Source organism: Ictalurus furcatus, chromosome 8, assembly GCF_023375685.1.
Source record: "Ictalurus furcatus strain D&B chromosome 8, Billie_1.0, whole genome shotgun sequence".
Taxonomy (NCBI): Eukaryota; Metazoa; Chordata; class Actinopteri; order Siluriformes; family Ictaluridae; genus Ictalurus; species Ictalurus furcatus.
The window spans coordinates 7,827,395-7,930,695 of NC_071262.1; the positions used below are offsets into that span (position 1 = coordinate 7,827,395).

At 38.4% G+C, this 103,301-nt stretch overlaps 3 protein-coding genes across 4 annotated transcripts; 2 read left to right on the top strand and 1 right to left on the bottom strand.

The window, feature by feature from the left end:
* Nucleotides 1-31,985: 31,985 nt before the first annotated feature.
* On the top strand, nt 31,986-46,071 carry xpnpep2 (X-prolyl aminopeptidase (aminopeptidase P) 2, membrane-bound). 2 transcript variants are annotated; one of them, XM_053631615.1, is made up of 21 exons: nt 31,986-32,054; nt 36,142-36,209; nt 36,316-36,426; nt 36,599-36,662; nt 36,855-36,959; nt 37,075-37,161; nt 37,337-37,480; nt 37,800-37,901; nt 38,008-38,089; nt 38,191-38,392; nt 40,735-40,824; nt 41,337-41,446; nt 42,384-42,443; nt 42,571-42,642; nt 42,734-42,794; nt 42,893-42,962; nt 43,103-43,207; nt 44,227-44,286; nt 44,520-44,596; nt 44,716-44,805; nt 45,301-46,071. In XM_053631615.1, exons 1-21 carry the CDS (start codon nt 32,006-32,008, stop codon nt 45,487-45,489), a joined length of 1,998 nt encoding a protein of 665 aa, XP_053487590.1. In that variant the 5' UTR covers nt 31,986-32,005; the 3' UTR covers nt 45,490-46,071. The 2 variants fall into 2 exon arrangements, with proteins under 2 accessions (XP_053487590.1, XP_053487592.1); XM_053631617.1 differs by lacking the exons at nt 44,520-44,596; nt 44,716-44,805; nt 45,301-46,071 and having other exon boundaries at nt 42,366-42,443; nt 44,227-44,510.
* Nucleotides 46,072-49,144: 3,073 nt separating this feature from the next.
* sash3 (SAM and SH3 domain containing 3) lies at nt 49,145-57,830 on the top strand. Its single transcript, XM_053631511.1, has 8 exons — nt 49,145-49,377; nt 51,555-51,647; nt 54,039-54,173; nt 54,450-54,594; nt 54,792-54,934; nt 55,256-55,468; nt 55,687-55,831; nt 56,356-57,830. The coding sequence occupies exons 1-8, from the start codon at nt 49,315-49,317 to the stop codon at nt 56,583-56,585; spliced, it is 1,167 nt and encodes a 388-aa protein (XP_053487486.1). The 5' UTR covers nt 49,145-49,314; the 3' UTR covers nt 56,586-57,830.
* A 6,690-nt stretch (nt 57,831-64,520) lies between these two features.
* Nucleotides 64,521-100,805, bottom strand: zdhhc9 (zinc finger DHHC-type palmitoyltransferase 9). The gene is made up of 10 exons (XM_053630488.1): nt 100,406-100,805; nt 99,971-100,235; nt 88,945-89,105; nt 83,330-83,488; nt 79,489-79,626; nt 78,937-78,985; nt 78,334-78,436; nt 74,286-74,389; nt 74,029-74,131; nt 64,521-66,957 (listed from the first exon to the last, which is right to left on the bottom strand). The coding sequence occupies exons 2-10, from the start codon at nt 100,135-100,137 to the stop codon at nt 66,790-66,792; spliced, it is 1,152 nt and encodes a 383-aa protein (XP_053486463.1). The 5' UTR covers nt 100,138-100,235; nt 100,406-100,805; the 3' UTR covers nt 64,521-66,789.
* Nucleotides 100,806-103,301: the final 2,496 nt, after the last annotated feature.

Sequence of the window (103,301 nt, forward strand, 5' to 3'; positions counted from 1 at the left end):
TCATTGATCTTGTTTCTTGTTTCTCATTCTCGTTTTTTGCCTTGCCTAGTTTATGCCTGTTTGCAGATTGCCTGACCCACTGCCTGTTTTTGACCATGCTATTGTCTCATGACTTGGATTTGTCTGCCTGCCTCTCTTTATTAAAAGCTCTTATCTGCACTTGCATCCGTCCTAACCTTCATTACGTGGATAACGTGACACTGCTGGGTTTTGCAGGCACAAAAAGTGCAACAGTCAACGTCCAGAACAACTGGAGACTTTGCTGAGTAAAATTTACCAGCTAAGTTCCTTATAAAAACTGCACAAATTGTACCTGAGTTGATGACTTTTTTTTAAACCAAATACTGACTTTGCTAATTTTGTTACTATTTACTGCTCTTTATAGAATTTTTTTATATAGAATTTAAAATAGATTTTATATAGAAGTTTAATTTCATTTTTAAGGCATCTTTGCTTTACGGCATTGCTTTGCATGTGCCTTAACCTACTGTGCAGTAGAGTACTGTATTTTATAAAGCAATGCTGGATAATTTATAAACATCTCATGTCACAACACACAAAATGACATTGGAGGTTTTATGCAACTTTGTCTTTACATAGATATTGTGTTACTGTTACTTTGTATTCACATGTTGTTAGAAGTTATTAGCTTGTTTATGACACTTTGAGAAAGTTATATATAGTGCTACATAAAAGTGTTATAAATGTACATTTAAGTAACATTTTAGTTTGAGGGCATCAAAACCAATCATTTGCCTGGCATATGGGCTTCATAAAAAAAGAAGAAGCTGTATTGGAATGGGGCTTATAAGCAAATAGTGTAAGTACACCTTACAAAAGCTAAGATGGCAGGTGGACAGGTTTTTGCCAATACTTTATTACGCTATCTACTTCTGAGAACTCAGTCCATTTGTATTAAAATGATCATAGAGCCAAATTCCAGTACAGCTTCTTAATTATGAAGCCCATATGCCAGACAAATGAATGATACTGATGCCCACAAACTAAACTGTTAATCAAATTTACATTCATAACACTCTTATGAACCAATATGTGTACCTTCTACAACTTTCTCAAAGTGCTGTTTGATTAAAAACAAGCTAATAACTTGTAAGATATGGATAAAAAGATATAGTAACACAGTATCTCAGTAAACTTGTAATGATAACTGATGCCTGTAGTTTTCTCATCCATGTAAAAACAAAGTTGCATTAAAAACTCTAAGACCACGGTACATGTTTGGACATAATAAATTCTCCAGCTTTGGTTTATAATATATTTATGAAATGCTTATGAATGCGTTATAAAGGCACTATGTAGGTACCCATCAAATAAAGTGTTACTCATCTCTCTTACCTCAGTCATCCATATGGCGTTTTCTCTGATGAGGTAAAAAAAAAAAAATTAGGAATATCATCCCAATTAACAAGAAGAATGAGAGAATCACTTAAGTTATTTTGTCACCTTTACAATAGTTTTCAGAAATAAAATTTCTGGTTGAACAGACAAGAAATGTATTTTTTAAATTAGCATGGCTGGCATGAAAATGGTAATAAAGTCACAAAGGTGTCATTAACTTTTAAAAACATATTGAATAAGACAATACATAAAATTGTAGTGAAGTAAGACAAAAATGTAAAAACAGAACACCAGTAAGTAATTACCTGAGTAAATAATAATAGATGGCTAGCCAATGTTTTACCTTGCCACTGCGTTCATTAACTACTTTTTGTTTGTTTGTTTGTTTGTTTACAGAATCAGTTCATCTCCACTGTCCAAACGTTTGAAAATATAATTTATAATTTGTTTGCTTTAGGGCCAACTGGCAAAGTGCATATGAACCTGACATGTTTATTCTTACATATTATTGTAGCTGACTATGTGCAGACACACACAATTGGCTAATGTCACGTTTGACAGGTGGGAATGTATTGCCATCATTTTTCCTCTCTTGGACTCCCGGCCTCAGATGACTATGGCATCATCAGGATTCAAACTCTCAGCCTCACCACACCAGAGCAAATGCTTTTCTGTTGTGTCACTCGGTCGCTCTTTTTTAGCAAAGCCTTAAGATATATGTCCAGCAGTCATTTTGCTCTTTTGCCCTGTCACACATCAGACATTAGATGTCATGGTGATCACCACAGATCAATAGCGCCAAGTCTCTTTTGCTCAACCTGTTCAAAGTTCACTCCTAAAATGGTGAGAGCTGGCCTCAGATTAAATCTGTAGGATGTTGAGAAGAGCCATACAACAGTCAAATCATGTCTTCCCAGCTACATTCTCACATAATAACATATTATATTATAATGCCTTCTTGACACTCCTCTGTAATGAGTAAAAAACAGAGTAGGTACATAAAGGACATAAAAATTCTTTGACAGTGTGGTTTGCTAGTAGTACTTGTAGTAGCAGTAGTACTAGTAGTCATTTTTTGCATTTTTTGTGCATCCTTGTTGAAATAAGCTTTTAAAATAGCAATCATCAGATCATTTTACTCAGTGCTCATTTATCTAATTGTGTTAATCCATATGGGAATGTGCTCTCCTTAATCTAATAATCTAAGTCAAGCATGCAGGGGCTATCCAAATCCTTTTTGGCCACTGAAGACTTTCAGATGGTTAATTGTGTAAATTCTGAACATGGTGCATGCTATCCATCTTAATCCCCCTTAAGTCATCTTGAGAACATCATGTTCGCAATTGCTCAGCCAATGATATTCCATACATCACTGGCTAGAAGGAAATGCCAAATTCTTTGTAAAAATCCAAGCATATGTTTGTTATTCAATCTCTTCTGTACTTTCTATTTTGTTTATTCAACGCTCTTAATCTTGTTATGGTTGCAGCAACTCATGGGACTTCGCCAGAGGTACAGACATAGTGCAGGCTCTGTTGCATGTTAAAGATAGCCAGCAAAGTTAGCACTCAGGGCATCTTCCTCTGCCATCTGCCTCATAGGCACAAGTCCAGCAATGTGGCAAGGCACCCATCAACACAGGAGGGAAAATAGTTACTTATTCTCTTGTCTTCATCTTCATTATCAGACATTGTAAGGGCTAAATGCAGTCTTTCCAAATCTGTATCCTTGCCAAAAAACTGATTTACTCTCACCCCTGATATTGGCTGCCTGTCTCTGTGGTGAAGAGGTGAAGAGAGTCTGCCAGTGACCTTAGCAGACCAGAGGAAGTTTTCAGTCAGCTATAAGGTTGTTTTTTTGGGGGGGGGTTTTCACTGTTAAAAGTCAAAAGAAACTGGAGTATGGAGACATGGCACAGGTCACAGCACATAGGTGTCTTCTTAGGGATTTAACTCAAAATATTAACAGAATGTTATGAGAGCAGCAGGTCCTTTCACTTTTAATATCAGAAAAGTGAAGCTCAGTGGTCTTCTCTGTCAGCCTCAGGAACAGCAACAGTATCATAAATCACTTTGTCAGGCCGTGTGTTTTTGAACCTGCAGACTGCCCACAGCTTGTGTCATTTTTGATGTTCTTACTTCCCTCCACGAGGCTGTCAGTGACTTCCTGGATACACAGTGTGCTCGCTGCAGATGAGTCGACATAGTAAAACACTCATTTAATGTAATATTGACAGATTGTTGCATGACTACATGAATGTGTTTTGTTATTCTGAAAAAAAAAATCAGCACTGAATCTCCTCTAAGTAAGCAACTATCATTCCACTGTAGAAAGTGTTGAACATGGTACTGACTCTACCATTTTGTCATAGTCCATGTTTGCAGCAAGCATTTATGTTAATGGGGAAAAACCTGGCTGGTTGTAGCTCAGGGGCTTCTGGATTATTTCTCTTGATACCTTTTTTCAGGTATTTTGTGATGACTGACAGGGCAGCTCCCTCCCCTTAAACGGGTTCAGTGCGGATGTCTGGTCAATGAGGGTGACTTCGAGGTTTATAATTAGGGGGTACGGTGGAGGGGTGGTGCATTATAGCCCATATGTGTCAGTCCAGACAAGTGAACCTCCCAGGCTGACTGTGTCCATGGGCTCTTTTCAGCTCACTTATGTCTCTTATTTACCATAGAACAACATGGATCAATATTACTACCTCCCTGAGGTGACGTAAACCAGTCCAGTACCCATGACAGATAAGTTATGCAAAACAGATTATTTATTATTGCAAGGCCCTTGAGGCATAGTCTGCTATTACCATTTCATGTTTATCCAGCATCGTGTTAACCAAGTGATAATTTATCCTAACAAGGTCATAAAAATCATTATAATATATTGGAACCAATCATTCTGAAAGGATGAAATAAGGCAGGCAAAGTGCAATTTGCTACACATTCTCTGTATTTCAGCAGAGATTTATTGATGTCCTGCGTTGTATCTGGGTGCAGTAGCTTGATGTAAAGATGAGAATTGGATAGAAAACCAAAAAACAGAGGAGTAATGCAACATATGGAAGCTATCACAGGGCCAAACTCCCATCTGTGTGCACAGGCGCAGTGCATTGGCATCCACCAGCCACTGTGCAGGATGGGAATAATCCACGGAAGAGGACCCATGGAATTGCTGTAGGACTCTGAATTCCCTGGAGAAACAAAGTCGTCCAAGATGGGGGTGGGGAGAAGAGATAGGGATGGTGTAAGAGGAAAGCGCAGATGTTTGCTGATGTGTACCAAAAACAGGTGCTCAATTGCTGTGGAGGGCTCACAGAGATTCTCACGTTTCTGTCCATGTTGAACACACCAGTGTAGAACGCTGAATGCTGTTTTCTTATGGTTCCTGAAGAAAAACTGCAGTAAAAAATCTGTTTCCTCTTATTTAAATGATGAATCTATTTAAATGAATCTATCTAGAGCATTTTGGGGGCTGGTATCACCTTGAATTTATGTGCCAGAAAAGTTGATTTAGTCTTTGAGTTGTAAATTGTCCATCCTGAGTCAAACAACTAAAAATAATTAGACATAAAACAGAATGTCACTTGTCATCAAGTAAATTGGTCTCCAGTTGTAGTTCAGATTTTATTTATATATCTAATTGCTCCAAAGGGACAAGTTAGAGAGTCTGAATGTAACAAGAATAAATAAACAGAAAAGAATTTCTCATGATTTTACGCTTGGTTTAAACTTGGGCTATAATCATATTTCACCATCAGTTGTTTTATTACAAATGAAATTACTGCCTCCGCTGTTCTCTCACGTTATGTTTATTAAAGCTGACACTAGTTTGGTTTTTTTCCAAAAAAAAAAGACAGTTTTCAAATGTACTGTATTTGTTTCTACATTAATATTTTTGTAGTTGTTCATATCAGTAAGGTGCTATAAGTTATTTGAAGTTAATTAAACCTCAAATACCTGCCCAAGACCTCAGTAAAAATACTGTACCATTTTTTATCTCCCTGTTTCAGTGTACTCTGGATTTTCGAGTTGTGTGTTGGATCAATCTTGACTAGCTCTTTACATCCTCCCAACAGTCCTTGAAGGCCCTGACACATTAGTACCTCCTAAAAAGATACACAAAGTGAACCATGTCCTTTCTGCTAAGCCTCCTCACTGATTTATTGCATTTTCAGAGAAAGTGTTTTTTTCTGAAACCAATGACCTTAGCAGACCAGAGGAAGTTTTCAGTCAGTTATAAGGGGTTTTTTTTTTAGTTTTTTTGTTGTTGTTTTTTTACAATGCAGTGGCATTTATTGTCTGATACTGTCCTGTGTTCAATCCATCATGAGGAATGCATGCTTGGACTTAATTTAAATAGTATTCTTTTATATTTTTTTAGCAAATCAAAGTGCTGATACATTTCAGGTTAGCTTGTGAGTGGAATATTAAATAGTGGTACCCCTAGATTGAACGTCTTTACATGGGTTACTGATTTTGAGTGTGTGTGTGTGTGTGTGTGTGTGTGTGTGTGTGTGTGTGTGTGTGTGTGAGCTACTAGACCTCCCCAAAGGCTGTAGCTCCTGGGCCCCCCAAGTTAACACCTCTCTGACTTACGCACACCTGCTACTGATTAGAACATGACTGTGTAACCAATGAAGCATGTTTTCTTTTATAAAGTAATTCATCCAATTTCAGGTTTGGTGGACCCTGACCCGTTTTACCAGACAGGGCTATTCTCATCCTACACTGATCTTGCAGATGTAGGTGTCTGTTATGTGGTTTGCTGCATTCATCAGTGTTGATTGTGTGTCTGTATATGTGGGTGTGTGGTTAAGGGAGAACTGAGGCTTGTCTCATCTGACTAAAATGATTCCGATTGTGTGCAGGGTGATGATAGGGGAGCACCTTGATCTGCTGAGAACATTATTTTGTTGTAGAAGCTGTGTATCTGAGCCTGACACGTTTTTACTACACTGCTCTCCTTCAGTCATCCATGTTAAAAAAAAAAAGAGTAGTTGTCTGAGAATTTCCCTTATTTTCACTCCACTTTAAAAGCAAACTCCTGCACTGTGGCTCAAGTCTGTATGACCACTGTGAGCCTTCAGGCAGTAATGGCCAATCCCACAGGAACTGAGCTACAAGAGCTGTCAGTGCTTGACGAGCTCACCAGCCACAAGGCACTTTTTATCATCAGGAAGTTGTTGGGAAGAGGAGATATTTTGGTTTGTTTTCATTGCTGCAAACAAATACATTTACAAAACAAACAATCAGGAGACATCCTTGTCAGGTGACATCCTTAAAAGGGGGTGGTAAACTTGGCCAGCTGTATACAGGACCACAGTAATAGCGTAATTATTCAACACAGGCCACTAAAAAGCTAATAGCAGTGCAGCCAAGGCTTTACCAGTGGTGATGTTCAAGGTTGTCATATTGTTCATAAACAGGAAACAGGAAAAAATGGATTCCTGAAGAAGCCCTTGTTCAATGTAGAATATAACTGTTCAGTACGCCTGACAACACATACAGTATATTGCTAATAATGGCAGCTTATATATTAGTACACCATATCTACATGACACAATTGATAAAGAGGTTTGTTTTTCAATGAAAGCCCAATAATTAATAAACTAGTGTTTTTATAGAAAAGTTTTGGTTTGGTTACAAACATTTATTGTGCACATTTTAGTTAGGTATCAAAGCAGAATCATGATTTCTTTCCTTGACTGGGTTTTGATACAGGCTTTAACAGTGATCTTTATTTGTTTGGTGCATGGTCAAGTTCAGAATTGAGAAAACAGACAGTCTCTTTGATAATGAAGTTTCTCAAAATCTCCCATTAAAAAGAACTTCCCAGTTGCTCTCAGTGAATTAAAATTCAAGAATACACTTTGGCTTTATTACAGTGCATTAAAAAAAAGTGAAACATTAAAAAACATTAAATGTGTTCTTTAAGGAAAACAAAGGACAGACAGACTGACAGAGAGAGAGAGAGAGAGAGAGAGAGAGAGAGAGAGAGAGAGAGAATGTTTACAACACTTTCTTGTGTTGTGCTAAGTGCTGCAATGGCAATTCAGTTAGTTCTTCCAATACAATTACACACCGAAAAACTTTCTTTTTCTTATAAATTATGTAAAATGACAATAAGATCAGGAACTCAAAGAGGGGAAATTATTAATTATTAAAAAAAGATTAATTGGAGCTGAGAAATGTAATGAAATTTGCTCTGTATTATCAATTATATCCTACAAAAGCCGTGAACCACAATTTGTGGGGAAGGTCTATTTATTTATGTTGACATATACTGATGCCATTTTAATTTAATAACTTAAATAACTAATTTTGAGTTATTACCTCATACATCAAATTCGAGTGGTCAATTTGAGAAGTTAAAACCTTGACTACATCTGAACACATTTAAATGAATTACCAAACATTAGGTGTATGTGTGTCAACATTCCTTTAAAGCAATGTCTGGCTTACTTACTATTTAGGAAATATCATACAGAATAAGAATGACTATTACTGTAAGCTAATATTAGATAAATGGGTCTTATTGATACACTGTGGGCTGCTATATATTATATCAACATCACATGAGAATATGTTGAAATGAGATATTACCTTGAAATTACAGGTATAAATAAATAGATAAATAAAAATAACAACATAGCACTTCAAAGTTTTTCCCCCACAACTTAGAGCTTACATCAGGGTTTCCAAAACTAGGGATTGTAGTCCCATATGGGCTCCCTTCATTTCCCATTTTTGTTTCATTTATTTATTTTATAAATTACCATTAGAAATATCAGATTTTGTGTGCTAATATTTTTAACTGTTACTAGGAGTCACATTCAGACAAGCCACATTTAAATTAATATGGTACATGTTATTTTTGTCTTTTTCACTATCCTGACATGCTACACTAACATAGTTCAGTAATAAAAAGGAAACATTTCCCCGTCCGTCTCCCTTCACTAAACAAACAAAGCATCATGTCTCAACTTGCATCCTTATGTACTATTCCAGACTGTGATTGAGTACCGACACTAACCGGTTGGTACTAACACTACATTAAAGGTCTGGTTTGCATGACATGCCCATGATAACAATCACAGTGGCGGAAAGTTTTATGAGAGATACCGTACTGATCTCATCAGTATGTTTTACACAGCTGTGCATAAAATTGGTAAACACAGTTCCACCTGGAAACTTGACAGACAGGGATGTTTTGTCTCTGAAATGCCATCTAGTGAATGTTGCTTTTAAATCTTTCAGATTTACATAAGATATGCTCGAGTGTGTGAACAATGCTACTTGCATTACCGCTGCTTCTGCACCTGCACACAAAATCATGCATCAAACCTTGCATTGGGCCATATATCACACCACCCCGGCATGGATTATTTTCCTGTAACAGCACAACACTTCCCACTAGACTGTCAGTGCAAGAAAATTTCCTTTGGTTTTTAGTCACTTATGTTACACATCATATGTTCCTAATGTGATTAAAAAAAATTTTTTAAAAAAAGTAAAAATTATCAATTTGGAATTTTTGAAAATGTAAGGTGTAAAGGTTTGGGGTTGCTGAAAATTCATAATGTCCATTTGGGGTTGTTTGCTCAAAAATTTTGTGAACCCCTGGCTTACATAATATGCTTAGAGGCAGTGGTGTAAATTATGGGTAGATTTTCAAAGACTCATACTGTGGCACTACCCTTAGGTAGTGACTAGGATGCATTGATAAACATAGTAAGTAAACAGTCATTTGTGGAAAAGAAAAAATGTATTGTTAAAGTGTATCAATAAGCCTGATAATACAAAACCTAAACCTAAACAATAAGCCTGATAAAACAAAACCTAAACTACCTCATATAGTACCTTAAGTGTCAGGACATTTAGCTCCAAACTGCTCTTTTTCTCAGCCACTTTGGCATTTATGTCCTTATATTGCAAGAATGCAACTTTATTTCTGAAATGAGGTTTACCAGGCATCTTGCATTTTGGATAGCAGTAATTACAAACCTTGTGTTCTTTACTACAGAAAATAGTTGGAGATCAGTAATGATATTAAGTCTGAATGCATTGGGATTGGGTTTGCATGAGCAGAACTGGCTGGTAGTTTTAGGATAAAATGGAGCAGCTATATAAAGGTTTTCTTTGGTTGAGGTTTTTGTGGTGCCTGTGTATATGTGCTAAAACATGTGTTGCCAATTGTATATAGGACAGATGGCACACTTTTCTCTGAATTGACACTACTCTTATGAAAAACATAAGACACAGGAACAGCAAATACTGGAGACTCTAAAGTAACCAAGGACTTTCTTGTGGGCTTGTCTTTGGCAGCTATTATAGAGCTGAAGTGAGAGACCGATTTTGACCTTCTTTTACATGAACGATGGCATGGAACTGATGCAGAAATTTGAAACACTGTTTTAAGTGTCTATTTCTTCTGGAGTTTGATAATGTATTAAAAGGTTTCAATCAGCAGGAAAATTGTTGAATTATGGCATGATTTTAGTTTGCATTTTAGAATAATTTTTGTTAACTTTAAGTTTGACAAACATTGTCATAAATGTTTGCAGTACAATGTCATGACCATTTTTATTACGTCCCCCATGAAATTACTTCCACTTGTGTGCCTGTTCTGTTTGGCGTGCTGTTTGAAGAATTTTAAATGAATGAGCCTCAAAATAATAAACTGTTTTTCTCCAAGCATAAAGCAAGTCAATACATTTATAAAGCAGCACTTCTTCAAGCATTTTAAAGAAATTGCTGTTCGGCTTTTGGGCACAGTCATTTATGCAAGTCATCATAGTTTTTCGAAGACCTCTTAAGTTTTTCTAAGAATGCCTAAGCAGCTTTTTGCATTTAAGACCAATGCTCATGATCATTGATGTATTAAATTATGTATTAAAATGGGCCCAAGCCTTGGAGCTCCCTGTTAAAGGTCTGGTGTATGGATAAGAATGGATAAAAGAAGATAAGAATGGATAAAAGAAGATAAGAATGGATAAAAGAAGCAAAGAACTTACTTCATTATCGATCACTGCTTACTTTCGTGTGATAATATGATACTATGCCATTGTATATTACAGCAAACATTAATAAATGACAAGAACACTGTAGTGTTGGGAGGGGATTTGTCATCTTTGTATTTTTCCCACATATTAAATGAGAAGATAACTTGTATCAGACCATACCTAGCCAGAAATTATATGATTATATGATGATGATGATGATTTATTTATTTTTTCCTTTTTTTTACTTCAGCTCAAACAAACAATCTCCAGTTTCATTTCTATTGAACATTTCTACTGAACATTCCTGCTGAACATTTCTTCTGAACATTTCTAGTGAACATTTCTGCTGAACATTTATGCTGAACATTTCTACTGAACATTTCTACTGATCATTTCTGCTGAACATTTCTACTGAACGTTCCTACTGAACGTTCCTGCTGAACATATCTTCTGAGAATATCTTCTGAACATTTCTGCTGAACATTTCTGCTGAACATTTCTGCTGAAATTATTATTATTATTATTATTATTATTATTATTACTACTACTACTACTACTACTATATGAAGTAATATCCAGCTGTAACCTTGCATACCAAAACTTCAGTCAAAAGCCTCTACACCATACTGCCTAGATACAGTAACTCACATTAACTGAAACACTGTTGAACAGTTATATAACACACAAAATTAAATATAGCTCTATTTCACCAGGGCAGTGAGAATCACCTGAATATCTTCTTGTGCATGGGCACCCTTACATAGTGAAGTACAATGCAGTATTTATAATAAATGTTGCTGTCATTCACTAATTTTTCCATTTCTCCTTCTTACTTCATACACATGAGGGTGCAGGATGCTTAACAGCTTGTGACCACAGTCGGAGCTTCAGGTTCTTGTCTTCTAAAGCTGAACTTAGGCTCCTGTCATCCTCTTATGCCTCTGTGAATGTAGTTCTTGTGTACTACAAGCTTTTATTTTCATAGTATGTTACTGAGCTATCACACAGCACATTGTTTGTTACATTATCTCTGCAAGCTTGCATATTGTTTTCTCTGTGTGTTTTCTCCTTTAAATAGTTTCTATTCACTGGTAACTATTAGCTGAATAGTAGCAATCTGCTCATCTAGATGTGTGTAAATTAACCCTGCAGAATCTGCCTCACGACCAACGAGTCAGAGCATAGGAGGGTACAGGTTTCCGAATTATCCAAAGTGCAACAGATTTCGGAAGCTGACAAAAGTATTCAAACATGAATTTCAAATACACTTTGTTTTGTTATTTAATATACTTCCAGTGCATATATCCACTTAAAATTTACACACAAACAAAAAACAACAACAAAAAAACCCCACAACTGATAGGGAAATAAGTATTTGGACACCACAAACTAACAACATTAGTACTTTGTTGCAAAGCTATTGTTGGCCATTTACAGTTGGGGCCAATGGTTTACATACACCTAGGCTAAAGACATTCAAACAAAATTTTTCACAACTCCACACAGTTCATGTTGCCATACATTTCCTGTATTAAGTCAATTAGGTTATCTACATTATTTTCATGAGGTCATTTAAAAATAATATTGTAGCCAAACGAAAGGTCTATTTCAGCTTTCATTTACTATATCAGCTTTTCAGTGGATCAAAAGTTTACATACACTTTGTTAGTATTTTGTGTCATTGGCTTATAATTGCTTGAATTTGAATGAAAATGAATTTGGGGTAGCGTATGCCTGATTTATTTTTCTTTACTTTACCAGAATTTTTGCTCATTCCTAGGGACAGAATTGGTGGAGCTCACTCTGGTTTATGACCCTCTTTGCTCAGACATGCTTTTTCAGTTTGATCCATAAATTTTCTATGGGATTCAGGTGAAAGATTTGTGATTTCCCTCTAATACCTTCACTTTGTTTTCTGTAACTTATTTTGTTACAACTTTGGAGGTATGCTTAGATGCTTGGAGGAGCTGTCCTGCTGAAAGTCCCAGTATGGACCAAGTTTTAACTTTCTGGCTGATGCCCTGAGGTTTTGCTTCAGTATTTCTAGATAATCCTCCTTCCTCATGATGTCATTTTCTAAAGTGTACCAGTCAAGCAAAACATCCCTACAACATAATGCTGCAACCCCCATGCTTCACAGTTGAGATAGTTTTCTTTGAATTAAAAGCCTCAATCTTTTTCCCTCCATACATTGGTGTGATTATTATGGCCAAACAGTTCAGGGTTGTTGTTTTTTTCATCTGACCAGAGAAAACTCCAAAATGCTGGTGATCACTTGCAAACTTCAGTCTGGGATTTTTATACCAATCTTGGTGTAGGGGCTTCTTCCTTGCACAACAGCCTTTGAGACCATGGTCATGAAGGACTCTCTTAATGGTGGATGTACATACTTTGGTACCTGATGCCTCTGACTTCTTTACCAGTTTGGTTATTGCTGCCTTGTGCCTCTTCCCTGAATGATGCTGTGTCTGTGGGGACCAAATATATTACACTGGCATACAACTGTTTGTACAGATGCTTGTGGTACATACAGTTATTTGGAAATTGCTCCTAAGGAGGAACTGGACTAGTGGAAGTCCACAATTTTTTGTTGGATTTTTGGTGAAAATCAAAAGAAAACAGGCTCAAAAGGTAGCAACATAAATCCAGCCACAGATTAATTCCCATTTAACTCCTAATTAAGGCCCTGGCCAGTCAGAAGCTTCTAAAAGTCATACATTTCTGGAATCCTCCAGCCTGTTTAAAGAGACAGTCAACATGTTGTATGTAAACTTTGGACCCACTGGAATTCTGATATACATTCATGTGAAAAAATAAGTATACCTTATGGAAAATGGTTAGCGTTTTTGACATATTTGGACAATCAAACATTTGATCATCTTTGAATCAGTGCCTATTAATAAAGTTGATATACTTGAATAAAACCACAAGTAAAATTAGACTTTTCAGTCATTTATTCAAAAGAAATATCAATAGATGTGATTCTTCTATGGAAGAAGTAAGTACACCCTTGGCCTCAGAAGCTAGTATAGCCCCCTTTAGCAGAAAGGGGGCAAATTCTATCAGGCTTGCTGGATTTTTTTGACCACTCTTACATGCAATATTCTTTCAGTTGCAAGAAGGTTAAGGATTTTCTTGCATGTACTGCCTTTTCAAATCCCCCCACAACATTTCAATGCGATTCAAATCCAAGCTTTGCCAAGGCCATTTCTTCTTTTCGGTGGATTCCTTGGTGGATTCCTTGGTGGATTTGTTAGTGTGCTTATTATCATTATCCTGCTGAAAGGTTCAATTTTGGTTTGCTTCAACTTTCAGAAAGATGGCCTTACATTATGTTCAAGCACGCTCTGATATGATGCAGAATTCATAGTTGAATAAATTAATACAATCTGTCCAGTCCCTGAGACAGTGAAGAAACCCCAAACCATAACATTTCCACCACTGTGCTTCACAGTAGGTATGAGGTGCTTCTCCCGAAAAGTTTTCTTTGGTCTGTGCCAAACATGTCTGCTGTTACTGTGGAAAACAACTCTATCTTTGATTTATCTGTTTGGATTATTCCAAAAGGCCTGGTCTTTGCCTATATGCTCATTGGCAAACTGTGGTTTTGCAAAGACTTTTTCAGGAAGAAAGGAGCCAACTCGTGCAAACCTCAGCAACGTTACATGTAGTGTACAGAGTAAAGACGAAGCGGAGCAGCGGTGCTGAAAATGTAGAAAGCGGGAGGAAAGCAAAAAGTTTTTATCAAAGCCTGTGAAGTGTTTTAAAGTAACAGGTTTTTCCTTTGGTGTGAAGGCAAGGCTCTAGCATTACAGCCAAACAACAGCGAGGCTGTTATCCACCCCATTGGTCAGGCCCTAGACAGTTCTCCACCACCGGCACAATGTCGCAGGATACAAACTGTAGGTCTGGGTTTTTTATATTAGCCACCAACAAAGTTACTCTGTCCCAAAAACTTCATTTGTTATTGGACAGCAGCCTAATATAAAAGTGCACTATACATTTTAAAAGAAGGGGCTCTAACGTTCTTCTTCTTCAGAAGAATGGCAGTTTTGCCCCGTTCTAGATTTAAAAGGGTCAATCAGGTTTCTAAAGACTTCCTTTTTGTTCCCGTGTGCCATGCGTGTGAGATGTACTCAAAAGTGTTCAACCGGACTGGTTCAACTCGGTGGCTCTACACAATACTTATTCCCATGTCTCGGCATTGCAGTGCAGATATGAGTCTATACAGAAGTATAAACCAGCTTTTGTTAGAGAAATAGGGCAATGATATTAATACCACTGTGTCACCATCTTTTCATCCTTGATAGGCTAACTCAAGAACAAACCACTTTTGTGCCTAGTGGGCTCAGATTACATTAATCATTTGATATATACAATATATTGGCATCCAGCTCAGAATCCTATTCAGAGGCACCTATCTTTACAATCTGAGGCATGTAGGTCTGCATCCTCTTAAATTCCAATGCCTTTGTTTTCAGAGGTAAGGGAAGAAAATTAATGAGTCTTCTGTTCACTGGACATCCTTGGAAAGTCCACCCGGGGCTTCACACCTGCTGACAATCCTATGCGCGTGGCTCCGGAGGATGCATCGTTTGGAAAGTATGCATGCTGCTAAAGACTTAAGATACAGAATTCTTAGGGGAATTGCCAAGAATGTCAAGCTGATCATCACTTCCATGTCCATGTACTCAGCCAAGAATGTGACTATTGTTTGTGCAGTTGAAGGCTTCAGGATTGGTATGAACATCTGTGGAGTTCAAATGATTCCACAGGTCTATTGTATCTAGTTTTCCTTTTATTATGACTTGGAGGTCACAAAGTACCTGCAGTAATAATTGGACTGTGACATTCAAGTAGCTGCAGTTTATATAATATTCTGTTTATATTGCAGCTATTAAGAATGATGACAGGGACAGTGTAAGGGTCAGTGAGTAGAACAAAAGTGTGACAGCTACCTCTGTTTGACAGGTAGAGGACTGGCAATGTCCTTGACAGTTAGAGGTCACTGCCCATGATACTGCACAGCACATTTAATTGGTAAAAAATACAAAGAAAAGAAAAAGTCAAAAGTCTCTTGACCCAAAAAATGCAGTAATACTTCCAGGACTCTTGTCAGACACTGTGAATGATGTTCAGCAAAGTGATTTTTACTGTGGATTTTAAACAATGAAGTTGTGCATGAGCTGGATTTTGTTGTTGCTGTTGTTGTTGTTGTTGTTGTTGTTTTGTTTTTGTTTCATTTACCAGAGTGAATTGGTTTAGAAATGTAAATGAAAACATGCTGCCTGTGCACATTCCGAAGGATTGTAGATGGAGTATGTTAATTAATGTCTTTACTAATCAGACTATGATCACTCTCTGCCAAGCCTTCATCTTTCCAGGTTTTGGCCAGTTCTAGAGGTACTGTAAGCAGGTTGCAAGCTTGATCTGGCAAATTGTTCATAAATACCGTTAATAAAATGGAAGCAAGACTTATTGCCAGAACAAAACAAAAAAATAATGTATGAAAGAGTTAGAAACCTGTTTTTTGTCTTTTTTGTTGTAAAATTATTGTATTGTTTATTAACTCAGTTCAGACATTTTGCATAGCTGTCCTTAAACTGTAAAAAATAAATAAATAAATAAATAAATAAATAAATAAATAAATAAATGAAAATCTTAGCAACAAAAATCTTAGCACAATCTTAGCAACAACATAATGGCAACCTTGGACATTTTTTAATTTTGTTGTATTTGCTTTTAAGAGCTTAACATCAATCTGTTATCAAATAGTCTGAAGAGGGTCACAAGGCTCAATCCAATATAGTTATACAAACTTTGCAGTACACCTAATCGTATTTAACATAGCAGCCAGTTAGGGAGATCTGCCAGATAACTGGATTTTAGTCAAAGAAAACAGTTGTATCAACTGTTAAATTGTGCTTCCAGCATGAAAAAGGCTTGTTTGTATTTACCTTTCATATGCAGGTTTATAAAGTGCACACATCCTTCAGGCCTGACAGCTAGCATTGGTCAGTGTGCAGTGTGGCACGTCTTTATCCCCTGCAGGCAGCTCAGAGGCACACAGGAGGAGGTGCTGAAAGGTTAGCTGTATAATCAGGAAATTCTCAGAGCTGACCTGAACTCTCCTCAGCAGGCATTTGATTCCTATGAGAGAGGTCGTTAAACCTTTTCTTTCCTACCACATCCCAGGGTCAGTGTTGCACCCTATGGGGCAACTCACTGCATCCCATTATCTGATTTATGGGTGTACTGCTTTGTTTGGCTTTGGGCTTACTCTTGTTTTGCTTTGTTTTTTAGAGAGTGTGGGTTGAGATAATGAATCAACAAGTGGAGGTGAAGGTTCACATATCTTAGGGTCCTTCTCTTCTCCATCTGGTCTGACCGTTTGCCTGATGCCAGGAGATCTTTGAATGCTAATCCCTGCTGAGTCACCACGGAGTCTTCTGTTTGATGAACTCGGCAAAACACATTTGAAGCAGGCATGCACTCAAACTTTTTCTCACACACAAATTGTTATTTTAGGAGTTCTGCCAGTTTATTCTGAAGGGCTTTAATCAGCTTTAATCAATATTTAGCACTTATAAATCCCCAAGAATCACAGAAAGAGCAGAGCAGCAATTTCTCCATGCCCCATTTGTAGCACAGTTTTCTTTAGCCCAGCAAGTTCTGAGGAGGCCTTAATCCCACAAAAATAATGTATCATTTTGAAGCAAACACAACACACACACACACACACACACACACACACACACACACACACACATTATTCTAAAATGTGGAAATAGAAAAATAAAAATAAGGAATGAGTGTGTCTAAATTTTTGCTTTTGACTGATAGTGTATATAGTGATATACTGATAGTGTATGTAGTGTGTGCTGATTAAATGCATCTTCAAATGTTAGATGTGGGGGATAGTGAAAGGTGATCAGGAATAAGTACTGCCAGGCACATAATTACCTAAAAATAGCAGGTGTCACTAGAGCAGTGAAAGGAACGTGTTTGCAGAGGTCAAAGCTAACAGCCTGTCTGTATGTTTGAGATGCAAGATCGGTAGGAAGGTACATGCCAACTACAGTAGGTCCTTTTTTCCACTGGGAGTTTCTGAAAGACTCAGCATATGACAGGACTGTATTGAACTTAGCTACATGTTAAAATCAATAAAGTCAAAGTCCCATTTTCCTCACAGGCCTCAGCTTTACAAGAAACTGAGTTGAGAACGTGTACACCTGCTGTATGGTATAATTGCACAGCACAAGGAGTTTAATATTATTTATGCCATGGCCACAAAAATACTCATATTTGATTGGTTGGCATGTATGCATTAATTACTTATATTGGGGCATCTCTTAAGTAGATTTGGTCAGGGATTAATCAGAGTTCTAAATCAGTGCCCTTCATACAGTAGGCGTATCGGAATGTAGCAATGACCATGACCATAAACAGGTTATGCTATGTCTGTTCATTACACTATTGCTGTAGGAGGCAGCAGCACTAGAGAATCCTGACAGATGGTCTATCCACATCACGTGAAGCATGAACGTTCCCTGTTTCTATCCTGATGCAGACAGAGATGAACCCCAGGGGGAAAAATAATTTGCTATAGAATTTGAATGTCTATGGAAATCCTGAAATGGATTTTCTTTAAATAGATACTTTAATGAAATGTGCAAGAGTTAATGTGCAAGCAACAATTAAAAAAAAATGTATGTGACACTGAACTTAATGATGATTGGAGTCAGGCTTATTGTTTGTTTGTTTTTTTTTATTATTATTATTTTTCTTCCATCATTTATGTTATAGACCAACATTAATGTTACAATTAAACAATTAACTTGCATCCATTGAAGTACAGTCCCATCCATCCTGCTGCATATTTGTAAAGCCCCAAGCATAAACTCTACAAAGATTATATAAAAATGTTATGATTTTGCAACCAGTACCTGCAAAACAAAGTGTTTTTAGACAACAATAATCATAACACCAGCACAGGGAACAGAAATATGTGGTGTATTACCTGTCTCACTGTTTCAACTCCATTAGACTTTAATTTCTCATTTAAAGAAAAGTCAGAGAGCAATTTCCCCTTGCAAACACTGTACAATTTCTCTCTGCATCAGTGGGTAGCACTGAACAGGAGAAAGGTTCTGTGGTTCATTGAATGTTTTGGGTTTTGATTATTTCTGCATCATTAACTTTTGCTTCATAATATTCCAGGTGGACATTTTTGCATGTGTGGTGGTGATAGTGTCTGAATTAACGGCCATTTCATTGGGAGTCAAATAACTGCATTCACGGCTTTGTGATTGCTCTCCAACATACTTGACCTTAAGGAAATGCAGGCACTTATTCAGGATTAGGACTTTGGGGGAAAAGATGAATTTAGAAATATCCAGTCTTAAACAAGGTCCAATTGCCATTCTGAGCAGCACGACTCTCCATACAGTTCAACTTATGTATGTGTATAAGTGTGTGTGTGCGTGCATTTAAACACTTGGCCTGATCGGATTAACTCTGTGGAATTCCTCTGCACTCAGTACAGTAACATCCTCCATGATTAAAGTGGAAAACTTCCAGTGGCAAATTAAGTCTCAATAATAGGCATCATTGAGCAAAACAAAGGCACAGACATACACAACCACTTAAACATATACACACATTCAAGCCAACAGACAGGATGCCAGAGAGAGAGAGAGGAAGCAGGCCAGTAGACACAAAGACAGCAGGGACCGGAGTGAGGCCCTGTCCCTGAAACCAGTGTGCACTTCATTCTCTTTCTTCCTTTCTGTATGTTCCTGTTTATCACCACACTCCACTTGTTCTGATGTGTTTTTCTTCACTTCCTAAAGTCAGTATCCTCCTGTGGCATGTGGGGTATTTCACTGAAAGGCAACAACTCCATCTATTATGTTATTGCCTCATTTCCACTTTCCACTGCCTGAAATTGCATGTCTGATCGAAGATATAAAACATTGCTATTTCCAAGGATATCCCGAGGAACTGGATAATTCCTCTTGCAACTGACTTTGACAGAAATGTTTTTCACAGTGTTTTTTGTTTTTATTAGATCTATGGAGAGTTTCAGTGTCAGAAATAAATACAACATAACAAATTGGTATGTAGGTTGCAGAATTTCCAACAAAGTGTAGGCAGTATTTTCCGTCTTTTGTGAACATCTCTCTGTTATGTGTGATCTTCATTCACAACATTCAGCCTGGGTACCTTTCAGGCTGCTCACACCCATCCTCATGAATCGCACCCCCCCCCCCCCCCCCCCCCCCCAGGATCACCTCCTGACCCCTGTGTCTGGGAGACAGCTCAGATATGCAGTGGTTTAACCCTATACAGGGTTAAGCATCACTGGCCTCCCTGCCTGAGTGTTTGATCTGAGCTTTTGCACATGCCATGGTCCTCAAAACTGTGGCATATAAAGGGAAATAGAGTTCACAGTCAAAAACAAAAATAAAAAGTGTGCCTCCACTGCATGAGCGCCCTCTCCAGCTCTGACTCTCTGTCTGTTGAAGGACCCCAGTACTGTGCTTTTCATACTGGCCCAAGATCAACCAACACATGTAGCATGTGCAAGCAAGGTTCATCCAAGGCAACAACCTGAATCCACTAAACAATCCTCTACAGTCTAATGCACTGCGGTTGAAAAATTACTGTGACCAGTATAATAGCAAATACACCTCATGCTTTATACAAGGTGGCTCTCAATATGGATAACATTTTTTCGAAATTTAGGGAATGCAAATACAAGTCAGTATATCTAACATAGCTGTTTTTGCAAGCTGTGTTTTTCACACAGATCACACAGCATTTTAATATCCTGCTCATCCTACTCTGGTCTTTTCTGTATTTTAAATAACAGGCTGGGTCCAGCCTGCAGTGGATTTGCAGTGGGTCCATTTAAACGTCTTATCCAAAAGCATAAATTGCACTATTAGTGCATGTGTATATGGTTAGTGACACACTCAAAAAGGGCTTGTCTCCCTCTCAGCGTGTTGGAATGTTTCACTCTAAGTGTGACACACAGAGACACTCACTCACTTTGAGTCGTCAATGTACTGCAGTGAAACAGACATGAATAGACAGGAAGTAAGAGTCCACTATATTAACATCTTAAAATACATAGACATTTAACATTGCTGTCTGCCATCCAAACTGTGTGAATATAAATATCTGACCACAGAGATTGCACAGATTTCCATTTGCTTGAACACTTATATATACACAACACTGAGGATGGTCCCACATGGACTGCATAAAGATACATTAGATTACTGAGGATGGTATCACTTAAAAACCATGAAGATGGCTTTAGACTGCAATTGATATGAACAGTTCTGCTATGATGGCTTAGTACTACAATTGCTATGATAGCTTTAGGACTGCACTTGCCACCAACAATTTTGCAAGTCTCCATCAGTGAACAGTTGATAACTTCAACAAAGTAGACTTCATGTGAAACCTATAATGAATTTTCCTGGTTACACAACTGCACTTTTTGACCATGTAGTACACAGTTATAGAAGGGATTTATTTATAATTGCTCTATCAAGAGTCACCTAGACCTAGTCTTCCTCGTATCGTCTCAGGGAGTTTTTCCTTGCCATTGTCGCCTCTGGCTTGCTCATCAGGGATACATTTATCAATTGAAACATTTTTGTTTCTAAATCAGCAATGTCCATTGTTAAACTTAGTTAGTGGTTAGCACGTTCGCCTCACGGGACACGTTCGAGTCCCGCCGGGGCCATGTGTGTGTGGAGTTTGCATGTTCTCCCCGTGCTGCGGGGGTTTCCTCTGGGTACTCCAGTTTCCTCCCCCAGTCCAAAGACATGCATGGTAGGCTGATTGGCATGTCTAAAGTGTCCGTAGTGTATGAATGGGTGTGTGAGTGTGTATGTGATTGTGCCCTGCAATGGACTGGCACCCTGTCCAGGGTGTACCCCACCTTGTGCCCGATGCTCCCTGGGATAGGCTCCAGGTTCCCCGTGACCCTGAAAAGGAGTAAGAGGTAGAAGATGGATGGATGGATGGAATGGATGGATGAATTGAATTGAATTATATTTTCAAAGAAGAACTGTTCTCAGCTGTTTACCTTGTAAGGATAAATAAATAACTGTAAAAGAGAAAACACATTTAAGGAAAATCAGCTTAATTAGATTCTCAGAGAGCTTCCCTCTCATAGCAGCATCCTATCACCCGAAGCTAATATCTGGACTCTCCATCTGCCCCTGTTTCTGTGCTCACAGATCTAAGTTCTGGATTCCATTTGCTGGCTGATATTAGTGTCTGGCAATCATAGTTTGGTATTGGCTTATGCTGGAGAATTGGGAGGCTTTTAGAAATCACTGACATTTGTTCCGAATCTGGAATCTTGAAGTGCTGAGTCTGCTGTCAAGCTCTCTGGTGTCAACAAGTGACTTGAGTCATATATATTTAATATAATATTCAGTTCCACCTATCCTACTGCTCCTCTGATTTTCATTCCTAATGTATCCCTCCCTTTCTGTTACATGAATGTTTAAAGCTATAAGAAACACTTCCACGTTAATTAAAGCAGATTAGAGACATCAGTGAATGACACTGAACCCAGAGCTTTTTATTATTCTGCAGTTTTATTCAGACTTTATAACTTCACACATCTTGATTAATTTGGTTGAATGGTGCATGCCCAGTGTGATCTGTTCTTTGGGTTCAGGCAACATGGCGTTTATGAGAACTAGACTGTGAAAGACTACATGAAAGAGGGAATGCTTTGTGTATCTGTTTGTGTGTGAGTGCGCAAATGTGTGTGTGCTTTGTGACCACACACTGATTATGTAAAATTCCACCACCTCTGAGCATCTAAGCACTGCCGAGAGGGTTTAACATTGATCTAACCTGACCCTGTCTGACCCACTTAATCGCACCATTTCTCAGGTTCTGATTATGCACCACCTCTCATTGTCTGGCTGGGCAACACCAGCATCCATATCAAATACTGTGACTCACACAGAGACTGGAAGTTGATGGAACCCAGGTTCTGCTGAATACCCCTCCTTATCCATGCTCCCTCTACTCCTTGTGTGGGAGAAACACTTGAAAGTCTCACATACAAGCTGTTACACTCTCATCTCACTCCCATAGAACTGGCTTATCTGCTATTGTGTGTATTATGCATTGGATTAATCAAGGTATTTGACCTGAGATAAACTGTGATCAGATAATAGAGATCATATATGTTGTAGGATTTGTGCTATTGAGACACTTAGTGTAGGGAGGCATGAAACTCTGTCTTACATCAATCAGGGAAGATCTGAAATGAGTAAATTAGTGTAAAGTATAATGATTGATTACATTCTCAGATTTCAAACTTTCAGGGAAATCTGATTTGAATTACAAAAGGAAAATTATAATAACTTTTGGCTATGCAGTTAGATTGTCCTGTCTAAAACTAACTGTCACATTAGGAGGTTAAGGATGGATGCAAGTGCAGAAAAGAGTTTTATTAAAGAGAGGCAGGTAGACAAAAATAAATCGTGAAACGCTAACGTGGTCAAAACAGGCAAAGGGTCAGGCGATCGGCAAACGGGCATAAAACAGGCAAGGCAAAGCACAAAACGAGAAACAAGAAACTAGATCAAAAACCATGAACCAAAACACGAGGAACAAAATACAAAGGCTTAGTACGGTGGTAACACACATGCAATACTTCACCCCGAACAATGAGACACGAGGGGTATAAATAGTAAACCTAATCAGGGTGAAACACAAAACAGCTGAGAACAATGATACATAAGGGAAACAACCAATGACAATATAGGGGCGGAGACAAGACATAAAATATAACAAAACACATGTGCAAAAGTAAACGAAGTCAATGTCACTGATTAACCTGGAAGCGTGCTCACACTTTGAGCTCGTGCTTTGCGCTTGAAACTAACCTTCAAAAGCTCTGTATTATTTTGGCAAAAGTTTCATTGAGATTACACTTATCACTTGATTTCCATTTCAATGTTATGATAAATTTAATCAGCTGGAAATGGTTGAACAGTACAGAGCTTTGGCCCAAGCCTTTGAGGCCTGTACTTCAAAATGGAAATGACCACAACTTTTATCTCAAACACTCAGCGATTAGATTGTAGAAAGGGAGGAAAACCAGCCCATGCCTGTAAACATACTAATCACTCTAATCTGAAGGTAAATTGTTTCATTCATACAGCTGAGAGACCCAATAATGGAAGGGAAAACATTCAATATGTGAAAACATTCACATATTGTGTGCTACATGAAACTATATGTAACCCAACCCACAAGACTTTCAGGCAAGTTTCAAACAGCACAAAGACCAGAACAGTCCTGCAAGCCCAAATGATTTAAGCAGAGGTCATATTCAAACCAGACATGACATTGTGGAATGTATATTTTGTGACCATGTGTTCTGTGTTCATTATTGATTTCATTAAAATTATCTACCAGCAATCAACCTGATGTCATTCCCTCTTAAAATTCCTGAATTTATTGCGTTTGTGTAGGGCAAGAGCTACACATTCATAGTCTTAAATTGATAGTGTTTCTCACATGGTGGCTTAGTGGTTAGCATGTTTGCCTCACACCTCCGGGGCTGGGGGTTCAAATCCTGCCTCTGCCCTGTTTGCATGTTCTCCTCGTGCTTTGGGGGTTTCTTCTTGGTACTGCGGTTTCCTCCCCCAGTCCAAGGACATGCGTTGTAGGCTGATTGGCGTTTCCAAATTGTCCATAGTGTGTGAATGTGTGTGCGAATGTGTGTTTCCCCCATTAAGTGTGTCCCCTGCCCTGTGCCGTGAGTTCCTGGGATAGGCTCTGTGCTTCCCCATGACCCTGTGTAGGACAAGCAGTACAGAAAATGAATGAAATTAATTAATTGAATGAATCGCACATCAAATTTTGGAGGAGACATTACCCCCAAAAGATCATTTAAAGTCATTATTGTGTTAGATTAGAAAGGCATTGAATAGGTATTACAAAAGTAGCTTTAGAAAGACATATATTATTTTATTTGATTCAACATAGAATTTATCACACATAAACCTTTGGGTAGTATCGGAGGATGACATTCGAAATCCTTCCATCTACCCCTTGTCTTTCAGCATATTAACAGGCCTACAGTCCACATCACATTTGTTTTTCCGATGCAGATTTACTCATTTTTTACTCACTTGGTTTTGCACAATACTTCCTAAAACTATGCATGAATGGGAAGAATGCCTACCTTGATATTGGGTTCTGAGCTCTTATTGGAGGTCTGATTCATGAAAAAAGGGTGATCGCATGACCTCACCCTTGTTCCAGTAAATGTGGCAATTAAATTGTGGAGCAAATGGAGGCTGAATTTAGCAAAAGACATGACCAGTAGTGAGAGCTGGTCCAAAAGCAATGTGCTTTCTGCAATGGGATTTCTGAAATGAGGTGAGTTACAGCTCCTTCTCCAACTTCGAGAACTGACAACCTAATATACAGTATCCCACCGCATGACAGGTGCCATCATAATCAGTATTATTCACTTCAGCTGTCAGTGGTTTTAATATAATGGCTGATTTGAGTGTGTGTGTGTGTGTGTGTGTGTGTGTGTGTGTTATAATATATATATATATATATATATATATATATATATATATATATATATATATATATATAGTATACAGTACACCCCTAAGTGAAAATGTGCAAATTGGGCCCAAAATGTCAATATTTTGTGTGGCCACCATTATTTTCCAGCACTGCCTTAACCCTCTTGGGCATGGAGTTCACCAGAGCTTCACAGGTTGCCACTGGCGTCCTCTTTCACCACTCCTCCATGATGACATCACGGAGCTGGTGGATGTTAGAGACCTTGTGCTCCTCCACCTTCCATTTGAGGATGCCCCACAGATGCTCAATAGGGTTTAGGTCTGGAGACATGCTTGGCCAGTCCATCACCTTCACCCTCAGTTTCTTTAGCAAGGCAGTGGTCATCTTGGAGGTGTGTTTGAGGTCGTTATCATGCTGGAATACTGCATACTGATCATGCTCTGCTTCAGTATGTCACAGTACATGTTGGCATTCATGGTTCCCTCAGTGAATTGTAGCTCCCCAGTGCCGGCAGCACTCATGCAGCCCCAGACCATGACACCCCCACCACCATGCTTGACTGTAGGCAAGACACACTTGTCTTTGTACTCCTCACCTGGTTGCCACCACACATGCTTGACACCATCATGCTTGATAAATAAGTTTATCTTGGTCTCATCAGACCACAGGACATGGTTCCAGTAATCCATGTCCTTAGTCTGCTTGTCTTCGGCAAACTGTTTGCAGGCTTTCTTGTGCATCATCTTTAGAAGAGGCTTCCTTCTGGGACGACAGCCATGCAGACCAATTTGATGCAGTGTGCGGCATATGGTCTGAGCAATGACAGGCTGACCCCCCACCCCTTCAACCTCTGCAGCAATGCTGGCAGCACTCATACGTCTACCTCCCAAAGACAACCTCTGGATATGACACTGAGCACGTGCACTCAACTTCTTTGGTCGACCATGGCGAGGCCTGTTCTGAGTGGAACCTGTCCTGTTAAACCGCTGTATGGTCTTGGCCACCGTGCAATCTTCTTATAGCCTAAGCCATCTTTATGTAGAGCAACAATTCTTTTTTTCAGATCCTCAGCGAGTGACCAGTATGAGGGAGTGTGAGAGCGATGACACCAAATTTAACACACCTGCTCGCCATTCACATCTGAGACCTTGTAACACTTGTAACAAACATGACACCAGGGAGGGAAAATGGCTAATTGGGCCCAATTTGGTCATTTTCACTTAGGGTGTACTCACTTTTGTTGCCAGCGGTTTAGACATTAATGGCTGTGTGTTGAGTTATTTTGAAGGGACAGCAAATTTACACTGTTACACAAGCTGTACACTCACTACTTTACATTGTAGCAAAGTGTCATTTCTCCAGTGTTGTCACATGAAAAGATGTAATCAAATATTTACAAAAATGTGAGGGGTGTACTCACTTTTGTGAGATACTGTATATATATATATATATATATATATATATATATATATATATATATATATGGTGGGGGAAATAAGTGTTGAACTATTGAAATGCATTAACATTTGTTTCAGTAAATATATTTCCAGACATAATTATTAACTCAAGAATTCTGGAGATATAAAGAATTCACAACATTGAAGTCCATAAATAAAGTTATGAGTAATAAAGTGGAATAACACAGGAAAAAAGTATTGAACACGCTAAGAAAAAGCAGTTCCCCAAGGCAAGGTAAGACAAGATAAGGCAAGGAACCACCTGAATTCAGTAAGTAATTATACCCACTATCTGTGCAAATTAATATCAGCTGGGTTAGTAAATTGATGGTCTTTAAAAAGGCTTTTCATTACCAAGATGTCACACAAGAAACATCTTATGATTGGTAAAAGCAAAGAGCTCTCCCAAGACCTTCACAGCCTTATTGTTGCAAAAGATATTGATGGAATCAGATACAGACATATTTCAAAACTTCTGAATTCTTCAGAAAGCACCATTGGGGCCATTATCCGCAAGTGGAAGCATCATCACTCCATCATTAACTGGCCATGCACAGGAGCTTCTCGCAAAATTTCTGACCAGGGAGTCAGAAGAATAGTCAGAAGAGTATCCCGGGAAGAAGATCCAAGGACCACTCGGAAAGAGCTCCAGAAACACTTGGAGGAAGAAGATACCATCATCACAGAGAAAACAATAGGCAATGCTCCACAATGGGCAATGCTCCACTGCTCATGCTCACCCTGCAAGACTCCATTACTAAAGAAAAAGCCTGTTGAAACTCGTTTAAAGTTTGCTACAACTCATTTGGACAAGCCCATGAAATACTGGGAGAGTGTAGTCTGGTCAGACGAGAGAAAAATTTAACATTTTGGCTGTCATACTACACACCATGTTTGGAGAAGAAATAGCAATGCAAATCACCCTAAAAACACTATACCAACGGTGAAGTTTGGAGGTGGAAGCATCATGGTGTGGGGCTGTTTTTCATCACATGGTACTGACAGACTTCATATAATTGAAGAAACGATGAATGGAGCCCTTTATCTGGAGATTCTTGAGAAGAATCTGCTGCCATCCACCAGGATGATGAAGATGAGAGTTGGGTGGAGCTTCCAGCAGGACAACGATCCAAAGCATACAGCAAATGAAACTCTCAATTGGTTTCAGAGAAAAAAATCAAGGTGAGAATGGCCCAATCACCTGACTTGAATCCAACTGAACAAGATTTAAAGACCATATGTTTAGAAGAATGGGCCAAAATCACACCTGAACACTGCGGACGAATAATTTCTTCATACAGGAAGTGTCTTGAACCTGTTATTACAAACAAAGGCTTATTTCTTATAATACTTATTTCCCCCAACATATATATATATATATATATATATATATATATATATATATATATATATATATATATATATATATATATATGATAAAGAAGGGCTTTTGGGGTATGCAGTAGGTAGTACCTACTGTACCAAAAGGGGTTTATGGAAGGACAACTGGTGAACTGGCGACAGGATCATGGATGCCCAAGGCACGTGGGGATCGAAGGCTAGCCCCTCTGGACCGATCCCACTGAAGAGCTATGGTAGCACAAATTGCTGAAAATGTTCATGCTAGCTATGATAGAAAGGTGTCAGTGCATCATACACACAGAGCATCTCAGATTGCTGCATATAGGGCTGTAGCTGCAGACCAGTCAGAGTGCCCATGCTAACACCTGTCCACCACAGAAGGTGCCTGCAATGGGCATGTGAGCAACAGAACGGGACAGTGGAGCAATGGAAGAAGATGGTCTGATGAATCACATTTTCTTTTACATTATATGAATGGTGGAGGCAGGGTGATGCTCTGGGCAATGTTCTGCTGGGAAACCTTGGCATTCATGTGGAAGTTACTTTGACACATACACCTACATTGTTGCAGACCAAGTACACCCCATCATGACACCCCTTCATGACACCCCTTCATGGCAGCAGTATTCCCTAATGGCAGTTGCCTATTTCAGCAGGATCATGCACCCTGCTACACTGCAAAAAATGTTCAGGAATGGTTTGAGGAACATGACAAAGAGTTCAAGATGTTGACTTGGCCTCCAGATTCCCCAGACATCAATCTGATTGAGCATTTGTGGGATGTGCTGGACAAACAAGTCCGATCCATTGAGGCCCCACCTCCCAACTTACAGGACTTAAAGGATCTGCTGCTAACGTATTGGTCCCGGATACCACAGCACACCTTCAGAGGTCTTGTGGAGTCTGGGGCTCTACAGGTCAGACTTATTTTGGTGGCATAAAGGAGACTTACACAATACACAAATTCTCTCCCCTTGCAACGCCATGTCTGCCTGTGTCTCTGTTGTCTGTGTATGTCATATTTTCAAGTGGCTGTGTTGAATAGTCCAAGATGTCCTTGGTATCTTCTGTGGGATCTTAGTTTAAGTTTATGATTTATACAGTACTTTTGCGTCAGACCTCAGCAGGCAGAGTCATAAATATGCAGTCATAAACATGTAATTTCCTGAAATAAAGAAATCATTTCAGTAAAAATGATTTGGGGGTGACCAGAATTTGTCCTTTGACATATCTAACGGAGGTTGCAGAGAGTGGGATCTGTGTAAGACAATCCTGTCTAGATTCAATCTGAAGTATTTATATCAAACTATGTAAAAGCCTCAGCAAAGTCAAGCTTGTATCAGAGAGACTGCATTTCCACATTTTGTGTAAGTGTGTGAGTTCACCATGATTAAGTCCTCTCAGCTCATTGCACTGTGGTCAGTGAACCTTATAAGTGATTAAGCGTCCACATTGGGCTTGGCTCTCTGGTGTCAGCCCCGGTGAAGCTAGTGGTTTTACAGGCTTCTCCACATTACCAGGAAACGGTTGCCAGGGCTACCACTTATTAATATCTATCATTAACTTTGAGCACTGGGCTCATTTCAGCAAATAATGAAGGCATACACTGGCTCCTGGGAAGAATATGCTGACATTTGAGCACTTGAGTATGTGTAGCCTGTGTGTGCATGTGTACTCTGTTTTGCTTCCTGGGACTGAAGGTCATCAATGTCATATCTAGGCATTATGTAAACATTTAACTGGTCTCCCTAAAAAGGAAATACACAAATTCTTTATTTATAGATAAACTAGTTTACATTTAGGTGTATGGTAGCTACATGCTATAACATTACATTCTAAAGATTCTACATGGATCCATGTCTGACAGTGAAACATGGTCAGTCCCTTGTAGAGTTCTACATAGATCCCTTAATGGTGTCCCCAAAAACGCAATCTTTATAGGTGCTAGATTTAACAATTTTTCTTCTATGTATAACTGTAATCTTATCCTCAGTTATGAAAGAATGCTACTGCCACTTTTAATTTTGCTTGAAAGCTGCAGGGTGACACAGTGGGTAGTGTAAGGTCCCCAGTTTGATCCTGACCTCAGTTTACTGTCTGTGTCGAGTTCTCCCCATGTCTGTGTTTCCTCTGCCCAAAAAACAAGCCAGGAGTTGGACTGGAAACTCTTGGTGTGAATGAATGTGTGCATGGTTCCCTGTGATGTGTTCTAGGGTTTGTCCTGACCTCATTCCTAGTGTGCCCAGGATAGGCTTTGAATCCACCTGGACCCTGACTAGGATAAAGTGGTTACAGAAGATGAATGAATGAATGAATGTATGAATGAATGAGTGAACGCTGCATTCTCCTCATAGAAACACACAAAACATCCCAATGGCAGAATTTAACTGGACACAATATGTCTCCCAAAATTAACAAAACACTGGGCACATACAAACACAGGTGTACAGAATCTTCCAAATTACAACCCTTCATTAGGAAAAGGACCCTTGACCAACCCTTTTTCTAAACATGTATGAGTAGGTGTAGTCTTAGCAGCTACATTAAGACACAGGACAGTAGACTGTACTATATATCAGTGTAGAATGGCTTTAATGCCTCAGTGAAAACATTGTCAATGTCTCTCCCTGTTGTTTAATTGTGTGTACTGCACCTTTGCAATAATAGGATGTGTTGTATTTGCCCTACTCTCATCTTCCTAAATTGATGAAATTCAGACCACTGTCCATGTGTATGTCCTTATAAACAACATTTTCTCCACCTTTTCATGCCATCTTGCAATTTCAAAGTATTTTTATTTATATTCTCTGACCTTATCCTAATGTTCTTGGTCATGATTATGTACATAGCTATATACAACATGTTATAATCAGATGACAGACCAACAAAGTGGAATATTTATGGAACAAGTCTGTCCCCTGTTGGTGGATCCATGAAACATTTGTGATGAGAGTTTAAATCAGTTGTGTAATGTGGTCTTTAATGGTTTGTACATTAACTAAAGGAAAAATTAATAGAGAGTGGTTTGTGATTTTAAGTCAACTGACAGATTAGTCAAATCATTCCAAGATCCATCCCAACCTCCCACAGGAAAACATTAACAACAGACCTAGTCCTGTCAGAGGTCACATGTTGAGTCCTACAGAGAAATCTCCCCAAAGTCTAAAATATAGTCACCTAGCAAAACTTTATAGAGAGGTAAATGCAACCTTAATGATCTCCTCTTAAGTTCCTGACTCAGTAACAAGCCACTCTTCTCTGTGCTGGCACAATTCAACACTACTCTGATTTATGGTGATGAAAAGCCCACACCCATGTCTCAGCTGTTCAGCAGCTATTAATGTAATCTGCTTGTGCCACTCCAATAATCTCTCCTGAGGCAATTGTCTCTCAGCAAAAATATAGAGTCTAGATGTGTAGATGAAAAAATTATAGCACTGCCTTTCTTTTGACAGTGATCTCAGATTTCTGTATCCTTAGAATACATTTTAGGTTCAATTAATCTGTTAACAATAGATTAGTAAGTGTTTCCTTGAGACTATTACTGAGTGTGTTAAATAAGATAAGCACTGTGTCTTATTTATCTAAGGCCAAATCATGACACTTGCATCATGATCATCAAGATATAGCGGTTGTAGGTTCTGCAGTGCACACAGTAACACTGGTTTATTGCCTCCTAGACCAAAGCCCAATGAAATATATGAGGCTATAGAGCAAAAGTCCAGCATAATTTGATGATTTACTGGTTCAACACTTCAACACATAGAGCAAAAATGAGATTAACAACATTAGCAAACTACAGTGGACTGCAGACACACAATGCCACAGTTGGGCATGAAACCATGAAACAAGTGTCTGAAGAAAGTTTACTGTGTTACATGCAGATATTTTGCTACACCCTCAGGCACTGTTAAGCCTGGCAGCAGAGAGACAGAGACAGACAGACAGAGAGAGAGTGAGAGAGAGAGAGAGAGAGAGAGAGAGAGAGAGAGAGAGAGATTTTATTGTAGAAGAGACAAAGTTCCACCCCCTCATTTATTACACATTATTCCTATCAAAAGACTCCTCTGAGTACAGATAATGTCTGTGGTGTCAATAGTATATAAATATACACACACACACACACACACACACACACACACACACACATACACCCTCACACACAGAGACACTCCTGCCCCGCTGTCACTCTGTGTGTGGATTTGCTTGGAGCAGATGGTCGAAAATGACATTCTCTGGGTGGATTCTGGCTTTATGTCTGGTGGCTTTAAAAGGTAAAAAAAAAAAAAAAAGAAGAAGAAGAAGAAGAAGAAGAAAGTTTGGATAATTATAGTTTTTCAGTATTTTAGAAATGCTATTGGGATTAATATTATCACTAACAAAAGTGATTTTGCACAGTATTAGTTAATGCTTTCATTAAGGCATCGTTTAAATTTGCCATCTGTTGTTTGCGTTATATTTGTTGATTTATTCAAGGAAATATATTTGCATGCCATTAGCTAGAGGGTTAGTTTGTCACCGCTTGAAGCTAAATGCTCTGAACTCTGATCGATGTTTATTAACAAATTCCACACATTTTCTTGGAAGACAGCAGATTTTAATACTTCATTTGAAAATTGCAGCTATGTGATATGTAGGGTGTTGAGATTTTCTGTTCTGCCATCACATGGTTAGTTCATTGAAAAGTGTCCTGGCTTTGTCTAATGAATAACTGTAACAGTGCAGTTGTCTGTATATGTCACTCTGCTTCACAACACTGCAGGCCACTGGAGGTCCCTACTGGACTAGGCTTTCAGTCTGAAAACCTATTGGTGGATGAAGTAATGATTGAATAGATGAGTTGCAGGCAATAAATGCAATGCATTTAATTGGCATATTTTCATGAACATTAGAAAAATATTCAAACTTAGTCCTGTATTGCATTTTTTTATGTGCTACTAAAAATATCTGTAGACCTATACATAGTTACTGAAATGTTCTATGACCAGTTATATTTTCTTTGTTATCCTGTTGTATCTCTCACCTAAAAACATGGGAGAGAAAATATATACTGGACCCGCTGTGCAGACTAGAAAATCATTGAAGTCTCTATTGTCAAATGTTGCATCAACTACAGGAAGTTATTCTTGAAGTGTTTCTGTAGAAATCTTGCAGTTCTGTGGCTAAATATGACAATATATCAAGAACAGTTTAAGAAAAAAAAGGCACAGTAGCTGATTATGTGTTGATGTGTGTAAGTTTTTTGAAAAAACTCAGACCTAATTTGTCATCACTTATTAAAGTACTGAATAAAATCCTCTAACATTATCCTAAACAAATAAAAACAATATAAAAAGGTTGAAACAGACAACTGGACTGAGGTGGGTGTAATAGTGCAGGTTTTCAGATGTGGATGCCGCTCATGATATTGAAGTTATCTACTTTGTTATTCTGAACTGGCTCAGTATTCCACATAGTGCACTGTAAAAGTTTACTTTTCTACATAGTGCACTGTTTACTGGACTGTATAATATAGTCGGTAATGTTGATAATGTAGTTAATTGCAGTTTCTCTGACAATATTATATATGAACATTATATATTTAATATATAATGTTCAGCAAATTACAGTTCCCTCTGAAACTATAGGAACAGCAAGGTCAATTCATTTGTTTGTGCTATACACCAAATACATTTTGGTTTGAGATCAAAAGACTGATATGAGATGAGAGTTTAGGATTTTAGCTTTTATTTCATGGTGTTTACATCTAGATGTGTTAAACAACATAAAACATATAACCTTTTGAATCATACCACCCAATTTTTAGGTGAGCAAAAGTGTAGGAACAGATAAGTCTTTAAGTAAATTAAAGTACATAACACTTAACGTTTGGTTGCATATCCCTTGCTTGTAATAACTGCATCAAGCCTGCGACTCCAGTGAAATCACCAAATTGTTGGTTTCTTCGTTTGTGTTGCTTTTACTGCAGCCTATTTCAGTTATTGTTTGTTTTGGGGATTCCTCCCTTCAGTCTCTTCTTCAGGAGGTGAAATGCATGCTCAATTGGGTTAAGGTCTGGTGATTGACTTGGCCAGTCCAAAACCTTCCACATTTCCCCTGATGAAGTCCTTTGTTGAGATAGCAGTTTGTTTTGGATCATTGTCTTGCTGCATGATAAAGTTTCACCCAATTAATTTAGATGCATTTCTCTGTAAATTTGCAGACATAATGTTCCTGTAAACTTCTGAATTCATACTGGTGCTACCACCATGAGTTACATCATCAATAATGATTAACAAGCATGTTCCAGAAGCAGCCATGCAAGCCCAAGCCATGACACTACCTCCACCATGTTTCACAGATGAGCTTGTATGTTTTGGATCATGAGCAGATCCTTTCTTTCTCCACACTTTGGCCTTTCCATAACTTTGGTAGCAGTTAATCTTGGTTCCAAAACTTTTGTGGCTCATCTCTGTATTTCTTTCTGCATTCCAAACTGCCTTAACCGATTCTTACTGTTGATGAGTGGTTTGCATCTGTGGTATGGCCTCTATATTTCTGCTCTCAAAGTCTTCTTGGAACACTGGATTAAGATAGCTTCACCCCTGCCCCGTGGAGGTTGTTGGTGATGTCAGTTATTCTTATTTTGGCGTTTTTCTTCACAGCTCTCACAATGTTTCTGTAATCAGCTGTTGTTTTTCTTGGCCAACTGCTCAGTACAACAGTGGTTTCTTTCTTTTTCAGCACATTCCAAATTGTTGTATTGGCTATGCCCAGTGTTGTGCCTCTGATTGATTTTCCCTTTTCACTTAGATTCAGAATGGCTTGTTTTTGTCCTATTAACAGCTCTCTGATCTTCATGTTGGCTTATCCTTTTAAACAACAAATGCAGCCTTTACAGTTGAAACTGAAGGCTAAAACCAAGAGTAGATGTTCAGAGCTATTTATTGTTTAAACAATCAATCTAACAGGAAACACCTGGATAACAAGAAACGCCTGTCAGTCATGTTTCAATATTTTTGGTTACCTACAAATTGGTTGGTCTGATTCAAAATGTGTCATGTAACACATCTACATATAAATACCAGGAAATAAAATGTTCATCTTTTGATCTCAAACCCAAACGTCTTCAGTTTTCAGTAAAAAAAATTAAAAAATTTTAAAAAAACAATTGGCCTTGCCATTCCAATAGGTTCACAGGAGACTGTATTTAATCCCTCTGAGTCCCATTTTCACCTATCCAGACCACCTATACAGACTCTTACACCAACCATTACAAGTCACCAGCAGTTTTACCAGACCAGCAAGCCTTTCAACACTTTCCCTAATGGTCATCCAAGAATTACACGTTTGTTAGGTTCCAAACATTTTATTTATGGAGGGAGTCCATAAATACATTAAGTGTACAGTGCATCTGGAAAGTATTCACAGCGCTTCACTTTTCCCACATTTTGTGATGTTACAGCCTTATTCCAAAATGGATTAAATTCATTATTTTCCTCAAAATTCTACAAACAATACCCCATAATGACAACATGAAAGAAGTTTGTTTGAAATCTTTGCAAATTTATTTAAAATAAAAAACCAAAAAGCACATTTACATAAGTATTCACAGCCTTTGCTCAATACTTTGTTGAAGCACCTTTGGCACCAATGACAGCCTCAAGTCTTTTTGAGTATGATGCTACAAGCTTGGCACACCTATTTTTGGGCAGTTTCTCCCATTCTTCTTTGCAGGACCTCTCAAGCTCCATCAGGTTGGTTTTTTATTTTTAATAAATTTGCAAACATTTCAAACAAACTTCTTTCATGTTGTCATTATGGGGTATTGTTTGTAGAATTTTGAGGAAAATAATGAATTTAATCCATTTTGGAATAAGGCTGTAACATCACAAAATGTGGGAAAAGTGAAGCACTGTGAATACTTTCCGGATGCACTGTAACTATTCATGGACAAAAGTGTGAAGTGTTGTTGTTTCATAAATTCAAAATTACAATCGTCAAGAAATTGCTGTGGTATAAGAGGGATAAAACATGATTGGGCAAGCTGCTATTAGAAAATAATCCATTTTGGGGTGGTAACACTTCATAACCACCCAAGTGTTGATTATTTTCCTGTAACAGCATGCCTTGTCATGTTTTATTCCTTATTTACAAAGTAAAAAATCCTGAAGTCAGAAATACGGCTGCAATTTTAAAATAGAGATTGACTAAAGGATACAGAAATTTAGTTCTCAAACATTTGATGTCAAACATTGCCATCCTGTATGAAGTTACTATTTCAAGTTTATCTGTGAAGGTTTACTGGGACATTTATTTAGTTTATTGAAAGGAACTAAAAATATCTGTTGTTGGTGTGTGTCCCTTTTCATCTCATCACAGGACAAAGCCATGCAACACGGGCAGAGGGAGGAGCAGGCAGCGAAAGAAACTGCTCCATAGTGCCTCCGGTATGCTTTCTCTCTCTTTCTTCACTAACCATCTATCATCACACCCTGTCTTTACTGTAGCATGTTTTTTAATCCCATATGTGAATCCATTTGATTTTTTTTGCAGTACTTGCCTCCAACAGCCACTAACACAACTAGGAGGCTACATGAACTGAGGGCAGTCATGAAAACATACAACATCTCTGCCTACATTATACCTGGAACAGATGCCCACCTGGTAGCCAAATTTCTCTCCTCTACTTTCCTCTCATCTCTTCTCCCCCTCTTTCCTTCTTATCCAATCTCTCATCCCTGCTCTTTAAAACTCCCATAATAATCTGTTCCTATAATATGCTATCAATGATTAATAACCTGTTCATTTTGTTTTTCGTTTTGCTTTGATTTGTCAGAGTGAGTACATTGCCCCTCGAGATGCCAGGTTGGCCTGGATGTCTGGTTTCACTGGTTCTTCAGGTGTGTTTCTGTACAAATTATTAGGTTCTACTCTTGTACATTATAATTCCCCCTCCTTTGATCGTAGAGGGATATTAGATGGAAGCATTTGTTCACGGACTGAATGGAGTGTCAATGCTGCAAGCAGTGGATGTGTTCAGAGCTTTAAGTGAGCTTTATGACTGATAAACAGTGTTCTCGTTAACTCTCAAGGAACGGCAGTTGTGACCCAAGACAAAGCTGTGTTATGGACTGACAGTCGCTATTGGGTTCAGGCTGAGCGCCAAATGGACTGCAACTGGGAACTGGAACAAGACAGTAAGTTAAAACAGTCACAAAACACTATTATAAGTGTCTTTGTGTCACCAAAATGTGCTGTTCTATGGTGATATTAATTAGAGCTTCAGTTCAGTCTAACTGTACTGGAATACAGTTTCTATCTACAGCATCACCAAGAGGCTCATCAAAGAGCTCAGTGAGGAAGATAAGGTGGGCTTTGATCCATTCCTGTTCTCTGTAGGTGAGTAACAGCAAACATACTTCTTCTTTCTTATACAATTTGTAATCTTCCAAAGTGCATTAGATCCTTACATAACTATAATAAAAATAGCTTATACTCAAGCTTAAGTGATCCAGTACCCAAGCACAGTGTACCACTTAATTCAGTATTGCATCATTGCTCTTTGTCAACACAGACACATTTGATGCCTACAACAACAACCTGGCTCCAGCTAAACGGATCCTCACATCTATTCCTGATAACCTGGTGGACAAAATATGGGCTACACGGCCACCTCTTCCTCCTGATAACCTCGCACGCTTGCCTGATGACTTCATTGGTGTGTGCATGTGTGTGTGTGCGTGTGTGTGTGTGTGCGTGTGTGTGTGTGTGTGTGTGTGTGTGTGTGTGTGTGCACTTACTATTATTGGACCCTTTTCAGGCCACTGATAAATACCTGCAAACATAAAAGCATATGCTCATTCCAAACACAGCCATAAACCTTGCACACTATTATTTAAAGTAACAACATGAAATGGCTTTGACGATAAGGGATATTGTACATGTATATTGGCTCTGTCTGGACCTTTATTTCTGAATAGACAGAAAGGTAATAGAGTGGTTGTAAAGCAGTGTGCATGTTAATTGTGTGTGGACAGAGAGAAGCTGGCAGATGAAGGTGGAACAGATACGGGCTCAAATGATGAACAATCCCTACAAGCCTACAGCTGTCTTGCTCTCAGCTCTGGATGAAACAGCGTGTAAGATATATGTATTAATAGTTTACCTATTGACCTCCCATTGCTGCATGTTTGAACACTTATTAGATGATTTGGTCTGAGTGTATGTTACATTTTGTCTTTTCAGGGCTCTTAAACATGCGTGGTAATGATATCCCCTTCAACCCATTTTTCTACTCCTACACACTGCTGACTCTCGATAAGATATGGCAAGTTGATCTCTATCCCAGTGATATTCCTACTCAGACACTCATATTCCCTCAGTAAAATATTGTAACCATTGGCACTGCTGCTGCTCTTCTTTTCAAAGGCTCTTTGTGCACACTGAAAGGCTGACAGAAGAAATTAAGGTCTACCTGAACTCATCTTGCAACTTGTCTCACTGCGTACAGCTGTTTGAATATGAAACTGTCCGAGTGCACCTCGAGAAGTACCTCACAGAGCTCAGTGTGAGAGTGTGGGTGGGCACCAAGTACACTAACCAGGCCCTGTATGAGCTCATCACTCCAGAGGTGAGACCTGGCTCATCACATAATTTAGGGAGAAGTTTATTAAAATCAGAATTAGAATCAGAAAGAACTTTATTGGTCAAGTAGAATTTCACTTACAAGTATTTCACTTACAGCACCTTCCACTGCTGAAATTGCAAACACCACAGCATATGATACATATCCCTAGACCTTTGACTTGACACACCTGCTCATAAAAACACACATGTTCGTAAGATCTGTTTGTCAATTGACTTGCTTTTCCAGTTTTGACTTAGCCCATTCCAGTTTGTTTACTGATTTGTTTGCTGTGTTGTCTGCCTTTAATTTACACAATAAATCTGTACTTGCATCCAACCTTCCTGAGTCTCACAGAAGATTTCACCAATAACAACAGCTCACCTCCATTTACATCAAGCTGGACAAGCTCTCCAACCATTTTGCTGCAACCAATCAGACACACTGAACAGTCAAGGTTTCCAATAGCAATGTTTTCTATATTTCTTGTCTCAGGATCACTCCAGTATTTTCCCTGACCAACAGAAAAGCATTAACATTGGCTACAGTGGTGAGGTCCAATGAAGGGTAGATCTTATGATCATTTTGTCACACTCTTCCAAAATGTTTTTGGTCATCATCTTGAGGGTAAAGAAAGAGGTAAGTGACTCCTGACCCTATAACAAGACTCCAGATCTGCAAATGAGTATGTGCTCAAATTTCTTGACGCTCACAGTTGGTGAAACCAGCACTCATAGCTTTTTGTTCTGGCTGAACTAGCCTGTCGAGACAGCTACTCATTGCTATGCACTCTCAATGACCTAACAATCCACTTGGACAAGTTGCTGAAGAAGATAATGAACATTTCACAATCCTCAAGTTTACCTCTTCTAGAAAAGGATCAGTACTCTGAGTCCTTGCACACTGGTCATCAATTCTCAGTGATCAAGCATCTACTGTGCCTACTGCAGAGATCCTACACATCTCATCATACACTGTCCAACACAGCACAAACTTCAATTGAGAGCAAAAGGGGGAAAGCAACAGTTGGGCAACGTTTGCCTCATACGATTGCAGAGTCAAACTCATCCCTGATACCTCTCCTCACTCCCATGTGTACCCATTATTACTGCTTGGAACACAGCTGTGGAGGAATACATAAAGGAATCTCTCAAATATTTACGTTTAAAGCTCCACGAGCAGCAATAGGCTTCTTCTTCATACAAAAGAAAGTATGAGTCCATGCACTGACTATCAAGGACTGACTCAAATCGTTGAGAGCTTCAACTGAAACTTGTCCTTAGAATTCCATATAATCTGACACATTAGCACTGCCTCAGGGCACAACGAATGCTTGATTATGCCTTATGGAGGACTAGCACAGCAATAATATGGTAGTATTGTTATTTTTAACAACAGGATACATTTCTAAGTCGCTTTGGATACAAGCATCTGCTAAATGAATAAATGGAAGAAGAAGAAGAAGAAGAAGAAACAGAAGAAGAAAAATATAATGATGATGATGATGATGATGATGATGATGATGATGATGATGACTCTGTCAGGCTTAATTATGCTATACCTTATGTACTTAAAAAGTCATAATGATTGGAACTGGAAAGGTCTAGAAGCTTTGAATCTTGTGTTTTCAAATACCTCACAATTATTAACACATTTAGGTTTTTCACATGGTTTTGTCCTTAATGTAATAAAAAAAAAAAAAAAAACATTTAATATATTAATTCATTCATCTTCAGAAATCCCTTTATCCTGATCAGGCTCACAGTGAATCTAGAGCCTGTCCTAAGAACAATGAATACGAGGTGGGAATACACAGAGAATGGGGTTGCCAGCCCACCAAACCTCACTCATTCAAACTTAGAGGCAATCTAGTTTCAGCCAATCCACCTATCAGTATATTTTTGAACCTGGAGGAAATCCACATGGGCAGCTTCAAACTAGCAGTAGTTCTGGTCCACTACCATTGGTTTATAATGAGGATGAGGCAAGAGGGTAAGAGGGTAAGCTCAGTAAAGTGCACGGAGGTTGGCCTGAAGTGCAGACTTTACTGCCTGGAGAGTAGCATTACCAGTGTGTCAGCAAAAATTTATGCTTCTTGACTTCTTGCTGGAATAGGCCCTAAATAAATAAAATTATTAATGTTGAATGTCACAATTTAGCATTAGAGTAGCAGAAGCTGTCAAATTATCTTAAACCTTTTAGAAGCCTATGTGGACTTTTTTTGGAGTCATTTTGCACCATTAAATTCCATCAAGGGCTTCCAGTTAAAGTGTGTAACATGCATGTGTTTCATGATTAAGTATACAGTACAATCTGGCTCAATAATGTATACCCACTTTTTCTTCCAGGAAAAGCTCCTGCAAAGTGAATACTCTCCAGTGCTGACCACCAAAGCAATGAAAGACGAGACTGAGCAGAGAATCCTTAGGGCAGCTCATGTAAGAGCATACATATGCTGTCCTTACATTTTTGTATAGTTTACTCCTACATTGTATACACACTCCATCAGAAAGGGTCCAGAGCCATCACCGCCTTTACATCACAGAGTAGGGTTTTATTGTGCTATAAACCACAGCCGAATAGTGCTTTCAGATTGAAGGCAGCAGAGCACAACCTGACTGAACGTGCTTCTTATCAAATAACTTCCATCTTTTGTCTATTATAGCGATGTGCCGGGTTTTATATTCCATGACTTTTATGAGTGTTTTATCTCATAAAGACAAAATTCCATTTGGCATTTTGAGATGACTGGCCATCTGTACACTGTTACATTATAACTTGAAATCACTGAATGAGTTCAAATGAATCTCCTCAATCTAACTGTTGTGTGATCTCATGCTAGTACATTTCCTGGTGTATTTAGTGGAAATTGGTATCTTTTGAGAGCAGTAGGCTGTTGGGTGCACATTTTGTGTTTTGTGTTCTAAGTGTCCTCACTGGCCTGCTGTAGATAAGAGATGCCGCAGCAGTCATGCAGCTCCTATATCAACTTGAGAAAACTGTCCCTGAGGGCAAGGAGACAGAGCTTACTGCAGCACAACTCGTCAATAAGTACCGCAGGTAGGGAACAGCTGGCATCAGCAGTGTAAAAACACCATTACTCTGCTTTCAGTTTCACACATATTTTTCACTTACCAAAAAAGTATATATTGGCAACAAATGTAATTTTTATTATATTATAATTTCTATCTAATACCATTTTATTCCAAATTAAGTTTTTAAATAATGAAATCAGCAAATAAATAAATGCTATTTAGACATTCCAGTGTTATTATAGTAATGAGGAATTGAAATTTTTGCAAAAATACATTTTTAAAAGTATCAATCTAATCCTATTCTATTCAGGTTTTATATATATATATATATATATATATATATATATATATATATATATATATATATATATATATTGTACCCCTATTTTTATTATAATTAGAATTCAAAACATCCGTGTACACTATATGGCCAAAGGTTTGTGCACACCTGACCATCACGCCAATATGTGGTTGTTGATCATCCCAACCCCCCCACCACCCTTCCTGTTATTATAATACTCTAGGATGGATTTCTACTAGATTCTGGAACATGGCTGTGGGGATTTGTCCATTCAGCCAAGGCACAAAAGCATTAGTGTGTTTAGTTGGGTTGATGTCAAGGCTCTGTGCAGTCCACTCGAATTCTTCCAGTCCAAACCATATCTTCATGGATCTCACTTTGTGCACAGGGGCAGTGTCATGTTTTAAAAGGTTTGGGCCACTTAGTTCCCTTAGTGGAGGGAAATTATTATGCCAAAGCATACAAAGGTATCCTATACAATTGTGTGCTTCCAACTTTGTGGAACAGTTTGGGGAAGAACCACATATGGGTGTGATGGTCAGGTGTCCACAAACCTTAGGCAATATGCATGTATGCCAATATAAAAAGGTGCAATTAAGTATTTCATTATTTATGATGCACACATTTATCTGTGTTGTATCAGTATGCAAAATTTCAGCAGGGGGCCAAGCTTTGAGACCATTTCTGCAAGTGGACCTAACGCAGCTCTTGCCCATTATAGGTACAGAATTCACTGGAATTCTTTCTTTTTTTATTACATCTTTAGTATTTCTTTTTCCTTATTACATCTGCAAATGACCAATATTTACACTGGGTAAAAAGCCAGTTTACATCTGGTTATATTTCAGTCCATCTAATGAAACTGCAAGAAAGCTGACCACAGATGAGATGTATCTCATTGATTCAGGAGGACAGTACCTGTGAGTTAGCCATAACATATTTTAATCCTGTAAGTTAGTTTTACCAAACACATGGCATCAATGTACATAATGTGTATTTACTGTATTATAGTGATGGTACAACTGACATTACTCGCACCGTGCACTGGGGTTCACCCACTGATTTTCAGAAGGTATCATTTTGTACCTCAGCATTAAGGGGCTCAATATGGATTTAAACTATGAATTACATACAGAATAAACCTTTTTTCTGTTTATTTTACTTTTAAAGGAGGCCTTCACAAGAGTGCTTATGGGAAACATTGAAATATCAAGGACCATTTTTCCTGCAGGAACTAAAGGCAAGACTGTGTCCTTTTTTTTACACTATATGTCCAACTACCTGCTTTACTCCCACAAGATGTCTCCATCTCTGCAGATGTTCTCACTGATCTCAGCTCAACATCAAAAGCATGTTCCTCATCAGCACTTTCTTTTCAAGGTGTCAACATGGAGATGCTAGGGCGCAGAGCATTGTGGGAAGTCGGACTAAATTATGGTCATGGTACAGGTCATGGTGTTGGAAACTACTTTGGGGTTCATGAGTGTAAGACTTCTGCTTTAATATGTTCACACTTAATCAAGTAATGCTGATCGATGCAAGATTTTGGAATTTTCTGAATATTTTTGGGGCTTTGGGGATTTAAATATCCAGAAATGTAAGAGAAATTTTTAATGTGAGTTGTGATTACGCTTAACACAGCTGCAAGTGCACACATTCTGAAAGAATTCAAGGTCAAGGCTATGTCTCAAACTGCATAATGCACTGAGTACCAGATGAAAAAGTTAAATCTCTTATTTAGCTGAATATTTTACAAATTCCACAATGAAAATAAATCAACTGACTACCAGTCACTAAAGCAGGTGTCTCCAATCATATCTGGAAAGGGCCGCTTAAACCCTTTACAGTAATTTAAAATGTAAAATTGAACTAATGAAACAACACCCCCGCGACCCTGAAAAGGAGTAAGCGGTTGAAGATGGATGGATGGATGGATGGATGGATGAAACAACACCCCGGACCCCCCTAGAAATATGTTTGTAAAATTATTGGGGGGTCTGTGCCCCAGTAGTGATCAAACTCAAGAAATGCCCCTGCCCTGCACTACAGTGAGTGAGAGAGTCCATATAATATTGCTCTGTCACACTCTCAATCCCATACTTATTCTCCCTCTTCTCTGTTTGGCTGCAATGTTGACCTCCTATCATGCTTAATCTGGGGTATAATGATGTTTGACTTGTCTGAGCTGGAGTATGGCATGTGTATAAAAATTTCCCACCAATTTATACCTGACATCCCTGACACAGTGCTGACTGTAAATTATTATTATTATAGACTGTCAGCTCAGGAGCATCATATCATACATTAAATTTGTCCCATGACTCAATCATGTTTTGTTTTTTTAAACAAAAAATCCTACATATGGTATATATGTTTAAAAAATTGTTTGTTTTGTTTGTTTTGGTATGTTATTACAATTCTCCAGTGATGCTGCAGCATTGTGGATGAAATCTATTCCTAATTCCTGCCTGCGTTTTTATAAGCTTTCATATGCTTTCTTCTAGGGCCTGTTGGTTTTCAGTCTAATAATGTTCCATTCCAGCAAGGCATGTTCACATCCATTGGTAAGGCATCAGATTAAACATCAGCGTTCGGATAAGAGTTAAAAATGCATTCATATCAGACCCTGTAATAAAAACCAACAGACAGGTTTCTAAAACACAAACAACAGGATGTCACAGTGCTGTATAAGAAATCACATTCTGTATTACTGAGTCGTCTTGTTTTACTGTGACTGATAATTAAATTCTGTGAATATGTCCACATCAAAACTGATCATCTTTTTAATCTCTTGTAGAACCTGGCTACTACAAAGTGAATGAATTTGGCATAAGGATTGAGGATGTTGCCGTTATTGTTCCAACTAAAACAATGGTACAATTCATGACAAAATGCTAATTAGTTAAACGGTGGACACAAACCAGAACTGCTTGTTCACATTTTAACACCTTTGTTCATTTCTTTGTTCACTGTTTTTTGTCCCTCTGTCCCAGTATGGCAATAATTATCTGACATTCGACACTGTGTCACTGGTCCCCTATGACAGAAAATTGATTGACACTTCTATGCTCAGCCCTGAACAGGTAACAAAACTTTATCCACTAATGATTATTTTGTGTCAATTTGCTGTTTACTCTGTTGCCGCAAAGGTTGTTTGCTGCTAAATGGAGTTGGCTTCCTTTGAAAGTCCCTTCTGACATCCTTCCCCAGTAAAGCATCTCAAGCATGACTGCAAAAAAGTGTCTTCTGACACAACACCGGTGCCAAATGATTTACATGAAATCATGTTACCTAATTTAGAATCTTATGAATAACTCATGTAACACAAGGAGGGAGAGATGATAAACTTTTTATTGTCGTTATTGTTGTTGTTTTTTGACTTACTGAGAGCTACAAATAAACATACTATACCATGACATTTGTAATGCTTATTCAGATAAACTATAAATATATTCACATTATTAATTTTTATTTATTAATTCAAATATTATTCCATTTTAGTCCTCTTTTTATGTTACTTATTAGGAACCTGTCATTTGATATTAATGTATCCCACTATTTGTTCCATATTCCTGTAGCTCCAATGGCTAGACACATACTACCTGACCATTCGGTCTAGAATGGGTCCAGAGCTGAAGAGGCAGGGCCTGACAGAGGTCTACGATTGGATGATGGTCAATACAGAGCCATTCCTGAAGACAGGGTCCTCGGCTGCTGTCCCCTCGATCTCACTACTGCTGCTATTTCTGCCTATAGCGTTACTGTAGAATCACCTTTGAATGTCCCACATCGTAACTGTAGAATCACCTAAAATTGTCCCACAGTTTTATTATAATGTCTGCTAAACATTGTCAGAAATTACTCACATAAAGCCATCAAATCATTCCTACAAGTCTGTCTACATCTTGCTCATTTCCACTTCTTCACCCTTTTTTGTAATATTGACAAACAGCCTAATTGAAACAGGTGAATAAAAATGTCTACTAAGGCTGAATGAAACATAGACTTTTTATGTCTTTAAACGCACAGTATAAAAGCACCGTAATTTAAATTCACTTTTGAGCAGTGACAGGAGGCAAGAAAAACTGATGACTCATAACTAAAAAAGCCGATTCAGTATCTCCTGAGTATATTTAGCATTTAACCTACCATGATAATCAACAGAAATGTATGTGCATGTTAGATATTTTCCAGTGCAGAAGACCTAGGCTTTTGTTCTTGTTGCTGTTCTAATCTAAAATCAACTGCCATTCTGTGTATGTGTGTGATGAAGTTGTGTGTAGTTTATACTAATCATACTAATCACTAATGATTTGATAACTTATTAAAATAAGCGTACTTAAAATCTGCAGTGTCTCCATACCTGGTGAATTGTCCATGTGCAGTCTTCATATACACTAAAATGGGATTATACTCTACAGTCTTAGAATAAAGGTTAAATCTAGGCCTTCTTTCATTGTCTCTATGGAAGAATCTATGTATAACCCTACAACAGAGTGTTCCACAATAGAGTTCAGAATTAGAACCCATTCAATAAGCGAATTTTACACTTTACAAAGAACCCCTCGAAGAACCCTTTCTGCATAATATAGATAGATAGATAGATAGATAGATAGATAGATAGATAATTTATTGGTCCTCAAAGAGGAAATTTGTTTCCACCGTGGGTGTATAGAAAAACAAAAACATAACATCATACATATTAACCATCATAAACAATCACAGGCATAGAGGGGAGAAGGGGACAAAAAGAAAAACATCAGGATCATCATACAACAAATGCATCTGGCATTACAATGGCTGATTGCCTATGTGTTTAACGCTCGTATAGCCATAGGAACAAAACTCCTGCCATAGCTGGCCTTTCTCCACATGGGTAGACTATACCTGCGGCCAGAAGGAAGGTGGTTGAAATATTGACAAAGTGGGTGGTTTGGATCATATAAAATTTTATGTGCCTTCTTAAGCATATGTGAACTGACACAGTCCAATAAATTGGGGTGGGAATACCAATAATTTTTCTCGCTAAATTAGTTATTTTCAAGAGTTTGTTCTTATTGGTAACTGATAGCAAATGGAAGAAACAAATGGCACCATACATAAGAACCGGTTCAATAATACTTGATACAGAAAAAGGAGCAGACTAGGCTGAACAGACAGATATTTAAGTTTACGAATAACTGTGGGACTCTGTTGACAGTACTTGTAAATACCTAGAGTGTGCTGATTGAAGTTGAGATGTTTATCCAATGTAATGCCTAGATATCTGAAATGCTCCACCCTTTCAACCCTCTCTCCATTAATGGTAATACTGAAAGGATTGGTTAGTCTTTTGGAAGAGCTAAAAACCAGTTCCTTAGTCTCTTCGATATTAAGGTGGAGAAAGTTATCATCACACCATGTACTAAAATGTGCTATGGAGCATTGATAGTCCAAAAAAAGAATCACTGTCCTTATTAAGCAATGCAAGAATGGCAGTATTGTCTGCATATTTAAAGTAATGAGTGGTGGTGACTGGACTCTGACAGTCATTTGTATAGAGAATATAAAGAAGTGGACTAAGTACACTGAGTAATATAACTCATATCTGGATATCTACTGTACCTACATAAACAATGTAGGCACATTGTTTAGTAAAACACACTTGTGTTACTGAAGGCTGTGATTAACTTCATGGGATGTGTTAGAATTAGAGTAGGACTGCAGGGCTATGCTTCTGCAGGAGAAACATCTAATCATAGATAGGGTTAGATATTGTAATGTGTAGGATTTTACTTTCAACTGATCTAGTCAGCTTATCAACTCATTATATGTAGAATCAGGGAACTTTTTTAATTATGCAGGACTGAGTTGAGAGTCCCTGCTGTAATGTACAGTATGTGTATCACACAGTGGGACCCAACTGTGATATTCAAATGTTTGTTAGGGCTTTAATTAATGGGATCAAGTGGGTTAAAGTAGTACTGAAACTGAACTGCAGGGCAGTAGATCTCCAGGAACAGGATTAAGCAACATTATTATATGGTGTTGAAATATAATTATGACTGTGATGGAACACTTAAAATGTGCCTCTTTGGGTAAAGATTATTAAAACATTCTTAATAATAAGAAGGAAATTCGAGATTTATATGATCTTAGATTTTCATTTAGAGTGCCAGGCCTTCTCCAAGGCTCACACTGTAGTTCTTGAGAATTTTTTTTTTTTTACTTTGCCACAAGTGAAGCACAAATACCACTGGAGGGCTTGTTGCTTGGCAACGTTTTTACCAGAGTTGCAGGAAGGTGTGAATGTGGTTTTGAGAACGTCCGCTCTACTTGCTTTCCTCTCTTGCTCTCTTTCTTTATCTCACTCATTTGTGTATGACTTGCTTGGCTTTGAACAACAGGATGAGATTGAAAGCGTCGTACATAAAGGGCATTAAGGTCAACAGATGTAACTGTTGTCACTATTCTGTTGTTGCCATTTTCTGTAAGTTGTAAAAAAAAAGAGGAAGTTTTGTTAACCAAAAGGAGATGTTGAGATCAATGAGATCATCCTGTTTAGCTGGTAGTTTGAAGCAAATTATCTACTAATTCACATCACTTTTTTTCTGTTATTGTTCTTCATGGTGACAATATGTGCTATTCTTGCCTATGTGGATGACAATGAACAACTACTCATCCTGACATCATGTGGCCAACCAACACAAAAATAACTGTACCAACTCATGTACTTCCTCTGCAGTTCACTTACATGGTTCTGTTTACTATCTATCAAAAGACAAGGACCACATGGAAAGGAGAGCATTCATAGTAATTCTTTTGAATTAGTCCGCTGAATTTTAGAAGTAGTCTTGGACTCACAATGGCCTTAGGTTCTCTCTTTCCTTATATATTTGTCTAAATAGGGTGGTTTGTGATTGTAATGGGTCATACATTGTTCAGGTTACACTCACACCTGTTCAGTGGTGAAGCTTTTTTCTCTTTGTGGATGTGAGGACACCAAGTTTGCAGAGTTTTGTAGGGTAGTTTTCTACACACAGAATGACTCATCTCCAAACCTTTAGATTTCCCAGAGTGTCTTTTGCAAGATAAATGCAATAGCGCACTTGTTCTGCTTTTTTTCTGTCACGCTATAAGATCCAGTATTTGTAAAGGGACTGAAAAGGTTCGTTTTACTGGGGTAATTACCAGAATTGCAAATTATTTCTGATATTATTTCTAATATATAAACAAACATAGATAACAAATTCTAAATTTCACTGTATCAACAATCAAATTCCTACTTTAAAGACAGTGTGCCCAAGCCCTTCCACATGCTGCTAAATAGATTTCTTTTTAAACAGATATAAACAACTGATTTAACCAACCCGAACCTGTAGAAAAAAAAAAGTAGTTCCTGTCTGGTCATGTGACTTCCTCTCATTCAGAGTCCTTCACTCAGTAGAGCAGAGAGAAAGACGAGCTTTCTGACTTTCTTCCGCCTCTTGGTTTTGTTAGTGTGTATGGTACAGTGACAGTAGAACTGGCAGGCGTTGGTGTATCTGAGAAAAGATTCTTACCTCTACAGCTAGAATTGTGTTCCTCGAGTAAAATCACCCCCTCTGAGCACAATGTTACGGCGGAGACCCTCAAATGCCTCAGAGAAGGAGCAGGGCCAGGTGCAGAAGAAGAAGGTGAGAATGTGTCTTTAAGTTATTTTGTTTGAGTAGTGTCTCTCTGCTGGAGAGGAGAACAATAGTAAAATGAAGATACAATAAATCTTGGATCATGGAGTTTTAAATTATTTGGATTGAATGAGTATGATAACAATACATGTTGCCTTATAGTGAAAAACAAAATCTCTTGAAAATAAAGTGATCTATACATGCAACATCACATTAAGAGCCATTACGGTTTTGTATAATCTGAACATGCTTGAAGTGGCCTTTCAAATATTGATGCAATAGTTGACCATCTTGCATTAGTGGTGAATTGGGTCAAAGGACTAGAGAGACTAGAGAGTTTTTCTCATCACTGTATTATTGTTCAGGTTGAGTTGCATGGTTGTGCAGCACTTCCTGTAGAGACACAGACCGGTATCATACATCCTGAATTTATTCTTGTCTCCTAAGCGTCAGAGTCAGTCTCTTATGAGCTTCATGAAAAGGCTTCAAAGTGACATTTGCATTTCTGCTTAGAGCTTGCTTATTCTGATCCTTTTCATTTACAGGGAATCTTCACCTCCTACACTTAGCTCCACTAACCCTGTTTTTTACTTCGTTCGTGTCTTTTGCTCATCAACCACAAGTTTCAGTAAAAAAAAAGACCAACTTACAAAGCCCTGGAGATATTTCCTTTATCTTGAAAAACTAAGTGAATTTAATGTATATACAGAAAAATGCACATACAGAAAAATATAAAATCACAGTGCTTCAGTATTGAATATACATTACATGGTTAGAAGCATTTTATGCTGATTATAAAACGTCAAAACAAAAGACTATCAAAGTTAGATTTATACGCAGATTTTTAAAAAAAAAAAAATTGGGTCATCAGTTTGATTAGTCATAATAAAAATGTTTGTAAATATCACACTATATTTTAATTTACATACTGTGCGCTAATATACACTGATTTTAGGAAGTAGATTGACAGATAATATTTATAGACATACATGCTAACGCATGGCCTCCTCTAAAATTTACATAAAATATGTGAATACTAAAAGATAATCTTTAGCATAGACAAAAGGACAGAAAGGCTTTCTGATAAAGGGATTGGCAGTTGTTCTTGTTCAGCATTGTGTGGTTTGGTTGAGATGTGATAGAGTTCATTTTCTCAGTACAATGTGACTTTGTTTCATATCTCCACCCATCATTTGTACCACTTTTTCTCAGTACAGGAAGTGAGTGTATGTCATTGCTTTTGCAAAACGCTTGCAGACCAATCCTGGAAACACATTGCTCTGTCTTGAGTGATATTGCTGCTTGCTTGTTACTTTCTTACTTACATACATACACACTGTACAGTAGTAGTAATAATAATAATAATAATAATAATAATAATAATAATAATAATAATATGTTTAATTTATATAGGGCCTTTCCAGAGCTCAAGGACGCTTTACAGTATCAATAAAATAAAACATAAACAAAATTGAAATTGAACATGTGAAAAACAATGAACAATCAGACACAGAAAATGAAAAACACAGTACAGATAGAACAGTCACTGCGAGAAACAGCACAGCAACACATTAGGACAAATAACAAGTGATGCTGCGAAGAGTCAGAGGGAGTGAATTCCAGATTTTGGAATGACCTGCCACTGAAAGACCTGCCACCCATAGTGGAAAGATGAGATCTAGGGACAGAAAGGAGCCCAGAGGACCTGAGAGAGCAGGTCAGGTTGTACGGAAGAAACAGTTCACTAAGATAGCAAGTTGCCAAACCGTGAAGTGATTTGAATGTAAGCAGGATTATTTTATATTTTATATATATATATATATATATATATATATATATATATATATATATATATATATATATATAATATTATATTATATTACTGTGCTGTGAGTGACTCCAAATTATGTTGTGTACAGAATATGGCCATAGCTATGTATTTGCTCAGAGGTTATTTAAGCTTATTTATCATCATTCTTAGCAATACATCTCACCAACCTCACACTGCTAAGCTCAGTGCTATGAAAAAGGAAAAAGGAGCGAGCCAGAGAATGAACCTTGCCATCATTAAAGTTATAGCTGTTGTGAGGGGAAAAGACTCTTTGTCTCACATGGCAGAATGTATGAATTCTTGAGTATCTTATTACTGTCACTCCTGCCTGAGTAGATTTTGTGTGTGTCAACAGTTGACACTGCAGAGGTCCAGCAGCTTTAAAGACTTCATGAAGCCCAAGCCATCATCACCTGTGGTGAATCCTGAGCTCACGCTGGAAGAGTCGGTAAGATTTACATCGTCAGTGTTTCTGCACACAGACAATAAATCTCGGATCACGGAGTTTTAAATTACTTGGATTGAATGAGTATATGATAACATTACATGTGATTTTAGGGATAAATATATTGATATGAATCTTGTTTCTCCAAATAAATCTAACAGTCTGTCCGTGTGAAAACCATTACCTCCACCTGAGGTGAATTCAAATAGCCTGTGCTGAGTTGATTTGACCCAAGGGGCTGGGCTGAGGCATCGGGTGGAGGAGGAGTGCATTGATTCAACTGTCTATGAAAATGACCCAGCCACTAACCCAGCAGTTGGGTTACAAAAAACTACTCAAAAACTACCCAAAACTGAGAAAAAAATACAATTAAAAGACCCAAAAAGCTCAACCCAGCGTTTTTTTTTTAGAGTGTATGTAATCGTATGTAAAAAAAAAAAAAAAACATGTGACGGTGACATCATGTGAACAATATGTGTTCACAGATTAAAAAGTTATGGTTGCAAGAAAATGTAAAAACAAAAACATATCCACTGCATGTGAAAAATATGTGAGGGAACATTAAAAAAAAATTTTAATCTGCAAGTAATTCATGTTATTATTCAAGTGTGAAATTCATGTGATTTTTCTGTAATGGTAGACCAAAACCTAGCACGAAAATTATTTGAAAATTAGCACCAAAACTGCTTTGAAAATATTTTTAGCTTTTTAGCTTATACTTAATCTGTGACTGTGTATACAGACATCACAGACTCAATCACAGTATTGTGCTATACATACAAATACAAATTCATGAATTGTCATTATTGCAAGTACAAGAAGATTCATTGAGCTCACAGCAAAAAAAAAAAAAAAAAAAAAAAAAAAAAAGATTTAAAGTTTAAAAAGTCATCCAGAAACAGTTCAGTCCTGAGCTGGGAGACTGAATGGGAGGGGGAAAAACAATCAGGGTGAAATTTAGCTGTGACCCAAAAAGCACAGTCATGCTGCTTAAGAGTACCTAGACAGGGTATCATTCGCATTTGAACTAGCCAAGCATAGAGCCTGAGCAAGCATCTGAAAAAAGCATGCAAATCTAGCACCCAATAGATAAATATGCATACTTGCATACTGAACTGTGAATGCTAATATATGATTAATCCTCAATCATAAAGTCACCTAGACTTGGTAGGAACAGTTCGTTTATATAAAAAAAAAAATAAAAAAAAACCTAGCAGATACAGTATTCAGTAACACCAGTATGGTTATCACTGTGGTAATGACTTACAGGAAATTCAGCTCAGCTCAGAGGCTGAATCGCTCATCAGTAGTGTGTATTTCTCAGTGCTTATGAAAAGCCTTGGTAAACCGCACAAACCAGTCATAAGGACTGACCTTTATGCATTTTATTATTAAATTATATTAAAAAATGATAAATTCCACAAAGTAATTGAAATAGAGACTGAGAATATGGAAAAGCAGGTAGAAATGAGAATGGTTAATTTATTGGCTGGTCTGGGAGGCATTTTGCTGTATCCCAGAAATAAACAGAAAACAGGGAGGATTTGAGAACACACACCAAAAAAACAGTGTGTTTCAGTCAGTGAGTTTAGTATTGATGAAGAGCAAAATGTGAGTGTAACCTTCTTCGCCCTCTTACAGTTCATACCTTCATTTATGAACATGATGCGAAAAGAGATATCAATAGTCAAAAAAAAAAAAGTCAGGAGGATGAGGACATATTTGAGAAATGAAGGCATGACTGTTCAGCAAGCGAGTATTGCAGAGCACTCATTACCATGTGTAACAATGTAATATTGTGTAATGTCAATGTAATGAAGCTTTCATGGCTTAACTCTCATGGATTGCTCACAGCAGGATGTTTCTTTTGCTCTTTTAACAAAAATGGGCCTTGTTACATACCTGGAGATCCTGCAGAAAAGATGGAAGAAATGTAACAGGGACTAAACTTACCTCTGCCTTTCATAATTACAAAGACTTTCACCTTCATTTCACCTTTTTACACATACACACACATGCACGCATACACACATACTCACACCACCATGTTATGACCATGTCAGTGTCAATACTCTGCTGAGAATAAAATACCACCCAAATAGAACAGTATCTGCTCAGAGTTGATCCTTTGCACTCAAAGTACATTAGATACAGTATGCTTGATAAAATGATTAGGTAGTGAATATTCAAGGTAGGGTTACCAAGGTAGGGTTATGATCTACAACTGTTCTGATTTTGAAGAGACTGTGAAAAATAATGTTTATTTTATGAGAGTGGGGTTAAAGTTATAGCTATAGACAGGGTTAAAGTAAAGTTTACTTGTTAGGTTAGGTTAAACATCTACAAGCTATCTTACAGATCTACCCTAAATATGTGCTGTGAAATTCCCCTTAGCTGCCAGAGGGTGAAGTCCAAGAGAACTCTGAAAAACACAGTGGGAAGCTGGGGAAGAAATGGAGGAACGTCATCACTCGCACCATGACCCGGAAGACATCCAAGATGGTACAGAAAGCTCTTGCAGAGGAAGGGGTGAGTTTAGAAAATGCACAACACTGGTATGCTTGAATAGGTAGATCGGTTCATTAAAAAGAGGAAACTCATATTAGTAACTAGTGTACTGATGAAAACACAATTCGCAAAAGATTGATTATGTCTCCCCCTTCTGGATGATCATGGAAAGTCTGAAACAGTCTGTATTAAATGTACCTTGTCAGAAGACTTGAAAATAACAAGCTTTCAGATAATATTAAGTGTTTTACAAAATTGCAAATAATTTTTCGTTAAAAAAATATGCTCTTTCGACAGATTGAGAGTGGAGAGGATAGCTCAGTGTCTCCTATATCCAATAATGACTGGACTCCAGACCTGACTGCTGGAAACCGGACATCTGTGTGTTCCAATAGTTCGGAAGACACCATACACTCTCCTGTGTGCCGTCAGCTCTCTGGATGTAAGCCCTCATACAACCCCATTTTACAGAAATATTTCACTCCAATATGCTAATGCTCCTCCTAATATAGTTCTTCAAGTGGTTCCATGGACTAATTAGCATTATGTTAATGAGAATATTCAAGGTGGCTTATTTTTTGGCTGGAGTATTTCTTTCAGTATTTTAAAGACAGGGTTGCCTCTGTTGTTTGTACACAGGTGGGGACAGACAGAGTCTGGATAGTGGCTTCAGTCAGAGGGACAGTATGGACAGCACTTATACTGGACCATTTTGTGGCAGGGCCCGTGTGCATACTGACTTCACCCCCAGCCCTTATGACATCGAATCCCTCAAACTGCAGGTTGTTTTCTCTCCAAATTTGCAAACAGTTTGATTAGCATGTGAGGTGTATCTTTTACATGAAACAATACATTGTGTGCAAGTATGTGCTTACATTGTACCCTCAAAAGAGAGTTCCTCAAAGGATCTTTGAATGGCTAACACTTCTAAAAATGTTCTGAAAAGGTTCCATTTGAAAGAGACCTATTATAGGGTTCATGGTGTGGTAGAACATTTAAGGGATTACCAAGATAAACCATCTAAAGTGCTAGATGGAACATCTTTTCTCTAAGTGTATTAGAAGGAAATTTAAATTATTTTGTTCTTTTTTTTATCATCATAGAAAGGCGATATTATCCAGATCATTGAGAAGCCACCAGTAGGCACTTGGACTGGTAAGCTCAACAACAAAGTGGGTTCCTTCAAGTTCATATATGTCACTGTGCTCCCAGAGGAGGACACACCACCGAGGAGGAAGCGATTGCATAGTCGGGTACGATGTAATAAACCCAAGCCGAAAACGCTGGAGGAAGTTTTGGATAGGATCGGCCTAAAAGTAAGCTTCAACTGTCTGTGCACTTTCTGTCACAAACACACTTATACTTGTTGACTTCAGTTGACTATGTTAAAAGTACAGGATTTATTAACACAGTGTCAAGATAATCTTTCAAAGAAGTTTCAGTACCATTAGATAGAAAAATAGAACTTGATGTTTATTTTACATATTGTTGCAAACTGCTGATAACAGGTAGCTTGATTCTCTTTTCTGTCTAGGACCTTGAATCTCTTCTCTCCATGCATGGTTTCCAAAGTTTGGAGGACTTTAGTGGACTGAAGGAATCCCACCTGAATGAGCTGAACATCACAGATCCTGAGCAGCGCACCAAGATACTGACAGCAGCTGAACTGCTTCATGACTGTATGTCATTTCTGTTTCTTACTGCCTGTATTGTTTATTACAGTCTAGAGGATTCAATAGTCAATAATTCGCTGTTAAACATTAGCAGTCTTTCTAAAGATCTATGAGAGTAAAACCAGTTGAAGCTGAAGATCACAAATGAAAGTGTTAATGCTGAAGCATTCAGCAGTGTAAAGAAAGCAATGCCTATTTCCTGTTCACAGATGTTCCATTTTATAGCACTTCACAGACACTTCCACAGAAATCTGCTTTAGTCCACACATATTTCAGCCTTCCCTTCAAGCATATAATTAGCTCTAATTTAAATATCCACATTTTGTGCTTTCCTGATTAAGCACACATTTGACCTGAATCCCAGTGGTCATGTACTTGCTAAGTGCACAAGCATTGCCGTTGATAATGTCCCACCTATTCAAGGAAGTACAGATGCTCAGCATTCTAGAAATGTTTTTGTGTGGCTGTTTAAGCAATAATCTCGCAAAATTGGAAACCAGTTAATGAAATCCTTCTTCTTTTTTCTGCAGCTGAGGGAGAGTCGGATGAAGAGGAGAGAGCTGAGGAGAAGGTTGATATGCCACGGGACTCAGGTTGCTATGAGAGCACAGAAAACCTGGCGAATGGACGTGAGGAGGCTGAAACAGAGCCCAAAACAGAACCTGGTTCAGATAAAGATGTAGAAACAGACACACAGCTTGAAGAAGTTCAGGAGAAGCTGAAAGAGCTGACTGTGGAGGAGGAGTCCGTAGAGCTTTGAATAAACACTGGAAAAACTTTACTGCTGTGCTCCAGGGACTCCATTTCCTTCACTGATGGATCAGAAGTGTTTGTAGCAGCCCAACTCCTATGACAAACCTAGTTCAAATGTAAAGTCATGAATGCTGAATTACTGTGGACATTAATATAATCAAATTTCTATTTGATGCAGCAGGGAGGTTTTATAATGCTATCTCACTGAATGGACAGTGGCCATTTTGTTTTTATCATTCTGAAAAAATCCTTCAGAATATTTCAATAGATTTAACATGAAATATACTATAAACAGAATCAAAATGGACAGTGACACTTTGTCCTTTGCTTGAGGTCATAGATTTGTCTGGTCTTAATGATGCTATATAGTACAATTTGGATTACTACATAGTAGTACATAATTTAATTACTTTCTCTATAGTCATAATATAACTTTGAAATATGACAAATGTTTCATATGTATACCTACTTGATGTAATATTTTAAAATGTGATTTTATTATGAATGTACAATGCAGGGGGCACACACTGGCTTACTGGTTAGCACGTTTGCCTCACACCTCCGGGGTTCCGCCTCGGGCCCTGTGTGCCTGTGTGTGCGGAGCTTGCACTATCTCTCTGTGCCTCTCGAGCTTCCTCCAGCTACTCTGGTTTCCTCCCCCAGTCCAAAGACATGTTTTTTAGGCTGACTGGCATTTCCAAATTATCTGTAGTGTGTGAATGTGTGTGTGATTGTGCCCTGTGATGGGTTAACCCCCCAGGGTGTCCCCCGCCTCTTGCCCCAAGTTCACTGGGATAGGCTCCAGGCTCCCCATAACCCTGTGTAGGATAAGTGGTATGGGAAATAGATGGATGGATGTACAATGTAGTATGTCATATGTATTGTTATATTTACAATATTTCATTATTCACTTATGTACAAGACAACCAGTAATACACTGAGTCTGTAAGTGTGCTGGCTATAATTATGCTTTGTGATAGTCTTTGTTTTATATATATGTACCATCATGCTTTGCTGTATGTTTTTTTCATATTTTTGCTACCTTTCTGTCATATTTGTGTTTGTGACGTCTTGTTTTTTTACAAATATTTTGCAAACGTTAGTAAAGATTTTACCCAGAGGAGTTATGTACAGTATCAGTCAAAAAAATTTTGTGATCTTTCGATTTAAATTCTTATTCTTGAATTTGGCTTCTATTATAAATAAAAGATGAAGTCGCTGAAAAAAATGAAGTCGATGAATTCCAGCTCCAAAACAAACATTATTTAAGTATAAAACAAATTTTCATGGAAAAGCATCAGTGCTACTTAGAGAATCTAAAAACTAACTCTAAAAAAAAAAGTTTTGCATAATTCATTCATACATTCACCCACAGCTGTTTCTAGCTTCAGTCATTTATTGTCACCAAGCCCCATGCAGGATATGTTACACATTCAGCACAGCATTTTGTGTGTGCGTGTGTGTGTGTGTGTCTGTCTGTCTGTCTGTAGTTTCTCACAAAAGTGAGTACACCCCTCACATTTTTGTAAATATTTGATTATATCTTTTCATGTGACAACACTGAAGAAATGACACTTTTCTACAATGTAAAGTAGTGAGTGTACAGCTTCTGTAACAGTGTAAATTTGCTGTCCCTCAAAATAACTCAACACACAGCCATTAATGTCTAAATCGCTGGCAACAAAAGTGAGTACACCCCTAAGTGAAAAATTATATATATATACACACACACACACACACACACATACATATATATAAATAATTCTAATATTGGCACCCTTGATAAATATGAGCAAAGAAGGCTGTGAAAAATTGTCGTTATTGTTTAACCTTTTAATAATAATAATTCCTTAGATTTATACAGCACTTTTTTAGGCACTCAAATCACTTTACATTTTAACATTGTATGGGGGGAAATTTCCACAACCATCACCAGTGTGTAGCATCCACCTGATGCGATGGCAGCCATAGTGCGCCAGAACAGCCACCACACACCAGCTATTAGTGGAGAGGAGACAGTGATGTAGCCAATTTAGAGATGGAGATTATTAGGAGGCCATGATAGATAAGGGCAAATGGGGGAATTGCACCAAGAGGTTACACCCCTACTCTTTTACAAAACGTGTCCTGAGATTTTTATTGACCACAGAGATTCAGGACCTCAGTTTAACATCTCATCCGAAAGAAGTGTCCCCATCACTATACCGGGGCATTAGGACCCACACAGACCACAGGGTGACTGCCCCCTGCTGGCCTCACTAATACCACTTCCAGCAGCAACCTTAGTTTTCGGTAGGAGGTCTCCCATCCAGGTACTGGCCAGGCTCAACCCTGCTTAGCTTCAGTGGACCACCAGGTGAGAGCTGCAGACGCTGGTCATATCATCGTTTTGATCGTTTGTTGAAAAAAATCATAAAAAATACTCTGCTTTCATGGATATCAAACAATTGTAAACACAACACAGGTTTATCCAAAAAAAATATACAGTACTGTGCAAAAGTTTTAAACAGATGCAAAGAAATGCTGTACAGCAAAGATACCTTAAAAATAATCACATTAAATGTTTCTACATTTGAAAAGAGCAGTAAACAGTAGTAAATGAAACAAAGTCAATATTTGGTTTGACAAAAAAATAAAAATTAAAATATCAGTCTCCAGTACAATTTGTGCAGTTTTTTAAGGAAATGAGCTGCAAGTTTTATTGAGCATCTTGTAGAACCAGTCACGGTTCTTCTGGAGACTTTGACTGTCTCACTTGATTCTTATTTTTGCAGCAAAACCCAGCAACCTTCACTGTGTTTTTGTCTGAAAAGTGTCTCTTACATAATATGCTGCTTTCTATAATGACATACAAACTTTTTTCTGTAACATTTAATTTTGTGCAATGACTGTATACTGTATATCTTTGTTAATTATAGGTGTGCAACAATTATTGGCAGCCTTATGAATCATATGAGAAAAATATATTTGAAATATAGTCCCATTGATATTTAAGATTTTTTTTTAAGTAAACCTGGGCGACTAGGAACAGGAAATTGTTTCACCATGACTTCCTGTTTCACAGGGGTATAAATATGAGGTAACACCTAGTCCAAATTTCCTTAGTCCTTCATAACAATGGTTAAGACCAAAGAATATAGCTGTGATGTGAAGCTCAACAACCTTTTGCAACACAAAATGGGAAGTGGCTATAAGAAAATAGCACAAGCATTGAAAATCCACCATGAGGGCAATCATCATAATTGACTAGTTCCAGTCAACTTAAAATGTTTTGAATCAACCTGGAAGCAGACGTGTGTCTATATTGTCTCAATGCAGTGTGAAGAGGATGGCTTGAGTGGCTAAAAAAACTCCAAGCTGGAGAATTGCAGAAGTTAGTTGCATCTTGGGGTTAGAAAGTCTCCAAAACTACAATCCGAAGTCTCCTACATCACCACAAGTTGTTTGGAAGAGTTTCAAGAAAAAGCCTCTACTCTCATCCAAAAACAAACTCAAGCATCTTCAGTTTGCCAGACACTACTGGAGCTTCAAATGGGATCGGGTTCTATGGTCTGATGAAACCAAAATAGAGCTTTTGGAAATAAACACAGAGGTGGTTTTGGCGCACACAGAGAGGCAGCCATATGGAAAAGTATTTCATGTCCACGGTTAAATATGGTGGTGGGTCTTTAATGTTTTGGGGCTGTTTTTCAGCCAGAGGACCTGGACATTTTGTTAGGATACATGGCATCATGGACTATCAAATATCAACAGATATTAAATGAAAACCTGACTGTCTCTGCCAGAAAGCTTAAAATTGCCCATGGTTGGATCTTCCAGCAGGACAATGATCCAAAACATACATCAAAGTCAACACAAAAATGGTTTACTGACCACAAAATCAAGGTCCTGCCATGGCCATCCTAGTCCCCTGACTTGAAACCTATAGAAAATCTATGGGGTGAACTGAAGAGGAGAGTCCTCAAAATTTGAGGGATCTGGAAAGATTCTGTATGGAGGAATGGCCTCGGATCCTCATCAGGCATTATAGGATAAGACTCTGTGCTACCTCCCTTTGCCAAGATAACAGCTCTAAGTATTGACTAAAAGGGTGCCAATAATTGTTGCACACCTCTATGCAGTCTCTATGCGGATGATGTCCTACTGTACCTACAGAGCCCTAAACCTTCACTTCAGGAAACATTTAAAGTTAGTAATACTTTTTCCAAAATATCAAACTACACAATAAATTGGAATAAATCTACCATACTTCCGCTCTCTTATGAGGCTTGGGATTCTGTAGCTCAGGATTCACTTCTTCCAATCCGTGTTGGAAATATTAAGTACTTAGGCATCAGTATCTCCTCCAGGCTGTCAGAGTTGTTCTCGCTTAATTACATTCCACTGCTTAAAACAATAGATGATGATCTTAAACACTGGATGAATCTTTCATTAACAGGAAGAACAGCAACTATCAAAATGAAAATTTTCCCTCAGATTACTTCTCTATTCTCAATGCTCCCTGTCATGCCTACAGAAAAATGGTTTGAATCGCTTAATTGTTCAATCTCCCTTTTTTACAAGAGGAATAAAAAAGCAAAAATTAAATACTCTACATTACAGAAAAATAAATCTCATGGAGCTTTAGAAGCACCAATTTTTTTAATTATTATCTGGCAAATCAACTGCAATATTTAGTGAAATGGATTCATCAAAGCAATAACAACATCTCATGGATACAACTGGAACAAACATACTGTAAAAAACTTACACTTGTAGATTTTCCATTTCTCAACAATTCACTTAAGCAATTCTTCAAAACTGGATGTCAAAGCGTCTGCTCAATTTAAATCAGTGGAGTAATCTAATAATAGAATACATATCCATGGCAAAAAATCACAGCTCTCCATAAAAGCTGTAAGCCGCAATTCAATTAAACTTAAAATAAATACAGATGCCACGTACATCCCTATATATATATGATGTACAAAGTATATATGTAATGTGTGTGTATTATATATATATATATATATATATATATATATATATATATATATATATATATATATATATATATATATATATATATATATATACACACACACACACACACACACAACAAACCAGCCCATATGCACACAAACCAACGTGCACCTCGCATGACTGCCACCCAGGTGCTGAACAGACAGCTTCGCTCCCCACATGTTGTGGACAGCTTGAGAGCACATGGCTGAAACACGGGGCGGCAGAAGTACTTCAGAGGGTGAGCCCGGTAAACTACCGTCTACAACAGCCCGGTAAGCATGCAGACACCCAGCTATATCACATAAATCTACTGAAACAATGGGTTGAGCCCACGCCAGTGGTGTCTGCCTTTGCCACTCTCCCCACAGATCTCTATTAGCGTACCTTGGTCCACCATCATGAGGAACTCACCCCCATGCAACACCAAGAGCTGACAGAGCTGGTGGACCAGTTTGCCGACATCTTCACGTGCACCCCAGGTTCGACACCTCTGGTCCACCATGAGATAAAAACCCCACCGAGAGTAGTGATAAGACAGCGGCCCTACTGTGTCAGGCAACTGAGGAGGATATCAGCCAGATGTTCTGAGATGGAATCATCAAGGAGTTCGCCAGCCCCTGGTCCAGCCACATCATTGTGGTGCCGAAGTCCAAAGGCAGTATCAGGCTCTGAACCAGGTCTCCGATTTCAACAGCTACCCCCTCCCCTGAGTGGACGACCTGGTGGAGCAGCTGGGGAGAGCCTACTTCATCTCCACTCTCGACCTGACCAAGGAATAATGGCAAGTTCCTTCAGCACCACCAGTGGCCACTGGCAGTATTGGGTTCTTATTTCTTATTTCAGTATTTGGCCTCCACAGAGCACCAGCAACATTCCAGCACCTGATGGACATTGTCCTGAGACCACACAGGCCATTTACCACCACCTATCTGCTCCTCCACCTGGTCGGACCACCTCTCCCATCCAGGTCCTGGGAAGCCTCCGAAGATCCGGGCTGATGCCCAACCCAAAGAAGTGCCATCTGGGGTTGACCGAGGCACAGTACCTGGGATATCACATGTGGGTATCACATACTCAAACCCCAAGAGAAGAAGATAGAGATGGTAAAAAAAAAAAAAAAAAAAAAGTATCCACGACCCGCCTCGAAGAAACAGGTATGTGTCTTTTTGGGGTTGGCAGGATATTACAGGAAGTTTGTGCCTAACTTCTCCTCTCTAACCGCCCCCCTCTCGGACCTCACCAGGAAAGGCCATCCAGACTGGGTGCGGTGGACCAAGGAGATGGAGCGGGCATTCCAAGCCCTCAAGCAGGCACTCACCAGCTCCCCTGTCCTGCAGAATCCCAACTTTGACCTGCCCTTCACGGCCCACGCTGATGCCTCTGAGACAGGGCTAGGAGCCATCCGATACCAGACCTTCAATGGAGAAGAGCACCCGGTCCTATGTGTGAGCCGAAAGCTAAACCCTGCTGAGACGAAGTATGCAGCTGTGGCGAGAGAAGCCCCGTCAATAAAGTGGGCCATAGAGGAGCTGCGGGTATTACCTGGCAGGTCGTCACTTCACCCTCGTGACCGACCACGCTCCTTTGCAGTGGATGGCCAGAGCAAAGGACTCCAACACTAGGGTAACCAGTTGGTTTCTCTCTTTGCAGGACTTCTATTTCCAAAGTACAGCACCAAGCAGGGGCCCACCATGAAAATGCAGAAGGCCTCTCCCGAAGGCATGCCTTATGGGCCCAGCATCCACCAGCAGTAGGCTTGGAGCTGGGGGGAGGGGGGTACTGTGACGGCAAGAATGCAGCCCACATGCACACAAACCAACGTGCTCCTCGCATAACTGCCACCCGTACAGCTCCGCTTCAGCACCTCGCTTGTTGTGGACAGCTTGAGAGCACATGGCTGCAAGGCAGGGTGACAGAAGTGCACATAGCTGACGGCCAATGTGTGGAGCGGCTGTTCCTCACCCTCCTGCAAAAGACAGGAGAGTATAAAAGTGCAAAGCATGAGAGAAACAGAGAGGTGAGCAAGTGCTCCTGTTGCATTAATGCTGAAACATGTTCATATCATTCACAGAACCCGACGCAGAAGAAGACAGTGCTGACGAAGATGCTCCCTGGCCACACTGCACCTTCAGGTGGTACCCACCGCCAGCACCACACTCCCCAAGTCCCGCCTCGAGCCTGCTCAAGCCTGTCCTTACAAGAGGTGCTTAGAATTTAAACTTGTCATCTCGATGGCTGCTTTAATCTGGGTAGTTCTAATCATCGTTGACATCTGGGGAATCAGCTGTTGACAAAACCAAGAAGCCTTGAACTGCGGAGAGCATGCCGTCAAAAAGGGAAAACAACAGAGCCTGTTTTAAAACTAAAATAAATAATCAGCATGTCTTTTGAGAGGTGGTGACAACTCTGAGATCTGAAGGGATTGAAAAGTGATGCAGAGATGGCTTTTTCTGTTGAATAGGTAAAACATTTAAGTCTCAATAGGTAGCTAACTAAAATTAGCACACTTGTTCACTTGATTCAGCTAGGTATCGTGTTTCCCATGTTGTTTTTTTTTTGCTATGGACGATGTGGTAAATATAGAGAAGCAATAGTTCAGTACTGTAACTTAAATTTAGGGGTGTTTATGTCTACATTTGGCAAACAGTGTAGGAATTACAGCACTACACCACTATTTGGTCTGCATGAATGCAAATGAGAATGAAACACCACCCAAATTATATCTGTTCCACAATGGTACTTTGTCTGTTTCTTTACATGGACAAATCAGGTACAGTATGGGGGATGAGAAACTGTGCAACACATGGACTACAAAGTGCATCTGTATTACTGGTTTTCTTGAAAAGGGACCAATAATTGTATTTATAAGCTAGGTGTATCTAGACTGACAACTGAGTGTATTTAATAATACCTGTCAGTTATGATACATGGACAAGTATTATAATAATAAGATATCATATAATTTAATGAACATACATACACACACCAATCCAGCATGTAAAAATAAGTGAAAAGTATGAGATAATCACAGTGTTTATACAAAGAAAAATGAAAAGAAACAATTACCTTGCAATGCATTATAGTGTATATATTATACACTGTAAACACATATTTCGAGCAGACCATAATGTTTGCTAATATTCAGTACATATTAACTCCTACAATGACTTGGCATTAAGACTGATTGTAGTTTGACATATCTCATGTGGTTGATCACTTCAGCTGTACCTCAAAATAAGTACAGTGGGCCTAATCATTAAACAAGCAGACCTTCCACAGACAGCAGTGCAGTGCAATCATCTAACAAACTAATGAAAAATCAAAGGCATACGAAACAGTTAGTGTTCTTAAAATCAGGCATTAACATTCAAATGTTGCATTTAAAAAAAAATAATTCAGACATTTCTGTGATTGACTTGGCATCTCAAAATAGAGCTGAAGCTGTAGTCATACATTTACAGTTTAACTCCAAGCCCTACCAAAGGAAACAAATACTACACACACTCTTCTTTTCATTCATTTGACACCAAGTAGCCTTGTTATAGTGGTCAGAAAAATTCCCAGTATAATTATACATGTAAACCCCCCACCCCACCCCCCTCCCAACCCCACAAACAAGACAAAAATGCTCTAACTAGCAAAATATATTGCACAGAGTTGAAGATACTGTGAGTGTAGTAAATGGTACTTGAATTCGTTCATCATTGTACACCAACAATATTCTTCCACTAGACATTAGCTCAAGCATACACAAAGGTGTCTACTCTACTCTACATACAAATAAAACCTGTCAAAAGTAAAGACACTTGCACAGATCACAGAATAGCATGGATTAAATATGTTGACCATCAAAATAATCTTTCATATTATATCCCTTTATCTCACTTGTCTAAGTCCAGCATTATAAACATGCTCTCCTAAGCCTGGATGAGCTATACTGTTTCTCAGCATGAAATTAACAGATGTGGACAGATTATGAGAAATAAATTCCATCTACTCTGAGTTTTTTTTTTTTTGTTTTTTTTTTTTTTGGGCCAAATCATGGCTGTAAGTGAAGGAAGAGGAGGAGGAGGATGGTGGTGATGGTGACGATGACTATGGAGGAAGTTCTGGGCTGACCTCACTCAATTCATTTGTTGCAAGAGGAGAGAGAACAATCACCAGGAGAATGACGAGGCAATTTCTTCAGCTTCATGTACATTCATGGACATTCTTTCACTTCTTGTATCCTCAACTTCTCAACTTTTTTTTTTTTTTTAATCTATGTACATTTACACCATGGCTTAGTTTGTCGTTCATTTTTTGCAGGTCAACATTTCATTAGTGTTCTATTTTCAAATCCATCACTTTAATACTCATTGTACAATATTTGGGTTGTATAATAAAATGGAAATTGAAGGGTTTCTCCACAAATGGCCTTATGTTGTCTGAGATAGTGCAGCTTTCAGATAAGGCACTGTTACTAGTGTCTGTCAACAACAGGCCAACATGTATGTGCTGACACTTACACACACTTCACATACAGAAAGTGTGTTAGGGTGTCCTTCATCACAGACTGATCTGAAACATTTTGTACACTGTTTGTGTTGACAAGAATTCAGTGTAAAGCGCCACGCTTTACAAAAAAACAACAACAAAAAAAAACAAATACATATAGAATAATGCAAATGACTATCATGGGTATTTCAAAATGGCATCCAGTTGGCCCCACTCTGCTGCTGGAACATAAATTCATCTGTTTGCATGTGTAGTTTGAACATAGGTGGCTGGTTTAGGTTTCTCTCTTTAAAAACAATCCTCCATATGTTTGTGTTGCATAGGACCTGCTTCACCAACCACTGCACAAAGTTCTACAGATGTTATGCATCTGACAAGATGGAACGTTAATTAATGAAAAATGGCCATCAAGAAATGCTGCTTGAAGGAAAACATTGCAAGTAGGCAATTAGCAAAACAGTCCATTTCATATTTTGCCTTTCATGGGTTTTTGCCATGCAGCATTTCAGAGAAAGAGTGAGAGTGCTGTGATACCACCAGAGGCCTTCAACAGTGAGGCAGCCAAAGTTGATATGACCTTCACCTGAACATGGACAGTGAGGAATAGATGCTGCTCTGACAAAGTCTTTCTCAAAGCCTGTCACCCGTCTGATTGTTCAAATATGCATCTTCCTTAATGAAACACCATTCAGAGATTTGCAAGCAGAGATCTAGTGGGCTGATTCTTTGACAACGATGGGGGCAGGACCAATTTTAGGAGAAAAGTCTCTTGGGCTGGATGGTTTTTCCTCTGTCGGGATGCTGGCGGTGGCAGTGGCAATGCTAGGCTTGGCTTCATCGGGAGTGTGTTCATTAGGAATCAGAGGAGCTGTGGTTTTCTGCCAGGGAGGGAAAAGTACAGTTAGTGTTTTGAAAAAAAAAGTCTCATTATGTGATAATCATTATATTTACAAAAGGATGCCTCTTCTGAATGCTGCTGCTCACAGCGTGACCCCTATTTCATGTGACACCTACAGAGGTCACTACACTGGCTTTCTGTTCCAGCAAGAATCCAATTCAAATCCAATCCCTCAAATCCCAGGCAGCAAACAGCTCTGCACCACATAATATATGCACCAAGTACACCCCATGGATTTTTTTTTTTAAAACATATTCGGACAAGCAAACATTTGAGCCTCTTTGAAACAGTGCCTATTAATAAAGTTGATACACTATCAAATGACACATAAATTTGACATTTTGTAGAAATTTTCACAATTTAATTTAGCAAAAAAAAACAAAAAAAAACAGATCAGATGGAAAAAGTGAGTACATCCCTACATTTATCACACCTTCAAAGCCATATAATTAGAATCAGGTGTTCAAGATTAGGTGCCAGTGATTAGATCCTGCTTAGGGAATGCAGGTGGAACCTGTCTTATTTATACCCCTCTCATATCCAGTGTCTGGTTTAGCAGCTGTGGATCCTCTAGGTGGCGGTTTGGCAACACCGGACAGTGACTGGATCATTGATTGGAGGAAATGATTGTAGTTCCAGAAGCGATCGGAAGCAAAATGGATGATGAATCTTGTGGCAGTAATAATGGAATGAATGAATGAATGAATGGAGTCAGGTAGTTAATCGGAAAAGAAAGAAAACATGTCATCAAGAACAGATAGTGATAGTCTGGAACGAATGCTAAAGAAGAATTCAAGGTAATATTGAAGTTTTTGGAGAATGTTGGAGTAATAAATCCAACTCACAAAAGGCACTGAAAAAAGCCCTAGGTGAAATAAATGAAGCCACAACTTTAAGGGATGGAAACTTGGTAATTTTGTGTAAGGATGGTAGGCAACAGAAGTTAGCACAGGGATTAAAGTCATTGCTTGGACAGGCAGTTACATGCACAATACCAATACAAAACCATGGATAAGGGGAGTAATTACTGGAACAGAAAAAATAAAAAACTGTATTCAGGGAGCAAAGGTAACAGACTTCAAGTGATGAAATATGATGAAATATGTTCGTAATAAGGAGAAAATGGATAGTCTATCAGTAATGCTGCAATTTAATAACGATAGAATGCCTGATAAAGTGTATATTGGGTTTGTTAGCTATACAGTAAGAGCATATATACCTCCACCAACAAGACTCTTTAAGTGCCAGAAATATAGTCATGTAGCTGCAGTGTGTAAACAGCGCTGTGCTAGATGTGGTGAGAATCATGAATATGGGAATTGAGAACAAGGAATGCACCCAAAATGCTGCAATTGTGGAGGTCAACACAGGGCCGGATATGGGGGATGTGTAGAACATAAGAAGGCAATTAAAGTACAAAATGTAAAAATATCAGAGTCTTACGCTGAGGCATTCAAAAAGGTTAAGTAAGTGGAACCAGCAGAAAAAGAAAGAACATTTACAACAAGAGAACAGGTAGGAAATGATGAAGTAGAACAAAAGAAAAGCTCATGGAATGTGGAAAAGTGGAATTCATATCTTTTATGGCAGAGGTAGTCAGTTGCTCTGCACAGACTGACAGCAGAACAGAAAGGATAAAAAATATTAATCAAAGCTGCAGAAAAATACCTCAGTGTGGAAGGGGTCACAATAGAGCAAATAAATGAGAAACTCAAAGTTCAGACACTGTTAACACAGGCACAATGTGGTGGGAGCACCTGTTAATGGTGATCACGCTCTTACAGTGGAATTCAAGGAGCCTAACAGCCAATGGACAAGAATGTAAAAAATATATAGAGAGAATATAGAAAGTAAACCACAAGTGATATATATGTATTCAAGAAACCTGGTTAAAACCACATTTAGAATTTGTATTTAAAGGATATACAACAATACGGAGAGACAGACAAGAAGGTAATGGAGGTGGTGTAGCAACATTTATTAAAACAGAAGTGGGATACAGGATTATAGATGTAAATATGAGGCATTAACAGTAGAATTAGTACATAATGTAAGGGTAATTACTTATTACAGTCTGTGTGAAAAAATAAGTAGAGAGAATTTAGAAATGTTTATGGGAAAGAGCAATCATATAACAATATGTTGTGGTGAGTTTAATGCACATAATACACTGGGGGAAATAAGTATTGAACATGTCAACATTTCTTTCAGTAAATATATTTCCAACGAGGTTATTCACATGAAATTTTCACCAGACATCAGTATTAACTCAAGAAATCCAGAAATATAAAGAATACACAACATTAAAGTCCATAAATAAAGTTATGTGTAATAAATTGGAATGACACAGGAAAAACGTATTGAACACGCTAAGAAAAAGCAGTTCTCCAAGGCAAGGTAATGCAAGGAACCAGCTGAAATCCATAAGTAATTATACCTCCCATCTGTGCAAGTTAATATCAGCTGGGTTAGTAATTTGATGGTCTATAAAAAGGCTTTTCGCTACCAAGGTGTCACACAAGAAACATCTCATGATGGGTAAAATAAAAGAGCTCTCCCAAGACCTTCACAACCTTATTGATGCAAAACATATTGATGGAATTGGATACAGACGTATTTCAAAACTTCTGAATCCTCCAGTAAGCACCACTGGGGCCATTATCCACAAGTGGAAACATCATCACACAGTCATCAACCGGCCATGCACAGGAGCTCCTCGCAAGATTTCTGACCAGGGAGTCAGAAGAATAGTCAGGAGAGTAGCCCAAGAGCCAAGGACCACTCGGAAAGAGCTCCAGAAACACAAGGAGGCAGCAGGTGCCATCGTCACAGAGAAAACAATAGGCAATGCACTCCACTGCTCACGCTCACCCCGAAAGTCTCCATTACTAAAGAAAAGGCATGTCGAAGCTCATTTAAAGTTTGCTACAACTCATTTGGACAAGCATATGAAATACTGGGAGAGTGTAGTCTGGTCAGACGAGAGCAAAATTGAACTTTTTGGCTGTTATACTACACACCATGTTTGGAGAAGAAATAGCACTGCACATCACCCTAAAAACACTATACCAACAGTGAAGTTTGGAGGTGGAAGTATCATGGTGTGGGGCTGTTTTTCATTGCATGGTACTGACAGACTTCACATAATTGAAGGAACAATGAATGGATCCCTTTACCGGAAGATTCTTGAGAAGAATCTGTTGCCATCCACCAGGATGATGAAGATGAGATGTGGGTGGACCTTCCAGCAGGACAATGATCCAAAGCATACAGCAAAGGAAACTCTCAATTGATTTCAGAGAAAAAAAATTAAGGTGTTAGAATGGCCCAGTCAATCACCTGACTTGAATCCAATTGAGCAAGATTTAAAGACAATATGTTTAGATGAACGGGCCAAAATCACACCTGAATACTGCGGCTGATTAATTTCTTCATACAAGAAGCGTCTTGAAGCTGTCCTTACAAACAAAGGCTTCTCCACTAAGTATTAAATAAATTTCAGTTAGCGTGTTCAATACGTTTTTCCTGTGTCATTCCCCTCTATTACACATAACTTCATTTATGGACTTTAATGTTTGGATTTCTTTATATGTGTGGATTTCTTGAATTAATACCAAAGTCTGGTGAAGATTTCATGTGAATAGCCTCATTGAAATATATTTGCTGAAACAAATGTTGATCCGTTCAATACTTATTTCCCCCACTGTACAATAAGGGGAAGCAAGAAAACTGATAATAATGGGAAGATGGTGGAGGAAATGTTAGATTGTAATAGACTTGTATATTTAAACGAAGAAAGATATTATCAATGCAAGTTATTCCAATATAGACTTAACATTACTATCAAAATGTTTGGCAATATAAATGCATCGGAGATCTGGGGAAAATATAATACAATAGGTAGTGATCACCATCCAATCACATGTAAAATAGGTATGGAAGAACAAAATTATAGAACAGAAATTATAGATGAAAAGATGTATAGATGGAAATTTAATACAGTAAATTGGGAGTCATTTAAATATATAAGCGATGTAAATATGCAGGAATTAAAGTTTAGTGAAGAAATAGCTCTAGAGGAATTTAATAATAAGCTATGTAACATATTATATACTACTGCTGAAGAAGTTATTCGTCAAACAAAAGGATGAAAAAGGAAGAACTTTGGTGGACGAATTTATGTAGTCAAGCAATTAAAAACAGGAATTGGATGCATTTAGGTATGCATTTAGGAATGCATTTAGAAAAATATATATATAAAGCACAAGCACACAGAAGTAAGGAGAGTAATAAAACAAGAAAAAGAATGAGTGGAGACATTTTTGTGAAACAATTGGGAAAGAAACAGATATTAGTCAATTATGGGGTATGATTAGGTAGATGGGAGGAATACAAAAAAGTTACAGTTTAAAAGTAATTAGTGTTGGAGAAAGAATAGCAATAACAAACACTAAGAAGGCAGAAATGCTAGCTGAATTATTCGTAAAAGTGCATAGCAGTAATAATGTGTCAGAGGAAATGAAAAAACAGAGCACAAAGAAGGCAAGAAAATATAGACATAATGATAAAAAAAATATTTTAATAATACTCTAGATATTGAATTTTCATTATTTGAATTGAAAAGATCTATAGGAGGAGCCAATCAAACATCTCCTAGTAAAGACAAGGTGTGTTATAATATTATTAAAAAATCTGATACATCTTTGAGTATTATACTGCATCTGTATAATAGAGTATGGAAGACAGAAAAGCTGTCAGAAACCAGGCAAAGATTAGATCCAATGCTGCAAATTATAGGCCTATAGCACTGACATCTAATGTATGTAAATTCATGGAACAAATGATTGTGTATAGATTAATTTATGTGATGGAAAAGAAAGGAATTTTATCACCATACCAAAGTAGTTTTCATAAAGGGCATAGCACAATAGATGCTTGGAACATGATATTCAAAAGCACAGGTTAATAAAGAAATAGTAGTAGGACTGTTTTTTGATAACAAAAAAGCATATGATATGCTGTGGAAAGAGGGGCTTTTAATTAAGTTGAAAAATTTGAAGCAGAATGTATAATTGGATAATGGGTTTCTTATTTGATAGAACGGTAAATAAAAACTACATATTTTTTCTCCCTCTCTGTCAATGCTTCACACTCCTGTCCAGTTGGTGGCGGTAATGCACAATTTGAGCTGGTTTGCCAACCGCCATAAAGCAACAGAAGAAGTGCTATTAAGGCATATGCTGTCTTGCCAAGATCTAAAGAGTTCTGTAAGCCCTTCAGAAAAAAGGTTGTGGATGCCCATGAGTCTGGCAAGGGATTTAAAAAGATCTCATAATTATTTGAAATGCACCATTCCACTGTAAAGAAAATCATCTACAAATGTTACAGATTTCAAATGACTGCCAATTTATCCAGGACTGGCCGTCCCAGCAAATTCAGCTCAAGAGCAGGCCATCTGATGCAAAAAGAAGTCTCCAAGAACCCCAAAATTTCATCACAGTATCTGCAAGTAAGTCTTGCAACTGTTGGTGTTCAAGTGCACGCTTCTACAATCAGAATGAGATTGCACAAATTTTATTTGCATGGGGGGTGTGCCAGGAAAAAGCCGTTGCAAGACTATAGTTTGCCAATCAGCATATGGGCAAAGACCAGGCCTTTTGGAATAATCTGAACAGAAAAATCAAAGATAGAGTTATTTTCCACAGTAACAACGGACATGTTTGGCTCAGACCAAAGACAGCTTTTCAGGAGAAGCACCTCATACCAGCTGTGAAGCACAGTGGTGGAAATGTTAAGGTTTGGGTTTGCTTCACTGCCTCAGGGACTGGAAAACTTGCATTGATTGATTCAACTATGAATTCTGCATCATATCAAAGAATGCTTGAAGATAATGTGAAGCCATCTGTCCAAAACTTGAAGTTGAACTGAAAGTGAACCTTTCAACAGAATAATGATCCTGAGTACACTAGCAAATATAGTAATAGCAAACACTAGCAAATATTTGAGCAATGAATGGCTCAAAAAGAAGAAACGGAGAGTTATGGAATGGTCTAGCCAAAACCTGGATTTGAATCCGATTGAAATGTTGTGGGGGGATTTGAACATTCAAGAAAACCCTCAAACATCTTGCAACTGAAAGAATATTACATGGAGGAGTGGTCATAAATTCCAGAAAGCTGATGTCAGAGACAGGTGGACAATTATGCAATTATGCACAATTATTTCTGCTAAAGCGGGCAATACTAGCTACTGAAGGCCAAGGGTGTACTTACTTTTTTCACAGAAGAATCTCACATCTAAAGATAAGCGGTATAGAAGATGAATGGATGGATGGATGGAATCTCACATCTATGGGTTTTTCTGTTTAATAAATGGCTGAAAAAGGGTTTTTTTTATTATGCCTATTGTATTCTTTTGAACAACTTATTTGTATTGTTTATTTGCTTATTTTTTGCATTCAGTTTCAATATTTTCTTCTTACTACCAGGTAGATTAGTCCAATTTAGTATTTGCACAATGTAACATTAGTCTCTAGACTCTGTTCTTGCAGTTCCCCAGGTGCTTTGTATTTCTGTGCTTTCTCATACAAATGACTGAATGTATTAAAAATCAACACTGTGTTAAGGTACTCTAAACCAACCTGGATGTCAAGCTGAGAGAGCGCTAATGCTTTTTGTTTTCTTAAGTTCAGCTTGGAGCACAATGCCAAAGCAAAAATGTCAGGGTTTGACTTGAGCTAAAAAGATACTCTAAACTGTAAAAGGTCAGTGGAATAAATTTTCTGCATCCCTGAGCACCAAAAACCCCAAAACAATGGATCCCAGTATATAAAGGGGAGAAAAGAAGAGAAAAAAATAACCCACACCCCTTCAAAATCGTAACAATGTTCAGAAACTTCTGTTGTAGGTCATACACAAAGCAATGCAAATACTTGAAATGCAGTAGAGTAGTAGATGCTGTGAAGACTCAGTGTGTTGAGCACTCAGGAAACCTAGAGCAACTTTGTGAGTGTGAGAACACAACACACACACACACACACACACACACTTACTGTGTTAGGTGGAACAGCAGTGTTTGTGGTGGCAGTGGCATCAGAAGCACCAGGAGTGGAGACAGAAGGTTCTTCAGGCATCAGCCCTCTTCTGTCCAGAACACTGAAAAGACAGAAACAGAGAGAGAGAGAGAGAGAGAGTGTACACCAAAATACTGACAGAAGAAGCAAGTTAAAAGATTCAAATGTACACAGAGACTCATACATATTTAGACTTTTTTCTACATTACTATTAACATGGTCAGTAAAGTTCATACCTAGGGTAAGTGGGGCCGCAGAGCACCTCACCGCAGTTCTTGATAATGTTCTTGTGACTGTATGGGTTCTGGATGCGGTTCTTCCCTGACCATGAGCCTTTTATCTGCACCACACAGAAACAAAACCTTCATAACGGCTGGTAAAAAAACAAAAAACAAAATCAAGCTGGCCACAATCCAGCATCTTCACCAACTATAATTACTTCCACAGGATCAGTATCTACTGTCAAATCTACTGCGTCCACTGCACTGAATTCAACATGAGCTTACATAATTTGAATCTTATTCAAAGGTGCACTTCAGCATTCTATTCAACACAACATCTAACGACAACATCTGATGTTTCACTGTACTAGATTCAAAAACTTTAGTGTGATATGCACAAGCTTCCTTGTTTTCTTAGTTTGCATGTTCTTGTGGAGGCTCGTAAGTTGCACAGTGCAGCATTTGTAACCATTCAATGTGTCAGTGTGTGTAAGAGGAAGATGGAGGTGGAAGATATAGAGGGTGACAGCTGTTGATGTGCCTGACAGTCAGGGAGTAAAGGCTGTCATGGTGTCTGGATGTTCTGGCTGTGATCTTTCAATACCTCTTACCAGAAATAGTGTGAACAGTGAGTGGGCAGAATGGGAGGGATCCCTGATGACACAGCTAGCCCAGAAAACACACACAATGTTTATTTACTGAAACAGTTGTTGTTCTGAATTCACCTTACATACAACTTCAATTCCAAAAAAGTTGGGACGGTATGTAAAATGTAAATAAAAACAGAATGCAAATGATTTGCAAATCTCATAAACCCATATGTTGTTCACAATTGAACATAGAAAACATATCACATGTTTAAACTAAGGAAAATGTACCATTTTAAGATAAAAAATGAGGTAATTTTGTATTTGATGGCCGCAACACGTCTCAAAAAAGTTGGGACAAGGTCAACAAAAGGCTGGAAAAGTAAGTGTTACTAAAAAGAAACAGCTGGAGGTTCATTGGCAACAGGTCAGTAAGATGATTGGGTATTAAAAAAAAAAAAAAGCATCTTAGAGAGGCTTTCAGATGTAAAGATGGGCAGAGGTTCACCAATCTGCAAAAAACTGTGTCTACCATTTGTGGAACAATTTCAGAATAATGTTCCTCAATGTAAAATTGCAATGACTATGAATATCTCATCATCTACAGTACATAATATCATCAAAAGATTCTGGAGAATCTGGAGAAATCTCTGTGCACAAGGGAGAAGGGTGAAAATCAATATTGCACGCCCGTGATCTTCGGGCCCTCAGGCAGCACTGCATTAAAAACAGGCATGAGTCTGTAATGGAAATCACTGCATGGGCTCAGAAACACCTCCAGAACTCATTGTCTGAGAACACAGTTCGCCGTGTCATCCACAAATGCTGGTTAAAGCTCTATCATGCAAAGAAGAAGTCATATGTGAAAATGATCCAGACACGCCACCGTCCACCGGCCAAAGCTCATTTAAAATGGACTGAGGCAAAGTGGAAAACTGTTCTGTGGTCAGATGAATCGAAAGTTGAAATTCTTTTTGTAAACATGGACGCCACGTCCTCTAAACTAAAGAGGACTAAAGAGGAGAGGGACCATCCGGCTTTTTATCAGATCTCAGTTCAAAAGCCTGCATCTCTGATGGTATGGGGTGCATTAGTACATACAGAATGGGCAGCTTGCACATCTGGAAAGGCATCATCAATGCTGAAAGGTATATACAGGTTTTAGAGCAACACATGCTTCCATTCAGATTCCATCCCATCTTTACTTCTGAGAGACTCTGCCTCTTTAAGATACTCTTTTTATACTCAATCATATTATTTTCCTGTTGCCAATTAACCTAATTAGTTGCAAAATGTTCCTCCAGCTGTTTCTTTTTAGTAACACTTACTTTTGCAGCCCAACTTTTTTGAGACGTGTTGCGGCCATCAAATTCAAAATGACCTTATTTTTTCCTTACATTTACATTTATCCATTTAGCAGACGCTTTTATCCAAAGCAACTTACAAATGAGAAAAATACAAGCAAACCGATATATCAAGCAGAGAACAATACAACTAGTGCTACCATTCCTTAAAATGATACATTTCCTCAGTTTAAACATTTGAAGTTTTCTATGTTCTATGGTGAATAACATATGGGTTTATGAGATTTGCAAATCATTGGATTCTTTTTTTTATTAAAATTTTACACAGCATCCCAACTTTTTTGGAATTGGGGTTGTAATTACAGATTTTACAAACATTTATCTGTGGAATTTATTATCTGTCTTTGGGCTTTCATTATAAGTGAGTTTGGAGTTAATGGGTTTTCCGTTCTTTTTTCATTAAGGCGGAAATTAGGCTTCTGAGATATAATGATTTAATCGTCTCTACACAATTTTACATTGCGTAGATATACAGTGATGTTTATGGTGATTATTTTACCACAATTGCCAACCTTTACACATGTCAGTACGTATTATCACTCAAATATATGCCAAAAGAGCAGGCTTATTTTTCCCCTCAATATAATGAGAGATAAACCCATAGACATAAGTCTGGAACCATTTGATTCAGGTGTTTTGATATTAACTGGCACCCGGAAGCACTTCTTCCCTCTCACTCTCTATCAGACTCATGTGGCATCTTCTTTTTATGTCATGGTTAACAGACAATGTTTTCATCTCATTAATTTGAAATAAAGTCTATCAATTTATGTTTGACATAGCTAACATTAGACAAGTATATATTAACATCAGTTAACAATATTTATTAGTGATGTCACCAAACAATTTTGACCGAAAACAGTCAAATATTGTCACAGAAAAAAGGATGAAATTTTTTATCTAAAAAGATTAGATAGGCCTACAACTACAAGTGTCAAAGTATCTAAGACATAATAATTTTAATGGTCATTATATTTAGAAAGTGATTTACATACACTGTTTTTTTTTTATGCTCAGACACAGTCAATAGTGGAAAATATCAGTCATGTGGACATTAGATAACTGATTTGTAAAAGGATTATATCAAAATGTACTGTTATGATTTATTGTGGGGTTTTTTTCCTTTATTGTGCATTATTGCAGAATCACCCAAAATTCAGTATTCAGCTGAGTTTTTGCGATTGCCAATGCCAACAAGATAATATTATTAAGCCAAAAATGGTGGAATTGCTCGTTTTCTTGTTTTTTAGGATCTGGATGACTGTTCTGAACGATTAAATTGTTTATCGTGGTTTTTTAAAGTGGTAACTCGTGAGCAGGGAAAAATCAATATAGCACTAGGCTAGTGGAAATCATTTAAATTACAGTCTGTGGCACATATACCTTACAAGATAGTAGATATATTTAGGGATTGAAAGAGTGTTCACCCTAAGGACTAAGAGAAGCTGCTCTGGAAATAGCAAAAGGGTGTTAATTTTTCCTGGATGGAAATTATGAATGAGCCAAGGGTTTGATATCAGGATGGAGCCTTAATGGCTTCTATTTTCTGCACAGCTGCAGTTAAATTATGAACAGGATTTCTAATGAAAAGACTAAAAACTGCAATTGTCTGTCACTGATAATGAGTAATAAAAATAGGAGTTGTCCTGTGAGATGAATGCTCAGGCTCAGGTTTGAAGGTGCCCTCTGCATCCAGCAGGCTTGTTGTGTGTGCTTGTGAGTCATCTGCTCCATTGCCAGTCTGTATTGATATGTCTATTATTAGCAAGATCAAATTGACATAGAAAAACAGCGACATGAGCCATTGCATCAGGCAAGAATGGCCCCTACTGACAATGATTTTGTCTCTCTTTCTTTTCCTGTCTCCCTCCATGTCTCATTCTGAACAGTAGCAGTAACAAAAGCTGAAAATATTCATTATAAATGCATTATTGTAGTAAAGTGTAAACACCCCATCAACCCTTTGCAAAAGGAGTGAGCATGTAAGGTGACACTTTCAAAACCTCTGAGAGTCTGCCACAATTCAACACACAATTGTATCTTTCAAGTCAGGTGACAGGAAACAGGAAGTCACACAAACATTTTCATGCACTTTTGATAGTTGAAACTCACATCTTCATTGGTGGTCTGGTTGAGTGAGATCAGGTACGTATGGAAGCCAGTCAGTCCCACCACAGACCAGAGTGTGAAGAAGCACACCAGCACCTCCACCACAGTAGAGAAGACAGTTAAGGAAATAACACACAGAAACACCAATATACTTTACTTCCTAGGCTGCAGTGCATGGTCTAATTTGTTCACTCATGCACACGGTTATTATACGGTGTGTAATGTTTACTCTACAGTTATCACTGTACTGGCAACAGCTATGAATAGAGAATTTTCCATTTTACCCAATATCCGGCAATCTCTCTGGACAGCAAGATAACCAGTGAAATCTGATCATTTATAGGCTTAATATCGGAGACTCGTGTTGGATGTGTAAAAGCTTTTATGGAGCTCAAAAAGTGCTGACGCTCAGGGATGAATATCTGAACAACATAGCAATAAATCTGTTGATGATTAAAGACAAGCAAATTATTCAAGAGGGTATGAACATTATATATGCGCATCCTTTAGTTTAGTGCTGCAATGTTTCATAATATTTATAGCAGTACTGAGAGTTTATGTAAGAGATGTAATGCATATTAAGGTGAGCTGCTGCTTAAAGGATATGTCCCAGGGGTTTCCTTAAGCGTGTTCACAAATCCGGAGTCCACTGATCCTGTGGAGTACATGACACAGGCACAAACAGGTTCTGACATAACTAGATAAGTAAATTGTGAAATCCCTCCCTTTCTGCTGCCTGATTACGTATTTCCTTCACTTATATTATAGTATTATAAAGTCATGCTTTTTAAATTAGGAATGACATTCAAGCTGTATTCTGTTTAAACTGTGATCACAAGCTTTGGGCTAATGAGCCGACTACAGCATACTGTGGAATTCTCTTGCTGATACTTGGCCCTTCTGAACTGTGCTCTCTCTCTCTTCCTCCCTCCCTCCTTCCCTCCCTCTGTCTGCACACTTCTGTCTTTCGGCAGTAGCAATCTGATGAAAAGGAAGATGAAAGGCATGCCATGTCAACCAGCCATTAAATGTAGCTCATTGCAACACAGCTTTTAGAAGATTCCCCTTCTTTTATATGTAAACAATCAACAGCCTGAAGCTTTCAAATGGTGGCATCACCATTTGAATGTGAGGATTCCCTTGGCTTTCAACACTCACGTAGTACAACATGGACGATGTCGAAGGTGAAGATGTAGATGGTAAGGAGGGAGAGAGAAAGTGTAAACAGGTAGAAGTAGCGGTAATTCCTCTTCCCCACACAGTTTCCAACCCATGGGCAATGATGGTCAAAGCGATCTAGGAGATAAAGTGAGAGAGACAGAATTCAGCCACAGAGGTGCTACTTGAAGTAGGGATGTACCTAATGCTAAGTATCAGAGCAATAATCGCTCCAAATGGACAGTTATTATAGTGAATTAGACATACAAAGTGCTACAAATTAAAGGAAAAATCAACAAATTGCCTTATTAAGGTACTACAACTACATTATTTATTTCCTTATTTACTCACGCAACTATTACTGTCTAGGAATAGTACCACCGCATTAAAGCCAGATTAAATATGTGAGACTATAGCTGTGTTTTAGGAAGGTCAGTTTTAGAGTGCATTTCCAAGAATATAAACAGACAAATATAGAAGAATAAAACTCAATATCATAGAGTCAAGAAGTTTAGTGCTTTAGGGATAACCATCAACGAGCTCTAGTTCATATCGATTGCACAAAATTGTTAAAAGTGGCCAAATGGAATAGATACAGAACATAAAGCATAACTGAAGTATTACAGTGTATTATTAGTTGCTGTTTAGTAATCCCATAGCATTAATAAAGCACAGGACTAAAGTACTTTCATCCAGAGAATAGGTTCACTGCTGCCTGTTACAGGCACGCAAAGGGTGAAATGCATCTACATATTACTATTCTGTCCCTAAACCCCAAATCTTCAGCATATTGCAATGGGAGTATTTTACCAAAAATAATTATATGATAAAGATATTTCCTGAAAATGTTTGAAGTGTCATCTTAAGTCATGTTCATATTGACTACAGCATCAATTCATTCCAGTGAGGAGTAGTGAGGAGATTCGGAAAGTCTGCGGGAGTAAATCAGGAAGCAGATAAACGTGCTGGGGATACAACAGGAAAAGTGCAAATCAAAAAAAAAAAGAAAGAAAGAAACAGTAAATGATAAATGAAGTAGTAATATAAAGTTATTTTAATGTAGTCTATTGAGTCTAATGAACAGATTTTTTAAAATAATATACATATAAAATATATAGTCCAGGAGAATATTTTTTGCTTACTCTATAATCAGTTTTTGTTTTCAGATACATTTTTTTAATCATCAGATCTCCATGTTGGGGATTGTCTTTATCGAAATACAATAAAAAGACAAACTAGGCATCTTCACAGCAAAATCTTTTTAAAAGCTTCGCATCTGAAGTGAAGAATTCTGTATCGGTTGAGTATCAGCTATCAGCCTATTCTCAGAACTCGTATATCGGTATCAAATCACAGATAGTAAAAAGGGATCAGTGCATCTCTAGCTCTGAGACTTACTGGAAGCAAATGTTTGTCTGAGGACAATGAAAGATCACTTTCTTTGTTGAGACGCAAACCTGCTCATGATAAAGACAAGCACAACTCTTAAAGCTTACAGACGCAGACAATTTGTTCTACAAGATAATCCCTGCAGGAAGCACTTAACCTGAAAAAAACCCATAATACTTGTCTGCACCTGGGAATGATTAAGGAACAGGAAGAAACAAAGAAATACTCTACGGATCTGAAAAAGAAACAAACCACTTCAGCTAAATAGCTTTGTACATTTTCTGATCTACATTCTCAACAGCAGACCTGGCCCCTGGACACCATCAGTGGAAGATGGCTGGCTACTCTGCATGTGCTCATATATGTGTGTGTGTGTGTGCGCGCGCGCCAGACAGTGCAGCAGGTGCATAGAGGCCAGACAGACGGCCCTGTGTTCACGATGACTGTGCAAAGAAAAAAAAAGGTAAGCCTTCATGTATTTCTCCACTCGCGTCTCATACCTCAGCTCTCTGTATGTATACCTGGTGCCTCACCACTCATCAATGTAGGATTAAGTACAGCATGCATGAGTACATTAAAGGTGGTGCCATGTTCTACATTCCAGCCATTTCCCACCCCAATCATAGAATAATAGAGTGTCATAAACTAAAGTATATTTTAAGAACAAACAAGCAAGGCATGTCCTTAACCGTGCAGTCCACAAGACACTTTCATACATGCTACGTTCTATCACTTTTATCACGAAAGCCCTGCACGTCACTGACTCTTTAGATCAGTTAGCCACAAAATACGTTTACAATAAGAGATGCCAAAGGAGAGCTCTTAGCATCACCAGGGACCCTGTGCACTCCAATTACCGCCTGTTTACTCTGCTGCTGTGTGGTAGGAGGTAACAGACTATTCAGTCACGCACAACCAGACTGAGGGGCAGCTTCTACTTCAGAGCTATCAAGCTGATGGTTCCCACTCACACACAGACACTGATCTTTAAAACTGTCAAGCTGCTGGTTCCCACTCTCCTGGAACTGCTGCAATATTGGAATACTGCTACCCACTCAGTCAACATTGTGCAATATGTCATTATACAATCAGGACTGGAATGTCCAATACCATGCCTGGCTATACATTAACACGCTGTATTGCCAAAAAGTAATGCAGACACCTGACCATCACACACATATGTGCCAATTCCAAAACCATGGGCATTAACACAGATTTAGTCCCCTTTGCTTATTTAATAAAATAACCTCCACTCTTCTCGAAAGGCTTTCCTCTAGATTTTGGAAAGCGTCTGTGGAGTGTGGCTGTGGGGATTTGTGCTCATTCAGCCAATGATATTGGCACTGATGTTGGGTGAAAAGACCTGGCATGCAGTCAGCATTCAAATTCATCACAAAGGATTTCAGTGGGGTTGAGGTCAGGGCAAACTATGTCTTAATGGACCTCGCTTTGTGAAACAGGTTCCAGTGACAGGAAATAATAATGCTATAGCATACAAAGACATTCTAGACAATTTTGTGGCAAAAGTTTGGGGAAGATCGACATATGGGCGTGATGGTCAGATGTATACGTATCTTTTGGCCATGTAGTGTTGTTAAAACGGTTCAGCAAAAAGTTAAACTAGTTAAAGCTGTTACAATGAGTTTTGTGCACTACGTGTACTGCCTTACTTCCTGTATTGTAGTATGTACTGTCTTGTAATGTTTGTCACAGCCTTGCACTACCTGCAGTGTTGCATCTGCACTGAACTATTTCTGTGATTTTAATGTGCTTTCATTATGCTAGGAAGTATAATGACAAAGGTTTTTTCCAATCAAACACAACTGCTAAACAACTACAGACTGCAGTCATGCCATATTTGTAGATTGTTATTTTAAATAACGTTCAAACTGTATAGAAATTTTAGTGATAGCAAGGGATTTCACACTTCATTTACACCTGCAAGGGAAAAAATTTGAGATGTGTCTGAAGCATGTAAGCTTAAGTGAACTGTCTGCGGCTGCGCTTCAAAAACCCTTCATAAACGAGTTCGGCGTAAACTGATTTTAAATTACAACTACAAATAAAGTACAAACACTTAATAACTTTTAGTTTTATAACCAGTATACTGCCATAAGACAGTAAAAAAAATCATAGATATGGTAAAAAACAGAACTACCGAACAAAATAATTCCTAAACAAATCAGCCAGATCAAGTTTCCCTGTTGTTGTTTTTCAGAAACAAGCTGCCACAAAGTAAACAAATCCAGTTTGCTGGAAATTTTGATAAATTGCGCACAAACATCCTAGTAAAGTGGTTTTGTTTTTCCAATCGTCATTCAGCCATCTTGTGCACTAAAACTTTTAAATGGCGGCATATCTTCACTGGTTTCACTCATACGCTGGTGCCCCAGATTTCCCCATGGGAGGGCGCACGCACACGCACAAACACACACACGTATGCCAAACTCACCCACACAGTTGTCACAGATGCTACAGTGGGAAGCACGAGGAGGGCGGAAGATCTTGCAGGTGTAACAGTACTTCAGCTTGACAATCTGGTTGTTGATCTGCACGTTCCTGATGCGGGGAGGAGGGCGCTGTCCGGCCGGTACGTTGCCATTGGCTGCCTCTGTAAAACGAGGAAAAAATTTAAATGCGTCAGTGTGGGGTCAGGTCCATTCACAAGCAGGCATGATGTGCTGCCCCAATAAAGAATAAGTAAAAACTGCATGTACATGTACGGTTAATGATAATATACAAATGATATACACGTAGATCTCACACAGGTTTTAGAATTTAGGTCATGGATAAAGAGTTTTATTTTAAATATTCACTTTAGAATGTTAAAGAAAAAGACTAGAGTGAAAACAACAACTTTTCATGCTTGAGAATGAAAAGCATTATACAGTGAGCAAAAAAAGCTGCCAATTTTACAACAGCATATTAATGGTGTAATCAATTCAATAAATCCCTGGTTCTTTCTTTACCCATACACAGCTTTACTTGGTCTACTTCTGCCTTCACAGTAGGCTTGGCAGAATACTTTGTGCTTAAAGGACAGAACATTTTGATTAGTGGTGCATACTGATTTTCCATCACTGCTTTTGCAATAAAATGCTAACAGCCTAACATTCACTCAGGGACCAACCTTAATTAGGTTGAGGAGACAAAACAACACAGCTGCCTTTAGATTAACATGCCTGTAGCCGATAAAATCTATAGCATATCTGTTCTCAGAACCAGTGCATACTCACACTAGGGTTGCACAGTAAATACCGACCTTTACAACACTGAATTTGTGAAATATTTTAATTTGAAAGTGTTCCAGAGAAAATAATGTTCAGATAAATACAGGCTGAGCTTTAAAGCAACCCCCAACTTTATCTAACATGATTAAGTCTTTTCAGGGTCATTCAAATGAGTACAAGTGTGAAATTTGACATTTACACATTTTCGCTTCATTCTTTTAAGAAACAGGGCGAAGAAAACCTCATTGGTCTTGCATGTATAAAATGCATGTTACTGAACGATAAAAAAATAATATAGGCCTGTCAGGTCCTAGAAAATTCTACAAAGATGTTAAGTACAGTAACTAATTAGAAACTGTGTCTATAAACTTTTGTAGTGTCTACAGCTTAACTGAAGTAAACAAGTGGCAGTTTTCTCCCCAAGTGCCTGGTGGATACCGTAAAACCCTTTATGCATATACATATATACAATTGCAATCAAAATTATTCAACCCCCATTGCAACTCAGGTTTATTGTCAAAATTTACGGACTTTCAGCTGTTTGCAATGAACAAGTCAAACAAAAGGAACTGAAATAGTTCAACACCAACGAATGCTTCAAGCTTTTTCCCCAAATTCAACTGAAAATGCAAATTATTTTGAAACTTCTCCAGTTTCAAAATTATCACGGGCGCGTTTAGGAGTGCACCTTAGCGCTTGTAGCCTCAACTGTTTTATTAGTCATTGTCAGACAGTGTTTGATAACTAAAATATCCTTCTCTCTCTCTCTCTCTCTCTCTCTCTCTTTGCCAGTATCAGCCAGAGGAGGATGTCCTCCATGAGTTTTTAATTTAATTGTTTTTTTGTTGTTTTTTTTTAAACCACAAAGTGGTATCAACTTTGGTATCGAGTTTCGTGTACTTTTGGTGGTATCGGTACCAACTACTAGATTTTTGGCATCGTGACAGCCCTTATATATATATGTACACACACACACACACACACACACACATACACACATACACACACAAGCTTGGAGGCACAACACAATGATCATGCTTTATTAATATGTGGCCACATCCATTTTTTGTTTGTTTGTTTGTTCGCATTACTAAGTGGAAGATATAGTGTACTTATCTCGTTCTGATGCCTTAGTAAGTCATGTCTATGCTTTAGGATCCCGTATTCATGTGTTAATAAACTGTTGCCATGAGGAGGAAACTAGGATTCAGCTTCACAGTAAAATTACACAGTAAAAAACAAGGCCAGATCCTACAAGGAACACTTTAGTCACTAAAAGTCCAGGTTTAGTGCATATAGATCACTATAATGGCGATGACTCCTGCACCTAAATATAGCTAAACATTAACAGGAGAGCTCATTTATCAGCTCTACGCTCTGTCATGTGAAGTGCTTCTGCCTTGTCACACCCACTCTTCCTCATGGTGCTGAGAAGCGAGAGGATGGAGGAGAGACGAAGAGAGAGCTGAGCACGTGCATCTTCAGCAGAGTCAGAGGCTCTGAGCCTATGAGGAAATGGCAGGGTGGGGGTGGGGAGGACGGAGAAAATTCGACCGCAGTCAGCCCTATTGGAAATGGGCGAGGCACAACATAACAGTGTATGTGTACTACCAATTCAAATCAGACGGTCAAAAAATTATTCAATGTGCAGTAACAAGTCCTCACTAACAAATAGGTGATACTGTAGCTAAAACCAAATTTTATATTTTGTTACACCAGCCAACATTACACCAGTCTTAATTGAGTATGCCCACATTTGAGCTATAACAGATGCGTAGCAGCTTGTTACTAAGCAAACTATCCAATTACCCATAGTTATCTTGCTAATGCCTGCCAACAGCATTACAAACTAAATTTGAGAACACATTCAGTGACGCAGCTTGCAAAGTCATACTGGCTGCTGAATACAACATCACAGTCACTTTACATCAGGTGGCATTAAAAATAATAAATAATGAAAACCATAATATATTCCACAAATACAACCCCAATTCCAAAATGTTGGGACAGTATGGAAAATAAATAAATAAAAATAAATAAATAAATAAATAAATAAATAAATAAATAAAACAGCCATTTGAAAATTTAATTCACCCTATACTATATTGAAAACGCATTGTTAACACTTTATTTGATGTTTTACTTTATGAATCTTATTTAGTTTTGAAAATATACTCTCATTTAAAATCTCATGACTACAACACACTCCAAAAAAGTTGGGACAGTTGGCTGTTTACCACTGTGTAACATCACCTTTTCTTTTAATAACACTTATTAAGCGTTTGGGCGCTGAGTGAAGACACCAGTTGGTTAAGTTTAGCAAGTGGAATTTTCCCCCATTCATCCATTATGCATTTCTTCAGCTGCGCAACTGTACGGGGCCTTTGTTGCCTTATTTTGCGCTTCATAAAGCGCAACACATTCTCAATCGGAGACAAGTCAGGACTGCAGGCAGGCCATGCTAGCGCCCGCACTCTCTGCTTACGCAACCATGCGCTTGTAATCTGTTGTCCTGATCTGGATGGCAGCATATGTTGCTCCAAAATGTGTACTTAACTTTCTGCATTAATGGTGCCCTCACAGATGTGCAAGTTACCTATGCCATGGGCACTGACACACCCCCATACCATGATAGACGCTGGCTTTTGGACCTGACACTGATAACAGCTTGGATGGTCCTTTTCCTCTTTGGCCCGGAGAACACGATGGCTGTTTTGTCCAAAAAATATTTGAAATGTTGACTCGTCCAACCACAAAACACGATTCCACTGTGCTACTGTCCATCTCAGATGCCCAGGGAAGTCGGAGGCGCTTCTGGACAGTGTTGATGTTTGACTTCTGCTTTGCATAGTAAAGCCTTCACTTGCGTCTGTAGATGCAGCAGCGAATGGTGTTGTCTGACAAAGGTTTACCGAAGTATTCCCGAACCCATGTCAGGATATCAATTACAGACTCATGACGGTTTTTAAGACAGTGACGTCTGAGGGATCGGAGATCACGCACATTCAGAAGTGGTTTTCAGCCTTGCCTTTTACGCACCGAGATTTGAAAGGATTCCTTGAATTTTTAATTATATTGTGCACTGTAGAAGGTGAAACGCCCCAAATCCTACCGATTTGTCTTTGGGGAATGTTATTCTTAAAGTGCTGGATTATTCACTGATGCATCTGTTGGCAGATTGTTGAGCCTCGACCCATCCTTGCTCTAGAAGGACTAGGCCTTTTATGGAGGCTCCTTATATACTATCATTAGACGATTACCTCACCTGTTTCACATCACCTTATTTCAACTTGTCACATCGCTACTAGTCCTAAATTTCCCCTGTCCCAACTTTTTTGGGACGTGTTGCATGCATCAATTTCAAAATAAACATTTATCTTCAAAAAAAAACTATGCAGCTGATTAGGTAAAACATCAAATACCTTGTCTTTATATGCTTTTTCGTTTAAATACAAGTCAAAGTACATTTACACATCACTCCTAGGGATGGGCGATATGGACTTAAAACTATATCACAATATTTTCTGGTATTTATTGCGATAACGATATCAGTGACGATATAAATATATACCATTCACCACTGTTTTTGGCTACAAGTGACAGCTGCACGCAGTCTTGAGAGCCCCCGAAACACAAACCTTTATCTAAAAGTAAAACTGATTTTCTGTAAGCAAACCAGTTCCAGATTGTAGAGGTAGCTTCTCATTTAGCGATAAACTCCTCCTCAGCTTCACGTCCACCTTCCGCCGTACTTGTTTTCACTGCGAATGGGTTGCACACCGTCACACACAGAAATATGTCATCAACTAGGCTTTATCGTCATTATTGTGGGAAGACTAATTCTTCTTGTGGGGAGAATTTCTACCAGTATATCGCACACGATAAGATCTCCTCTTTGTTTTTATTAGCATTTTCCATACAGTCCCAAGCTTTTCGGAATTGGTGTTGTATATAAATGAGTAAGGACTAGAGATGCACGATACTGGTGTCGATATTGAAACGTATTGACGTATCAGCCGATCCTGATAACAATCCTATACTAAAGTTTAAAATGAGTGATTTTTAAATGAAACACTTCACTTCGATGGTGCCCTGTGGTTCTCTATAACACTACAGGAAGAAATACACAGCCATCAACATCACTTATACAAAACTGTTCAGGTGGCTGTAATTATCTTGTTACCTACTCTATGTACTACGCACTCTATAGGTTACGTTGTGCTACAGGCAATTTTGGCTAGATTTGTTACACTATAGAACTGGATTCATTCTTTTTTCCCAACATTTTTCTGCTGATATTGGGCCAATATCAGCAGAAAATATCAATAATAATAATAATAATAATCATTCTTGTGTTGGGAGAGGACAATTCCATCCGTCCTTCCCAGCACTCTCTAAAGCCATCTAAAAGCAGGCTTAGTATAAACATGCCAGATCAGACACATAAATGGTTGACTTAGCTAACCAACAACAATGCTCACAAAATGGCTAGAATTTGACTTTGTGCCTTCTTGGGCATAAATTTTATTTTATGGTCTTAAATGTACACCTGGAAAGTCTAACAGACTAGGTGGAAGCGCTGTTGTTTTGTTCCACAGTATAAAATGCAACATAATTCAATAGCAACTCAATAAGAAAACACAGATGCACTGCTAGGGTTCAAAAGCCCCATGAATTTGTGCACATGAGTCCAGAGCATGCAGACTGACTAAATCTGCCTGATGACTAAATCGTCACCACCCTGCTTATGTCCCGAGGCTTTTAGACATGCAACTGTTGACCTCATCATCCTCCCCTTTGCCCTCTTATAATCATAAAATCATGAAAACACACTCACCAATCTCCATCTCAATGAAGTTGGCTTCCTCAGGGAGGGCTCGAGGGAGCACGCCTGGGTCACTGAAGCTCGTCCTTAGCAGCATAGCCATGACAAACAAGAAGAGAACCACGGCAAAGACCGGGATAGCTGCAGAAAGATGGACCGCCAGGTATGGGCACCTGCAAGGGTCAAAACACAAACACTGTGATCTTGTATCTTTCCCCCATGTGATTTGAGTTAATACAGTTTATACACAGATTCGATGTTGGAACATGCTGGAGAATCAAAATATGACCTCAGATACACTGAACACACAACAGGAAGCCTTCTAGGCTCAACAATTCTGCAAAAGTAAATAGAGGAAATGTGTATTGTTTATCTTATGAGATCAAATAAAACTGCACACAGTGTCTGTATTTCCCCCCCACCTCATGGAACCTTTTTAAAGTAGTAAAACTGCTAAAGGCTAGAAAACAAACAGAATACTACCTGGGCCAGCATTTCCAAGGCACTTTGCAGTGACAACAGAGCATTAGATACAGCTCCATATCCTCAGGTAAAAATACTGACACCTCTAATCCAAAATGCTTTGTGAAACATGGCTAATTTAATATTCAGCTAATCTGTCCTTATCACATATATTTGTTTCCATCTGTACCTGTCATTTTTTATATTTAATACATTTAAAAATACACATGGACAGTAATATACTGAATCAGCTCATTCTGATATATGTTATGTTGCTCCGTCTACAAAATGGTAAGGCCAAGGGTGTCTGTTCACACAAAAAGAAGCATTTTGAATACTACAGTTGTCACAGTATATATAGAGCTACTCAGGATAAAATTTTGATCTTTAGAATTCTAAGATTCTTAGAAATCCAGAAACTTACCCCTAAACTTAGGCCTAAGAATAAGAGTAATGTAAAAAAAAAATCTTAATAGTATGAGAAATGAGTATCTAGGAGCACTTCGGGGGTTCCTCAAACTGTTAAGCTTAGTGAAAGATGCAAACACTGAGAGAAACAGCACATGCGCATACATCTTCAGTTAGTGTTAATAAATATGTAGGCTACAGCAGCAATTCATTGACGATGCAGAGTTTACAAAGATGTACTGGATCAATCACATGGTTGTCCTTTGTTAATCACAGATTTCATTTATCAAATACAATGCAAACAACACAATATTGTCATGCATTGATGCATGGAATATGGAATATAAACATAAATAAACACACATTTCAGTTCTTAGCTAGAATTCTTGCCTTTACTCGGATGATAATCACATAACATAAGAAACAGTATTATTAGATTTAGCTCTTTCGGGGCACTGGGTCTTGACATAAACTAAATGTAATGGGTTTTAATACAGTCTCCAATTATATGTGGAAAGAACAGATCATATTTTGATATTTATTTATGGTATTTAGTTAGCACATACAATATTTTCTCACACTCATCTATAGTTGGGGTGTAAAGATCCATCAATATGCATTGATGTATTGATCAAATAACCATCCGATGTACCTATGCAATGCGTAAACATCAGTGCGTGTATGACTTTTAAGCTGGACCTTTGCCACAACATAGTACAATCAGCGATCAAGAAAAAAAATTCTCTTTAGTTAGATACAAATCATGGGTGTGTAAAAGTGTGTTGTTACTGAAGCACTAAACATTTATGTGAAATTCTACACAATAACTCCTACCATGGTGTAGGAAAGGGTTGGGGGGGTTTTCCAGCTTTGTTTTGCTGAGTGTGAAAATGTCAAATCTTTATATTTCAAATGTCAAAGTTTAAGTTCATCATTGGTCCTTATTTGCACTGAAATATATAACATTTCATAAGGAAGAAAGCTCCAATACATTTTCCAGAATATATTTTGGTTGCATCTGTGAATTAATAGAAACATTACTGATTGTGGGAAATAGACACACTCAATCGCATTGACTCTATTGCATTTTTGCTGCTAATGTATTTATAAAAACATCATATTCAATTTCTTGTCACTATTCTACACTTTACCTGGCTGCTACTGCAATAACTGCTATGTCCATAGTTGGTATAAGTTGATCTGCTGAATACTAAGTCATACCATGTAATGTTTATATTTATACCATTTTTAAATTACATTGTTACTCTTTGGCACCTATCTTTTGCACTACCGGTTATATCAGACACTTCCACACTAAACTGTGTACTGGTTGGCATTACATTGTCACTTACTGAGCCTACTGTCCTGTTTTAATAGTATTGTATTGTCCTGTGTTGTTAGCATGTGAACTTTATGTAAACGTGTGGAGATCTTATTTAGTTCCGTGTCGTCTCATGTGGTTAGCGTGTTGTTTTATGTAGCACCATGGTCCTGGAGGAACGTTGTTTCGTTTCACTGTGTACTGTACCAGCTGTGTATGTTTGAAATGACAATAAAGTGAACTTGATCGATCAAATCGAAAACGCATCGTGGTAGTCATTGAGGTATCGGCAAATATTCAATCGGTGGCTAAAAGAATCTAGATTAGATCATATCGTCATGAGACTTGCGATTTACACACCTAATCTATAGTGGGCAAAACAGTTAGATATGAGGCATTAATCACTTCTATCATGTACTGGCAAACCATTTTTATATATCGAATAGTCAGGTTGAACCATAATCTACCCTTATTCTTATTCTACTCTTCTTGTTTCTATTCTTATTCCTTATTCCACCTTTAACCTTTCTTGCTTTCTTCCACCAGCATTTCAGTCAGACCTCATACAAACTTGCTCATGTTGGCTGAGTTGCATGGGAGGAATTTTTAATACCTTTTGCATACTGTATGTGTGTGCGTGTGTGTGTGTTCTCTGCCTGTCTTCATCAGCAAAGAAGAAATTGACCAATTCTCTCTCCTTTTTGCCAGTCTTTTCCTCAAGTTGAGGGGATGAAACCTGTTTTCTTCATCTGCGCACTTGCCACTGGAGCCATTGAGCGTGTGTCAACCATCCGAGTCAAAGTAGCACACACAACTTAAGTCATCCATGGACAAAATAAAACGTTCAGCTTAGGGTTAGCCTATTTCAATACAGCTTTGACAGTCTCTGACATTATAGAATTGAACCTTTCCCCACATTGTAGCGCTGAAAATGTATGGAACTACAAATCCATGTCAAACCAGTGGAGATTTCAAGCAGCTCTACTAGGTATTAGGCCTATACTTTAGCAACAAAATGTGGGGAAGATGGCATCCTCCTTTGCAGCAGACAAACAGTGCCACTCTTTAGTCATAGCTAAGAGTGAGTCAGAGTTTAGGATAGTAAATGTTAAGGCCAAGTCTTAGACAGAAGAATCTGGGCAGATCCCATCATTTTTGTGGGCAACTTGGGTGCTCTAAAACTACTTCCTCAGGCTCAGTACAGAATATCCACTGCACTGAGCTATTAATAGAGGAGGCTTGAGTCTCCTCCCACTCAGCTGCATGTGGAGCGCTTCTGCACTACTAATGTATGGGCTATATATCGTTGTTGCCGTCCTTGCACTGTGACAAATACATCAGCTTCAAATGCATTGGGAGTGGCCACCTAACTGCATAGATTTAACATAGATCCACCCTGATGTAACTGCACAAACAATGTGAAGGCTGACCATTTAAAGTCACACCAGACCATAAACCTTTGCAGCACGTTTCATCAATCCAATCGGAGCGCTGGCAGCCACTTCCATGCTGTGACGTTACGTTGCTGGGCAGGTTGCCTTTTTTCGGCTGCTCTCTGACATGGTGCCAAGTCCAGTAGATCAATTCTGCTGGGTTTCAACACAGCAACAGAGCAATAGGGAGAGAATAGCAAACCCATTATCATAATTTCCCAACAGACAAGTGGAAATGAGTTGAACAACAAGTTGTCCTGAAACTGGGTAGACAAGTGTGGTGCATCAGCATAAACGATGTCTCAACCAGTGGGACAGGTATGGTCTGTTTGGCTGGTGTTGCCTTGTCACCAGGAATGAATTTAAGGGGCAGGGAAAAAAAACAATATATCTAACAAAACACTCTACTGCCATAAGCCAGCATGCAAAGAAAGGGATGACTGTGTGTGTGTGTGTGTGTGTGTGTGTGTGTGTGTGTGTGAGAGGCTTTCTGCTATATCATCCTCCTCCTGATGACTACCCTATGCATCTCAGACTAACTTCATCATTACTTCCCATCACAGCTCAAAGCTTCCTGCACTATCACACTGCAGTGCATATGATCTCTGTTCTACTAATCAATAAAAATAAAAAAAAAACTATTAACTATTAGATTAGAACTTCGTTTTTTCTCCACCCTAACCTGAATTACAGTCAACCCTGATAGCCATCTCATGCTGCTTTTAAAGCTACTGTACATACACATGATGCACTAGATTACTAGGATCTCACTGACAATTCTGTCTTGTCCCTGAACTGCAGTGCCACATAAACGTGCTTTCATTCCTAAATCACAGTACAGTGGAATAGATTTGTTGACTGTTGTCATACACAATAATAATAATAATAATAATAATAATAATAACGAATTAACATAAAACTCCTTATCACAGCTTTCCACCAGCACAGTCAGGTCACTTGTCTCCTTGTTAGTGATGCCTTTCTTTCTCTAGCTGCGCTTTTTAAGCCAATAGATTTGACTTAGGGTGTGTACATGTATAAATATACACACACATACATGTATGGTGTGATGGTGCACAGAGAGAGAGAGAGAGAGAGAGAGAGAGAAGGGAAGTAAGGCAATCAATACTACTGCATTATCACGCTAGCCTCTGGGTGGTTCAGTACAGATGCTTGGGGTGGGGGTACTTAGCCTTCATTACTAAAAGCCTTCTAGAGGAGCATCCGCTACTCCCACTAGGGAGCAGAGGAAGGGTGGGCAGGGAAATGGCTGTTTGACGTACAAAGACTGAGTAAGATTCTTAAGCATAGGGCACATACAATGGGTAATTAAAGAGACAGGCAACATCAGCCTACTATCAATAAAACTATAAAATTAAGAGTAAAAGGACAATATTCAGTCTGCATATTGCTAAAATGACATTTTTACAGCAATCACTTAGGTTATAGACAGTTTAATGGGTTTCAAAAATACCAAAAATACATAGTGTGAGAAATATGGCAAAAAATTATGTTATTCGTATTATTATATGTACCGTAATTAGCCTAAATATCCTTTCAATCTCCTGTCCGTCAACCAAACTTCTCTTCAAAGCCCAACCCTCCAAAGACACGCACACACAGTGCAACATACTGGAGCAGCAGGCCTTCTGTTCAGTGCAAACAGTTATACACCCCGATTTCATATTGAGAAACTTAGCACTGCATACACTGATTGAATTTGTAGAACTTACCCATTGCTATGCCCCACTTAGTTTTGGTTAAGGTTGTAATGTTCAACAAGCTTTGGAGTCCAGAATGCCAAATATGAAGCATTTAAATAAAAGTGGTAGAAAAATGATCAAGTGGAACAAGGTGGAACAATGTTCAGTATGCATTTTGAAAGCTATATCCTATAAGCAATAAAACTAAAGCACGTAGCATAATTGTGCAGCAGGTAGTGTAAGTGTATCACAGCTCCAGGGTTCTGGGTTTCAACCCTGAGCTCAGGTTACTGCAGAATTTTGTGTGGGTTTCCTCCAGGTTCTCCAGATCTACCTTTCCTTCCAGTAATCCCTAGCAATCCAGGTGGAAGATATAGAAATAAAAGGGCAGCATTTTCCTACAGTGCAGGGAGGCAGTTCAATGATAACACTTTAAGAGTTAACCCCCCTACTAGCTCTTGATAAATATTGCCAGTGTCAGCTAGCCAACATTGAATAGTCTGTTGCCATTCTCCATTTCATACTTGTAATCATTTTAATAATAATAATAATAATAATAATAATAATAACGTTATTGTACTTTAGCTTTACATGGCCCTAACCAGCATGTTAACAAAAACAAAGAAATGCTTAGTTAGCCATGCTAGCTAACATATTTTAGAGCAGACGTTTGTGTTGCATGTGATTTTTGACAGGCATAAACTGGCAATGTTAAGTCCAGTTCCTACACCTCTCCTCTTATGCTCCCCCCACACATGCACACACAAAGAGACACACACATACTGTAGTGGAAAATTATAAGGTCTTGTAAGATTATTTAGAGTTTCCAATTAGCTTATAGTACAAGCAGTTGAATTAGCTAGCTAACTATATGATTTGCAGCATAATGATGCACTCTGGTAGGATCATTTTTGGAAGGATACCAGATTACACCAAAACCTACCAAGCAAAATAATGATATGTTCAGACGCAAAGCAAGTTCTGAGTCGGTTTTCAAGCCCTTGAAATCTCGCAGGTCTTTACGGTGGGCAACTAACCATTGTTACTTCTTTTCTTCACTTTTGTTTGGTCCCACACCATTTCTTGATGCTGTCTTTTCAGCTCCACTTATTTCATTTTCTTGGTGTCATGAGCTACTGCCAGCAAAAACTACTGGTCAAGTTCCAGGCCACTGCATCCACAAGATTCATCAATAACTCTGAATCCTACGCTGATCTCTTACGATACCATGCTAGTGATTCACCTGCTGTTTAATTTCTAGCATATTCTAGTTTGCAGACACACAAACTAATAATAATAACAACAACCACCACACAGGGAAGTCAAAGCCAAAGTTAGAGAGAAAAGTTCTTCTCAAGGCTTCTACTTTAGTGAGAGCAATTGGCCAAAATGTTTGCAGATTTAATATAATATATTCATTCCATTCAGTGGTTAACAATAATACCTGACATGATTATGGTTGCAATAACACAGTGATTCCTGCAAGAGTTAAGTAACGTTTTGTGATTCATACATTATATGAGAAAGTTCCTCACAATACAGCAGGCAGGTCTTCCAGAATTTTCCAATCTGAGAAATTTACGCAAAATCAGGAAACTCTGCAATATTCAGCGGAGCTTGCGATTTTCCGAAGAGTTGGGCCAAGATGTATCATGTCACATCATAACAAAGCACATTTAGTCAAAGCGCTCCTCAATTCATGCGCATCGAACATGAGTACAGCTAAAAGGTCTCATTTACCAACAAACGTCACTGTGGAAGAACATGCTAAACAATTTCGTGCAACTGCAATTTTGCCAATTCAAGTATTTTTTTGATCACATTTTGAAAAAACCCGCAGCAAAATCAAGCATTTTTGGCCACAACAATCACAAAAAATCCTGTGCGGACTGAGCAACGCATGACTCCTTGTATCGTATTTATGAGCCCAAATAGCAGATATGCCTAAAACATAACTGCAATATATTTCTTAATAATGAACTGTTTCTGATATTAAATATGTACTACAAAAACTACTACTAACTACTAAAGACTTTTTCTTTTTCCAAAGACTTCTATTCTGATCTTAGTATACATGTGTAAATTAAAAATGTTGTCCTAGTAGACATTGTGATCTTTAATAAAGATCTTTGCCACTGTAATACTTTAATATGTGTTATAAAAAAAAAGCCCATTTAAGTGATAAAGGCACAATGCACCTCACAACAGATACAAAGGACATCAGTGCACTGTGTAACTAAAGTGTGTATTCACTTTAAAGTCTTTCTGCAGTCCAGTCTCTAACAGAAAGGAGAGCTCTCCATGACAAAATTAAGTGAATTTCTTTGATCATCCCCCTTTATTATATGAGGGGTTTTTGTTTTTTTAGAAAACCTAAAGTGAAAATTGAAACTGGTATTGGTGTAGCTTAGGTGTCACTGAGAAGGAGAAGATGCTTAATCAATGCTTAATCCTTAATAAAGAGTTTAGTTCTTCAGGAATTAAATTATTTACAGAGCAAATGATTTACATAGAACAAGGGTTGAGGACCAACCAGGAATAAACTCATGGTAATTATGTGAAACACAGTATCTTAGATTTTAGAGAGAAGTAAACAAAAAGGCCTTTGGTATGCTTTAGCCATAGCAGAACTGGCAGTAAAGCTTACACTGCTTTATAGCAAGTCAAATCTACCATGAAAGTGAAGAAAGTGCACCTGTCTCACACAAGTGGCTACTTATAACACAACGGGAGTAAAGTATAGTGCAGTCCAAACATTTCAATCAAATGCTCTTGCATTTGCACACAAATACAGTGTAGTGACAGTATGCCAGTACAACTCGATTTTGTCAACCACTATAGATTTTCATATACTGTTTCTATAATGAATTACAAAACTTCAGTGGATATATTTGTGCTCCAGAACTACTGCAATTATAGCCATAGGGAGTGCAAAGAGCAAACATCCCTGTGGTTTATGAAGGGTTACATTTTCAGCATTTAGTGTTGAGTGGCCAACAGGAACAGGTAGACAATGGAATTGATATGATCATTTGATATATTTGAGAAATATGCTTAACGGATATCCAAGTTCCACCCCGACAGATAAAGACTGTGTATGTGGTTTGTGAAAGTAAGAAACATAATTTTGTTCTACCATGTCACCCCTTGAATTATTATAATTCATATCCTCTTGTTGATCAATAGAACCATTTAAAAAACAATTACCTAAAAACTAACATTCAGGGAGAGAGAGCTCATAATTTTTTTTTTTTTAATTTTTCAAAGCTATCTTCTGTAAAAATCAATTTTTGGTCTACTTGGTCTAAAGGGTATCACTGCTGGTTGGAAAAGGAAGTATTTCGCCTGAATTTCTTCCCCAGAAGTACAGCTTGATACAAATGTCCTGCAATGGAGGGATAATCACCTCCAATGGCCTAAATTATTTCACACAGACATGCCCTATTCACTGCAAAACTCAACACTGCACCAAATAACAAGTTCAATACGAGTAGATAGAGGAAAAGAATGGCCATAGAGAAATGCACTGCAGTTTGAGGGACAGTCAGACTGATACTTCTGCTGTGGGGAGCAAAAGAATGACAAGTATATTGAGTAACAGGATCATGGATACTAATGAACCTTCACAAGTATATACAAGAGCACATATTTTAGAATGTGATTATGTTTTCTATCTAAGAGAAGAAGCAGAGAGAAACCGAAAGACTAATTGGTGCTTTGCTCTTCAATCTGTCCCAATGGGCTGCTTTGCTATGGAATATCCCAGGCACATAACCCAGTCTGATGGGAAATGGCCTAGCTGGGTTCAGGAACAGACAAAATCACGCTGGCACACTTAGCTTAAAATTCTTAGTTTGGACTTTTTCTGTGATAAAGATTAAATTCCATTAAGATTATGACTAAGGTCAGCTAATTTAAGCAGCTGGAAGCATTTTATTGGAATATGTTCTTGCTTTCAGCTGCTGTCAACCTAGGAAAAAGTAATGCTGATGGGCAATGGTATCCACCCAGCGCTTCTTGGACCTTATCCAACCCACTCACAAGGACATCAACTGTCTGTTCACAAGTCTCCATCTCTGTTAACTCAAAGACAAATACTACCTAAACCAATAAGTCAAACAAAAATAGATGTGTACTAAGTTTAAAAATGCTCAAATTAGACTGTTGGCCTGAATGAACTCCTGCAAGTCCAAAACCTTAATACTGATTTCACATATGACAAATGGTCAGCATAGTCATCATCGCCAACAACTGACCATAACATTCATCAGCAACAAAAAGCAAGAGTAGATGTTACAAATGTTAAAAATGTCAATTTTGAATGGCCAAATGAATCTATAAGTGCTTCTTAGGCTTTACATAGTTTCCAAAAAAAAAAACTTGTGTTTATTCTATTTACAATGTGCTAAACCTATTTTTTGCCCTCTATCTATTACTATTAGTCCACCATAAGGATCCAGCACATTTGACTCAGGTAGCTAGATAATCAAGTGTCTCAAATTACACTTCTGCTCTGTGGGTTAATTTCCATGTTATCTCTCCCTATGAGGAATAGTTAACAGCAGCTCAAGTGTGAACACTGTGTACGGTAAACACCCCATCAGCCATCAGCAAATCCCACCTGAAGCATGGTCGTAAGCTATATAAGCTTCATCACAGACACAGAGTATACAACCATTTCCTGTATACTGCGGAACAATCACAGTAATAGATTAATATTCTCATTTTGGCACTCTTTTAGCTTGTCATGAAAATCTCTAGTTCGGTTAGAATATAGGCATGCACATTCAAATCTCAGCAAGATTCTTTTCTCAAATACATCTCAAATGTGTGTGTCTCTATAGGGGGGTAGTTTGAACCGCAAGTCAGGACAACATAATGGAAGTCCTTGACCATATCATTTCATAAGTGTTGCAGACTGCTCAAGAGCAACTTCTAGCAAGCCCTTAAACACTGGTTGGGTTAACTATTGTACAGGCATAGAAGATTGAATGATGATGCTAGTGGAGGTAAGGCTATTAATAGAACCCAAAATACTTGCAGGTCTTCTTAAGGTCTAACATTGCTGTGGACATAGGTATGGACCAAATATACTCAATACAGAGTATCACCATTGCGGTCAATACTGGTCTTACCACTGGACTGGTATCAGAATAGGTCGGATATTTTCTAAATCAATCCACTGACGCATTTTTTCCATGAAATTATGTTACGTTGCCTGACACAACACCCTGCTTGCACATAAACACAGGAGACATTTTTGATTAAATCACCCCACCGTCATGCATCTAAGGTTACACATAACTTGATACCAGAAGCTTGTGTAGAATTTATAGGATAACATTATCGGATCAGAGCTCCGAGATCAGTACATCAGTGTTAGGTCGGTTGCATCTGTGGTCTTAAGAGCAGCCTGATGTCTAGTAATCCAGAAGCTAATGAATGCCACATGCATACATTTGCATCTGTCCAAGTGGGAAAAACTAACAGATGCTACACAATGCACAACACCTCTCAGAAGGCCATAGGTTGGGAATAAACTTGTTTCTAGTGGAATAAGGGAACACAAAGGAAGCAACATCACAGGCCTTGGTGTTGATTTTATTGTAATGCATATGTAGCAACCAGACTTGTTCAAGAAACTCAGATTAGGCCACACCATGCTTAATCTCTAACACACAGAGGAGGGGGTCTTTTGGGTGATAACTTACTCGAATGCGAAGAAGAGAGAGCAGGTCCCCATGATGAGAAAGAGTGTGAGGTAAAACACTCCCTTCTGTCTTGCCATCATCACACGGCCATCACAGCAGAAAGTGTTCTTTCCTGGCAGCTTTTCCCATTTTCTGGTAGATTTTTTCGGAATCATGACCGCCGACATGATGATACTTTTATTTCAGAGCAATGATTTGGAGATTCTGGGGTCACGTGTGTTTCTCACTAATCACTGCGGCGCGCGAGTGTAATAGGACTCAGTCACTGTAAAGGAAACAAAGCCGACATACAGGACACACGATTAAACAATGTGGAAGTTTTTTTTTTTCTCCCAAATCCAAATCTGGTCGTGGATTCACATGTTCAGAAGGCTGTTGGACATCCGAACAGATGCTTCTTAGTCGGCCAGGCTGTAGGCTGTGTGTATACTGTACCTGCCGATCTATGAGTCTCCAGTGGAGTGTTAATGGTTTCTAACACAGTCCTGTTCCAGAGACGCAGAATTCCCGTGCCATGTCCAACCGCATAACCGTGCAGCACTCAGCCTGAAGAAAGCATCCAAAATAAGGGGGAAATCTCGTTCAGAATCGGTTCAGGTTGAAAACGAAAACTGTACTAATTCAAGCGGATACTGTAGCCTCAGCTGGAGACTGGACCTTGACCGACTGACATTCATGTCATGTCATTTAGTAGCGCAGTAAACAGGCGTTATCCCATACACATACATTTACACGCACAGACCGGCTCTTTTTCTTTCCTGGGACGTGGAACAGTCTCCAGAAACAATGTTTCGGTTTTGCAAAATAATAATAATAATAATAATAATAATAATAATAATAATAAATGACAAATTGCTGTGTACTCGCAGAATTTTCCTCGCGAGACGGAAAGCTGGATTGTGAATGGGAGCAGGAAACACGCCTAGATTGAACCGACTCATCTTAAAGGGCCAGTGCTGTACCGAGCATCCAGGAACAAAGGAAATCTATTTAATTTCCATCCTGACAGAGAGCCGTATTCAAAACAGCAACAGAATTTTGCCTATTAGGTAATACCATCTAGTCCCTCTACTGTTGTTGTTTTGGGGTGTGTGTTTTCTTTTACCAATATGAGATAAACAGTGCTTCATTCACAATAATCGTATTCTTAGGGGGTTCGATTCCTGCCACCGCCCTGTGTTTGTGGAGTTTGCATGTTCTCTCTGTGCTTCGGGGGTTTCCTCCGGGTACTCTGGTTTCCTCCCCCAGTCTAAAGACATGCAGCGTAGGTTTAGAGATTAGCATCTCTAAATTGTGTGTGAGTGTGTGTGTGTGATTGTGCACTGTGATGAGTTGGCACCCCGTGCAGGGTGTCCCCCGCCTTGTGCCCCGAGTTCCCTAGGACAGGGGTTCCCAAACTTTTACAGGGCAAGGCCCCCCAAATGGCATTAACATTTGGCCGAGGCCCTCCTTTTGCAAGATGTCTTTAAAACACATTAAAAATACAGACTTCTGAATATATCCCCCTTTTTTATTAATAATTACATCTTACATCTTTACATTACATTACAATAGGAATTGTGTGTGTGTGTGTGTGTGTGTGGTTGTCTGAGAGTGAGAAAGAGAAAATCATGTATTTATTTATTTTTCACACCAAATTGTTGAGGCCCCCCGGGCGCCCCCTGGCGCCCCCCACTTTGAAAACCACTGCCCTAGGATAGATGCCAGGTTTCCCTTAGATTTAGATTTATATAGCGCTTTTCTAGGCACTCAAAGCACTTTATGTTGTATAGGGGGGAAATCTCCTCAACCACCACTAGTGTGTAGCATCCACCTGGATGATGTGACGGCTGACATAGAGCGCCAGAACGCCCACCACACACCAGCTATTGGTGAAGAGGAGAGGAGAGTGATGTAGCCAATTCAGGGAAGGAGATTATTAGGGAGGCATCCCATGACCCTGTGTAGGATAAGCGGTACAGAAAATAGATGGATAGATGGGTGAGAGAAAATAATCTGTTGTGTTAGATGCTATACCACAGAAGATGTTGATTCATTTTCTATAACAGCATGGCTCTGACAGTACAGGGTGTCCTAAAATTTTTCATACATAGGGGGAAATGAACACTTTTTAGCAAAATGTCTTTTTCAGTATTTTTTTTTTTCCAGATAGCCTTTAAGAACGTTTTGAAATCATTCTCATGGCTGGATCAGGAAGCTGTCACAAGGTTGAGATGGACTTTAACAGGAAGCACATCGCACACAACACGGTTACCAAACTCATTAGCAAATTCAAAAAGACTGGAAGTGTTGCGGACCAACCAAGAAGTGGACGTCCACCAATATCCACTGACGAAGGCACAACCAACATGGTGCTGGCAGACATAGTCCCCTATGTATGGAGACTTTTGGGACACACTGTAGTTCCGGCTGCGAGGCAAACGAGGATGGGTTCCCTTTTGAGTCTCAAGGTTTCGTCCTCATATCGTCTCAGGGAGTTTTTCCTTGTCACCGTCGCCTCTGGGTTGCTCATTAGGGATAAATACATACATTTCAAATCTATATCTTGAATTTATATATTTCTGTAAAGCTGCTTTGGGACAATGTCCATTGTTAAAAGTGCTATACAAATGAACTGAATTGAATTGAAATTCAGGTATACTATATTAATATGCTCATTCTAATACGTCATAGATTCCAAACTCCTGTTCCTGCACATTTCCGTGTCTTCCCTTCTCTGATATAGCCACTTCAAATAAAGAAGGGCTGTTAAATCAGGTGAGTAGTTGAATTGGGTGTGTTGGGAGCAGGGTTATTACCAAAATGTGCAGGACATTGGGTACTCCATGACCAGGGTTGAAAACTTGTCGTTTCTGTAGTAAAAATGTACACAGGAACCTATATGGCAGACTCGCCATATAATCTAAGGCTAGTAATTAATAGAAAACATGTTCTTTAACAAAGAAAAACATATCATCATTGCTACAGCTTTCAGTAAGGAGACATTTATTTAATATTGATGGAGTCTCAGGTGTCAGCGCTTCATTTTGTTGAGTAAGTTTCCCCCATGGGAGAGTCTTCAGAACCCTGGACTTGGCACTTTCTATTTTCTCCGTTACAAGCTTCAATTAACTTTAAAGCGATAAAAAAAAAAAATTAAAAAAAAGAGAACCTGGAGGGAACAACTGTTTAATAGCTGCTATAAAAATAAGTGATAACAGGAAATAACTTATATAATCTTGCAGATGTTCTACAATATTAAATGTTATTACAAATTGTTCAAAATTTATGATGTGTTGTGAATTCACACTTACTGTGGTTTAATAGTAACAAAACACTTTAGGGAATGATA

Bases quoted from the DNA above. Each gene is read 5' to 3' on its own strand.
- zdhhc9 (XM_053630488.1), bottom strand. From the start codon at position 100,137: ATGTCGGCGGTCATGATTCCGAAAAAATCTACCAGAAAATGGGAAAAG. The intron at 89,106-99,970 runs GTAAGTTATCAC...TGACCCTTGCAG, and splicing joins TCTCTCTTCTTCGCATTCGA to GTGCCCATACCTGGCGGTCC. The intron at 74,390-78,333 runs GTGAGTTTCAAC...TGTGTGGTGCAG, and splicing joins ACCAGACCACCAATGAAGAT to ATAAAAGGCTCATGGTCAGG.
- xpnpep2 (XM_053631615.1), top strand. From the start codon at position 32,006: ATGACATTCTCTGGGTGGATTCTGGCTTTATGTCTGGTGGCTTTAAAA. The intron at 37,162-37,336 runs GTGAGTAACAGC...TTGTCAACACAG, and splicing joins TCCATTCCTGTTCTCTGTAG to ACACATTTGATGCCTACAAC. The intron at 44,597-44,715 runs GTACAATTCATG...CCTCTGTCCCAG, and splicing joins TTGTTCCAACTAAAACAATG to TATGGCAATAATTATCTGAC.
- sash3 (XM_053631511.1), top strand. From the start codon at position 49,315: ATGTTACGGCGGAGACCCTCAAATGCCTCAGAGAAGGAGCAGGGCCAG. The intron at 49,378-51,554 runs GTGAGAATGTGT...GTGTGTCAACAG, and splicing joins GCCAGGTGCAGAAGAAGAAG to TTGACACTGCAGAGGTCCAG. The intron at 51,648-54,038 runs GTAAGATTTACA...AATTCCCCTTAG, and splicing joins AGCTCACGCTGGAAGAGTCG to CTGCCAGAGGGTGAAGTCCA.